Source organism: Anticarsia gemmatalis, chromosome 4 (assembly GCF_050436995.1).
Source record: "Anticarsia gemmatalis isolate Benzon Research Colony breed Stoneville strain chromosome 4, ilAntGemm2 primary, whole genome shotgun sequence".
NCBI lineage: Eukaryota > Metazoa > Arthropoda > Insecta > Lepidoptera > Erebidae > Anticarsia > Anticarsia gemmatalis.
This window is the reverse complement of record NC_134748.1, coordinates 10,639,960-10,750,895: the sequence shown is the minus strand read 5'-3', so window position 1 is coordinate 10,750,895 and position 110,936 is coordinate 10,639,960. Positions and strand designations below refer to the sequence as shown.

At 36.4% G+C, this 110,936-nt stretch overlaps 9 protein-coding genes across 16 annotated transcripts; 6 read left to right on the top strand and 3 right to left on the bottom strand.

Moving 5' to 3' along the window:
• Positions 1 to 18,386: 18,386 nt before the first annotated feature.
• LOC142972542 (mitochondrial translation release factor in rescue-like) lies at positions 18,387 to 19,606 on the bottom strand. Of its 2 annotated transcripts, none has more exons than XM_076113757.1 (3): positions 19,312 to 19,453; positions 18,958 to 19,199; positions 18,387 to 18,671 (listed from the first exon to the last, which is right to left on the bottom strand). In XM_076113757.1, exons 2-3 carry the CDS (start codon positions 19,157 to 19,159, stop codon positions 18,451 to 18,453), a joined length of 423 nt encoding a protein of 140 aa, XP_075969872.1. In that variant the 5' UTR covers positions 19,160 to 19,199; positions 19,312 to 19,453; the 3' UTR covers positions 18,387 to 18,450. The 2 variants fall into 2 exon arrangements, with proteins under 2 accessions (XP_075969872.1, XP_075969871.1); XM_076113756.1 differs by lacking the exon at positions 18,387 to 18,671 and adding an exon at positions 19,584 to 19,606 and having other exon boundaries at positions 19,014 to 19,199; positions 19,312 to 19,494.
• Positions 19,607 to 20,353: 747 nt separating this feature from the next.
• On the top strand, positions 20,354 to 22,543 carry LOC142972544 (caspase-8-like). Its single transcript, XM_076113759.1, has one exon. The coding sequence runs from the start codon at positions 20,491 to 20,493 to the stop codon at positions 22,117 to 22,119; it is 1,629 nt and encodes a 542-aa protein (XP_075969874.1). The 5' UTR covers positions 20,354 to 20,490; the 3' UTR covers positions 22,120 to 22,543.
• Positions 22,544 to 24,396: 1,853 nt separating this feature from the next.
• Pop5 (POP5 ribonuclease P/MRP subunit) lies at positions 24,397 to 25,319 on the bottom strand. The gene is made up of 2 exons (XM_076113760.1): positions 25,068 to 25,319; positions 24,397 to 24,847 (listed from the first exon to the last, which is right to left on the bottom strand). Exons 1-2 carry the CDS (start codon positions 25,085 to 25,087, stop codon positions 24,397 to 24,399), a joined length of 471 nt encoding a protein of 156 aa, XP_075969875.1. The 5' UTR covers positions 25,088 to 25,319.
• Positions 25,320 to 25,620: 301 nt separating this feature from the next.
• LOC142972543 (FGGY carbohydrate kinase domain-containing protein) lies at positions 25,621 to 30,187 on the top strand. Its single transcript, XM_076113758.1, has 5 exons — positions 25,621 to 25,991; positions 26,119 to 26,328; positions 26,413 to 27,278; positions 27,676 to 27,898; positions 29,667 to 30,187. The coding sequence occupies exons 2-5, from the start codon at positions 26,143 to 26,145 to the stop codon at positions 30,030 to 30,032; spliced, it is 1,641 nt and encodes a 546-aa protein (XP_075969873.1). The 5' UTR covers positions 25,621 to 25,991; positions 26,119 to 26,142; the 3' UTR covers positions 30,033 to 30,187.
• Positions 30,188 to 30,503: 316 nt separating this feature from the next.
• Bre1 (E3 ubiquitin-protein ligase Bre1) lies at positions 30,504 to 45,031 on the top strand. Of its 2 annotated transcripts, none has more exons than XM_076113755.1 (17): positions 30,504 to 30,691; positions 30,855 to 31,013; positions 31,817 to 32,003; positions 32,931 to 33,116; positions 34,418 to 34,638; positions 34,843 to 35,103; positions 35,454 to 35,627; positions 35,995 to 36,252; positions 36,655 to 36,756; positions 37,205 to 37,317; positions 37,682 to 37,835; positions 38,369 to 38,524; positions 39,148 to 39,339; positions 39,835 to 40,027; positions 40,431 to 40,525; positions 40,839 to 40,970; positions 41,238 to 45,031. In XM_076113755.1, exons 2-17 carry the CDS (start codon positions 30,861 to 30,863, stop codon positions 41,388 to 41,390), a joined length of 2,730 nt encoding a protein of 909 aa, XP_075969870.1. In that variant the 5' UTR covers positions 30,504 to 30,691; positions 30,855 to 30,860; the 3' UTR covers positions 41,391 to 45,031. The 2 variants fall into 2 exon arrangements, with proteins under 2 accessions (XP_075969870.1, XP_075969869.1); XM_076113754.1 differs by having other exon boundaries at positions 37,682 to 37,841.
• A 413-nt stretch (positions 45,032 to 45,444) lies between these two features.
• Positions 45,445 to 89,986, bottom strand: corn (microtubule-binding protein cornetto). Of its 5 annotated transcripts, none has more exons than XM_076113753.1 (13): positions 77,584 to 77,782; positions 55,346 to 56,472; positions 55,053 to 55,267; positions 53,221 to 53,348; positions 52,066 to 52,238; positions 51,538 to 51,756; positions 51,028 to 51,230; positions 50,506 to 50,601; positions 49,930 to 50,179; positions 49,431 to 49,539; positions 48,768 to 48,807; positions 48,055 to 48,114; positions 47,623 to 47,761 (listed from the first exon to the last, which is right to left on the bottom strand). In XM_076113753.1, the coding sequence occupies exons 2-12, from the start codon at positions 56,449 to 56,451 to the stop codon at positions 48,083 to 48,085; spliced, it is 2,571 nt and encodes an 856-aa protein (XP_075969868.1). In that variant the 5' UTR covers positions 56,452 to 56,472; positions 77,584 to 77,782; the 3' UTR covers positions 47,623 to 47,761; positions 48,055 to 48,082. The 5 variants fall into 5 exon arrangements, 4 of the variants coding, with proteins under 4 accessions (XP_075969866.1, XP_075969865.1, XP_075969867.1 ...); XR_012959459.1 differs by having other exon boundaries at positions 47,682 to 47,761; positions 48,768 to 48,824; XM_076113751.1 differs by lacking the exons at positions 48,768 to 48,807; positions 77,584 to 77,782 and adding an exon at positions 89,829 to 89,986 and having other exon boundaries at positions 45,445 to 47,761.
• Positions 89,987 to 90,279: 293 nt separating this feature from the next.
• Positions 90,280 to 97,169, top strand: LOC142972538 (uncharacterized). Its single transcript, XM_076113749.1, has 7 exons — positions 90,280 to 90,561; positions 90,761 to 90,928; positions 91,221 to 91,372; positions 91,845 to 92,041; positions 92,494 to 92,571; positions 92,877 to 93,024; positions 93,527 to 97,169. Exons 1-7 carry the CDS (start codon positions 90,479 to 90,481, stop codon positions 93,739 to 93,741), a joined length of 1,041 nt encoding a protein of 346 aa, XP_075969864.1. The 5' UTR covers positions 90,280 to 90,478; the 3' UTR covers positions 93,742 to 97,169.
• A 4,110-nt stretch (positions 97,170 to 101,279) lies between these two features.
• On the top strand, positions 101,280 to 102,656 carry LOC142972537 (uncharacterized). Of its 2 annotated transcripts, XM_076113748.1 has the most exons (3): positions 101,280 to 101,946; positions 102,182 to 102,202; positions 102,375 to 102,656. In XM_076113748.1, the coding sequence occupies exons 1-2, from the start codon at positions 101,408 to 101,410 to the stop codon at positions 102,189 to 102,191; spliced, it is 549 nt and encodes a 182-aa protein (XP_075969863.1). In that variant the 5' UTR covers positions 101,280 to 101,407; the 3' UTR covers positions 102,192 to 102,202; positions 102,375 to 102,656. The 2 variants fall into 2 exon arrangements, with proteins under 2 accessions (XP_075969863.1, XP_075969862.1); XM_076113747.1 differs by lacking the exon at positions 102,182 to 102,202.
• Positions 102,657 to 109,229: 6,573 nt separating this feature from the next.
• Positions 109,230 to 109,965, top strand: LOC142972536 (uncharacterized). The gene has a single exon (XM_076113746.1). The coding sequence runs from the start codon at positions 109,310 to 109,312 to the stop codon at positions 109,862 to 109,864; it is 555 nt and encodes a 184-aa protein (XP_075969861.1). The 5' UTR covers positions 109,230 to 109,309; the 3' UTR covers positions 109,865 to 109,965.
• Positions 109,966 to 110,936: the final 971 nt, after the last annotated feature.

Below are 110,936 nucleotides of genomic sequence, written 5' to 3'. Positions count from 1 at the left end.
AGAGAACCAAGTTGTGTAAAACAACGACATTCTCTGTCTGAAAGCGCAGATTTAGTACCTCAGTAATAAATCTCATACTAAAAATAACATCGTGAAATTACGAGTTTGTCGTAAAATCAAACATCACCGGGACTAGAAGCTACGGTAAAAGAAATTAAAACTTTTTTAATTTGGAAAACTTTACCTAATTAAGTAAAACGCAATAGAGGGGAAGATTAAACGAATAAAATATTTAAGTTCAATCTCTATGGAGAAATATATTTTCTACGTTTTATTTCTGTATTTTGTTAGAAACTCAGGCCAAGTTGTGAAAGTTTTTCATTACGTTTTCTTAGAACGCTTTTCCAATTGGTTGGACAACCGCGGGTATGCGTGTCTCGTTTGAATGATCAAATATTATTTGACTTTGCTGCTTAGTTAGTAATCGGCAGTTCCTGCAACCAAAACTGGCCTGGGAATTGGAATCATAGCCACCGCGCCAGATTGATAGCTGTAATATCAAAGCAATTTTTGAGAAGATCGATCATACAACGCACGATATATCGCAATATGGAAATAAGCTCGGAGGTCATCAAAGTTATGGATGTTTTATTCTCCTCTTCACATCATCCTAGACAGCCACAAAATCATTTGTTTTCATAATAAAGGCGTAGGTTACTTGAATTAACAGGGATCTTCGAAACTTTCAATTTATCATGCAACCATTTATTATTCCTTCATTGGCAAAAAATGAAAGCAAGTTAAAATATTTACACACTAGCTGACTCGTGCAACTTCGCTTGCATCACATAAGAGAGCCATGATTTTTCCCGTTTTTGTAACATTTTTCACTGGTGCTCTGCTCCTATTGGTCGTAGCGTGATGATATAATAGATAGGCTTTAGGCTATAATATAGCCTATAGCCTTCCTTGATAAATGGGCTATCTAACACTGAAAGAATTTTTCAAATCAGACTAGTAGTTACTGAGATTAGCGCGTTCAAACAAACAAACAAACTCTTCAGCTTTATTATATTAGTATAAATACTTGGCGCTAATTAACTTGTACCATGACAGCATTAAAATGTTATTACAAAATAACTTAATCTATATATTGCACAATAAGTTCGCCGTTTAATTTTAAGATTCAGGTGTAAAACAAGTCACTAGACAATCTACAAATACTTGCAGTTTGTGCAGTAAAGGACCCTTCATTTAGTTGCTTGTACGGAGTACCGGCATCGGACGAACTAGTTTTGTGACCGTAAGTTACCACCAACTTAAGAACTTTGCTTGAGTAATAAGCTAACGACTTGATGAAGCTACAGTTATAGTGTTACTAAATGCCTTAGGTCTGGTTTAGTGTGGTAGTATAGACTAAGAACTGGGTATATAGGTGTATGATGAAAAGCAAGTAGAACTTATCAAAACCGCTCTGCATTAGAATGGGTCAGTTTATGCAGCTGAAACTGCTGTGTAATATAATTGTAGACGGATGTAGTTTGTAGTGATACTTATAATCTTGGATTAAAATAATATAACATTGCTTTTACTTAAAGTGATAATATCTCAACATATCATAAGAATATTTGTTTAACTATTCCTAAGAATCTATCAAAGTTTTAATTATCCCATGCAAGTTAAACGTAGCTCGCTTTGTCACCAATATTGGATCCAACAACATTCTCCAAGTTCACAAGTTTGGAAAGGCGCAAGTAATCAAATAATATAATTAATTATTACGGTAGACCGTCTCCTGTACCAACCCCGGGCCGCAGGCCTCGAAACACAGCAAGTTTCACAACTTAGCCAGTTGTTTAGTAAACCTGAATAAAATTAATTAACAACAATATTCGGCTAACACCTGAAACTTAGAGAAACAGAAAATATTTTTTTACGACGACATTTTTTTATTTTAATAGTAGTGTTATAATTGAATTAGTCTTATCAAAATTCTGCTTAAGTTACTTAATAAGATTCAAGATACAAGAAATGACTAAGTACAAAACGATTGAATCTACTAAAGACTATACTACTAGGTTTATCGTTTAGATCAAATTAGACAACTTCTTTTTTTGAGCTTCAATTTAATTCTGCGTCGCGTTTTATACTTTCCTATATTCATTTTCTTTTCATTGCGGGGTCAACTATAAAAATACGAGCAAAAGTTTTGCATACTAAGCTGATACGTTCGGAAACTTGTTCATTTCGTGAATGTCGGATGAGAACGACGAGCGGAACATATTTGATGAGTGACGTAACGTGAGTTTCCGTCGCGTAACGTCGGACGTGTAGCTGTGGCAGAGTAGCCGTAAATAATTGTCATGTTTTAAACGTAGCTACTTTATTATTTATAAGACTAAATTACCATAGTCCCTTGGTAGTAGTAAATAGCAGTTTATTTTATCTCAAAAACTAATAATGTGTTTCGCGTCTTTCGTTTTGCTTACATAGTACTTAGTTTCAGTCGTTTAAAAAATATTTCCACATTTTCCAAAAGTAGGGTAACGGGTTCTACAATCATTGGCCCTAACTTTATGTTATCTTATATTCTGCGTTATAATATGAGATCATTATTAAAACATAATCCATAACTGGACTCTAGGACTCGCTGTTATTATAATTAGCAATATGATATGACTCCACAATACTTTATAATTGTTCTTATTCTAAGGCGAAAATTCGTGAGATTACACACGGATGTCTACAACAAAATACTTACTTAACCTACTTAAAGTTTCCCAGGACTGGGTTCATTGGCCTCAGGCGTTACGTGGCCGCCACGGCGAAGCCAGGCTTACGGAGGATATATCCAAGCAAGTAAATAATACTATAATCGTTCAGCCCGTTGTTCGGTGCGAAATATTGTGTTAAGGCGGATATATACCACTCCACAAGGATATAAATCTGGAAATGACTTGTGGAAAATACAAAATTATATTTAGGTTGAGAATAAACATTATATAACGGTAATTTCTGCCTTTGATGAGACATTAGTAAATGAAAAAGATATCTATTCACTTGGAGAAAATAATATTTTTATTGTTCGCCTAGAAGAAGTTTTTATCAGTGATGTAACCAAACACGTCCGTAATTTCTCTTGCTTGCAGAACCAGATTACGCTTTTAATCTCAACTTGGTTTCCCTATGAGAGAAAGTTCAATGAAGTTAAAATACATATCCAATGCATAACACAACTTAGTGACTTTCAGAACTCGCTTGACACGCGGCCTGACTTACAAGAAGCGTTGAATATAAACTCATATGCAACTGCGGGACAAAGTTGTGGAACTCAGACGTCTAGCCAACGTACTCACAAGGGAACGTAAACAAACTCAAGAACAATCAGTGAATACGATCACGTATCTCATGTTTTTGTCTATTTTCAACACAACACGCGATTCCAATGAAATTTGCCTAATTTTCATTTTCTCGTAAAGGAGGGTCGTGTGTCGGTACCTCTATTCCCTGAAGGCAGATAGGATCAATCCTACAACAAACCGTTCAAATAGGCGATTGACTCGTTGTTTGAATGTTTATTAAACCCTTTGCTTAACGTAAATAACTATTCGGAGAAACTATTGAAAGTATTATATTGATTAAAATGTGTAATTATAAAATGTAATTGTTTTCCCAATTAAGGTATATAACATCATATTTTATGCACTATAAATACTTAAATATCTTTAGACAGCTGATAAACACTTATCTTAATATATGTACTTCTAAATAGACATTATACATTTTACATCCATTCCTTTAAAGAAGAAATAACAACGAGTTTATTATTATGATTAATGTCACATTATTCTTCAGCAAAAATATCGTAATATCTTTTCATTTAAAATTCATTTTAATTTAAATTATATACCTACGTATGTGTTGTTATTCTAACCTAAGTAATATACATTTTTTATGACGAATATATGTATGTGTCGGGACTCTGAAAGCGTGTTTTATATTTGTGGCAAAAGCGTTCTTTATTCGCGTGTACCAACAAGTTTATGGCATTTCGGTTAAGTAGAGAACGGTGTAAGCTGCGAAAGGAAAACAAGTAAATGACAATAAATAGCCTTATCGACAAAAGTAAAAGTTGAAATAATCATAGTTAATGGACCGATTTTTGGAACTGTCTGAAGATTAATTAGTTTTTTTTTCATACCATTTATTTTTTTATATACTCTATGGCCGTGTAGAGCGAAATTATGAACCAAAGTCTATGTTTTTTGTGATTATCTCAGATAGATTTGATTCTTCAGTTGAATTTCTGATTTATATGAGCGTTTATCATAAACTTTTAATATCAGTGTGTTTTTGAAATAAAATGTAAATACCTTCAGTATTTTTTTTTTTTTCCTTCATAGCTTGTTAGGCTATACCCAAAAACTGTAAAGATTTAGTGTCTGCTTTTGCATTATATTGGTTGATAAGAACTGTCCGACGATCCAATTAGCATGCAAATTGACATCGTTATGCCTTCCCGAATACTAAAGCTATATGCATATAATTTCAAACAATTTACTACAGTTGTGTTCTCTATGTTATATTTCATAACATTGCACTGGTCTCAGAGGGGCAGGGGCATACATAATGTTTCATATTAAATTAATATGCTCGTTAAGGCTTGGTTAGTAGACTGTAGTCGCGCTGGGACTTCATGCCATCATCACTAACTGATGGGTGTGGAATGCTATTTAGTAATTGTAATATCTAAGTACTTAGAAAGTAATGTTATAATTTGTTTATTAAAAACGTGGACCGCAATATAAGTTCATTGGCCGAGAGACCAGTGCTAATGATTGCAAGTTAGAAGGTGAAAACTATTCAACTACTAACATTTTTTGAAATGTCATCCCCACCTCATGAAAGTACTTTTAGTACTTAAAATCATCTTAGAATCAAAGCCACAATGTAATATGTAAACCTATTAAAATCACGCGTAGTTATTTTACTTGTATATTTTCAATAAAACGATTTGCTGCATAAATATTTACGAAACAAAGATGGCGAATATGTCATGTCATTTATTTTATTTTGTTATAAAATAAACCGCTAAGGCGTCCTTTGAAAATACAAAACCGAGATCTAACAAAATTATTACACCAGTCACATGACGTTTATTATCAAAGTTACTCTAAACCACTCGGCAAAATATTTTATATTTTCTTATGGTCGACATAAGAGGGGAGAGTACCGCATTTCGCTACAATAATATTCACAGCGATATCCAAGTTGTATCAGCTTTAGCACTCGCAGCTTTCACAGTTATTGGCTCCCTGAAGTCCTCTAACAATAAAAGGTTTAGGTTTCGTATCCAAACTACATACGAAATACTGAAAAGAAAAATAACGATAATAAAAACTTGAGGAAAACTTCGGAACATACATGGATTCTTTTTGAACCCTTTTAGAACCTAAAATGGGATGTCAATATTGTTTTTTGCGCACACTACTGTAAACTAAAAGGATAGAAAGACAAATAAGATTTTAAAATTGATCAAAAATGATCTTACAAACTTTTCCAATTAGGTACTACATTAAAAGAAATACACGTATAGGAAATAACAATGTAACACAATTGGTTGTGAAATAGTTTCCAAAAACATTGGTCGCCTTCATCATATTTCATTAATCGATCTATTTCATTGAACATTTGTTAAACTTATTGTTGTAAGACCGTATTACGTTTAAGTTTTTTTTATTATAAGCGGCTAACGATATTATTATGACCGGTTAGTGACCCCGATTTGCTAAAACCTCTACGGATAATCTCACTTAATTATAAAACAAAGGGACATTATCCATTTGAATAAATGAAGCGTAAAAATCTATGAATAATAAATCGGTGAGAGAGGGATGTACAATGGCCGACGCGGCAATACCACTAATCCTATTAACCGTACAACAAAGTACGAAGCTTCAATTTTTAGGGATCCCTACCCAAACTGTAAAAATGGAACCCCATACCAGAAACTTCGCTTTCTGTCTGTCATTAGGCTGTATGTCAAGAACCGTGATAGTAAAGCAATTGAAAGTTTCACAGATGATGTATTCCTGTAGCGCAATTCTCTACAGTTCGTATAGTTCAGTATCAAGAGTTTGACATTTAAAATGTACTGCCAAATAGTTCCTACGGAGCCCGGTAGAGGCGCTAAACAGTTTTACGTGTAAAATTTCTCGATGGCTAGCCGGTTGTCGGCAGTCGACAGATATAGAGAATCGAGCTACTGTAGTCGCTACAACCACATATAGATACTATACAACAGAATAAAATAAATATTTAAGGGGGCTTCCATCCAACAAACGTGATGTTTTTGCCATTTTCAGCATCCTTCGTACGCGAGTCCAACTCGCACTTGGCCGGTTTTTAAACCCATTGTAGGCTATAAATCATATTTGCTGACATTCATTGCCTAGTTGTTACTGCTCTAGAATAAAGATAGATGGCATTCGCACAAACTATACTTAGTGAGATGACTTTTGTTGAACTAGATTTTATTTTAAAGCTGAAATTTGAGAATTGGACACAGTTTATTAATAAGCAAATAGACATACATGCATATTACACGCCTGTTAAAAAAAGGATGTATCAAATACACCCGCGTTTTGAAAAAAACCAATAGCATCTTGTCCGTCCTGAGAATCGAACCTGGGATTATCAGATACACAACTTATTATGTAAATAGAGTTAACATAATTCCACATAGGCATGTACCGTGATCAAAGGTGAAACAATTCCATCAATCTATAAACTATGTGGTTATTAAGAAAACAAGAGTAGTAACGTATATTCTAGTAATTTTAAACGACTTTCAAATAGTCCAATAGGTTCTATTAATGACTCTACAAAGTCTAAAGTAAAGATATAAAAAGTTGTAACAGAAAGTCCTTGGAATATTATTCGTCCCTTTCATTACCCCATTAGTCTTCGATAAAATAGAATTTATACGATCATAATAAATAAAAAACCAGACCGTCAATTCAAGAGAGCATTTGAGCCTAAATGACTATGTTATGAGGGAGTTTAATGTAGCAGAAAAAAGTCTGATGCCTTCGGACGCGTGAGATAAAGGTTCTAAGAATTCCGAACATTTCACATCAATATATTTGACGTATGCCCTGTAGCGTCTGTCGAGGAAATTCTACTATGTTTTATTATTTTTCCTAAAGTTTATGAAACTATTCTTTACTAATAACTTTCGATTTTCGCTTCTTCTTTATTTTGCGTTTTTTAAAAACATGATATTCATAATACAACGCGAATTGAACGTCGATTTTCTACTACTACTTTTGACTATACTATCCACCACCGGCTAGCAGCCGCGCAGTTATCAGCGCCTCTAGCGGGTGCTGTAGAAACTATTTCTGTAGTTCATTTCAAATGTCAAAATCTCGATGTTTGTTAGTACTGGCTGTAGAGAACCGTGCCACTGTTTATTTTGTATTGATATTCTTTGTATTGATTAAGCAAAGATACTCTTTATTTAAAATGTACATACAAAAACGTATGTCGTGGTTCTACAGATAACGATAACAACGATTGCATAAACAAAATCAATAAAAGCAAACTTCGGGAAAGCATTGTTTCGCGAACAATAATTTGATTGCACAACAACAAACAACTATATTTTATTTATTTAACTTTACACAATACATCGTTGTTTCTCATTAAAACTTGTTAACCAGCTCCCTCCCGTGCTGCTGAAAGTCGATTTTAAAAGTCCATTGTGTGTTTCAACTCTTCAATTTACATGGTAGGGGTTAAATTGAGCACACAATTTTAATTAGGGTCAACCGCAACTGACAATCAAGCACTAACGAGTATTCAACTTTTTGTTATGAAATTAAAACAATGCAATTTCCCGATATGAACAATAAGGAAAGCTCAAATAAGCTTTGCTTGTGACTTCGTTTGGTTGATAAAAGTCATCTTTATTAATCGTCTACTAAATACATTTCGTCTGCCATTAGTAATGTAAAGCAGACAAACCTTGAGTCCGAAACTCTGGTTAATCGTACGTTTAGGATACTCTAACCTAAACTCAATTTTATGTATCAATTTGGAACATAATAAACTAGCCAGGAACTGTTTTTATTTCACTTGCGGCACGTATAACCTGCCTGCAAGAATTAATTAACTTGGCAACATATAGCTACGCACAGGTACGCCCGGTATACAAACACTTTCACCGCTAAATGAAACTGCCGAGAGTTTTCTAACACATTGCGTTGTTTTACCTCTCCACACTAATAGGCAGTATAAACATATAACATAAGTGTACTGTGGCCACACTTTTATTACTCTCTAGGGGCAGAATGACGTCACGAGCTTACCATGTCCTATTTACTTCAATATAGTCATTACCTACTTTCATTGTAAGTTTTTGGAGTCTATAGAGAAATTTTAAATTGTATTAAATTATGTACAACCAAATGTATATTCTTATGTAAAAAATATTCATTATCACCTAAGTTATTTGCAACCGAATACCGATTAAATTGAAACAACGTTCTACACAAAATAACATTCAATTTCCTAATGAAGACTTATGATATTGAAGAATTCTATCATGGATCAAGCCAGACCAATGTTAAACGTATCTAGAACAAAACCGTTATGAATTTTACGAGCAGCCTAGCCGTCCTGTGGCGTTTTATTACCCAGATAATATTGAAATAAACGATGGGCATACTCCCTTCATAAAACCGCTTCATGACGGTAGGTAGCGAAAATAATAACAGAACCACAAGCTAAGACTTTAGCTACGTTAGTTTTATAACATTTTATACGAAATACTAAATTTTTTTGCTAAACCCTGTGATGTTGGACAATTTGCCTTTTTTGGGGCTACGGAAGATTTATGTTCCACATTTATTTTTGTTATGAATTTCACTGTTTATGCTCGTTTTAGGGACGCTCTATACATTGTTGGTTGCTAGATTCAATGTTTTCAACACTGATATACACTTATTTAGCCAAAGATTATTATTATTAGCTATTATTTTAAATAAAATAGTGTTTTAACAATTTCCGTAATTTTATAAACAACACCTAGGCCGCACAACAGTACCTATATATTTAAATTTCAAAATAAATGTACAAACTGTAAATAAATGTAGCGTGTTTTAATTAAAAATTCATATTTCGCGACTATTATTTTTATAGCTACCTAGAAATATAAGTAAACATTTGTCTACGAAAACTTTTCTTCGAAAGCTTTTAGGTTATCCAACTAAATTCCTGAAATAGGAAATAGGCCGACGATCTGACTTTCTGAGAAAATGAACGATGTTATCTTTTTTTGAAGAAAAAGTTTTCTAAATGTAAGAAACACTCTCCAAACTCATTTCGATTATTAATATAACGGCCCCGTAGATAAATTAATAAAATAAAAATTATTTAATACACATGGAGTCTAGCAATATAAATACAGGCAATTACTAATTAGGGATACATCTTATTAAAAAAAACTATCAATATTACCAATCTTTTTTATTTGATCTGAAGTTTAATAAATAATAAATAAAGAAACGCTCTTAAACAAAGAACTTTCTGCTTAACGTCGCTGAAAAATTACTTTTCTATCATAAGAAACGTTTGAGAAAGCCAATATGTTAACAGAACCCCAAAAATTGTGATTTAACTTTCTGAATGTAAAAAACTTTCTATGTGAAGCCTAATAAACTCAAACTCGAATATTATTTCATGGAAAAACACTGAGTTAATCTGGTTTCTACCGAAATATTTGGCAACCTCATTTGAGACATAATTATTATTGTAAATATAAGAATTTGTTCAAGACAACGCCTAATAAATCTTATATATTTAGAGGTATAGATACATAATAGTACGCAGTTGGTACGATGCTTGCCTCATTGACATCCATACATCTTGTCATACAGGACCGCCGGTTACGAGTACTGCCTCCCGTTTTTAATTTTTGCCAGTATGTGTAGTTGTATAACATAACTAGATCTAGCTCTATACAGAGCACATTCTGATTGTAATGAACTAGCTGTGCCCCGCAGTTTCACTCGTTTTATAGTGATTACTCTTCTCCGTTAGGCGCAGTAAGCACCGAAGCGTGATGTTAGATAAAAAATAACCTTCTGAAAGACAAGGCTGTCATAGACCAAATTATTTTTTCGGTGTTACAGTATCTTTTAGTGGAAGTCTTAGAAGGCAGAGATTATGCGTGTCCTCTGTCCAAGTAGTAAAAGGCAGAAATCAGTGCGTTTAAACAAGCAAATAGAGCTCTAGTTTTATTCTTCAGCTTTGTTCTAATGTCTTCTTAGCCGATATGCGAAAACGGATATCAAGTTACATTAAAACTAGCCAACTCTGCAGAAGTTTATAGTGGCTGAGTGCGAACATCGTACGGAGATATTCTCTCTGTTTTATCACTCTCATAGCACGGTGGTAACCGAAGCAAACGCCGACGGTGAGAAGTCAGGCTTCAGTCAATTCATCTTCTTACCTTTATTATAGACAAATCCATATCCATGCTAATATTATAAATGCGAAAGTAACTCTCTCTGTCTGTCTATTACTCAATCACGCCTAAACTACTTAACCAATTTGCATGAAATTTGGTATGGAGATATTTTGATACCCAAAAAAGGACATAGGCTACTTTTTACCCCGGGAAAATGATGCATTCCTATGGAAAAATTCAGGTGGCGGACGAAGTCGCGGGTAAAAGCTAGTAATTTTATATGTATCAAACAATCTTATTTCTGCTTCAAAAAATAAATCGTTTTTTTTTTCAGTAAAAACTTAATGATCGTGATATTTTCTGTAGTACTTTTGATATTGGATGACACCACAAGTTTACAATTTTTTACATATATTCTCCCGTGATCTCAGTCTCCCGTGTCTCAACTTAAGAATTATATGGTTGCAGAAACGAGAACAATCTTGAAAATTTTTCCCTGATAAATGGTTTCATAACACAAGTCAGTAAAGGAGTCTCTGGCTCGCCAATTGAGTGTGATGACTATTAATTATTGAACGACAAATAAAAAAGACTCCACGCGACTGGTTTATAAAATATAAGAACAGAAAAATCTTCGGAAGGAAATATCAAGTAGGTAAGTAAATACTCTGAAATCACTTTTATTAGCTTTACTTAATTAGTTATTTACTATCTAGCGTATTTACTTTATTAGGTAAATATTGTTTCATTTATACATAGATCTGACGACGAATGTTTAACTCATAGTACCTACTTAATACTCGTTTCATTTCTAGTGTTGCTGTTCTTAATAAATAATTATTATCATTGGACAAAATGCACACGATCGATTGATTACGAATTAATTATAGACGTACTTATATACTTCTAAATACATACTTATCTAGATAAATTATCTACCAGGCTCAGCAGAGATACTCGTGCTCATCACAGAAGTTGTCCCAGGTGGGATTCGAATCCACCACACGCTTCGCAACGGCTATTGCGGTGAGCTCTCCACGTTAACCGCTGCGCTAAACGTCCAAATCAATTATGTAGTTCTATTGTTGCAGTTACCACGTTTTACAACTGTTCAACTTTATTGTTTCATTTTACGTTCACTACTAAACTCACTAGAAGCACATTTGCAAAACTACAATGTTTGTACAAATGAAACAACAAGTTTCTGGTCTTGCAAAAAATAGAACGTAAATGCTCAATTTAGATAGATATTGTTACGAAACATGGAAATAATGCGAAACGACATAAATCTTTATATTAAATATCATGACTACTATAAAGTTACCTACCTATAGAACGAATTTTCTTAGGAGTTTCACCAATTCCCGATTCCAGAAGAAGGTTTTTGTGTATAATTTGTGAAGATTTTTTGCAAAATAGCTTTCTAGTCAGGGCTGAAGCCGGGGCGGACCGATACTGATAAATAGATAAAAGATAGCATTTAGGGCACAGCAATAAAAACCCAATCGATATTAACCTGATAAAGTGATTAGTCTCTGTCTCAAACTAGGGCCAGACTTTACACAATTCCAAAGGGAACTAGTGACAATGATTCTACGGTTTATTGAAGCAGTAATTGTAAAACGTCTACAATGTACCATCCTTGACCCATTTGTGTTGGGCTCTGTCCGACTCCCTTACCATGAGTTCTCGTGACTCTACGATTTGCTTCGACTTTTAATACTTACAATATCATACTCGTAGTTTGAAATCATTTATAATGGTTGATATAATATTTGATATGAGGACAATTAAGATAAATAATACTTATTAAACGATACGATATAAAAAATTACTTAAAGAGTCAAAGAACTAAGATGTTGTGGGAAGCCGATAATTGACACAAGATTTCAATGATAAGGCTTTGTCGAATTCAATAATAAATCTACGCCACACTTATTACTGCAAACAAAACTTAGTTAGTACGCATATAACATCTAGATATAAACTAGGAAATAACGTATTTTAATAACGAACTTTATTAACCAGCATCATTACATACAAACTCCTTTGTTCTGGCGCCCAAACAGACCTTGTAAATAAGCCGGCATACATATTATATCTATTTTAGATAGAATACGCGTGTACCGTGATAGGGCCTCTAGCGGGGCTCGGTGAGGCTCACTGGGTCACGGTCGCCTACGCCACGCAGCATCCGCACCGCTTCCCCTATGCGTTGTACCCTAGTACCCTTGTACCCAGTTGTACCCCACTGAGGGTAAACACTCGTAAAATGCTCGCGGAAAATCACTTTTGCGACTTATGATTAAATTACTTTGCCGACGTAATTATTGAACGGTAGCATTTTTTTCGTAAATATCAATGTATTCTTTTTGTCTATTATAATATTACATATTATTATATAATACTTACTTCTGTTAGGGCTATTTTGACCTGACTGTGTTGATTTTTTTTTAAGTTAATTAGGTATTTCAAGAAACTGTGAAACCGAGGTGGTTTTAGAGTAAAGCAATGTTCAAAATATTTATATACTCACAATCTCAGCTACTGAAAGAAACGTTTCCAAGCGGTGATGTCGCTTTACAGAACTTGGGTGCGTACAACGCGTAGAACAGTGAATAACATACCTAATTAATACAGTTAATCAATTACATTTTATAAGTCCAAATGTTATACCTGGTATGTAATTAAAATTATTTCAATTTCAGATACTTACATAGAACTTGCGTATGATGAATATTTATATTGAATTAATCTGCTTGGAGCAAATTGAATTTCAATCAATTTGCCAAACTAGGTGTTACTATTAAGAGGTAAATTGAAACATTGATCGAAGTGCTAATTTGATTGGACTTGATGCATAATTAAATTGTAATTGATTTTATTAATATCTACTTATGAACCGCTCATGTAAATATGCTATAATTAAATTATCATTTAGACATATCATGATGATATGGAAGCACAGGGTGATAGAAATAAGTCTGCTTTTCCACCAGAGAAATGAGAGACAGCAGAGCAGGCCACGGAAAAAATGCTATCAACCAATTTCTTCATTTTATCAGCCTGTACCTAAGTCTAATCTTATTGCCATTATTGGTGGATTTCTCCTCGGCTCCTCACCTACTTCCCACATATGCAATAGAAAATCTCCCACAAATTCCACAATTATAATATACCTAAGCATATTTAAAAAAAAGGTAATTTATCTTCGGAGGTAGGTACCTACCTACAATTTTTCATTGTAACAATGAACATTATAAATAGATAATCGAGATTTGAGAGACTTAACGCTGGTACTAGGGTAGCCCTATTTGACAGTTCTTCAGGCCTTTCTCACTCTATACGCATGTATTATAACAGTATCTACCTACATAATATAGGTACTATTGTGTTATTGCAAACTACAACTCGCGTAGGTACTCACTTCAAAACTTACTCGTGCTGAACTGCGGTGAATTATTGTAAATTGCAAAACTTTATCATAACTATCTTCGTCTGTAGTTCTAGAAATTCATTGTTTATTTATATAATCAAAACGTTAGCCTGTAATCTGTTGTATATCAGATTACATCAATCGTTTAAACCATTAACTATGCTTATTCTATTTTACAATCGCTATTAATTTCATTGAATATTATATACCTAGACAATAATAATATAACTTAAAGTATGTAATTAGGCAGGTGTCTATAACAAATTTTTATCGATATATTTGAGCTTTCGACGCTTTTACGATTAAGTACAAATACAACTCGTCTACTAGAACTCAAGGCAGTACCAATGTATCTAGGAACTACATCCACCTCGCACAGTTGTTCACAGTTGTTTGTCGTGCGGACTTATGTGACAGGAAGCCAGCCTACACCGTTTGGCGTCTACATAACCAAAACTTGGGCTACATTTTAGGGTAAGAAAGAAGAAATTGACAAAAATCAACGATTATTTTTGGGTCTATCCCACTAGTCCCGTTGAGTTGTCCCGTGACGGGACAACTGGCACTATTTTGTCCCAGTTGTCCCGTGGCGGGACAAGTGACACTGTTTTGGTGCCAGTTGTCCCGTTGCAGAAAAATCACGGGACTAATGGGACAGACGGAAGGGTCAAAACAACTGGTTCCATTGAGTTGTTTTGTGACAACAGGTACTTGGTACTTTGGTACTAGCAGATGATGAATTGTACGCTTATCTATGTAAACTTTAAATTCACAAGAAGTTTTTTTTTTACCATTTAGGCTTGTATAGTAGGCAAACTCGCAGAGACCCTTTTAGACAGTTTTAGTATAACAAAGATGTAATGGGACACAATCCGGTAACTATCGATGTGTACACTTTGAGTATTATTACTAAGATATAGGTTTAAATACCTTTGGTTTTACAATTTATCTACGCAAGTATAGTGCATATTCCATTTGAGATAGCTACCTTTTTTAAAACGTCGTAGTTTGTATAACATCTGCTATCTTACCAAAGTACCAAGTACCTGTTGTCACACAACAACTCAATGGAACCAGTTGTTTTGACCCTTCCGTCTGTCCCATTAGTCCCGTGATTTTTCTGCAACGGGACAACTGGCACCAAAACAGTGTCACTTGTCCCGTCACGGGACAACTGGGACAAAATAGTGCCAGTTGTCCCGTCACGGGACAACTCAACGGGACTAGTGGGATAGACCCTTATTTTTCATTATACCTAACTGGCTAATAGGTAACTACTGATTGTCTTGTAGGCATTACGGTTTTGGAGCTTGCCTGGTAGGTACCTGTATTATGTAAGGACGGTTAACTCTCTCGAAATACCTAAATATAATATTCCCAGGTATCTATTCCATTGTGAAGTTGTCTACAGAGCACATAACGTAACTAAACACCATTTTCTTAATTACTCTCGGAGGAAACAATCATTGACTTTGCCGAATTGGTTTTCGATAAACCGCAATCAGTCCAATTAATACAAAGCTTTGAACTGTATTTATTTAGGAATCTCTGTATTGCTTAATAATAGTTTATAGGTAGATAAGAAGAAATGGACTATCTACATAATCTTCGCTAATTAAAATAAATGTCTTCTTTTTTCAACCACTTGCACTCCAATATTGACAATTGCGGACAAGTCTATTATAGAGGTAAGATCAAATTTTTCGTTTTTCTTTCCATAAAGAAACTGCCGAAAATATCGAAAAAGAATAGCAGAATTGGTCAAGCCGTTCTCGAGATTTGCTCTTATCAACAAATACAATGCTTAGTAACTTACACAGATAGCTGTAACGTCTTAACTTGCCTTATAAAATACTTAAGTGAAATCTCCAGCCGTAGTCGCATCAGTGGGCGGGCGACTCAGTCCAAATCCTCTTACCTCAGGATTTAGAGCTGCATTGTGTTGTAAGCCCTGACCGTCTCTGAGTAACAATAGTTACGTTGCTCGCTGTCTTTAAAAAAAGGTAGACGTCTAGATTTTATTCTAAGCTTATAAATAAATCCAATGTCTTGACAATAACGTTAAATACAGCAATAACGCCTTTACAGGCAAGTAAACATTATTTTTATGATAAGAAGACCTACTTTTCCACCTGATACATACTTTTAAGAAGTGCATGTGTTTGTTATGACAGATTTCTTTTAACTGCAGGCATGCATTAGTAACCGGTATTGATTATTTTTTAATTTTCATTCCTAGAGTACCTATTTAACATTCCCGAAAAGGAGCTTGCAGGACTAGTCTGGCTAGACTCGGCGCTAAGAAAGCATGAAAGTTTACAGCTTTCGTATAAAAAGCGCAGGTAATGTCATGGTGGCCAACATTTCAAGACCTCAACATAATTTTATTGGCAACATTAAAATTTACTTTATGAAATGTCCTATGTCCTAAATAAGAAGACTAGGAATAATTTTACTCAAATAAATGATTAGTATAAATAAATCCTGCCACATTATTGTTGACTTATACTTAAGCACCTAAATTTTAGGGCAGGTAACATAAGTTAAGAAATAAGTATTATTTTATCACTTTCAGACAGGTTTTCTATCCCAATCTATCAAAAGGCTTTTTTATTCCTTGAAACATTTAGATGATAATTAATTATGATTATTAAATATCTGTAACTAATGAGTCACACCAGCACATCAAAATATGACTATTAAACATACTACATTTAATTTGTGTACTTATGCTGATAATAATAGTTTTTGTTTTATCAAAATCGGGTCAAAATTACCGAAGTTACAGCGTTATAAAGTTTCACTGATTTTTTAAATTTGCGTTGCTTCGCGCGCTATGCGCTGACGTCACGTCGCGACAGACACGCTTGTTCCACTGCGGGTGATGCGGAGTTTTGATTTGAAAAGTGATTTGCATTTAATATTTAAAGAGTCTGTGTTTGTGTATGTGTTATAAAGGAGATCGGCAGGTTTCGTACAGCTTAAAGTTTGTGTTGTTTCGTAACAGAATTTGTACCACTTATTTAGGGGACTAAGTCACTTATTTTATTTGGGAGTATTATTTTTAGAAGTCCGGATTAATAAGAAAGTATTTATTTAATTAAATAATAATTTTTGGTCTATGGCTTATATTTGTTGACAACTAAAGAAAAAGAAAATCTCATGAGACGTCACTTTTCGTCTGACGTCTACGCATCCGCTAATTTGCTGTTGTTTTGGATTGTGGTTATGACAGCATCTGAGCAATTTAGCGAACTATCGGGGCTTCTAAAAATGGACATAACTTTTACCTCCCAACTTTTAAAAATATAAGAATTTTAAAATAAGCTTGTCTATCATATTAGCTACCAATTAAAACAAAAAGTAAACCTAAACATGACATTTTATAAGCTGTACGAATTCTTCATATAAACCTGCCGTTCGCCTTTAATCATCGTGTTTTTTGTAAAATAAGCCTCCACTAAGATATCCTCGATCTCGATCGCCACGCACACAATCATCAACTAGACCCAGGTAAAGAAAGTTGAACTCGTGTACTACTAATAATATTTTTGTGTGTAGTTAACAATAAAATTTAAAGTTTGTTACAACTGGCATTACAAATAATGAGTGTTACGTACCTACCAAGTGTAAATTTGGAAAACATAGTTTTAAAATAATACTATAAAAAAAAAATTGTCACCCCTGCCTCTGACTTTAGTCAGGTTGATGGCTATCATATGAACGCATGAATCTACTCTGTAGGTAGTCTTATATGATTGGGTGTGTAATGAGAACTTTTATTTAAACGAACATTTTAATTTTGATATTATTAGATTTAATAAACATGGGTTCTTTTTTCAAAACAAAAAACCAACGCCAACTCAACCGCCGCGCTCGGCTCGCCGCCGCCTGTGAGGTCATTGAACTGCTCATTAAATAGTATCAACTGTTTAGTAGAATTTCATTGCTAGGTATTACAGGTAGGTATGAACATAATATGGCATCTTGATCTTGAGGAAGTGTTCAAAAGGCAATAAACTTCTATTTAACATTTGCGCTTGACAGTATCTGAACCGGGCTTTAAGTTTTAGATTAGGTGTCTTTTGCAAAAATATAAAACAGTTTACATGGTACGGAAAAAAACAATTTTTGGGGTGTTTTTTCACTGGAGTTAGTACACATAGGAACAATACAATATTTTCTAACCATTTTGTTTGTCCACTATAAGCAAAACAAATTATTTAAAGCGAAACCGCGAGAGCGCAACGAGCCTATGTAGGTATCGGCAAGTACTGACGAAATAGCAGTGTCGCGAGATGACGTCACACGTCCGTGCGGCCGCTTCGCCGGAGTTTGGCGCAAAGGCCATACTTTGACTTTTAATATCTCGGTAATTTTTGAAGATACAAAAAAAATAAAAACAGATTTTTTATCCTTGAAGTACCTAGTTTTTAAATATGCTCATAACAAAAATCATTGGTGTGACTCATTGTGATATCACAGATAAATCTTTGTTGGAATTCTCTCTCTCCCAGTAATGTAATAAAGAAAATATGCCATTCATATACATTTATTCTATAACATTGATTGCTTACTATACATAATCTACTTAATTACTTCAATCTAAGCCCTCTCTTTTCCTCCATTCACTTTTCAAATGTGCCATTTTTTTCTTTTTATACTCTGATCTTTTATACTTTTTCTCTTCTAATCGTTTTCTTTGAGCAGCTACACTATTATCTCCGTTCAAATCCTCATCTAGTTTAGCTATCAGCATTTCCCGAGCCAGCTTCCTGTTTTCATCTTGACATCGGCTTATATGGCATTTCACTACAGTACCTGAAATTTTGATAGAATGTATACATTAATATTGTAATACCAATTGACTTGTAAACTTTTATATTTATGACAGTTATGTAATACTAGCTTCTGATAGCATCTGTGTTTGGATGAAATTATTTCCTGAGGTAAAAATTATCTTATAGATTAATCTGAAAAAGTTAACACTAATTTTAATTTCTGCACTACCCTAAGTTGAACTTATACATTTACTACAGTTTTTATGGTGATCTCAGGTAGAATTAAGATTTATTAGATATATTGTATAAAATATTAACAATATTACCTGTTGGTACATGAGTTAAAACTACACAGTTTGCATTTTTATTGACAGCAGAGCCTCCTGGACCACTTCCTCTAACAAAATTTTCTGTCAAATCAAACTCATTTATTTTTGGAACTTTGGAGAAATCTATGGTATGCTTGAGGGCTGTACATAGGCGTGAATAAATCACACCATGCAATCGACACAGTGGATTTACCAACATTTTACACCACAGATCCTCGTCGAAGTAATGCCTCACCCTTCTGGAAAAAAAAAATAGAAAATTTAATCACTATGGTCTCAATAACAGCATTACGTATGATATAATATTTGAATAGACATCAGTCTTTTTATACAAATACAGCTATAAATTACCTGAAACGCGAAAGTGATATCTTCAGTTTTAGTCAGCGATTTATTATTTCTAAATTCAGTTGCTACCCTACGCCTGAAATATGCAGGATCAGTCAAAGTTAAGGACTTAGAATACAACATTAAATTCTTGTACAGCCTCAAAATCTCTGTCCTGGCAATTTGCATGGTAGATATTAGAGTCCACTAAAATCAATAATTTTTAAATTAGAGCATAAATAACACTTATATTGTAGATATTTACAACTTTCTTGAAAGAAAAACTAATAACTAACCTCAATCAAAATCAATTTGACACATGACTGACAAGACAAGAGTGACAGCTCGTGCACTACGTCCAGAAATCCATTGATTAATTATGATTTCTTAAACAGAAGTACGATAACACAACAAAAAAATGTATATTTCGCAAGAGAATGTTAAATTGACAATGCATAAATGGCAACATAACAACGAATGTTTCTCGTAGGTCTATTTGCTTTGATTTTTTTATTAGGTTGCCGTAATCTTCATTTAGGGTCGAAATGTACACAAGACATTTAAATACTGTTACTCCACTTATTTTAGTCTATGACAGGGATTCACAACATCATGTTGTTTATCCTTATGTTATTTTTTTGTACCCCGTGGCTCAGATATCTGAGGGATTCCCCGAACCGCGTCACTTGACCGTACGTATCTGCTGTCAACAGTTTACGTCATTATGTAGTGATGTACAGTTTGTATCGATAGACCGTTATGGGTCTATTTTTCGATATTATTGCGTGAAATGTCACATAAACATTCAAATTGAAATCCATGTTATTAAATCCTTTGACGCTTCATATGAAGTTAGCGACATATTTAATAATAGAAAACGGTTGTAACATTTTTTAGTTTAGTTATACATATAGATATTGTTGACCTTCTTAAAATCATATAAAAAAACGAGACTTCTATCATATATTACGATAGTAATAAGTGCGCCACTCATTCTTCGTACACTATAGTCTATATCGATATTTTGTATTAAATAAAATTAATGCCACAACACTAAAATACTTGACATGAATAATAAAGACTGACATGATTCGTGGTCACAGCAGTTAGAAGAAAAATACAATCGTAACAAACTAAACAAGCGCGACCTGCGAAGATTTTGTAATTAAATAAGTGTTTTATAAGTGTTTGATAATTGTAAAAATGTGGCAAGCGGATTCAAAAAAGCAGGAATTCGATCCAGATAGAATAATCGGTAACAATGACTCAATAAATAATGACATGATATCAGAAATAGAAAAGGAATTGCAAGACAATCCCTACGATATGATATCGCTGGTGTTTTTGTTATACGAAACTCCAGACACTGCGTTGCAGCGTTTGATCGTAAATCAACGGATTTCTAAAGATATTGGAGCTTCCACAAATCTGAACATGCTGCACGAGTGGTTTCGCCACGCCAAGCACACTCCGACATGGAAACACGAATTTATAGAAGCATTACTAATTTGTCAACTAAATAGCATCTTGAGAAAACTTGGAATTCATGTACCTTCAGCCCGTAAATATTACCAAACTGACAACATACACATAAAAACTAATATGTATATAAATCCAGTCAAAAAAGCTTTGTACAAATTGTGTGAAGAAATGAATGCTGACAACATGCAGAGACTGAAGAAATCACTTCTGACTTATGAGATTGATACTGCAGAATATGATTCATGTGAACTGGTATTTTTAAAACTTATGTGTGACAAGTTTATAACTGTAAATAAATTCCAGTACCACAGACAGACATTTGGCTTCACAGCTGAACTGGATAATTTTCTTAAAATTATTGAAAACTTACCTGGTCTAAGAAAAATAGCTCAAGATATAAGAAACTTACAACACATGTTGAATCAAGATTCCCGGCCTACTGCCCCAATAGCCGTCAGTACACCTTCTGCTGCATTGAAAGTAGATGAATCCAATCAAGGCATGACAAATACACACTTTGAAGATGTGTTTGATTTGCTTGGTGAATTAAGCATTGAAGATAATACCAATACTGCAACCTTGAAGTCAGATAGAACAAAATTAGATGATGACTGTTTTGAAATCAAAAGCCCAGACAGGCTCGGTGTCTGTGTTATACTAAACCAAGTAAATTTTTTCCCATCTAAGGACAGCCTGGAAACTTCTCAACAGTGTGCCCTGAGCAAAAGAAATGGTTCTGATAAGGACAAGATGATTATAGAGAGGACAATGAAATCATTGAAATTTTCAGTATACAGTGCTACAGACCTAGATCACATTAGAATGTTTCAGTTCCTTAAAGAAGTGATTAAAACAAAAGTCAAAGAAGATGACAGTATGTTCATGCTATGTATACTGTCACATGGAGTGAGACATCACATTTTTGCAGCAGATTCTGTTAAAGTGAATGTAGACGATTTTCAAAACTTATTGGATTCTGATATAGCTGCCAAGCTTCATGGCAAACCTAAGATGTTAATACTACAAGCATGTCAGGTTGATGAAATACCCAGACCAACATTAGTAGCTGATAGTCCTGGCAGCAGCTATAATCTTAAGAAGACAAATTTCATCATCTACTGGGCCACTGCTCCTGAATTAGAAGCTTTCAGGGATGAGAGTGCTGGCTCAATATTCATACAGATGTTGTTCCAAACTATTGTAAAGTATGTTAATAAGGAACATGCGTGTGAGATATTTACCCGAGTAACAAAAAAGGTAGCGTATATTGGTCAACATTTAGGATGTCCGCAAGTGCCCATATATCATTCTACTTTATTAAAAAAATTGTATTTAAGAGTTCCCCAATGAAAATTATTCTTAAAGATTGTACAGTAGATTAGATATATAAAACAAAAAAAACCTTAATGTAATGAAATTAACATAAATAAAATAAAAATTTAGTTAGGCTAAACTCAAAACCGAACTGTGATGCATTCAAATGAAAGGATTAGTTATTGATGTGATGTGTACAGGGATTATATCATTTTATTCTGACATTTTATTTCATCTCAAACTTAGATAGCCTGCTCTGGACATAATATACTTTTCATAGGAATATTTTTATTTTATCTTTCATATATGTTATATTATCAGTGCAATACTATATTTCTTTTATTTTACTAACAAATATGAACCATGATTGATCTTTGTAAGCAAAATGTTACTTGTATTGACCTTCCTTTTTTAATTATATTCTCATTTATTTTTATTAGTCTTTTTCTCATCCTTTCCATCCTATTAGCAGGTAAGCGATCTATTGATAATGAGTCACACCAATGATTTTTGTTATGAGCATATTTAAAAACTAGGTACTTCAAGGATAAAAAATCTGTTTTTATTTTTTTTGTATCTTCAAAAATTACCGAGATATTAAAAGTCAAAGTATGGCCTTTGCGCCAAACTCCGGCGAAGCGGCCGCACGGACGTGTGACGTCATCTCGCGACACTGCTATTTCGTCAGTACTTGCCGATACCTACATAGGCTCGTTGCGCTCTCGCGGTTTCGCTTTAAATAATTTGTTTTGCTTATAGTGGACAAACAAAATGGTTAGAAAATATTGTATTGTTCCTATGTGTACTAACTCCAGTGAAAAAACACCCCAAAAATTGTTTTTTTCCGTACCATGTAAACTGTTTTATATTTTTGCAAAAGACACCTAATCTAAAACTTAAAGCCCGGTTCAGATACTGTCAAGCGCAAATGTTAAATAGAAGTTTATTGCCTTTTGAACACTTCCTCAAGATCAAGATGCCATATTATGTTCATACCTACCTGTAATACCTAGCAATGAAATTCTACTAAACAGTTGATACTATTTAATGAGCAGTTCAATGACCTCACAGGCGGCGGCGAGCCGAGCGCGGCGGTTGAGTTGGCGTTGGTTTTTTGTTTTGAAAAAAGAACCCATGTTTATTAAATCTAATAATATCAAAATTAAAATGTTCGTTTAAATAAAAGTTCTCATTACACACCCAATCATATAAGACTACCTACAGAGTAGATTCATGCGTTCATATGATAGCCATCAACCTGACTAAAGTCAGAGGCAGGGGTGACAATTTTTTTTTGTAGTATTATTTTAAAACTATGTTTTCCAAATTTACACTTGGTAGGTACGTAACACTCATTATTTGTAATGCCAGTTGTAACAAACTTTCAATTTTATTGTTAACTACACACAAAAATATTATTAGTAGTACACGAGTTCAACTTTCTTTACCTGGGTCTAGTTGATGATTGTGTGCGTGGCGATCGAGATCGAGGATATCTTAGTGGAGGCTTATTTTACAAAAAACACGATGATTAAAGGCGAACGGCAGGTTTATATGAAGAATTCGTACAGCTTATAAAATGTCATGTTTAGGTTTACTTTTTGTTTTAATTGGTAGCTAATATGATAGACAAGCTTATTTTAAAATTCTTATATTTTTAAAAGTTGGGAGGTAAAAGTTATGTCCATTTTTAGAAGCCCCGATAGTTCGCTAAATTGCTCAGATGCTGTCATAACCACAATCCAAAACAACAGCAAATTAGCGGATGCGTAGACGTCAGACGAAAAGTGACGTCTCATGAGATTTTCTTTTTCTTTAGTTGTCAACAAATATAAGCCATAGACCAAAAATTATTATTTAATTAAATAAATACTTTCTTATTAATCCGGACTTCTAAAAATAATACTCCCAAATAAAAATAAGTGACTTAGTCCCCTAAATAAGTGGTACAAATTCTGTTACGAAACAACACAAACTTTAAGCTGTACGAAACCTGCCGATCTCCTTTATAACACATACACAAACACAGACTCTTTAAATATTAAATGCAAATCACTTTTCAAATCAAAACTCCGCATCACCCGCAGTGGAACAAGCGTGTCTGTCGCGACGTGACGTCAGCGCATAGCGCGCGAAGCAACGCAAATTTAAAAAATCAGTGAAACTTTATAACGCTGTAACTTCGGTAATTTTGACCCGATTTTGATAAAACAAAAACTATTATTATCAGCATAAGTACACAAATTAAATGTAGTATGTTTAATAGTCATATTTTGATGTGCTGGTGTGACTCATTGTAAATAATACCACAAATTATGATATATTTTCTATATTAATGGCAACATCAGTTTTTGTAAAGTCCATTACAGCTGCTTCAAGTTTTTGTCTTTCTTCTGTTGTTTGTAACTTAGACCACATAGAGTCTAAGTAAGCTCTTTGATGCTTCTGTATAAACATAAAACTATGCTTCAGTGTGGCCCCAACATGAAGGGTGTTCAGCTTAACATCTAGTTTACCAATCTTAGTCACAAATGGAATACTACTAGTTACAAATCTATGAGGTCCATGTCTTGCTCTTATTATTGCTATTCTAGTATTCTCATTGCAATATTTTGTAAGAAATCCTGTGACTACAGCAGCAACACCAAAGTCTCCATGTAGCTGTTGAATCTTGCCTAAAAGTGTGTCATGAAATATCCTAGATTTAAGTTGCAGTGGTCTATTGTCAGGAACCATTGGAGAATTTATCTCAACAGTAATGTACCTGGAATAAAAAAGAAAAGCTTTTTAAGTTTCTAGTATAACGTCATTCCATGTTATATCTTATCAATTAAATTAAGTTATAATTATTATAACTTCATTATAAATGTTATAAGAACTTTGAAACTTTCATAATAAAATAACCTAATTCCGAAATGCATTATAAAAAACCTCGACAAACCTATATCAAATATTTTGATAATGAAACAATGAGTACCGCTTACCTGTTTTTAAAACGCACCATTTTAGTCAGAAAACGTATGTATCAAAAGAAATTGCTATAGCAATAATATTATCGCAAATCCACAACGACTTCAAAACAAACCTAAATATTGTCAATAATGTCAATGTCAAATCGACTTGATATTTCAGTTTTTTTCATTTTTAACGTTATTAGAGCAGGCAAAGCACTTAATAATTAACTACAGCCCCTGTCAGTATTATAGTTACGTAGAAATTAGAGCAGCATTTTTTTATTAATTGGATTAAATCAGAAATCATTTATAAGAAAATTTGCCAGTTTCCATAAATACGAATTGCTAACATTTGTAATAATAAAGTATGGCTCTTAATTAATTCAAAAAGGCATTATTGTTTCTTTTACTAGTTATTTACGAACAGTCGAGTAGGTACCTACCTAATAAAGAAATTGCTTTTTTTTCAATTCATGATTATTTTGTAAAGGATTTCTTCTATTATCGTGAATAGTCGACTAACAAAGATACATTACAAACATTTTATCATTTAGTTTTAGGTCTCAGGTTACATCACTTCAAGAGTATTTGACGTTTTATAAGCGGGAATATTAATATTTTTAAAGACAAACAATTACATTTATTATACTACGACGACGTTTATGAATTATTATCAGAGAATTGGACATAATCATTAAATCTACACTGATGCAGTTTGATATCGTCACATGAAAACAATTAATTGAAATTTTTAACACGAATTATTTCGTTGTCATCATTCAGATTAACTTTACGAAGATAGAGCTGGAAAAGTTCAAAGGACAGCAAGGTTATCTCTCACTGAGCCTGTTTGATCACTGAGTATCTTATATCTACGCTATCAAGGCCATTTTATCAATTGTTTATGTCGAAGGAGATTAACATTCACTCAGTCATTGTATAGTGTTGTTTGAGGTAAGGCACGTAATTTGCTTCAGTATTATTATATAAATATAAACTCTTTGGATGATTAAGAATCGCAATTACCTAGAAGTAAAGGCAGTATAAAATATAAGTGCTTGAAGAGATACTTTCGTTTCAGGTTTTTTAAGAATAATCTTTTCAAATGAGTGAGGAGGTTTATTTTATTGGTGTAGATGTTGGCTCAGGGAGTGTTCGAGCTGCATTAGTTGATAATAAAGGTCATGTCCTAAATTCGTCTGTGAAAGAAATACAAACTTGGAAACCAAAGGTTGATTACTATGAACAATCTTCTAATGACATTTGGAATTGTTGCATATCTGTTATTAAGGTAATTCGCATCTTCCTACAATAAAGAAAAAGTTTATCTTATCTAAGACATTTATTATATTGTTATATTCCTTTAACTTTACAGAATATTGTGAAAAATCTAAATCCAGAAAACATTAAAGGCATTGGATTTGATGCTACCTGCTCACTTGTAGCACTAGATCAACATGGGAATCCATTATCAGTTAGCACAAGTAATAATGAACAAAACATTATTATGTGGATGGATCACCGCGCACAGGCCGAGGCTGACTATGTCAATAAAACTAATCACGACATGCTTAAGTATGTTGGTGGTAAAGTCAGCTTAGAGATGGAAATGCCTAAACTGCTTTGGTTAAAAAAACATCTACCTAGCAAGTGGGGAGAGTATGGATACTTCTTTGATCTACCTGATTTCCTAACATGGAAAGCCACAGGATCCTTGAGTCGCTCACTGTGTTCATTAGTCTGCAAATGGAATTATGAATGCTCTATCACTGGTAATAGACGTGGTTGGAATACAAGCTTTTTAGAAGAAATTGGATTAGAAGACTTAGCAGCTGATAACTATAAAAAGATTGGTAGCAAAGTATTGATGCCTGGAGAATTTTGTGGGGGTCTGACAAGTGATGTTGCTCAAATATTAGGATTGAGAGCTGGTACTCCAGTTGCTGCCTCTATTATTGATGCCCATGCTGGTGGCCTGGGAATGATTGGTACTCATGGTGAAGGTATTGATAAAACAATGTCATCTCGGCTTGGTTTGATTTGCGGAACATCAACTTGTCACATGGCAGTGAGTAAACAAGCTGTTCTTGTGCAGGGAGTGTGGGGACCATATTTCAGTGCTATGGTGCCCGAGATGTGGCTGAATGAAGCTGGTCAAAGTGCTTCAGGCATGTTGTTGGATTACATAATATCAAGTCATCCAGCTGGCTCTGAGCTGTTGAAGATCATGTCACAGGGAGAGTGAGTTTTATTTCTTTGCATACCTAATCTTCTACCTTAAATACTAGCATATGGCTTACTAAACTAAATTAACTTATGACAATAACAATAACATTTATTAGTTTGATGGACTTCTTGCTCAACAAACTGATATGTAAACTATAGAATTACTTGAGGAAAATGACTCTTTCCTGTTTATTTTATAGTTGCAAATTATTTACTTTTGATTTTATTGCACTGGGTAGATTGTTTATTTTACTAAAGGTGCTTTTCTGAGCTCCCGATTTTTCTTTCCTCCAAGATTTAAATAGTATCAATGGTAGTGGTTTTCTTGCAGTCAGTTGCAGACATTATATATTTATATATACAGCATTATTCATTATTATGTATGTCCTTATATCATATGTCTTTATTTCAGTACCCGCAACCATTTGAGGGGATTATTGTCCAAAATGGCTCAAGCTGAGGGTCACAGTGACGTCAGCTTCTTGACGAAGGATATCCACGTGTGGCCAGACTTCCACGGTAACAGGTCGCCGCTGGCCGACCCTTCCATGAGAGGCATGATTTGTGGCTTGTCTATTAACAGCAGTGAGAATAACTTGGCGTTGTTATACCTCGCTACATTACAGGCGCTCTCGGTACTGATATGTTTATTGCAATAATACACTAATCCGTTGCTATCTTTATTACTTAAGTCACTACTTATATTTTGAGCCTTGACGAATCTGATTGTTTTAGACGTCAATTGGTGTTTTCATTGTAAAGTTTGACCCTTTTGACTACTACATTCCGAAGAACGTTTTGAAATCTGCGCTGAAAATATTTTCAATATCGACGATCGAAAATTGTAAGTGTGCGGGAAAATGGCATTCGGATGTTAACATTTTCGTGCAAATATTTTTTACGACTTTCAACGTGACTTAAAGAACACAGTCGTGTCTATATCGACTTATTTATTATTTTGGCGATAAAGTCCGATAATTTGAATATTTAATACGCAAATAAATAGAGTTCTATCACGATTATTTTTCCTTCACCAATTAAATCCCTGAAGGTCGTCCAAGGTCACCAGTTGTGTCCGGAAAAATTGATGCTGTGCGAAAATTAATTCTGCATTTTCGTTTTCTGATGCATCAAAAGAATAACGAAATACCTACTAAATATTATTTCCACTCTTAAATATAAAATATTAGGTAACAACATTTCCCATTAGAAGATTTTTTCTAAATGAACCAATTTTTAATAGATAAGGTCCTCGCGCCGTTTAGCGCAAATAAATGCTTGAAAAATCTACCGTTTTACTTCAAAATACATGTATCAAATCGTGATAGAACACGGATCTAGGATCTATGCGCATTAGCCGAAAAATAAACACCAGTCGACTTTATGGGTGCTTTTAAGATGAACCAAATCCAGAAAAGTTATTCGCGCTCGAAGCATTTCGAAACAAACGGTCCCTTGATTTTTTTATAAAAACATTATCACTGCACAAAGTGCCTTCAGAAAAATGTAGAATGGTTAATATTTATTGATTTACAACCAAAAATTTGCCTAAAGTCTGGTTTGAAATATGGAAAAACCACAAAATCCTACAGGTCGAGTTCTATAAAAACAATGTCAGCCTTAACGCAGCTTGTTAAACAACCGGCTAATATGTGGACGAAAAAATCGAATAATTGAGTTTCTCGCCACACCGTTACAGTTTGACATCAAATGACTTTATTTTAATCAAAAACGTCAACAATAAATACCGTAAACATTAATTTTTCATCGGCTCAAGTAACAGGTTATGCTTTTAAACACCCTGTTTTTGAGGGGTCTTCGGGAAAGAAAAAAAAATATTTCGATCGGTTAAAAATCTATCTAGATCATGCATTAGAATACTCGAGAACATGATAAAGTTGTTTTCACTCACATATTTACCGTTTTTCATAGTCAGGCTTAAAATATAAGTAGTGGCCCACGTACGAGTTATCTATCATTGTCATATCATTGTTAAAATAGGAGTTCTACACTGTTAGTTCATTATTGCTGTTGTAATGCAAGCATAATATATTGCTATAATCGAGATAACTGCCTCAGTGTTCTGGCAGGATTTTATGTGACTGCTTTGAGTGTGTATTTATAAGGTTGCGGTAAGATTGAGTACCGGTGACTAGTCAAGTATTTCGGGCATATTTTTGAAAATGTTCATCAATTTTTTTGACGAAAATGATGAATGATAATGATTAAAGGGAATTAATAATTATTTGACCAAGTAGGTTGGTAGTATTATACCGTTTGGTAGTTAGGTAAAAAACATCATCTGGCTGTAGAGCTTGGATCATGTTAAATGTGGATCTGATTAAGTTCAGATATATGTATATTTTTTTTTATTAAGAAAGTAATATTATGCTTCTTTTTCAGTATGGAACGCGGCACATAATAGATGCGTTGGAACAAGCTCGCCATGAACCTTTCAAATCGCTGCTGATCTGTGGTGGTATTACCAAAGATCCTCTATTCGTCCAAATACAAGCAGATTCTGTAGGCCTGCCTGTGCTGAAACCACATGAGAAGGAGTCTGTTTTAGTTGGATCATCTATTTTAGGAGCTTGCGCCGCACAGTACTTTAATAATGTTCAAGAAGCCATTGAGAAAATGGGTGGCAGGGCTGATGTTATTAAGCCCAATGAGAGCACAAAGGCTTACCACGATAAAAAATACAGGGTCTTCCAAAGAATGTTTCAAGATCAGTTAAAGTATAGAACAATCATGAATTCAAATCTCTGAACATCCATTAATAATCGTGTATGTTTGTTGTTACTGTATTTTTTATTGCACTGACGGAATGCAGGGTAGTTTTTTGTAGACACCAAAATATGAGATATATATGATTAGGTATATACTGTTAATGATGTTAATTTTAAGTAAAAACAGTGATGCACTTAAAACATGTTTTATTTTATTCGAGATAAGAATCAGGTTCCTGATCACATAGTTAAAGATGTGCATTATAAAATACTTTTATTTTAACGTTAACGGGTTTTTTTAAACATTATTAGTCGATTATTGAAAAGAGTTTATAAGATCGACTAAACTCTACTGTAGCTCGATTTACATGATGAATTTAAAACAATTCTACTAATAATTATTTTTGAAATTAAATTTTAAATGTATTTCTTATCTACGTGTTACTTTTTTTTAATCGATTGTTCAAATTGTCTTGCGTCCGTTTTTTAGTTTGACATCACTAACGTCTACTCGGACGAGGACGTGCGAGACGAGTAGGTTGGCAATATTTCGGGCGGAGCTTGGCGTTTATACTGTTTTCTTTTGCTTTCGTTAGCAAAATGATAGTTAATAAAGATTGTAGTAAACTTATTAATTCTCAGATAACTAAATTCTTGAATTAAACAACAATTAACAAGGGTGTCAATATTGACAAGCAGGTATGCTTATAATCCAACCAAAATAAAACAACTGTAGTTACTTTAAAATTACAATCATATAACCTCTTCCTATTTCGGTCGGGTTATATTGATCAATAGTTTTCGTAATAAAAGTACTAGTTAATTTTGAAGATTTGTGGATTTCACTTTTCCTATTTTTTAGGTCAATATGTCTAAACGTACAGCAGACGACGGCGGCAATGGCAGCAGCCAGCCGCCGATCAAGAAAGTTCACTTTGAGCCCCATCTTATTGGCCCTGTGTCCACCTTGGAGGAAATGGACATAAAAGTTCTACAATTTCAGAACAAAAAGTTGGCTCAGGTACTATGCAATAAAGGCTAAGTAATATTTAGTAGCATAATTAGCATTTGTAATTAGTTTTGCTGCAGAATATATGGGTAAGAAACATGTCACAATCAGCTGTTTATCAACATTTAATTACATAGCATTCATGTACAATGACAACAATGTTATTGTAGTAGATTCTATGTTTTTGAAACATTGGATCATTTATGGTTATTGGGAACAAAACTATCCTTGTTTTGCTTGTGTATGATGAATATAATATGAACATATTGTATCTTGTGTTATTGGTTGAGGGTTAAGTCAAGATTTCAACTAGATATTCATCAAAGTACATTACTTGTGGATCTTATTTCATTTCTAAATACTCTTTAAAGGTTCCTATATGATAGAAGTATAGTAGAATTGAAGAATGTTTACTTAATGACTGAGATGTTTAATTTTAAAGAATTGCTATGATGGCATGAAACTAAACAGAGGTGGTTTTTCACTATTCAGTCATAAGTAGGTTAATTAAACACATTGTTAAAAAGAACACTATTTCTGTTGATTGAAAGGCATTGATAATACATTCACTATATTGTGTACGCTTTTAAAGTTTTCAGTAATATACATGAAGTAGATTGAATTTATTAGCATCCCACTGCTACGGTTTCCTCCTCTGAGAAAGAGATTAAGGCTTGAGTCCACTATACTAATTTAATGTACTTACATCTCTAGGTTTAATTTATGAGTGTTTAAACAATTTCAACCTATTGTTATTTACTTACTTTCATTTACACTGTACAACAATGTTTACATGTGTACGTTTTTTATTTTAGAGAATAGAACAGCGTCACAGGTGTGAAGCAGAGCTCCGTGCGAGGATTGAACAGCTTGAGAAACGTCAAACACAAGACGATGCTGTTCTATGTGTTGTCAACCGTTACTGGAATTTGTTGAATGAAGACATTAGAGTTTTGCTGCAAAGATTTGATGCGGAGACAGCTGACGAGTCAGAAAATAAAAGTAAGCATTAGCATTTGATTTTTAAGTTAGTTGAAATATTGTCCTGCTAGTCAATATTCTAGTGGACTGATATCGAGAGATAGCAAGTTTTAATAGAAACAAGCCAACTAAACTAGACTCAAGACTAAACAAGTGTTCAGGTGCACCATACTCACACAAACAGTTTCTAAGACCTCATGTAATAGCCTAGGGAGGTGAATAACACAACCAGTGAGAGGTTTGCAGCTGGATGTTGGTGTGAGCTCATTAAACAATGTAATAGAAAAGTATACATCACTGTAACTTGCACTCATAACTCTAGCTAACTGTAGCAGCCTTACAAGTATCGTTATATCGCCTGGGTATTTGGGTCATGACCTTTAACAACAATGTAGTGTTTCTAGACTTCTTCTTTACTTGCTAGAATGTAGAGAGAATCAGTATAGATGCCAAGAAGCAATAAGAATCTACTACTAGTCTACTTGGAAAGAATTATAGGGAGTGAAGGCAAAGCCTGTTGCGTTTTGATTGTTTACGTGGTAAAACAATCAACCAAGTGTCCTCTGCACTGGGTCTATGTTCTGTTTGCTTTTAAATACTGCTAAACGTGTTTCATTATGAAAGCATTAGCAAGATGCATTGTAGTGAATGAACTACTGTACTTAACAAATCAAAAGTTACTGAGTAAATGATAAGAGGAGATTTAATTACTAGTACTACTGCTACTACACACATCCATAATATCACGCTTTTTTCCCATAGGGGTAGGCAGAGGCGAAAAATCTACATCTGGTTTGATCCTTATAAACTTCCCTTGCCTCATTCACATCCATACATCTTGTCATACAGGACCGTTTACGAGTACCTGGCCTTATTTCAAGACGTGACAAGAGATTTTTTTATCTTTTATTAATAATTTTTTAGTATAAAGATAAAACTTTGTTACAGATGAGAACGAAGCAACAACATCGTTTCTCATGCAGCTATCAACATGGGACAAGGAAGAGCTGGACGCTCAGCTTGCAAACCGCGTGCAAGTTAGTAAGCGAGCGGTCGCCAAAGTGCTGCAAGCGTTTGACCGGCTGCAGCAGAGAAATGACAAAATATGGCGAGCCATCAAAGGAGAGAGTGAAGGTACCATGTTGTTTCTTAATCTCATACAAACATACATAATGTCACATCCGTTGTAGGTTGAGTAAATATCTATGTTTCGCCACAATGTTTGTTTTATGTAGTAGAGGAGGAGTTTAATGTTATAAACTGGACTAGTTACCAAGCTCCAGACTACTATTGAGAAATATACTAATATTTGTTGGAAAGAATCGTTAATTAGTTGTTAATTAAATAAGAAGACATCCCTTCCGAGGTCGAGGGTTTGAGTTCATATGGGTGTGATATGGATGTTGATATTTTGCAGCCACAAATTATTATATTTGTTCTTGTAAAAAGGTTGAGATCTAGTTGCCCTTGCCAGCCAAAGTGGATTGCCTGGATTATACTGTATGCAATATTTACTCATTTCATTTCTTACACCCTTGACCTGCATTGTGACTGTGTATTACGATTCAGAACATATTGTATTGCCACAATACGAGAACACACAAGATTATTATCAACATCCTATTTTTAAAAGTGTAGGGAAAATATGTTTCTGCATACAGTTAGTGTAACTTATCATTCCGTGTAAGAAGGACGAGATTATTGATGTGTTTCTTGAATATAAAGAATATCGATGGAAAAATATAGAAAATGGTTTTTTCTACACTTGCACTCTTTACAAGAATCCCCTGACTTATTGGTCAATAAGCAAAAACAACTGTTTGAGCTACTATGACAGGTTTAGTTACAAAGTATTCAGTTTGACTTCAGGTTCGAATAACCGATTAGTTTTTCCTGAAAAAGAAATCTCTGTGATTACCCCGGCGATAGGAATTGGAGGTCGCAGACATACGTGTCTAGGACAGAACGTCAATGTGTGTTTGTTACCGTCCATCGAGCCATTAGAATGATGGAAAAAAGTGTGCATCTTCATATAGTGCACTACTTTCAAGTGAAACTTGCTACGCACATATTCGGGTACGTTCGGCAGTATTTATCGAAAAACAAAACTGACTCGAGGCAGTCGCTCCACTTATTCGGCTTGTGCCGATCGAGTAGTTTCTTCAGGTCCGATCGTCTCAATTCGGTTTCAATATTCAGGTCAGGTCTATGTCAAGCGGCATTTTTCCCGAACGATCATCCACACTTGTACGGTTTTGTCGCCCCGTTAGGTGAATAAATAGCCGGGTCCTGACTGAGCGAGCAGCCTTGGGGCAATATCTCGGTCCCGCTCATTTCGATCGGAAAGAAAAGAGGCTCGCGAGGCTGCTCGCTCAGTCAGGACCCGAGTCGAAGTCGAGTCGAAGCAAGTCTAACAAGATATATTGGTGTGTTAGAATCAGCTCCAGCGCCGTCGATGGACGAGACGATCCGCGCGACCAACGAGGAGGTGACGGCGGAGAACCGGCGGCTGCAGGCGCTGTGCACCACCATGCACGAGAGCCACCACGCCATGACGCTGCGGGTGGCGCAGCTGCAGGACGCCGTCAACAGCCGCGACACCGAGAACGCGGAACTCAAGAACCAGATTGATGACCTACAGTATGAGCTGATGAAGGTATACTTGTCAATTAAAATCTCACCTTATTCCCATGCAATAAAGTAAAATAATTAATGTTCAACTGCTGGGCAATTAAATATTAAATTTAACCCTACTAACCAAAAATTTATATTAAATTGTTAAATGCAATTTTTTCATAATTTCCTACCCGTAAATCTTATACTTTCGAAATTGCTTCAATGACCTTTCTTTTTCTATCAGGTGCGGTCTCGCAACGACAAACTAGAGAATCACTTAGCGGAGGCTATAGAGAAGTTGAAGAGCTACCACCAATCAGGGGCGAGTACGGTGGCCACTACCAGTGGGACGCCGCACTCGGCCGTCGCCAACGCCAAGCTGGAGGACGTGGCGGCCGAGCTGGAGGAGCAGAGGGAACTGGCCAACAACAGGCTCGCTGAACTAGACCGCCTGCATAGACAACACCGAGATACCTTGAAGGAAGTCGAGAAGCTGAAGATGGATGTGAGTTTTCCGTGAAATGGTTTATTAGCTTTAGAAATGTTAATAATAATTAAACAATACTGTATTAGGAGTCTAGCATGTTTATTATAAAAGAGACGATTGCCCGAACTTGAAGTCGTAGACCTGCGTGCCTTGGAGATCACATAAAGTCTGCGCTTGGCCTCTCATTGGTCTTATCAATTTTGCGTCCCGCCGGGCTATGAAGGTGTACCTGCGTATTTGCCCATACTTGAACATTATAATCAAAGTCCTATACGAGCCGACTGGTTTTACTGTTTGCTGCTACATTAATATTGGATAATGAACGTTATTTTTATAGTTTTTGTGTTAAAAATGGTATAATTTGACAGATCCGTCAGCTGCCGGAGTCAGTGATAGTGGAGACGACGGAGTACAAGTGTCTGCAGAGCCAGTTCTCAGTGCTGTACAACGAGTCGATGCAGATGAAGACGGCGCTCGATGAGACCAGGCTGCAGCTGCAGAACGCCAAGAACTTGCACATGAGACAGATTGAGATGATGGAGGTAGATTTAGCCTTCCAGATGATGACATTCGTGAGGTGGAGTCACTTGTTTGCGACTGTTGTGGGTCGCGCACGGATCCATATGTTCTCCTAAAATTCTTGATGATACTTGTTTTAAACTTAAGGGCTGTTCCACTAGTAGAGCATTGTTTCGCAGCGACCTGTAGAGGATCGCGTACTCATACGAATGTATACGATTCGTACAGGCAAATTAAAAAATATTTTTGCGTTACATAGTATTACAACATATTATTATTAAATATTTTTAGGAACCGTCCATAGACTCAAACCGTTTGCATTTCTAGCAATACTCATACTATTATTATTATTATTTAATTATATTATATTCGTGATGATTCATTTTCTAGAGTGAAGAACTCTCCCGTCAAAAGACACTGCGCGCTGAAATGATCCAGCTAGAAGACGTACTAGGCCAACTGCGGAAAGAGTACGAGATGTTACGTATAGAGTTCGAGCAGAACCTGGCGGCGAACGAACAGACGGGCCCCATCAACAGGGAGATGAGGCACCTCATCACGTCGCTGCAGAACCACAACCAGCAGCTCAAGGGCGAGGTGCACCGCTACAAGAGGAAGTACAAAGATACTAGTCAGGAACTTAATAAGGTAACATTCGTGGATTTTTTATGTTTTACTTGCGGACCCGTGCCGTTTCACTTTCGTAAACGGTTTTTGGTTTAATATTTCACTACCAAAATTAGACAAATCTGTCCTCGAATTTTAGCGATAGTTTTCTATAGCGATAGTTTTGGTTTTTTGGCTGTTATAACAACATTTTCGATTACGATTTCAATAACATTAAGGGCGTTTTTCCCTCAGAAAACTATGCTGCAACGATGTAACAGCCAAGACCGTTTTTTTCGCCCGTAAGATCTCTGGTGGAAAAGCACCATAACTCTTAAAAAAGATCTTTAATAATATATAATCTTTTCCTTGTTAAGGAAGGTTACCAATGTTATTGTTTTACCAGGGTGTTTGTATAGATTTTAATGTTGATGCATATACCAGGTACGCAAAGAGTTGGAGGAGGCAGGCGCCCGCGTGTCAATGTGTGGAGACGCGCCTGATGACAAACCACACGCGCTTAAGAAGGAAGAACCAGACCCAGAGGTAATTAGAAATAATATAATATTAATATAACATTGAAGAATTGCTAACATTTTGATGGTATTTATTAATTTTAATTCCGTAATACACTCTTCAATGCTTAGCAGATCGCTGATTCTAATACCATGAAAAACAGTTTACTTATTCATTAAATATTTGAAAGGATTCTATGACTCCTGTGCTCAGTGGTCGGTAAACGATGCCAGTTGGGTGACCACATAGTGGAATTTGACCTGAGCATCTCCATGCTTCGGAGGACATGTAAAAGTCGGTCCCAGTTGTTTTCTATTGAGATAACAGTCGTTAAGCCATGTCAAAGGACCTTCGGGACCTTTCGATACTAACCATACGATATCATAAGAAGCTCAAAAGCTAGAAAACGTGTTTGAATCGTATAATGGTAATAATAATAGAATTTTTATATAATAATATGTATTGTACGTGCGTACAGGGTGAGGAGGGAGGCAGCGGGTGTCCGGACAAGCCGGCCGCCAATAAGGAGCATAGCCGCGCCAAGATACAGGAGCAAGAGCTCGTTATCAAGGATCTCAAGCAACAGCTCAAGTACGTATACTAAATTTATACCCACATGCACGCACGTCTCCGTACGTATGCATCAGAAGACTTACTTGCTTGCCTGCTTCAGTTGGCGGATATTGAAAATCTCTAAGTTTGACAGGTTTGTATATAAGACTGTCTCTAATCTCGAGTGGAGATGAAAGAAGCTCGCTTAATAAATATATTACGCGGACTCATCAAAAGAATTGCTTAGTTCATCCATTATATATGCTAATTATATTTTAAATTGGTTGAGCGTTTTGGTTGTGAAAGAGTAATAGGCAGACTGACTTTGAAGTTGCGAAATACCTTATGGAAGCAAAGCAAAGAAATTAGTATATATGAATTAATATGACATCTTTGTCAACAGAAAAGCAGTGAACGAGCAGAAAGAGTTGAAGCTCCTGCTCGACATGTACAAGGGAGTGAGCAAGGAGCAGCGCGACAAGGTGCAGCTCATGGCGGCCGAGCGCAAGGCGCGCCAGGAGCTCGAGGACCACCGCCAGAAGGCTAAGATGGCACAAGTAAATGTACTTATGACCTGACTTTATATTATCATCTAACGCTTGCCACATTCAACTAACAATATCATAGGAATATGTACTACCAGTTACATGTTGTCATTAAAAAGTCGTAAAGTTTTGTAGGAATTGTACGACAATTATTACATGTTTTGGACACAAAAATAGAAATAAAAAACGTTTATTAACCTTTGCTCATTTCATTAAATTGTTATTATCAAATAATTTAGCTTTTATTTTGACAAGTAACTAACATAATTTTTTATCTGAAAACCATAGTTGAGTTATTCAATTAGCCTCTGAGAATAATTACAAAAATATACCTATTTATCTAAACTACTAGTGTATTAAGCACAATATTAAAGAGGTTCAATATTCTGACGCAAAAAACGTACATATTCTAGAAGGTCGGCACTAATCATCCATAGTCAAGCGTTACACATACTCATGTACCATCTCATAACAACATCAAACTTTGCTATTACATAATATACACAACTATCAACACATACTTGACAATATATTAATTCTTTCAGGAAAGTAAGCGGGAACGTCGCTTGGCGGACGAGGACGCTCTGAGGAAGATCAAACAACTAGAAGAACAGAAGTACGAGCTGCAGAAACAGTTGTCATGTGCGAGGCCCAACGCGGACCCGCTGCATGGATTCTCCAGGCCTTTCGCTGGCTCCCCGGTATGGTCCATTTTGCTAAATTTTCGCAATATAATAATAAAAAAAATCTACCTATTAAACCAAAGGATAATTGTAGTTTAACTGGTGTCCATTTCCACGGATGCTTGGTTGATCATTATTTATATAGTGCAGTCGGTAGTATATTCGACTGGCGCGCGGAGGTCTCTGTGTCAAATCCGGGTCATAACGTTCTTCCTGATTGACTGGCTTTAGGAAGTTAAGTTGCTGACCTTTGTATTTTGGAGAGCACATTAAACTGTTGCTCCTGTGCCTTATCAGGCATAGAAGAATCATCTGGCTGTAGAAATGATATATAGGCCACCATAGCAAAACATTTCTAGGACATTACTACTTCTTCTTCTTATCGTATGGTTAGTGGTCATGGCATTACTACTAATCATAGTCCTCATAATTCTACCTTCAATACATTTTTGACTTGTATTTTCGCAAACTTAGGATTCGAGCACGTGACGTGTTCGTGCACGCACCTTAAGCATCGCAATTGCCATGTCTGACACATTCTTTGATTTTATTCAAAAGCGATAAAATGGGAATTACATAACTGATTACCAAAAGATTGGGATGTCTACCCGCCGAAGGTTAAGTATTTTTTTTATTCACAGGAAGAAGAAGCGCTACTAAACGAGATGGAGGTAACGGGGCAGGCGTTTGAAGACATGCAGGAACAAAACTCGCGGCTGATACAACAGTTGAGAGAGAAAGACGACGCTAACTTCAAGCTCATGTCGGAGCGGATCAAAGCCAACTCGCTGCACAAACTGCTCCGGGAAGAGAAACAACTGTTGCAGGAACAGGTAAGTTCATCTGGAAAGTTCAAATACGGTTGTTGTAATCATTTGTTTCTCCAACCCGCACTCGGCCCGCGTGGTGGACTTAAGGCCTAATTTCTCCCTCGTTCGAGACCCTCGCCCGGCAGTGCTTACAAAAATTATTTATTTGTCAAGTTAAAATTGTTTGCGCTGGCAGATAATGCCTGTCAAAACTTGAAAATGGTTGTGACATAGTATTTATTGTAGGTAAAAGTTTATATTAATGTATTTAGCGAACAGTCAATATGGTCGTTTTATAATACGACAAACGACATTAAAATTTGTGTGGCGTATAATAAAGCGCTACAAACTATACATAAGAGTATACATCGCATACATAAGTATATGTTTATGTAAGTCCGATTATTGTAGGTCGCAATTTAGAGTTTGCCAGTATATCGAAACGATACTCGGAATAAAACGCTAGTTTGTAATCGTCTTTGGCATGCATTCGTTATAACAAGTGGGCGTTGTGCGCAGGTGCTGACGCGGGACCAGCAGATCGAGTCGATGGGCGCGGTGGCGCGGCGCCTGGAGGAGAAGGAGCGCCTGCTGCAGGCCACGCTGTCGGCCGTGGAGAAGGAGCTGCTGCTGCGCCAGCAGGCCATGGAGATGCACAAGCGCAAGGCCATCGAGTCCGCGCAGTCCGCCGCCGACCTCAAGCTGCATCTGGGTACTGCTTCTCACGACTAAGCTATTTACTAGACTAGCTGTCTGCAACTTCGCTTGCGTCACATAAGAGAGAATGGCTCAAAATTTTCCCCGTTTTTGTAACATTTTTTACTGGTACTCTTCTCCTATTGGTCGTAGCGTGATGATATATAACCTAAAGCCTTCCTCGATAAATGGGCTATCTAACACTGAAATAATTTTTCAAATCGGACAAGTAGTTCCTGAGATTAGCGCGTTCAAACAAACAAACAAACTCTTCAGCTTTATAATATTAGCATAGGTGTGCACACATCCTAAAATACAACCTACACAATATACAATACCTACAGTAGGGGTCCAATAAATATGAAACTCTGGTTAATTGAATGCCTCTGTAATATCTTTGTTTTTTTTGTTCTTTATAGAAAAGTACCACGCGCAGATGAAGGAAGCGCAACAAGTAGTAGCGGAGAAGACGAGTGCTCTAGAAGCAGAAGCGTACAAAACAAAAAGACTACATGTAAGAACGATTTGCTTTGTATTACAATTGGGGCCAAAATATATATAACAACAATACTATTCACTGTTTGCAACTGGTCTATTTGATTCCAGTCTAATGTAAGATACTTTCATGAAAATGTAACAGTTTCTAATAGACTCGAGTATTGGTATTGTCCCACTCCTTGCCAAAGACCTTTTAATCTTCAACTGTCTATTGCACGTCCAATACCTACCAAAGATATCTACGTTATCATGAAAATTACTTTCAGGAAAGTGATTAAAATAAATATTCTCGCGGTATAAGTGTTCAAATGTTTGTTTGTTGTTGGCAGGAGGAGTTAGCGATACTGCGTCGCAAGGCGGAGCGGATGAAGAAGATGGAGCAGGCCGGCAGCAGCATGGACGAGGTGCTGCTGGAGGAGATACGAGAGTACAAGGAGACGCTCACCTGCCCCTCCTGCAAGGTACACACATACACTGAACACTATTCACGAAGTTTGCTTGCGTTTCTTTCCTATTCTGTGACCTCGACCAGTAATACTCTATTAAGGAGCTCGCTTTTGGCCCATCCAGGGCTGAGAAGTTACTGTTGTCTAATATTTTATATAGACCAGATGTTAATAAAGTTAAGTTATGTATTCAACTCCAGAATAACTTTGACTCTAACTGCAACAACTGAACATTAATGGAGTTATTATACTGTTACAAAACACATGTTTTCCTCGTTACAGGTGAAGCGCAAGGACGCAGTATTGACGAAGTGCTTCCACGTGTTCTGCTGGGACTGTCTGCGCACGCGCTACGAGACGCGCCAGCGCAAGTGTCCCAAGTGTAACGGAGCCTTCGGCGCCAACGACTACCACCGCCTCTACCTGTCCACCTAAGTGTCGCTGCACCGCACCACGCACCCTGCTTCTACACTCGCCTGGGGAACTACATCCTACCACGTATCTTTACAATCGATACATAACGGTATTCCGTCTTCTTTAGCTAAAGAAATGAACGTCCCTAGGTCTCTTCCTAACTCAGAGGTAACATGGCTCGTTGGCTGTGATCACTTCCTCTGATATAAGCGATTCATCGAGTGACGTATTGGAGCGGGAAATAGTGTAGTTACTTTGTAACTTATCGGTTATTAGGTCTTCTAATTAATTTCCATCACAGGCGTTGCTGTTAAACAGCCAGCCATTTTTTTTACGTGCAATTTGTATCTAGCCAAAGGAGTGGTGACGATCCTGTCGAATGTATCGCCTGAAGCGTGTTCGACGGGTGAACGTTCGCTTAAGCCATGCCCACGTCTACGTTTTGACTAGAGGAATATGTCTTTATTGAGATCTCCGTGACTTTATCAGTTTATAATCTAAGATTTGTCATACTGTATGAAATGTTTCTAGATAGTGATAGCTGAGAATATTTGTTGTGTCGTATTATAAAATTCATTATTAAATTAATTGATACCTTTTCATTGATTATAACGATCTCAGAGTTACCTCTAATTAATCAAGTCTCGTAGCAAAGTATGGCAAGTATTAGAATGGAGCAGTATTGAACAAAATGTATGTTCACGATGTTGAACGTCGTTGGGTTGTGAGTTGTACTGTTAGTTACACAGGTTTTAATTTAATTTGGTAATTACACAGCCGGGCCCGCTATGAGCACGACAATAGTAATATGCAAGAAATAAGACAATTACATATAACTTTATACAAGTAGCTTCCGTGCATTTTTTACGATTATTCTTCTTTTCAGCGTATACACTTATTCAGTATACGTTCTGCCTAGTAACGTGTGAAAATGTATACGTAGATAAATACCGCTTATAACTGAATCTTATTTTTGTCGTGTTTATAGCGAATATGCCCCAAATAGCTTGCTAGTGAAATTTTGACAATGTGTTTGTTATCAAACTGGTCAAGTGATTAAATTGATCACAAAAAAATGATGGTCAATGACATACGAATGTCGATTCGCCGTCATGAGTTGTCGATAAATTTGCTCGATTATGGCGAGTGATACGATCGATAACTTAGCCAATCAATATATCGATATATTGCTAGTCAAATCTCGAGCAAATTTATTGCCACGTATAGAAGTAAAAACACTTCAATTTTTGTAAAAGCAATTGCTTTGTCGATCGACCATTTACGTTAAGTATGGCGTCGACATGCAATATGCAGTTTGTTATAAGTAATTTAATAATTATGTTAGACCTCATCTAGTGCAATCTCGTGTTCGTAATACCACCGAATGTCTTTTAAATGCTTAAAACGACAAGCTCGGATTGGATGAGATAACGTTGGGCTCCGATGAGCTTTCGATAGTCAATATTTAATTTAAAAAACAAGAGATGACAGTAATGTTGTCTATAAGCGTTTTAGTACATTAAATACTCTTTGTCATTGATGTAACCTGAAAGATAAGTATATAATGTACTAAAGCGGTTAGCTTCGTGCGCGGGTGAATTTGGACAGTGACCGTTTTGATACACTACTGTTTATGAGTTTGTTAAGTTATTAGTTATACCTTGTTATAATCTCAATCCCCTCTTATCCGTGTAATTTAAACCTACGAATACCGAATCATGTCTCTTCACAATTTCCTATTACTGAGGACCGTGAAATAGATGTATTCAGAAGTATTAAATGATGATAATGTTAGGAATATGTGTGATAAAACGACTTTATTCATGTTGAAATTCACCCGCACACGCTCTGCCTTAATCTGACTAATATGTAACTTTTCTCATATGCTTAAACCGTGATATTGATATCTTAAACAATCCATACTAAGATGTATAGAATTACTGACGACTTTGAACATTATATTAAAAGCATTCAAAGGCGCGTCAATTTACGTTAAATCTTCATTCCTGTCTATACATGTGTTATTTTTGTAATAATAGCTTCCATGTTAAAATATGAATTACGGACTCATCAAATCATTTGGGGTGAAGTTGAAATGTGTAAATAACTATCGATGGAGTGATGGCGCAGTATGTTTTGTTTTAATTGAATTCTGCTTCCGTATATAAATGACATGGGACGCATTTTTAAGTGCCTATCGCCATATCGTTATTCAGTTCTTCCTAATCAGTCGCATTATCGCATAACGGTTTGTGTTTGGCTCTTTCAGTCCATCGATATAAGAAGACGGTTACTTGACGCATCTGAAGATTATACTTACCTAATTAAACTAGCATTCACTGAATAAATATGTGCTCATATTTGACAGAGTGTGGCGTATACGTTACATTTATACGCTGTGTGTACGTCAGTATAAAGTACTTAGGCTTGTGATGTTATAACTGTACGGACTTCTCGCCGAATGATATGATGACACCAATAAATGTTACGACGTATTAAACGTATTAAGAATTTAAATTTGCATTTCCCGACCTTGTGTATATTAAATACATTATTTTATTGATGTTGTATATTAAGATTAATATCATGAAATCGAACAAGTGGATATAGTTTATATATCTATATTTAGTAATGAATAAATATACCTATTGTTAAACAAATTCTTGAGGTTTGTGTGAATGGGTGTTAGCGCGAGATGACTTATTTGTATTGTAGTTAGGAAATAGAATTTAGCTTACAGCCCACTGACTGATATATTTGTATATTTTAAGTTTAACTTGTTGATCGGGCTTGCACTCACTGAGCAGTCGACGCGGCTATCTGTAGTCACTTCACTTCCATAACATCAAATGAACTAAACAATATTCTGTTAGGATAATTTCGCATACGAACGTTTCTGTTAGGGAAGGATTAACATTTTCTGTAAGGAACCTAGAATGAATTAATTAAATTGTCTTTTATACTTGTGCGTGGAGTTAATGTTAATGTATCGGGTTAGTTATAATAAAATATTAATTTACTGTTGTAAACTTAACGCAGGGGAACAATTTATTTGACAGTATTGAATGAATTATTCATAGAAAATCGCTACGTGCGCCGCTGTTAGTCGTTTTATGTTTCTACAAGTACGCATCACGATCGTGTCTAGATCCCAGTTGTCGCGATTTTCCGTAATTCTGTTCCTATCTATAGAATTATCTACGTTATAGTATTGAAAATTATAGAAATATATGCTGTACTAACTGCAGGTGTATGGAGTTATCTCAGGACTGTAGTTCACTAATGGGCATGTAGCAATGATGCTGTGTTTGATGTATATCTGACTGATCAATGTTATTGTGCGCGTAGCAGTAGCTGCCACTTAGTGAATGTTATTTTGTTACTCGGTGTACGTCGCCACGTATTCTCAGAGTGTGTATATTTGGTATTATTTAAAAATCACGTTTTCTATAATGTATATCAATGTATCAGAAATAAACGTGTACAGTGGCCTTTACTATAATTTTCAAAATCAAGTAAAGATATTCTTATTGGCAGAATTCATTGTAAAGTTAGAAGAAGGCTGTAAAAACATATTTAATTATTTAATGTTCAGTGGAAACTATAACTATTTAAATGTAACATTAATGGACTACGTCGAATAAATGTCTCAACAAATAACACTTATTTAGTTTTATTTGGACTGACGCGCGAGACTCCGCAGCTATTGCCGGCACGTTTTTAAAGTATCAATTTTCATTTCAGCAGCTGCTGCAGAAAATGATTTGATGATGATTTGCAGAAGTCTCTGTTTAATATCGGGTTTTCAACTATCCCAATACAAAATTTTGTTATCGTTTGCTTTTTTACCGTTACACACGGACATATGCTCTCATTCATGACAAGAAGACAATGCCATGGTATAGCGAATGGCAAAACAATACTCGTAAAGTTGTAATTTGTCATAAATTTTATATCTTTCGTTACAGAGTATATACATACAAAATATGGTAATGATTTGTTACATATTTTGTTTAATAATTTGATTGGGTATCCAAGGGTGGTATTACATGTTTTTATCAATAAAACTGCAGTCTGACGCTCTGTATATTTTATTTACATACATTAATGTATTTACATCGCATAATTTCACGATTTATTTCAAAATAAATTCAAGTTCACCTATGAATAGTTCCACTGACTTGGGCAGTTGGGTATTGGAATAAATTCTGTATCGATATAATTGTAAGTATACCTAATGATTATGATTACACACATCATTAGCACCTCAAGCAAGCGACATGGATGGACGAAGCGTTCAACTGACTTTGTACTATTTACAATAAGCTTTTGCAAATTTTATAACACTGCTATAATAGGAATTTACGCAAAAAATGATTTGTCTAAAACAATATGATAACACTCATAATACCAATGTTCAACACGACCGTCAACGATTCGTTCAACGTAAATACAATATCAGTCTCATTTGTTACAATTTTGTCTAAGTTGCAACGCGTTCTCATTTGATATAGACCGTGTACATAAACATACATACTGTACTACACTTATTTAATTGTGGTATTGTTACCTACATTTAAAATTAATTAAAGGAAGGCAACACAAAATTAAGTATATATTTTATCTTATAGATAGAAATAGAAGTTAGTCTATTTAATTTATAGGACACAATAGATTTCTGATAATAATTTATTTAATGTAAATCGAATTAAAATATCGAATGTTTATGACTAGATCAGAAAAATAAATATTGTGATATAGTTGTGTACCATCCATTTTATGTACATTTTAACAAGAAATGTGTATTCTGTGATGCTGCTATGTTAGGTACCATTCAGACACTACGCCTTGACTTAATAAGTAGGAATTAACAATATCGACTGCATATCTATGATGCGTGCAAAGTTCATAAACATATGTTATTACGAGAGGTGGGAAACTTAAACAGTACATTCTATATAATTTGTGAGACGCAATGCGTGAATGGCTTTAAGCAAATAAAAACAGTATAGACCCAAGATCAGCACTACGATACTAGGAAGCTAACACTAATGGCACTTAAATACTTCTGTCACGGAGCAAGAAATGGATGACAATCAGTATTTTGGACGCGATGATTTGTTTACAATTATAAACTCGCTTGCAGTGCAGCATATCAGAAAATACGTTAACATAATTAGTAAATATTATTGATCAAAAAAAGAGTTAAATTACAAATATTTTTACAATAACTATAGTAATGATTGAAGAGTTTAGACAATTCATTAAATGCAATTAGGAATGAAGATGTTAGCTTAGTCTAAGAAACAAAATATTATGACACTACATCGTTCTAAGGTCGAAGGCTCGATCATTGCATTGCTGTGAATTAATTTTGAAGACTTACGCCGCTATTAACGAATTGAGATCCATCGAACACGAGTACAACACATGCACGGAACAACACTATCTTTCAACACTCATTTACAAACTCGACCGCCGTGAGTTTTCACTACTAGACCACTCTACTATGATATCAAATACATAACATTACACCTGTTTTATATCCTCGGAGGATAACACAGAAGTGTATTAAATATCTAACAATTTGTTAGTTAAGTCCAATCAACTAGAGGGCGTTACCACTGACCGAATATAAATCGAATTTTGTCGATTTAACATTTGCGTTTCACGGTCATAGTCGGTAATAACGAGGCAGTGCTACCAGGTTTCCTACAACTTTTAATACATTCTCTAAGTTTCCTATCGTCCTTATTATCCTAGCCTTTCCCGGCATTGACTACGCAGGACGGACGACGTGCTTCCGCGGGAGGGCAAACGTAAGCTCCATATTAGTAAGTAGCTCATGCGCAGCTCCGATCTTATACATTAACTATAAATTACGTAACATTATTGAAAATGGAAGTCTATCGTCGGAGAAAGCGAGTTACGCTTCACTTTCGTATTACTCGATTATTGTATTTGCCTTTTGCTTACAATTTGTTTTGTTTTTAGTTAATCGTTTCGTTTAGCACGACATACGATCCCAGCTTAGCCTTCTTATTCTCAAAATTTAATAGACGACGCCCGAAATCATCATGTTACAATTATTTAAAAGTGTAGCTCAACACAGGGGTGTAAACGACCGCCGTGATGTACAGATGTGCGTGTGAGTGATGTTACGCGGTGCTCTGCAGCGGCGGCGCGGCGGCCTGCAGCGGCGTGGCGGGCGCCGCCGGGGAGAGTGCGGGCGGCGCGGGGGGAGCCGCCAGGGCAAAGGCGAGGCGCTCCAGGCGAGCGCGTACTGCTGCGAGCCTGGCCCAGTGCGGGGGCGCGGCGCCCAGCGCTGCCAGCGCCGCGTCCAGCGACACGTACAGCGCGCGACGATCCGATTCGCTGCAGCTGCACAGCTCCTGCAGCACACATACATACACTATTACTAAGAGTATATGACACGAGCAGATCATCACGGATACGACCTAAATGCTCCTAAACATAGTGCCGGAACCCACGCCCGGCGGCACTGTGTGTATTGGCCTGACCGTTGTTCCGTGCACCTAGCACGCAACGGTACTTTAGATGTGCGTGCACAAAAAAATAACTCACTCCCACAATTGCCCACAAACAATTATTTAAAAACACTGTCTTTATTAACCGACTCAAACCATTAACTACATATTACTATAAATAAATAAACAACACTGACCTCTTCAATGGCTTCTAAATCATCCTCATCACCGGCCTGTGCCAGTTGCTTCTTGAGCGTCTACAACACAACAAAACATACTCCTTACTACACACACAATACAAAAATACACACATCTTATACAATATATGACAATACAGCAATACACAGAATACAATCATCACTTCCCTTACCCACATTTTATATCAACTTTATAAGTATACTATATCTAAAATTATATATATAGTTTAAATTATATACAGGTCTGCCAGTGTCTATATACAAAGAGTGCTTGGTACCGCGACAACTGTAGCGTTTTAAGCTTATGATGTCGATACGTTCTCTCCTGTTTATAAAGTAGATTGCGTGTTGTGTTCAAAACCAAATAATATATAGTGAAATAAATGCAGCAATGCTAAATAAATAATGCGATAATTTCATACTAATCGGAAATTTTATTGTGATAAACATACTCGAGCACTTTTTACAATTATATTGAAAAGTTAATGATTCAGACCCGAATTGAATAACTTATGAAAATTGCATTTCTCTTTGAAAATTTTAATCGACTTTAATAAGCTACATATATTTTTTTGTATACATCATTATTTATATAGCAATAATGTAAAATAAAATACATATATATCTGTATATTATCGGAGAGAACATACGACGCATAGTGCACCTATAAGCTGGGTGATAGGAGCATGTTCAAATAAGTATAGTGAAATAACCTTGGCACTTTATTCTTGACTCGAGATCACCAAGCAGGGCCTGAATGGTGTAAATACCTGTTTCATATTAAACCAGTTAACGGAACTAACAGAAATTATAGATAAATATCGAGTTTCATTCATGTTGTGTGTGAATAGAGAAATATTTGTTGGGATGCTAACATTATAACAAAAATAAAAACTCAAAGATTTTGATTGTCAAACAGAGATTTAAAATATATCTTGTTTATCAGAGTGCCTGAGAGGGGCAATAATTTTATATTATCCATTAGTTATATTAATTGATGGATGATTAAAGACTATTTTTTTAAGAACATTTATACATACAAACATGCAATTTAATTGTCAGTCTAATGAAATATATTATACTACCCATTTCATTTAAATCAGTGTAAAACAAAATTATCTGGCGTTATACAAGGAATACTTACTATGCATTATTATATGAAATTTAATTGTAGTATTTATACTATGTAAATATATAAATTACTCAGTGTATAATTTTACACCATTTTTGCAAACGTATTAGTCAACTAAATAATGTGAAATTTTGACAGTATTTTTTCGATTTGCTTTTCCGATATAGTAAATTATTTTATGATATTCTAAATCTCTGTTTGACAAATATCATTAATAATCTAAGTGTATGTAAGCGTTACTCACTTCGACAGACTGCCTGTACTGTTCCATCATGTTCTTACTGGCGTCTAGTTCCGCTAGCTTCTTCACTACCACGTCGGCTACGTTCTTTTCTGTTAAATCTATTTTGTCTCTGCAAATAGCGATACAGGGGATATGTCAATGATGATTGAGTTTAGCGAATAGAGGGTTTGATAGCATCGTTTCGGGGGCAAAATCAGTCGTTAATTACGTGGTTTTTAAGGATACTTTTGTATATTATACTTTTGTGTATATGAATAATATATGAATACGAGGATGAAAAAGAGAAATTTAGGAGCAGCAAAGTGTGCGTTGAACGTCAAGGATGGTGATTATCTGTTGTAGCTTGAATTTAATTTTTTTTTAAATTATTTATTTTCTTGCAACTATATTTAAAGACATGATGTTTATTTAGTAAGTGTATAACTGAGGATCAACGGGAGTATAAGTTACAATCATAGCAAACGGGATATAATAATAACAAAAAGCGTATTATTGATACCTGAGTGCGGCGGCGAGGCGGGTGGAGTCGGGGTCGCCCCGCGCGGCGGCCACGGCGGCGGCCAGGCGCAGCGCGTGCAGCAGGCGCGACAACCTTGCGTCCAGCGCCAGCGCGCGCGCCAGCACCCCGCCGCGCTCGCTGTCCAGCGCGTCGCACGCGTCCGCCTCCGCCTCCGAGCGCTGGCGGGCCGCGATGGCCGCCGATAGTGTGCGGAGAGACTCACGCTCCGATGCTGATGCTGACTCGCCGTCTGCACACGTACGGTAAAATTAAACTTTATGTATTCGCTAACTTGTTACAAAATAATTTTCATTAACGAATACGTGCGTGTACGCACGATATACGGATACGGAGGTCACGGAACGTGTATGTTCAGTAAAAAATTACATAAACAAATAAAATCCAATTCCTATCCCGCCACCCTAAGCAAAAGTGACCTTCCGGATGGGGAAGAAGTTCAGTCTTCACCACGTCCAAGTTAAAGACAAAAACTATAAATTGAAAATTCCAAAAACGTGAACAACATTTTGGTCTCTTTTGTTTTAAAAATAAATAATAGTCCATATTTTAGCTAACCTTTATCCTCAACATAGAAATCTCTTTCGGGCGAGAGTTCGTCACCGCTCCAAGCGCCGGCACCCTCTGCACCCGACCACCACTCCTCCGCACATTCTGAAAATAATTAAAAATTAAATAAAATGTTGTACATTCATAGCACCAAAGCCTCTTGATTTAACACGGGTTCGTTCTTAATTTTTCAGTTTGTCGTTGACATTTATACCTCTAATAGAAATACTACTCTACTACGACTGTTTTACTTCAGACTCGCTCTAAAAATCGCTTTACTTTAGACTCGCTCTAAAAATCTTTTTATATATAATTCTTCTGTACGTGTGTATGTCACTGAACTTCTCTTAAACGATTGGACTTTTGATGATTTTTTTTGTGTAATCAAGGGGATCTGAGAATGGTTTAGATTCACAATTTTGTCCGCTGGACAACGTTTTTTTAATTATTTTTAGCTTATTAGACAGGACAACGTCTGTCGGGTCCGCTAGTTGTCATATAAATAATAACACTCTACAAAAATGTTCTTACCGGGATCAGTAACAAGACAAGGTTCAGTCTCGGAGTCGAGCAGGTCGGCGGAGTTGTCGTTATCATCGGACACGTGCGAGCGCTCGTCGTCCCGCGCGACGGGCGCGGCCGGCGCTGAACGTAGCGCTCGTGCTACTGTGGCGAGCAGACCACCAGCTGTAGCTTCTTCTTCAGGTGATAACGCCTCGCCGCTGTCACTGCGACTGCAATAACAATAATATATTTTATATTATTTCTGTGTTCTAAGCGGTACTATGCGATTGACTATGAGGTATTACGTATTACATATGTCAAACAATGTAAATTCGTGAATAATGATTGTAATTTAAATACGTTGGCTAATGCATTAGATGTAATAGTGTGATAAATAAGAAAAATTAATTACATGTTTGTTGTCATACACATGAATGAAAGCCACATGCGTGCGTATACGTGTCTCAAATTGACGTGCACGTACACGACCGTATACGTCACGATAACGGATACGATAAATTGCAAGTAAGTGCGTACCTGTAGAGGTCGTTGTGGTAGACGGTGGGCTCGAGCGCGTCGCTGGGCAGGCGGTAGGCGAGGTGCACGGCGCGCGTGAGCTTGTGCAGGCGTTGTGCCAGCGCGTCCAGCGCCTGCAGGCCGCGCGCCGCGCCACGCCCGCGCGCTGCGGCCGCGGCCGACAGAGCCTCCTGGCGACGCTGCTCGCACATGCGGACCAGCTGGCGACACTCCGCGCGTCTGCCGGACAGTAACATTCATAATGTAAATAAAGGGCAGGCAATATATAATAAAATTATAAATACGAGTGCCGAAAGTAAACTCTCTTAGAGCCTTTTAAAGGATACGATCGATTGAGAGAGATAGGAGTTCTGTACCTAAAAGAATCCGCTGAAAGTCATGCACTCATGTGAGCCTATGTATTTATCAATGCATTTATGTATAAGCAGAAGATAAAAATCTAAAGATCGTAATCGAATGCGAGTTCGTGTTTATTCCCGTGCAATATAAAATAGAAGAGAAAAATTTAGTTAGTATTATGGAGCTCACCTCCGTTCCAGGTCAGCGTTGACCCTGGCGAGTTCAGCCTCGGCGTCCCGCAGCGAGTCGCTGAGCGCGCCGGTCTCGGCCGCCAGGAAATCGTGCATCTCGGCTGCCTCGCGCTCCGCCTCGCCCAGCCGGGCCTCCGCCAGCCGCGCCGCCTCGCGACAACTACACGCCTCCTGGTCACACCAGAAACAACGGCATTTAGAAAATGCACTACGCTAGCGGCTGTGATTGGATTAACGAAAAATTATTAAACTTCTACTTAGATAAGGTCCATCTAATTAGTTCATGCTATCTTTTTTCTGAATAATGTTGAAATAAAACAATATTGCGGTCTGAAACGTTATACCAGGTAATAATTAGATCCTAGCGAAAATGCATACATTACGATCTCTTATTTCTATACTAACAGGTGTTTTTGATATTTGATAAAAAGGAACAGAAGCTGATTTGGTTCGAAGTCAAACAACGTTAATTCATTTGTTTTATAAAAACATAGCCTGGAAATCCATTATAAATATGGTAAATTAAAAGAGGTGCTAAATTAATTAAAATCTCACTAAGAATACATCCAACAGTGTCTAGCATCAATCAAATATTTTGCAGCGCTTTTTACTGTTAATTCTCACACTTTTACCAATTAATTAAAATCTAAACAATGAGCTATTTTTATAACATTGTGAACATAAAATTGCAGTAAAAACGAGAAATTATACGTGTTATATCACGTTATGTTTTTGTTAACACAATAATCGTATATCAGTTGAATAAGCTTTAATTTCCGCTATTATTTTCACGTTATCGACGTGATATTAATTCTTATTGCCTAATAGAAGATTAGCATATTACTCATTTCATTCAATTCGGGCAGTCATGAAAAGTTCAATAGATTAATAACGTTACAATGAAAGTACAAGTAAAATTTTACGCTACATCTATACATGCCTATATAGCATTTACTTGCTGTAAAGAAAAGTTTCCAAAAACAATAACACAATTTTTCTATCTTTGTCTTCTATTCTTACCAACTATCTAGTAAATTTGTCGGTGTTAATTTTCTCCATATCCATAAACTCATGTTTACGGTATATCTATAGTCAATTAAAACTCAATCTCACCGATCGCGATGCCATAAACCTATAGTTACAATATACTTACAACGTGAAGCTTATTGCACTGTTCGCGAAGTGCGTCGATCTCGGCACGTTGCTTCGCGGCAAGCTCGCCTGCCGACCTCAGCTGTTCTTCTAGTGCACGGAGACAACCGTCTGCACCAGCGCCAGCGCCTGGTGAACAAAAAAGAGATATAAAACTTACGTCAGGAATTGAAATGCTGTCGTGTCCAAGCCACAGAAATAACTATCTTTAATGATTTTTAACGGAACCTACACTACAAATTCAGGGTAGCAAGAATAGCAGCTTCAAAATGGTAAAGAGATGAACCTTTGTGATTGAGAAATGTTTATTTTTATGATTGATAGTTACAGATAAAATCACACTTAATTATTAATGACTTCAAATATGAAATGGTCAAAAATAAATAAATGTAAGTATTCATAATGTAGATGAATGATGCGTCATATACTTCCGAAGGTTTACGCGATCTTGAACTTTTGCATAGAGCACGGTAAACGGTTGGGCTTCTCCCAAGTGTTGGACCGTGACGGACTGCAAATGAATGAATAAACGCAAGGGTGCCGAGATCGCGGTCAATACTGGCGTTTAATACGCGATCGGCACTTATTTACAATTATTATTTCTACATTTGTATGCATACGCGGTTAAAACTAGGATCATTCGCCTGTGTCTACTTGCTAATACACATTTAAAGCACTAGTGTAAGTTCTCATATAATCAAGAGATACGAAATCGGAATTATTTACTTGTTGCATTTAAGTCCGAATCTTATATTTGTAAGCAGGATAATATCAAGAGATTCAGCGCCGGCGCCAGACAGCTTCAATTTTATTTAGTCCAAGAATGGAATAAAGAATAAGTAAACAAACACGACATCCCTCAATGTTAAGTAGATAACACAATGCACTCTCATTTCCGACAATAACAAAATATTCGTATCATAATAGCAGCAATCGATAACAAAACCCAAATTATTTATCTTTATACTCGATTAAGTCCGGTCGACCTTTAAAAGGCGTAAACAGAGAACTGCTTTTAGTTTATTTTCATACAGTAATTATACATTTGTGAAATCTGCGCAACCATGACATATAAAGAGGTCGTATCGATTAACGTACAGTACCGGAATCGATGAGAAAATAAAAACGATTATAATTAGCTAGGTGTTGACCCCGGGTGACCTTATTACAGGAGTCGTTTATGTGCGCAGATCATGAATCCATTAATTCAGAACAGTTCACAGTGTATACAGAGTGTTCATTCGGGTCTAAACTCGTACAACGCACGCAGATCCCACGCAATCTAGGTTTGTCACGTTTTTAACCATCAACAAGATTTTGTGCTTGATAGCTATATTCAGAAGTTGGTATACAGTATACTGTATGAATGTCCACTGTGATCTAACAGTGTGAACCAAATGTGAATGAATGAGGTCGGATTTCGCTCGTCATAAACACGACGTTCTATTTCCACTCGTAATAACAGTCGTTACTGGTAGTTCATCGTTTTATAGATAGAGTTTACTGTTTATATTTCCAGAGTCAATATTTATAGTCGGTTGAGCTATTGGCAACTATTTTTATCGTTCATTCATTGGAAAATATAGAACCTATTATAGATTTTGTGATAGTTATTATTAACGACAATGGTCTGGGTTTTCGTATTTTTCTTTAGTCGCCCACGCAGAAAATACTGAAAGAAAAGTATAGAAAAGGACTGCTAATAAGACTGATCTCAGTATTTAAGTAGGCACCTATTATATTATTATAATCATGTGTGAGTTAAGCCCTATTGCTCGTCTTAGATAAAACTTAAATGACATGTAATTTGGTATAAAAATAAGCTATACTAACCAGCGCCAGCAAGATCCAACAGCCTTTGTGAGTTACGGTCGAGTTCAGCGATGGCAGCAAGGCGGGCCGCGCGCTCGGCCGCCAGCTGTGCCTCAGCACGTTGGCGCCGCTCCCGCTCCTCAGCCGCCGCCGCCAGCGCACTGGCCAGTCTGCCAGCCTCGGCGTCCCGTGCACTCGCCTGCACCCCGCGGTGACACCGAGATACTTCTACGCGACTGGAATATATGACAAGTTTAAGACACTATGCCTCCTTATAATTCTTAAGATTCGTATATTTAATAAAAATCACTCACTTTTCAATATTTGGCACAATCCCCGCAAGAGCCGACTCGATGTCTGTTCCAATGAGTACTGTCTGTGAAGTCTTTTCTGCATAGATACGAACTCTCGTCTTGATGGTGGACCGCGAAGAGGCGGATCTGGTGACGGTCGGACGTCGTGATGACGGTGGTGTTCCTTCGTGTCGCGGTGATCCTTCAGAATCTGCATCACGTCGCCTTCGCGGCAATGTCGCGTACTTGTCCGCGGCGACCCTAGTCGCATTCGCGTCGGCAACTGTCGCCAGCCGAGGTCCATTGGCAGGCCATCTCTTCTCCTCACTCGGTGAGTTTGGCGTTCGACATCGAGCTGTCGATGTTTTAGTAGGTTTGGCACGAAGAGCAGGACTCTCACGAACGAGATTTGGCAGGTCAGCGGTTGGCCGTATGCGAGGCTTCGGTGTAAGCGGACGCGGTTTTTCAGGAGGAGTTGGCTTTTCCCTACTTCTGGCACGTTCTCTTGTGGCTAAATTAGGGCCGCGTGGAGCGGTCACTGGTCGTGGGGTGGATGTGCCGACGGGTGAGCTTCGCTTTGGTTCGTTGACGTTGACGTTCACGCGACGTCGTGGGCGTGGTGGTGCTCCGGCGAGAGACGAGCTTTCAGACCCGCAGCCAGAGCCGCATGAGACCACGCTGGAAGCACACGACCGAGATCCACCACCACTACTTAGTGCACGACCGCAACCTTCTACTCCACTGTCACTGCCGGCGGCACCCAATGCGAGCTCATCTCCAGCTGGCAAACTGTCGAGATCTCCTAACGATCTCGCATCATCATTTGTCTCACATGGCTCGTGCTCTATGAAAGGCGGTTTAATGACTGGTTCAATCGGCGGACTCTTACAATCCCCGTTCACCATTTCTATAACGACACCACTTTCATCTTTCTTATCACTTTCAACTTTAATATCACAATTATCCTTACTACTATCACTATCGTCTTTAATATTAATGTGTGCAATATTATTGGCGAGGCTGTCTACTTCGGACTTTGTTTCAATGGTAGGAACATTTTCAACGGAAGGTGCATCTGCCGTCGGCGGAGTTGCCTCGGCGGCGCAAGCTGTGCTCTCTTCTTCCATGGCGGGTGATAATCACATGTTCTGTAACAAAACAAATGGTTTGTTAGAATAATTAATGTTAGATAGAGAAGTGATCAGTGCAGTGCGCAGTAATCAGTCCGTTGCAGCGGTATTGTGGACAGTCGACGTCCATTGTGCGCCGCGACCCTTGGGCATGGCTGCACTACTGCAATCTCTCGGGAGCTTATTGCTATTGTTCCGGGTGGCGTCCATTCAAATATTAGTTATGGCAGGATAACTGTTTTATGGACAATTTATTGTACCTTAGTAGCATATAACTTACTACAATGTACATTCTTCAATTTACATAAAAGTGTTGTAATGCGAAAATTTCACATACACTACGTGATATGTTTTTATATAAAGAAAAGAAAGAAAAATAGTATTTATTGAACACACAGAAACCATATCAAAACACAATAATATTAATATTAAATAAGCAGCGTCCTGTGTGCCAACAGGGAGGTCACTCAGCATTATGCTGGTTGTGACAAACCACAACACAGCGCTGGTTTTCAGTGACCACCCTAAATGACGCCATTTACGGGAGCAGCAGAAACAGAAAAAAAAACCATTGTTTACAAACTTACTTGTATACCCATCACCAACAAAAATACCCACATATTAATTGAAAAAAATACTAATAAATAAATAAACTGAATCATTATAAATATTATGTAGGTACACAAATATGACAAGGTTCACGGCTGCGACACGAGTTTATGGCTTCTTTTCGCGTACGCGTCCGTAAAATTACTTGTCCGACTACATTTTATACTAGTACAAGGCATTCAACTACATAAAAGCTGCTGAACGGAGTAAAAAGCTAGGTATCACGATATAAAATGGTGAAACGAGGCACAACAAGCAAAACCTATCGAGGTATTGTGTTGGCAGCGCAACTATGCGCTACAATGAATAGTTCTCATGAATCGGAGGCCTCCAGCCGGCCTCGCGTCGTCTATTCATACCTATCTGCAATCAAACATTATGCTAGTGTTTCACAAAAAATATCTTCTCATGAACTATTTTAAATCGAGGCACGTGATAAATTGCGGTGTAGTTAATTATCGATAAATTTCCTTCGTGGAACTTGAATACAATATAGCTAGTATCATGTCATCATACTTATTTTAAGTATTTGAAACGCAGGCGATAACACAGCTTGACATGCTCACTCACTGCAACATGATGTATAGAATATAAATAAATACTTGTTCTCGATATGTTATCGCTTGCAGATTTAGCAAGAACACACGTTTAATGTGCTAGTGTATGTGAGTGGTAGTAGAGGTGCAATCTGAATCATATCAAAACAACAAGTGGATGCTCAAGATTGGTTCCGCAATCGGCTTATGTTTATTTCCATTGTTCAGTATTACTGACGCAATAAAATAAAGTACTGTATTGACTACATAAATCTTTTGGTTTGCATTATTCTTAAATCTGGGCTAAGTAGAATATCTAATGTCACCAGCAGTTGTGCAAACATAGCAAAAAAGCCTATTTAGGTCAAGGACTGAACATGTCTGAGGATATTTTGCAGAGACATGCGCAGATTACGCAGATTGCAATATACTGTATTATAAAAAACACAGACACGGTAAATGAAATAAAAACATCGGCCTCAAGTTCATCAAAAATAAAACAGTTAAAAGTTTATAAGTAATCCAACACATACGAGCTTTAATATCGATACGGGTAGCCCAGAGGGGATACGGGAAATAGGGTTCATTGTACTGCGATTCACTAGGGGGGCATCAAGGCGAACTATTCAAACACTGACTTCAGTATAACACCATGTAATATTGTGTTCACTATTCAATTTGTCACGGTAGACATGTAAGTCGACGACGCGCTGTCTGCGCACCCGCCGCGTACTAAACACATGGTTTATTTTTACCGGCGATACAGACCTGCTGGCCATTAATTAAACAAGGCTAGAAAGGCCACGGCGAAGGTCTAAAGTCATTGCCTCGCGTTACACTTCAAAAAAAAGCGAAGCAAACAGATGAGTAATAAAACGCGCATGAATAAAACAGCTCTTAGCCAAGCGTTATGCAGATGATTACATACATTACAACATGTAGGAAGGTGCACGGAGTTGCGAAGCTATCGACGAAATTAAATGTAACTTCGTCCAATTTCCTCTTTAGCGACTTTCTTGTATACGTTTAAAATACAAATAAGCTATTGCTTAACTTGATATTCTAGGGAGGGCTGATTGCGCTATGTAAGAAACGGAGCACGTAGCCATCACGTTTTTTCGTTGAGAAACCATTGGATTTCTTTTACTGGCGAAGGTAAAAGTGCTTTTATTTCGTGCCATCAACATTTTATGATATCTATATTATGATTTGTTATTATTTGATGCATCCAAACATCAGACCATAAATTGCCGAAGATAGAACGCCAAACGTCATATTGGTGTTGTAAAATCGAAAATAATCTTTATGAGTTCCTAAAGGGGCTTTACTTTCACTCCTATTTCAATAACGTATTCGTTTGATGTGATAAACTTTCCAGTATCTAAATACAGCGACGTATTTTGTGGTATAACTATTTAAAGGCTACTGAACCACAAACAACTAAGTTATTGTAGAAATATTTACATTTAAAAACATTTGGGAAAGCTATTTCAGTCTTTGTTTACAGTTATAGAATTTAAACTTCACTTTAAACAAATGAGCAATGTTTATTCGTCCATTTAAATACGGGTTATAGAAGAAACCTAGACATGATCATGAACTATAACTAAGGTCTGTACTAAAATTTGACGACCTCCGGCTTCGTGGCAGTAAAATACCGCTGTCGTTTGCTTAGTTGTCTCAGGAAAGAGCGAGACCCGAATCGATACATCTCGGTATGATTTGAAAGGCACGTACGGTCGTCCATATTCCAGACTGTGAATGTACTTTAAGCTATCTATCTCAAAAACCAGACATCACAGGTATTTGGCTAGACTCCACCTCTAGCCGTCAGATTGCCGCCATAGTACGATTATTGTAACTAAAATCTGGGTTAATGTTGGCAATACGTAAACGCATATAAAACGGGTTTGTGTAATTCGCAATATGTTATGTTGTTAATGATACTGGTACAATAGAAAAATGTTGAATGTTGCATGAGAACGGTCCCGGTGGGCACATTCAATTACACGCGTGCCTTGCCTTTGTGCCAGTATCTAGAGACGTTGAATTTTTAAAAAACCTTGAATTGAAATAAATCTTCTTTTTCTTAAGCTTGAGAAAAGATAATAATATGGAAATTTTAAGGAGGCCTAAAGTCGAATATGGTCTCAGTAGGCATTATGAATGCTATCTTTGGCAGACTAGCAAATGACTTATAGTTGAAACATAAGCTTTAATTGCCTAAAACTACGTCATCGGTAACTTTTTACGGCACAGCAATGGGAAATCAAAAACTGGCTTGGCAATAAAACCATTTTTGCCTAACAGCTTATACAAATCGATCACAAAAGTGGTTGTACTTTAGAGATTTGTTTAGTATTTATTGGACAACAGCTGATAATCTAGGTAAGCAAGTCTGGTAGTAAATTGGAGACTAAATAAACAGCGCACTGATGTCTGCCGTTGACACATTGACAAGCTGCGGTTCTACGAACGGGCTAGTAAACATTTTCTCATTGATTGACAAACAGTAAACACATACAGTCGCCTTTCAATCAGGTCACGTTACTTCCCCGGAGAGCTTCTCACAAACTTAGCATAAAAAGCCATGTAGCGCCTTAATATCCACATTGTACTGAATAAGAATTTATGTGCTCAACCGTATAAATTAACAGCACATTAGCCAAACGCCCGCAACAAATCTACATTTCGACGTAACTTCTGCCGAAATATATAGTGTATGGCGGTGTATAATTAACTAGAATAGATTATAGTTTAGCGTGCGTGGAAGGTAAAGCAAAAACGACAAAATGAGATCAACAAATCGTTCTACCGACATAACACAGACCTTGCTTTGTCCGTACTTTTAAAAAAATACTTGTTTAACTTGATTGCAGCCATGGCACACAAGTTACAACTCAGTCATTTCTTAATTTGAATTACAGATAGAAACGAACTGGCACAGATGTCGAGAAAAACTGAATTTATGTAGGAAAAGTTAAAAGACAAGTTTGAAATTCGTGTTTTTATGTTTTAAAATGCAATACATGCGATGAGCGGCCATTTTGAGCTCGTGCAATTGGCACGTCCTTCCGTGTCATAGGTGGACGAGGCAAGGTCGTTACACTGGCTTTGATGTGGCGGACGCGTGATTTGGCAAACTTTTTATATACCATGGAGCCGGAGGCGCCAAATAAAGTGAATCCATCGCCAGAAATATCGATTCCGAAAATTAAGGGTATACATGTAGCAGACAAATTAATAAATCAGTAAAGAAATAAGAAATTAAGGAAACGTATTCGTTTAAGGATACATTATTTTTGGTTCTTTAATAAAAAATCATATTAAATGCACTTTAAAGGTAATGATTTATACTTGGGTTCGTTCAAGTAAAAGTAAGAAGCATCTGAAAATAGTTGCTAAAATGATAATAGCTTTCGGAAGCCCTGTCAGCTTTACTGACAGTTCATTTTATTAACGGTGGCTGTTGGCACGCATAAAATTATTATGTCGGCCATAACAGGACTCAGGGCTTGGTCGTCGACCGTCCCTTAGGGCAAGGCACGTACAGCTGGCCCAACTATCTTTCAACGGCATAACAAACCGTGCATATAATCATTTTATGTGCATTTTACGATGCCCAGACGTAAATGTAATTTAATACACTCCGTGAACTAGATTGATTAAATGCAATTATGAAACAAGTTCATAATAGGCATACTTATGTGTGTTATCGTGTAACAAAATGTTATATGCATACTTTCTATTATGTGACAGCTGTTCAGCGGTCAGAGCCTTCAGGCAAATTGAACAGCTCCAAAACCTCACAATAGAGAGAAAGTAAGAAATGTTCAAACTAATATAACACCGGTCGGTTATAGATGCATTACGATAAAAATAACTTAACCTGCTCCACCTCCAGGCAATATAAGTTAGCTCTCAGATTTATTCATAGATATTCTTCAACCTAATTAATGAGGTGGCCAGCCCAGCATTTATCTATTAAGTGAAACAGTTCTTAACATTATTCATTTCGCTCATAGATGTCCTACTCAATAACCATTCCTTTAATAGCTTTATCGAGTTCCGGAATAATAATCAGCTGAATAGCAAGTGTACAAAAAGATATAGAGTCATGGTTTACAAGCATTGGGAGTCAGTACGACAAAAGGTCGATTGTCGCAACCCTTTGCCATTAGCGGATCAGACAGGGCGCGACCGGATGCCGAGGCACGGTGCTCGATGCAGACGGCCTAGGCGACTATTACACGAACAAATAACTGAATTAATGGTGAATTTTATACTTGTAAAAAGCTGAACGGCTGCATTTTTTTACATTTTGAAGGGATGTTTTAAATATTGTTGATGTTTATCTTAAGTACCGGTTATTATGCCATCGAAATATGCACGGATCGATATTTTTTATTATAGTATCTAATGAAAAGCTCAGTCCAAATTAAACCTGGATGTCTATTGAAATTATACAAGTACTTGTGGACCCCGGAAGGGTTAATATAATAAAGGGTTAATATCCTTAGTTATAGCCTTTTTTTATTATGTTGTTCCATAATATATTATCTTCTAGACATCATAATGCACTTACCAATTCGTCAAATCAATTGCACAATATACCGATACCTTCGTAATCAACTTATTTAGTCATAAAGCTAAGTGTTAGTTTATCAACACTACACGTTAAAGTGTAAGTAAATGTTGAAAGTCCGTGAGCAACGTTGAAGTAGCGTGACATTAAACCTATTAGTTAGAATAGGGAAATGAGAATACGCTAAGAGAATGAAACGCTACGGTCGCCGGTTGGCTGAAATTATGACCACTTGAAAGGTCTCCCCTGTTCTACTCAACCGATTAAATAAAACTTATTGCGAAATTAAAGACTATGCTTTTAAATGAGAAAAGCGCTATCATAACACTTGAAGTAATTTTCAACTAATGAGTGAATTTTATGTGTTAGAGAAGTCGAAGAGATGTAGACCGTATTCAAAAAGGACACATGTGCTATGTCTTTTAAATGTGAGATGTGGCCTTTTAAAAATTGCATATTCATTATGTATACCAATACCTATAACAGAAATGTTTTCTACAAATATTAATCCTTCACGTGTCTCTCCATAAGACTCATTTAAGTATTTATTGGTTTGATATCAGTTTCGATAAAAATTGTTGAGATTAGATATCTTATTAATAGATTCACGTATTATAATGAATAGACTTGGTATGAATATTTATCGTTAAGTGTTATATTATACGTGTTTTGATACTGTTGCAAATAAAATAATTAATGCTGAGTTTTAAGATTTTATGAGGCCGTGTAAGTGCGTTAATATCGCTTGAAAGCAAAATTTTGCTTCTCATTCTTTCACGGTTAAACAGATTCAAGGGCTTAACTGACAAGTACCCACTTCACCTCCGAGCTTGGAGTGGAATAAAGCTGAATAACGCAGCACACCTGTTCTCCAAAAAGCGCACGATTAAACTATAAATAGTTTATCCGAGTAGTTTTCTACCCGTTTATTTCACAATTTTGGATTCAATTTCCAAAGAGAAAAAGGAGGAAGAATTTAAATGGCCGTTGCTATACATCTTCCTGATTTAAGCAGACATCTTTCGCTTGCGACATCCGAGCCAAGTGACAGTTTGATGTATTCGTACTCGCTATACGACAATAAAACAGGCTCACTGCCGTACTTCCAAACCTCAATCGTTTTTACACACGAACGTAGAAATTGCGAATTGCCTAGTGACAATTGTTCCATATAATTTGGCGGTCCGCCCCTGTGTACCGCCAAGCCCCTGTTACTTCCCTGAAATACGGCCCGTGTCATTATAACGACCCCTATAACATTATTAGTTGTTAGATACGACCCTCATAAATATTGATACATTACATTATTGTAAATATCAAGATGTGGCCAATGTGATTTAATAAAATGAAATAGAATTCATTAAAGATGACATTTAATTAATGGAATCTGAGAAAAAACGTAAATAAAATGATAAAATATGATGAATAAATTAGAATGAGAGATGTAAAGTTGAATGTCTTAATGTTTGTCTGTGTCATTTGAACGTTTCAGAGGGCATGTGAGCTTTAATTAAGCGTATATAATGGACTTTCAATGAATCACGGTGTCTGTCGACGGGGAGGCGACAGAAAAACGAGCAATCCCGCCGACTCTATCAGACGATGTTAATCTAGAGATAAACAAAAATAATTGCATTTATTGAAACGATGGATTTATTCGTACGATTGAATTAACTTTGTAGAATGACCTCTCTCAATAAATAAATGGAAAACATAAAGATAATTGTTTATGGGGAATCACGCGATACTGACGTAAATATAAACCTTGACAACATTATTCCTTTAAAGTTACGTCTTTCTTAATGTATACTTCTCTCATAAAATATCTTATTAAAAATGAAAGAGGCAATTTATCTAGCGAAATAATAACTCTAGATATTTGCTTAGTACTTTTATTTCAGGGAATAAAACTTAACGAGAATATAGTGCAACAAACGTCGATAAAGCTCAAAGAAATACAAGAGCCATGCGAATCGCGCTTAACCATAAAGAAAGTAAACGATTGCATAAAGTGTAAGACAAGGTGAAGGCTAAATCGGTGAAATGGCGTGTCGAGCTCAAATATTTGCTTATTTGCAATACACAAACATTGGTGGCGGGGACTGTTGTCATAGCCAACATAACCAACGTTTTTATTATTCCTATAAACAGCCACCCCACATTGGCCACCCTCGCTCTTGGACTACACACTACGAATGCTAAATTACTTACATTGATTTTTGGGAAAAGACTCGTTTTTGGGGAAGTCCTACGAAAAATTGCATGCTAACCACATTGCTTGGTTCATAACTTATAACTAGAGGATTTGCGGGTGTAGTCTTGCAAACTTTTAATTCCAGTGTAAGAGACGCCTTTAAAAAAATATTAATCGACTAATGCCCTTTACTTGCTTGTATAACGAGAAAAGCTATTTACTCTGGCCAAATGCCAAGCAAAAAATATTAATGTCTTTTTATTCAATTACGTTGAAACAGTGTGTGTGCAACAAAATGGTATTTATGTTAATCACATGTCGATTTTAAGCGAGTGCCGCAATCCGGGTGGCTTGCGGACTAAATTTCAAAAGCTTAAACCACATGTATCTTGTTTGAGTTGGTTTTAAGTAGTTTAAACTGATTATTTCAGGCACAATGTGATTGTGTCATCACAATGCACTGATAAAATCTATATTCAACGATTATATTAAATGAAATATAATTGTGTATTTATTTAAAGTTTTGTTTGTTGTTATTATTGTTCCCACGATTTTGAAAAGAAGCTTCAAGTTTATAAACTTATCATCGTTGTGTGTAAACAACATGTAATCGGTGCACTAAAGCTTGAATATTTACATTAGCGTCGGATAATAACATGCCTGTTACAAAAATAAAGATTTTATGAATAAAAATAAACTGCCATTGACATGTAAAACACCCATATTTAAATTATGTATGTTCTGTAAATACTGGTATTATAGCAGCACTCAGGTAGATTGTATCAGGTGTTTAAACATGTTAGTGTCCAAAACATATTTATTATTAAAATACTTTACTTAAGTTGCAAGCCGAAACTTATAAAATGACCTTGAAATGGCTTCATATGAACATGTATTCATATTAAATTTGATAAACGTTATATTTTATCTGATAACATTATATTCGATAGCGTGTTGTACTTAATTGTTATTGCTCTACAAACACAAATATGTGGCTGCCCAACTTTTACAAACTGTTATTAATGAACTTAATTAAATAACTAATCGACTATATTATAACTAAGGTTTGTATTTTGAGGAATAAAAAAAATAAGTAAACAAAAGCTTAGTAAAGTTAAGTTGGAATTACCTGAAAGTTTATAGAACAGAAGCGGCGAAGTCAAGACTATTGACAACCCAACGAAGTAAAACTCAAACAGTTCCGAACCAAACAAACAAGTGCACAATTGTTCACAGTCAAGTTTCAAGTAGTAAACTGAAGTAAGTTGGAAGGAATATCTTTATCGTAAGCACGTCAATATCCGAGACGGGCGCGGATGAAACTACCAAATAAACGGCGAGCGATGCCGACGACCGGAGGGGCGCGGCGCGGCACCGGCGCGTCACCATGTGGAGCCGATGTTAAAAACCCAACAATACACATGTGCCTTTCTCTATCACCATTTTTAAACAAGCAGAATGCAGTCTTAACATGGCAAGATTATAATTGCACGCCTCACACATGATTATTAGCCCGCAGCTGTGGACTTTCAATACAAATAAAAACAAGTCGCATCAAGATAGCTAGGAATGACGAAGTAGACGAGACTTGATTCGTTATGAGTTCATTGTGTATAAAACTGCAACTAGAAAGAAACTTTGAGAGATCCATTAACCAGACGACTAAACGTCGAGACGAAGATTAAGCGAAAAACGTTGCCAAAAGCGCTTGAAGAAGTATTTGTAACTTTGTGAATACTGATGGGTCGTTTTTCAAAGTTGAGATCTCTATCTCAAGCGAGTCGCTGGGCTCCAACCTTGTTCATATTGTTACATAAAGAAGTAATTCTATTCAATGCATAATGATCTTAAATTGGCAATCCGTTGTGCTCGGACGATTCAATTGCGTGCAATACAATAAGCAAGGATTGATCGGACGCGCAGAACCATGTGGCATGAACGATCTATGCAGATGCAATAACAGACTTACCGGTACAGTGATTTTCATGTAATACTACACGGAAACCACCTTTATTTATATACTTATATATATTACTAAGATAACCCGGAGTAATTACACAAAGGTAAGCCTTTGCATAAACTAAAGCAAAATGAAAAAATCTAAGAATATTAAGGAACAATTACAGTTCCCGCACGACATTTTTACTTTATAAATAGCCGTACCTTATTAATTACTCAAAGGCGTGGCTTTACCCTTTATTACAAACCTTACGGTTCATTGGATACAGCGAACGCACGTCGTGTTATAAAATAAACATCATTTACCAAGAAAGTAAGCCGTCAATTTGTGCTTGCACATAAAAACAAAAGCATTATGCTAAATAAATGGCTCAGCCGTGGGAATAAGACTTACTTATAAATGAGAATATGCTTAACAGTGGACCGTTTGAACGTCTAAATATGCTTAAGAGACTTAGAAAGTTAGATATTTTCATTAATGTGTGAAACTAACTTGTCTTTGTTTGATAACTTCAAAACAGTAGCCACGCTTCATATTGCTACTGTTAATTAACAAAGTTAATCAATTCTGAACAGTAACCCTGTTAGCGACATAAAATCAATGTTTAAAACCAGTCCATTAAGTTGTTCAGACGGCAATATCCTGTCCAGTAGAACCTACGCAAATACGTTCACCGGTAATTTCATTTTCCTTGCCTATCAACACTATCAAGGGCTCGGTATGACACGATTGAATTTGGATCCGCTAGCGCTTTGAGCTTATTGATCTCGTTAATGAGCGGGAAATCAAGCCGCCGGTGAGGCAGCTGTTACTTCGAAATCAATCGCAAACAGCTTTCCAATGATTGCAATGATTGAAAAATTATAACAATTTCACAAACATTTTGTATTGACGTAACAACATAAACCTGAACAGAGATTTAAAAATTTAAAAACCTCATAAAGGCCTTAATGGATCAAATACGTAACTGCTTGCGACCAAGAAATTCTGTGTACGCCACTTAATGCAGTTTCATTGGCAATTTTATTGACAATCTGGGTCACAGCGTTTACACGAGACTATTTATCAAAGCAGATAATTTTCCTTTGAACTCTTGGAGTGATCGATGCCCTTGACCGGTGTATGCAGCCATATGGTGTATGTATGCGCTTTGAATCTCGACTGGTGAGACCGGTGCCGTAGATGGTAGCCCGTGATCATCCAGTACGACCTTGCTTACACGTGAAGTGTTAAACCGGACTGGGAATAAGGTCAGGTGTCGCTGAGACTTATTTTAGAATGCAATCAAAAACGGTACTGATGAAGTGGTAGTTAGTGGTTAAAGTTTTTAATTTATTCTAGCTTTGAAGAGAACATTTTCCAATTAGGTGAGTATTATTACGTGCTATTATTCAAGTGTTGAATGAAGGCTACGTATTTTGGTGACGGTATTGTATAGCGATTGCTATTGTATTGCCATTTTTGTAAACAGAAATATCATCGCTTAGCTCAGAACCTTTCAACGTCTAAGTGATGACTCGCTATTTCTACGGCAGCTGCCTATTGGAAATAATGCCATGAAAAACTGGCCTATTCAATGGAAAAGTGCAGTTGCACACTAACATTCTCGTATATGTCGTAAGACGAGCATTTGATAACTGTTATTACAAAAGCTAATTAAGTGCCGCACCTTACATAACGGTGAACATCTGTGTTAATAGAACGTTTTGTATATTAAATACAGCGCATTCTATACTAACTTGGTGCGCTAAGTATAATGCTATAATAAGCATCTTCAAAATAATCCACTCATATAAGATAAACCTTGTTTATAAATCCCAGAATTAGTATTTTCTCTGAAAGGTGAAAAGCGCGGAACTACGGGAGTTCATTCTTCACACACCCAATAAAACTTTATAGACAAGCCAGGTAGATGGTTTTCTCCGATTTTCTTTATAGCTAAAGCAAGTAATCAATAACAATTTCTAATTCGCATATAAGCACGAATATTTACGTTTGTATCTGCTTTGGGGTCTCAACCTCTGGCTCGGCTGTCCGACAGTCGTGCTGAGTTATAACTGCATCAACCGTATATCTTACAATTATAATTAATAAGTATATGACCCTAATAGGCTTGGCCACAAGAACGCATTGACCTTTATTGAACAATTTATTGCGAATGTTCTCTACATTAATTTCATATTTTTACGTCTTTATTAAAACCTTAAGCGCATCGTTGTTAAGTAATGCTTTTCGAAACAGTTCATAATTATCGGATTATAAGATTGAATTGGATGTTTTAAAAACAACTTAGATGTAGTACAGGAAGAGAAAGATCTCTGAGGTTATTAAACAGCAGATATATTCGTAGCAAAAAACCAGCATCCTATAATAAAAATTATTATATCACTTAGTTATAGTATTAATTAGCAGTGAGTCATTGGTATTCATGCAAGCGGAACGCGTGCGTCGCTTCGCATGGACTCGATACGGGCTCCATCAGACATCGGTCCAGTTGTACCGACACTGCATCCGTGTCATTGTGTGTAGTGACCTGATCGAAGCTTCTGCAATCAGATCCTCGGCGCAAGCCTGCGGAACGATCGCGCCACGGGTATCGGGTTCGATTCACTTCATTGTACCTACTATTACATTGTTGGTCACTTCACACGGGAATTCCATGGTAGCGGAGATAAAGGAAAATTACACGTACTTCCAATTTTGTGCCAGTAACGGTATTTGTACGTTTGCGTGTTGATCAGACTGCTGCTATTCAATGGATCATATTATTATTATTGTTTCAACTATATAGCTTGTCTATCTACAACACAGGCGAGAATTATTGACTTTTTCTTGAAGAATTCACTAAGCAGATAAATAGGTAGGTACTAAACGTTTCTTCAGTCTAAAAATATGGAATACTAGCTGACCCGCGCAACTTCGCTTGCGTCACATAAGAGAGAATGGGTCAGAATTTTCCGTGTTTTTGTAACACTTTTTACTGTTACCTACTCTGCTCCTATTGGTCGTAGCGTGATGATATAAAATATGCTTTTTTTCACGAAAAATATTCTCAAAATTATTTATATCTCTTAGTATAACGAAGTCGCGCTTAGGCATATCCGTCATTAAAAAAGTTGCCATGGCAACGGAATTTTGTTAATTCAATGTCATTATAATATTGATTTTTCGCGACTTCGTTGAATTTTCAGAATTTTCCCGGGAAATGCGTCATTTTCCCGGGGTAAAAAGTAGCCTATGTCCTTTCTCGGGTATCAAAATATCTCCATACCAAATTTCATGCAAATTGGTTCAGTAGCTTAGACGTGATTGAGTAGCAGACAGACAGACAGACAGACAGACAGACAGAGTTACTTTCGCATTTATAATATTAGTATGGATATACTAATGAAGTTAGTAGCCAATGGTTCCATATTTTTTAACGGCCGACCTTAATAACATCTAACATATTCTAAGGACAAATTGCGGGCTTAACATTCTACTTATGTATGTCCGACCTTAAATGTCAAAGACAGATGGAATGAGCCCTTTCTTGTATTGAACAAAAAGATGGTTAATTAAGGCCAACAATGGTTACATAAGCAACCCTTTTGTGAGGCGCTGAGTAACCTCGAGTGCTCTCCACGACGTCAGAATACTTGCGAAGAAGCCTCTCGCCTGCGACTTTGTATTTTATATAAACAACAACTCGTGTTAATACTATAACCATTATGGAATACGATAAAACTTTAGTACCTATTACGTATAATTTCTATAAACTCAAAGGTTCGACTTTGAAACTACGTAAACCAAGGTCTCGCCCCTTCTGAAATATTCCGTCCGGAAAAATTTGCGCGTTCATTAAAAATAATATTTTTACTTATCCGAATAAATTGCGTTCTTAACAAGTCGTTGTGACATAGATGTGTTATAGTAATAACACCAACTCTATAATTAACATAGGTAATCGTATAGAAGAATTCTAAGAAGGAGGACAAGCAACGTAATTCCAAAAGCCAAATATTTAACGAAGTTATTTCGAAGGATCAGACAATGTTCAAATTATCTGAAAGCTTTCTGTATCCCCACAAATTTCTGTACAAATTGTTGTTTTCTAAGCAAAACAAAACATCTAAAAGGAGTAAAGTTTACAGGAGCGGTGTCTAATTATATCTCTCGTTCCCGTCGCGTGTTTAGCGTTCCGATCCTGAAGACAAACCACTTGCCACTATGTTAAAATATCTATGAAACGTCTGCACGATGCAAATGAGAGAACTCCACTATAATTACACTAATTGGGAATGTTAAAAACTCCGCAGTGCCGACTAAAGTTCTATACCAACTCCAGTATTTAATTTGGAATTCAGGTCCTAACTTCGTACCTTTTAAAGTCTAACTTCGTTCTGATGTAGAGTATGAAATAATAATAGCTTCAGAATAGCGTTGAAACAGTCAATTGAGAAAGATTGTTTGCTGCGCTCTTCCCAGGCAGCGGCGCATAGCGATCTATCATTACTTGTGCAGTACTGCGATTTAACACACAATGCTCTATTACTGCACGAACAGTAAAGCGAAATAACCACACATTTGTAGTTATCGTCGAGATTTGGACACCATAAGAGGAAAAGCGCTACAAATATGTACACTCGCGTTTGACGAATTTGCTTAAATAAGGACAGCATAGGCCAAACAAATTGCTTTAACGATCGCAGACTTGGCGCTGTCACTATGTTTTAGTAGGACAAACAAATACGGGAACTAATAAAATATGAATATTACGGGACGTCGGATACGAGGATTTTGGTTCAGCCGATATTTCATTTCGACATGTTTGGATTGGACTTTAAAAAAGTCCATGTTCAAACATGTTGAAGGCGGCCGCATTTCCGCATGCCGCTCTATATTGAAAAGCGTCGTGTTATAAGATGATTTACAACTGGCTTTAACATTTCAACTAGCCATTTGCCTTAAAGTTAAATGAGCGTTATATATTAGAGCCGGGCATGAAAGTCAAGCCGCTCTGAATATGGAACTGCGATAGCCGCTCTACCAACGAAGTAAATAAATTAATTTGCCACTATGTTGATAGAGTACAAAGCATAATAAGTAATTTATTATAACCGACACGGTAATAACTCATAACAAAACCCCGCGCAACATTGCCAGGGGCAAATCGATAACAACACGATTTAGTAAATCGTCTATTACAAGAGCAATAGGTAGAGCGTTTGATATTTAAAGTGGTGATTGGTTCATTGTGAATAGATAGTTTGGTGAAGTTGCTCAGTAATGGGATAATGGGTGTTGACCACGGCGGTCGGGTGAAGGCCGGTCTCCCGGCGAGGACGTAAATACACTCGGTGCGATACATCTAACGTATGATTCGCTAAACAACCGACTTCCGTCGGCGAACCAGCCGGCAACGCCACCATTGGGAGTTTATCTCACTGTGAGCGTAAAGCGAGAAGTTCTGGGCAAATCCGATTATATTCATTACTGTCCACTATTAGTGTATTACATGACTAGCCAGCCTGTTGCGTTAAGATGACCTGCCTTGTAACTTAATTAGCCACAACATAACTACTGTATTCTTTCTGACTATATCCTTCCTATAAGGACAATTATCAAGAAGTCAATTCGTAAGCGAAATCCGATTGAAGACTCTGAGTGGCTTGTCCGACAGTACAAGGTTAGAACACAAAATATAGAGAGTTAGAGCCTAGACATAATAATGATGATAAAAGTGGATGTCCGCTCGTACCCCCGCTGTCAGTGGCACAAATTCTCAGTCGACCACACGCGAACGACTGTTCATTACAAACGCTTAGCAGATATTACACGTAAAGAGAGCGTAGACACAGGCGTAGATCGCCACGTGCAAATGCAATTGTTTACTATCAGATTTGTTATGTATGGCTTGAGATTGCTATGTTCCGACTACAGTACTATGTTGACTACATAATCCTATTTAAGTCCACTAGTTGCTTTTCAAGACGAAACTGGTGCAGACCAAATTTGGTTTAGTAATTTAGGAGGAAGCTAAAGTGTTTTAGATTTGCTGTAAGTGACCGAGAACTGTTTTGAAAGGGTACCAAACGCGATGAAAATAAGGATAACGATATCGTTCTATTTTCCCTACTTATTGCTATATTATGTTCGTTATTTTAGTACTAAATGCTTAAAATATTTTCAACTGTAATCAATCGCAAATGACGTTAAACAAAGTCACGTGCAATAAAATGCTACAATAACAGGAAAGTCGAATACTTGCTATTATTGTTTATAAATTAATTTTATATTACGTCATATTATGTATAAGTTAGGCATGTTATAATTAGTAATGAAGAACTCCCTGCTTTTATACATAATTATAGATTTATTACAAACAAAACCGACACACAGCATGATTATTTATCTATTTTTAGGTTTTACACGATCAAGAACAAGTAGAGGTAATGATTTGGACAATTGTATTATAAACAAAAAGTATTTTTTATATCAAATACTTTATCTGTACTCGGACAAGATAACCTAGAATTTAATTAATATCACATAACCATGATTAGGGTTGTTGAATCCCGCCAAACACTTTCCTAATTAACTCTACACGGCGGCATAGTATAATTCACGATGACCCTGTTTGATTGCGGGTATAAGGGGAAAACTCATTAACAAACTGGTCAATATTTTTATTAAATTTTACCTCATACTAATCTAAAACAGCCAGCCACCGTTGTAAACTGTTTTATGTTTATTAAACTTTTTATTTACAGTCAGGCTGGCTTGAACATTTTGAAGATGACTCTTGTAGCAGTAGGTAGGTATTAAACGTGTCGATTTATTATCTTTTTTGTAAGATAAAATAGCTCTCTATTCAATCCTGGAGGTACTTGACCTTGCCAATAACAGAATACGGTTAGTCAAACTTTTTATATTGCAATGAAGATGACAGCCGAAGCTGTAAATTGCTATAGTAGGTATATTTATTTCAATTTACATTCAACTTTCGCGATAATTACTAGACTTGCAGATGATTATAAACTTGCTCATGCTCAATGCTCATGTATTTGTCAAGAACATAATAATGGGCATATCCAGCGTTTGTCCATTCCATGAAATATATAGAGTGTAAAATATGTCTCGGATATATAAATAAATGGGGAATTTCTCAACAATAAATTAATGTGCCACATATTGCATCAGAATTTTCTAATAAACTTGTTCGAATGGATTGCGAAACGGATGAATTCTACCGGAGCACGTTACAAAGAATATAACTCAATTAAAAGAATATAATGAAGTGATTGTAGAAAGAGGCACGCGACGTTAAAAGCGTAATAACGTATCATCGGAATAGCAGTATATATTCATAAGTAATTATCGGAACTATTTGTCGATTAGCCGCTACGATAAACACAATAAGTAATACACATGGGAAGAAAAAACCCATTTCATGGCACCAAAATAGATGGCCGGCAGCTGTGTCAAGAGCACGTGTTTTTTGTAAACAGGGCACAGCACACGTGTGACCCTAGATAAAACATTGACGAGAAAACCGGAGGTCGAACCTTTTGTATACCAACCGGTATATAAAATATTTTATTGGGAGTCAACTTTTCCCGCAGTGGAATTTAGGTGGGAAAAGTTATGCGAACAATGGACACTGAAATTGTTTGTATCAACTGTTTTAATCACTTTATGTGAGAGTGGATACCTCCGAGTTTAAAACAATATTTTCACAAGGTATGTTTTCAAAATACATAAAGAAGCCAACAACTCAATTTAGGGAAATAAAAGTAAAGTTGTTAGTCAGAACTATCATCGCTGCGATAACGGTGACAGATGTCCACATAATCGTAGAATTAACACCTTCATGTTCTCTACATGGCACACTTCCAAAAATAAACCACGACAACTTTGATTAATCATGTAGATCGATGATCTGTGCAGTAGTCGTTTATCCTCAAGTCGAATACATCATGCCATCTCTCCACAGGAAGTGGGGAGCGCGATCTATTCCAAGCTGTAAACAGCTCTCATTTATAAAGCCCTAGAGCTAACTACATACAAGGTCTTATGTAGGTTTACTTAACAAAACCCTGTTCCAGAAACGAATGCTCTCCACGAGACAAGGAGAAATATGGTTCCATTTATTGTGCTTAACATAGCAAATTGTCTGTGATATCACGCTCAATTTGTACGACAAGTTTTTGACTAATTTCTTGTATACGATATATAATAACATCGAGATCAAAGAAGTTTTATTTTAGGAGTCTCTAATTTATGAATGAATACTATGATACTATTGTAACCGTTCAAACGACAATGATGTAACAGTTCTAAGACTATTAATTCCCAAAATAGTATATCTGTGAAGTGAATCACTATCCGACTGTTCAAATATGGTGCTGGAGTGTCGTTTATGGCAAGGACTCTTCCTCCAAGTTCGTTGCTCCTTTGTTTTGCATTGTATTGCGACCACGTCTGCATATTGATCAGTCACTAGCTTATTCTTTTTCCTTTCTGTAGGGCACTGGCAATTGCAGCTTGCACTATACCGCAGTTGAGTTATGTAATTGTTTTTCATACTCTGAATAATCCAGCAATCATAAGGCTTGAGTACCGCTATTTATACTGACCAAGCATCCGGATGCTCTACGATAAAGACATTTATGCTATCTGAATACATATTTTAGGTACAGAGCCTATTTACTCTAAATTGCCACTTTAGCTCGTTAAACGTTACATCACCACAACGATCACCGCGATTGGCGGTTACGAGGACTGCATACAATGGAGGCGTCGAAGGTGCAAAATACTAGACATCCGGGAAAGTGTAGCCGACGGGGAAACGATTCAATCGGGCAGCCGCAAACGTCTTTATCACTCACATTATATCGCAACGAGGTAAAAAACAAAAACACAATTGATAATAGCCAATTTAGAACGGCGACGTGGTTCATTTAACGTGCACGTTCGAAGCCTAAAATATACGTGTGTGTGTTTATAGAGCGAAGCAACCAAGCGTGCCACTAAATACAAACTAATAGACTCATAAATATCAGCCATGAATAACGGACCTGTTCCTTTGTCACGGCATAAAGGTTACCTAAAATGGATCCTCCCATGAGAATCAACACAAAAGGTCGTGTAACAATGACCTATATTGAGGTAAGAACTTTTCGCAATGAACTTCCACAGTGGCGACAATCTGACGCTGTTGACATTGCCTTAGCGTTATACAAATGTGGTGTAATATGTCATGTAAATACACGATTCCATACACTAACGTATAATCAACCCAAAAAAAGGTTTATCCATAAAACACACGGATACCGCGCAAGTAAACATGCCCAATGTTTGGCCGTAAACCGCTAACTAACGTTTTACGATCTGGCTTCTACTGCTAGACGATAAACACGCCCGTGCGTCTGGAAACATGATGCACAGAAATACTCGCAAACAAATAAACGTTCACAGAAAACTCACGGATCAGACTCTCTACTTTCTATTCGATATCAAAATTTGATATTGTAAAAATAAAAGGCTTTGCCTGACATCATTGCGAATTGGCAACAGTCCAGTGCACGATGCAAGTAGTAGACCGATAAACTATTAATCAGACGAGTTCGAGTGGATGATGTATACTATCACTGCTATGTAGAGTTAGAAAATATGAAATATAGACAACATTCATTCTAATGAATATTGCAACGACTTTCCACAGACAAAGTTCAGACAATGAGCCAGACGTACAAAAGAATAATGGAATAACGAATAACTTATTTATTATGCAGGTCTAAATCATTTATTATCAGACTTGTCTAATGGTAGAAGAAACATAAACCTATTTAACTAGAACAAAACATTATTGTGTGATTGATTGAGTGTTTTCAAAAGAAGATAGCTAGCGGGATCTAAAATAAAAAACGCATTGTTAGACTTACTTTTTGAGCTATCTAGAATACAAATGGCGTCGTGGTATTTAAAAACATGGCATTGAACGGAGAGTGGATGTTGACGCCTCAAAAAGCGTGGAACAAGCCTCAGACTCTCTGGCGACGAGCGACGGTTGTGTACGGTAGTCAGCGACACCACTTCAATGGAAAATAGGCCACCACGAACCGCGAGAACACTTCGCTACAGGAAATTGTGAGGAAAAAGCTCGGAAATATACTATGTTAATAGATGTGGAATTTTGTCGTCCGACTATGTTATGATGTATTACTTGCCGTATAATTCACCTCCACAAGTAAAGTTAACGAACCGTGCCGCTCAGACTATGCTGATTTATTATTAACTTTGGAAGTTTAACAATACATCACTTGGACAACAAAAAACTATTGTAACTAAATCTAGACTCACTGGAGACAAAAAAAAACTGTCGTCATCGCTCAACATGTTAACCAGTCAATAGCGTCTAGCTATTTGTTGAACAAGACGATAATCATATTGATTTTCTCTTAGCATCATTTCGTTAAGAGCGTTCCGCTTAACTCTATTAGACCATTTTGATTTATCGAGTATCGTTTCATTCGTTAGGAAAACAAATTACTCAGATCTAAGTTCTAATCTAAGCTAAGTCTTCCAAGGTCGTCGCTCTAAAAACGATCTAACGGGTTCGACGCCCGATCGCCAATGTTGAGTTTATTCATTTACGAACTTCTTGCGTACTGTAAAAATAAACAACATCACTCAACGCTATAAAATACCTGAAGATGTGTCTGATTCAAAAGATTTACAAAAACGTTCTCCGATATGCTAAACAAACGGGACCCTTCCTCCTAACTGTTTACAACTTCGGAATTGGATTTTCAGAGGTTCTTTGAATAACAATCAGATTAAGGTACCAGGAGTAAGTAAGTAAGTATATTATTCAAGTATACATGTACTTTATTCGAGACTGTGCCAAGTCATGATCTAATAGAAAATGATTTCTTCATAGATATTAGATAGAGCAATCTAAGATGACTTTAACGTGTAGATCTGCGTGCACGACACTATTGTATAGCAGATGCATGGTTCCATTATGTTTGTAATTATTTACCGATCCGGTTTCGTCAACAAAACACTCACTTTCGAACCGGTCTCAAAACTGGCGCCGAACGTCTACTAGCACCGACGAAATCATAGATATTGCAAACCTTTGTGTGTAAACTAGCAAAAACGCTAATTAAAAGTACGCTTCGGCCAATTTGTTACAAATAAAAAAACGACAGCGGCAACGAGTTCTAAATTGAATGTATATAAATAGATTATAACTTACACGATGTATGGAGAAGGAAGCGGAGTTAAGTCCAAATCCGGTGAGCACTTTATAAAGTCACAAGGGTAGGCTGATCGAGCACTTCAGAGCATGAAGTGAACAGCGGAAAAAACAATAAACATTAGGTTGAAGAAAGAACGACAACGCACGCGTCCTGCTTTGACGCGAGGGTGAACGTGACTGTGACTGCATGCTTGCTCGCGAACTAGCGATGCAACCGAAAGAATTAGACTGCAACTATAACACGGAATCGCTCACGTTTTTTTAGCTTTTTTTAAGATCAACCGTATGTTTAATGTCAGTTGGCAGTACTAAACTGTGATTTATTAACGCTAATACAAAGAAATTGTATTTTGGTTGCCCCAGACTCCAAAACAAACATGAGTTTAAAAACTACTTTCGGATATACGAGTAGTACCTCTTTAGGTTCACTAAAATCTTATGAAGGATTTTAAACGCTGTTTTTACGATTGATGACAATCGAGCATGATAGAACGGTTCACAAATCTTATTGTTACAGAGATATGTACATACTTATAATATACCAATTTGCTAAACAACACAGTAAATCTAATGTAATGGGAACTTTGCCGCATGTTCCGAGGGATAATATGCCTGTAATGTCGTGTTTCAAATCTGTATTATAAGGAATTTAATAAAAGGATGTACAAATTGTACAAGGAGAATATCTTAGGAATTTTGGTCGCAAAATGATGGCGAGACAGCGAAAAGGAGTTAAGCTTGAACCGCTTGAAGCTAATTTTACACGGCCGTATCGAGATAGAACGTCGGTTCGCACCCGTCTGATAAATATTCCCATTTCATGTTGCTTCCACCGTCTACAATATAATGAGTCCAGATTGCTAACAGAAATTTTATCCTCCCGTAACTTTCGCTCAAATAAATTCGCAGTATGACTAATAAACTAGTCCCAAAAATTAAGGGATATAAAAAAAGAATCCAAATTTTTGGGTGATTTTCAACAAGCTGTAACTCCAAGGAAAATGGTCGTACAGAAAAAATAAAAAAAACAAATTGTAGCTCCAAGTGTCTAGTTTTTTGATATGACCATGAAAATTTTTTGTCATGGCCAGGTCTGGAGAAATCCTACGAAAACTACCAAAAAAAAATTTTTCCAAATTTTTTCCCTCCTTAAAAAAGGTCCACGGGCTTCAAAAATTTTTTTTTGATTCTTTCGTTCTTAAGTTCTTTTAGAAAATTTAATCCTCTTTAATTTGCCGTATTCAAAAAGCCTGTACGACGATTTGCCACGGAGTTATCGTCAATCAAAGCAAAAAAGTTATTTTTGACTTTGATATTCAATAACTCCGAAAATAATGATCGTACAGGAAATCAAAGGAGGGTTTTGAAAACTGCACAATATTCTCTATAAGAAAATGTAAACATCTTCTAAGAAATTTTTTTTTTTTTAATTGAAACCTCGGACTGAAAAAAAGACAAAAATTCGCGAAATTAAGGATATTTGGATAACTTGGTATAACTTTGGATAAAATGGATGAACGAAGGATATCGTCGGTAATTTTTCAACCTCAAAGTGTCCTCTAAAATCCCTCAAAAATTCAAAGCGCTGCGATTTTTTTTTCATTGTGCCCCGAAGCTTCAAATTCTTTGTTGTTGCAAAAATCACCATTGTGAGCAATTTTGTGATTTTTATTAATTTTTTTAATAGACAATTTTTTTTCTCTCTAAAATCTTTATTTTTTCGATTAAAAAGCAAATCGCGTGCCTATGCTCACTCCACGACATCGTCGAGCCCGATTGGCTTATGCGCATGACCATCACGATTGGGGTCGTAGACAGTGGACCAGTGTCTTATGGACTGACGAATCTCGATTTTGACTTCATGGCAGCGATAGACGATCTCTCGTTTTGCGATTTGCTTTTTAATCGAAAAAATAAAGATTTTAGAGAGAAAAAAAATTGTCTATTAAAAAAATGAATAATAATCACCAAATTGCTCACAATGGTGATTTTTGCAACAACAAAGAATTTGAAGCTTCGGGGCACAATGAAAAAAAAATCGCAGCGCTTTGAATTTTTGAGGGATTTTAGGGGACACTTTGAGGTTGAAAAATTACCGACGATATCCTTCGTTCATCCATTTTATCCAAAGTTATACCAAGTTATCCAAATATCCTTAATTTCGCGAATTTTTGTCTTTTTTTCAGTCCGAGGTTTCAATTAAAAAAAAAAAATTTTCTTAGAAGATGTTTACATTTTCTTATAGAGAATATTGTGCAGTTTTCAAAACCCTCCTTTGATTTCCTGTACGATCATTATTTTCGGAGTTATTGAATATCAAAGTCAAAAATAACTTTTTTGCTTTGATTGACGATAACTCCGTGGCAAATCGTCGTACAGGCTTTTTGAATACGGCAAATTAAAGAAGATTAAATTTTCTAAAAGAACTTAAGAACGAAAGAATCAAAAAAAAATTTTTGAAGCCCGTGGACCTTTTTTAAGGAGGGAAAAAATTTGGAAAAATTTTTTTTTGGTAGTTTTCGTAGGATTTCTCCAGACCTGGCCATGACAAAAAATTTTCATGGTCATATCAAAAAACTAGACACTTGGAGCTACAATTTGTTTTTTTTATTTTTTCTGTACGACCATTTTCCTTGGAGTTACAGCTTGTTGAAAATCACCCAAAAATTTGGATTCTTTTTTTATATCCCTTAATTTTTGGGACTAGTGTATATAGATCTCAATTAAATAAATTGGCAGCACTTACTCGTAACCGCGCTACAGGAACTGATCGCGTTCTTTTCCAAGCTTGTTCTGGTTTCCTTCCGTACGAACGAAAGTTCCAAACCAGATCTGCCCTGACTTTCATACGACAATGCGATCTTCAATACTTATCAACAGAAACTGTGTTGAAAACCTACATGTGGCCATTAAAACTGGACATGTTTTCGAGCCGTCTGTTAAGCACTTAAAAAACTAATTGCTTCACTGCTACAAGTTTTTTGATTCAATGACGTCAGCGTTAAAAGCATTTCAGCAAGCGATTGCACGCTTTGCTAGTGTAGAAAAAACTTAGGAATGTATCGATGAAATGAGTTTACTTTTTAACGAAAAATCAAAATAAAAATATACAATGAATAAAGATGGTGAGTAAAACAGAGGAACACGTGTCCTCAGACAGGAAATTACTAAGGCGTTAGCGCAAGTAAATAGCCGCATTGTGAGTTTGTGACGAATTCACACCACATTGGATGCAACTTGTTATTATTATAGCATCACAAGTCAGTGTGAACATTCAAGAATTATGGCAACATAATATATTTTCAGAATTCCGTAAAAATAATATGAAATGGAGGAACGAAGAAAAAAGCAAGTCATGAGAAAATGGCAAACATTTGTCACAAACGTCTCGCCTTCAGTTCGTAAGAAAGGCTCGGGAATCGAGATTTAATATTTGAGTGACATTTTCGGGTGGCGCCAGTGGTCGAGTGACCCAGATCTGAGGTCTGCGGCGAGCTGCGGAGCCTGCGTACACCGCATGAGAGGTCAGCGTGTTGCACGCAGCCCAGTCCGTGACACCAAAATAACGCGTAACATGTGTACTGAAACACTGCATGTATTACCTACCTAGCTTGTTCAGTTCTACCACGTAATGTTGTAAATACCACTAGAGTAAGCAATTAATGAACCGTAAAAACACTCAATAATTTACAAGTAACTGATTTCATTATCTTACACATAATGGAATTATTCCCATAGATATTTCTTTTGAAATTACGTGATACATACAAACGGCATAGTGATAATTCTCACGTAGGATAAAAAATCGATATTCCGCTATTATACGCCTTGTTATGCAGCTACCATTGTGCGGGTGAAAGTTCATAATAAAAAGTATCTTGTTCCGCGTATAAATTAATTCACGTGTAACATCTAATTACATAGTGCACAATCTATAATTCCAGTTAAGATAGCATCGGAGTTGCGCGAAATTTTATTAAAATGACTGTGCATTACATCCGTGTGAGTTAATTAAGAATAAACAACAATATAAAAAGCGATTACACTATTAAATTCGAGCTGTACATTGAATTTCTTTAGTCGTAATACAATACTAGCCTATTTGCCTACTTCTTAAGCTTATACTCAAATGATAGTTTCATATTGTGAACGGTGAGTGATCGCTAACTGTATCATTCGGCGGCTTTCACTAGGTGCAATTTGATGCGTAATCAGTAATCAGTGAGTGCAGATTGTGGAGCAATTAGCAGTGCGGATGTGCCTATACTCGTATGTTCGCACATTTTATGGTGTATCTTCCTGCCATCGAGGAAACGCGTTTCGGTTGCGGACTCGCTAACACGATGTGACTACGTATTAATGTCTAAAAAAATACATTAAACTTTACATCCTCTTGAGAATAGATCCCAAAAGGATGAAAGTTTAATTGTTTTAGTAATTTTGGATTGTCTTAATAATATTTATTAGTTCGATTTATATCGTAGAGCTATTTGAATGTTTAGAAAATATATGAGTTTACCGTTCGTGTTCAGCTTTCGGACTGGTTGACACGACTTATCAAAACTTGGTCGTAACTTTACCAATCAGTTGAGTAGTTTATTCAGTGTAACTTTACATCGGGGTAGATAACCAACTTTTGTTATCTCTAGTTCCGACAACTTTATAATGCCACGCGATTCTACACAATTTAGTTGTTCCGTAGTAAGATAGAATTAAACACACTTTATGTCTAAACTTGTCAAGCTACACCCTCGTAGAAACCTGTGAAGAACTTAAGAGCGAAAGTGGTTAGCAATGTAATTGCAGTTTTTCTCACAAACATAAAAACCATAGAGTACTTTCTATAAAATATTTTTCCCATAAAATGTATATTAGATAAAGCGTGCTTTCGAATAAAGTAAATGTATTGAGAAAGTATTGAATTTCATTTTAATATTTTTACAGTTGTAGAGGATAAGTAGATGATTTTTTATGGGCGTTGTCTTGTACAAATTTTTCTTATTCATCTTGTATTACAAAAAGCAATTTTGTGCGACTCATTGTGATAACAAAATTGTCCTGAGGGTTACCTGAATTTTGTTAAGAAATTCCATTATAACCTCAAGGCTAGAAGACATTTCTTGATGTAGTAGGAAATAAAATCCTTAAATTTAACTTACATGACAATAAGCACCTTCGACAAATCGCACCATCGGACGATAATTTATACTGTCAATAAACTTTTTATCACTAAAGCTGATGATTTACACGTCCAAACTGTTTATTTATTGTTATTATCATCACTATTGCAGGATGACTGAAAAATTCATTTCGACATTTTGGAGCAAATACAAATCATATCATTGAACACCGATAGCCTTGAGATAAGGGGATCGCAGAACAGAAATGCGGCATCATTGCGCAACTTTGAGTTCTGCGAGCATTGTTATAGATTGATGAGATCGCAATTGATAACGCCTATTTTTGTTCACAATTTGAATTGTCCTATATACAGCTCACGAATGAATTAGTTTATAGGCCCCAAAAGGGCAAAGGGTTCGCCTAAACTGAGCCGCAAACGACCGTTTGCCGCTTCCTGTATGCGCAGTCAACACTTTACAGCTACCTCCCTCGGGTAGACTTGATTAAATATGAAATAGCACGCAGACATTTTGTCAAGAAACACGACGTCAAAAATTCCCTCTCACATTTCGCCTGTCGTCTTGAGCGGTATAATATTCCAGGAACATCGTAGAAAGTGCATGGAGCAAAAGACAGCTTTGCTAATTATAAACCGAGGCGGACGACGTGCCACACATACCTGCCCCTCCAGCCACCAACAGACAGACAACAAAACATCAACATAGAGATCTATTCACGTCAGATAAACTTTCAAATCGAGCGAGCTGCAAATGATCCATCGATCTTATAACCTCTTAAGGCGATAGATCGTAGGTAGAATGGTTTTAATCAATTGAGTGGAGACTTAAGAGCTATTACATGTAGTAGGTGGCTGGGATATTAAGAGACATAGGCGGTAATTCTAAACTAGGCTTTCATTCGTACCGTTATTTCGAGCGTTGCTCTATTTCTATGAGCTTATAGCGACTATAGACGATTCCCAGACGTCATCGAAACTCAATTACAAAAAATTTGTTCGTTTTAACCACGTAATATGTCGTAAAACATAAACGGTAAGTCTCCATTTTTGCCAATTTTAACAAAATATATCTGGAGTCTGCAGATCCGCTTAAATTACAATTACTAATAGTCATTATATGACATCATTATAAATTGAATCTTGTAAGGCGGACACTAACATAAGTATAATAGACGTTAATGTTTTTGCTTACCATATTAAGCAGAATCTTGTACGACAGATCGGGTTGAATTATTTAGAGATTTTGTCAGCAACTCTCAATTTAAAATATCAAAATAGAGTAATTTTTTTAATAAAACTGACGTAACTTAGATACTTATTATTGGGTTTCCGAAGCAATGGCTTTTAGCACCGTTATACATGGGCTCAACACATCAATCGGTAGTTTTCCTTCTATTCCAGATAGCATTAGTAATTTTACCCTAAATACAATATGATGTATGTGCGTAGATACGTGTTCGACAAAATAATTCATGACGCGGTCCATCCGACGGGATTAATCGGATTTATGCCGACGCATAAAGATATTTACGCGTGCGTGATTTATACGATTGAATGCATCTATATTCAGAAACATCGAAATGCAAGGCTACCACAATTATCAGCACGTCTGCTTCTTTTAACTTTGGCGTTTAAGTTAAACATGCTTCGTGTACGTGATTTGGAAGAAGAGATGTAGTGAACTGAATGTTTTAACGATAACTAAAACATAAACAATTCAAGAGTTCTGCCTGATTGAGGATATCAAAATAGAATTAACTCTAATACGAATTGATCCTACAATTCACAACTTAAAACAGGCTAGTTCAAAACAAAACATAAATCTTTCTGTAGAATCAACGAACGTGACCCATTACAACAATCTATAATGATTGTACGAGTATCGTTTGTTGCATTTAATAAACTTCTACATACAACAATAGCACGTGGAATTGCATTAGAAAATGTAGCGCGCGTGCATTACTTGGGGCGACGACCCTATAAATTTTATGGTCTCTAACAATAAGCCGTAAATTTAGGTCGCGAATGGTGCAACAGTCTGGTGATAGTATACAGGAAAAGGTCCTAGCTTACGCAAGCATTTCACAAGAAGGAAAAAAAATAGAACGATTTGCAAGATCCCAAACTAGAACATTAATCATAAGCTTTTATTCACTGAAACGAAATAAGAACTTTTTTGAAACAATAATAAATTCGATTTGTCATGAACACGCTGATGACTCGGAGACACGAAATGTCTGTGTCGAGACTACGTTCTTTGAAAAGTGACATGCAATGTGAGACCATACTGTTTTGGAGTTCAAGGGCACGGGAAATTGTGCATATCATTCACAATATTTTTAGGGCAACATTATCACTGTGCCCATCTCGATATGAAAAACCACAGTTAAGAACCGGAGACGTTACCAGCTGCTATATTCAAAATACTTTGTACCTTGTTCATTTTGTGGAAAGGTACACTGATAATATCAATATCGTGATTTAAAGTTGAGCTCGTGTAGAAAGTGCGTGTCGTTAAGGCGCCTTTAGGAGTCGAGGTACTTTGTAAACAATCAAGGCTCGCCCACGCCGACAACTGTCTCGAATGAGGCCTAATTTGGAAACAATAGAATGGCAATTTCTAGTCGTAGATATTTTTGCAAAAGGATTGTCCCCTCACTCTTGTGTGTGTTGTAAGTAATAGCTTCAGTGTAATTGTTTCATTCAGTCAGTGCTTTGAACCCGTAGTGTCAGACATAAATTCTCCGTGGACTAGAACGTCCATGACAGGCGACCTCGAATTTGCTGCGCTTCGTCAGTGTAAGCAAACGTGGCGAATGGCGAGAGGTTAAATGGATAAACGTGAATAGCTGACGTAGGCATTGCGTTGTTTCGGAAGACTTTTCTGAAAGCTTGCGTGCGTCGACACATTTTATTATTACTGTTTAATAACACTGTTTAATTTGCCAAATTAAACACCAAATGAATTCAGTGGTTTAAGACACGGACCTACGACCTAAACGTTGTAATGTCATTGCACAATATACGTAATGGCAATTTGAGTGCAGGAGTTAATGTAGCAAATATTTTCGAAGGAGATTGCGTTGCTTGCGCCACGAAGCCGCTGATGGAGCCGCAACGTTCGTCACGTAACATCTAAAGTCGCACCGTCTCTAATGTTCCGTGTAATTGTGACGCGACATCATATACGTACATCATGATTTTTCTTACGACATGTCTTTATTGAACAACGTAGGTGGACGGCCCACAATTGCGGATCAATTACCAAAGTACCGGCGAAAGCAATTTAGTGTTTAGTGTTGATGTTATTGACACAAATAAATCTAAATTGCTAACAGCCCGTTTTACTGTCAGCAAGCTGCCATTAAATTAGCTGCAAAAGCATCAACAGGTGTAACGTTGTTATGCCGGCTGCACAAAACTGTTCCGAAACTGGACTGAACGAAACTTGCTATTGTTTTTAATAATGTATGCAACCTGCTGGCCGGTTTTCAAATACTTAAAAAAAACGACGTGTTTATTAGGCTTTGTCATCATATATTTAGTTAAATGGGGAATACGTTAACGTTTCTATAAAAGGAATGGATGTAATGGAGTCATAAGTTGGCTTTATTGTAACGATAGAGGATATTAATGTGCAAATACGTGTTCACCCGTGAACAATAGAACAGCCTAATGTTATGTTAGGAGCACTAACTGAGCAAAATTTATTATAACATGCCTCGATAAAGGCGTATTTCTACGCCTAAACTTCGAGCCTGAAATGTGTTAGTATGTATTGTTAAAATCGTTATTGTTTACAGAGTAGGTATATACGGCTTAGTATTATTACGGTCTATTTTGAGTAAAAACTAAACGTAGCATCCATACTCGTGACCAGTAGTAGCGAATGTGTAAGCGAAGACGGAAGAAGAAATTATGTGTGACCTTAAGAAGTTATTCTACGAGCTATTCGACCTTAGAAGTTAAAGCCGTACAAACTCAAGTTAACATCATCAAACGTGAACTTTGAAAATACACGTTAAGAAGTTTATGAGTTAGTAATAATCATAAAGCTATCCCATTACAGATTGAGTACAAACAGCGAGGTTTCCTTTTCCGTTAGACTTATGAAAGGAAATAATATCATTTACGAGAAATGTATGATTAAATTGTGTTACATTTCAAGTTGAAAGCAGGATATTGGTTTGGCTTTTTTTGGTATTGGCTTTGGTTGAAGAAACTAATATTTTAGAAATTCCAGGACATTCTTTTCATTTTAACGAGCGATGCTTTGAATCTATTTAAGAAAAGAAAGCAGATGTTCTTTTTATTTCAAAACAATCATGTCTTTGTGCAAACCTCAATCGCAATACTTCAGTATAGGTCGCTTTAAGATTGCGATGACCCCTATTCCGCTTATTGACCTTCATAATATTGCGAGTTGTCGATGACGAGCAACGATGGGAAAACAAAAGAAACGAGTCATGGTTCCACAAGTCGATAATTGTGTTGAGAAAATAACACTTGCTAAATAAGACTTCGAAATCATATTGGGAAAGACCTGAATTCAGTAGATTTTTATAAACTGGAACTACAAAATACGTCCCTAACGTGCCAACTTCGCCACCGTTAAGCATCTTTGACAATATTAGGCGAGCATGATCGATGGATATCGGCGTATACAAACTGGAGGCAACGGAGCTTATAAGACTCTCGCATATAAAGTAACAAGTTTCTCGGCAGTAAATTATAGATTCACTGAAACAGACATAAAAGCTTCTTCAATAAACCTTTAGCACTCGGTGGCTGAACTTACGGAATAAACCATTAAACGCAATATCAGTGCCGTTCGAAGCCATAATCTGAAGATTTATAACGCTCTCGACAAATAGGCTTATTGGCAATGTATCCTAGCCATTACCACGTTTTAACGTGCACATCTCGAGAGCAAAGACTAATAATTAACTGCAACCATCAATGGACGCAGCTCTTCTCGGAACACTCAATAAATCACATTAGTCGTGTGCCCGATGCCCGTACATACGCGTTCCTACGTTACTTTACGATGACGTCCTGGATTGCTAGTTAGTTTTCCCAGAGATGTGAACTGAAATACACCGGGAAGTGAAATAAAATGATTTTATATGTTACTTGTAATTACGATGTTTATAATACTCGTTATTTGAGTAGTAAAACAAGTTTAATATATAACGAACGGCTCAATTAGCAGCACGGTTTCAGACGATGTCGAGCGTCAGCTTTCAGCGTGACCGTTATGAACGAAATACGTTACAATGCCGCCGAAAATAATCGCGTTGCGTCACATCACTAACTATTGCCCTTAATCACGCACGCCACGCGGAAACCACATACGAATATAGTTTGAAACTTATCATTCCAGCCAGTAGTTTACTTACATTGTTTTATGACTTGCTCTGTAACTACAGATGGCGAAATAAGTACATTTACGGCGTCTATGATCAGATAAGTTTGTTTTTATTTCGGTTAATTAGAGGTGGTCTATGTAGTGTTGCCGGTAATGGAATGGGTCATGTAATAGAGCAGGTTCGGTCGTCGGACGCGGTTGAGTCCCCGTCTAAACGAGGTGATAGTTGTAACGCCATCCACGCGAACTATTTGCATAGTAGTCTGCAGATTGGTTTACATGCTACACTTGTTTGGATGCAATGTGAAGGGGAGTGGTGCTAAGTCCTGCTAATTTTGAAACACGATAAGTATTCTGTTCATGAATTAGACTGAGTGTCAAATCTCTTTAATCCCTTTCCTTTGAAAGAATGTGGAAATCAGAGAATTTGCCCAAATATTTAAAATCATACCTATCCTACTAATCCGATTACGATTATGGTATATGGGTAACTGAAGACCCAGAATAACACATAGGCAACTTTTTATCCCTGAGTTCTCGAGGGATCGGGACTTGCACGAGAAGGGTTTTTACGCGGACGAAGTCGCGGGCGGCCTCTAGTAATTTCATGCTTTTCGAATTTTTTTTTATAACTACGGCAAACCTTACTGTTTTACTTCAAACATGGACTGTTTAATGACCAAGTAAAACATACACACCTTCCTTATATGCTGTTATCATAAAAGGAAGTTGCTGGCACAATACACTGGCCAGCACCACAGTAGATTAAAAATAAAAATAGTTGAATGTATTTCTTCATAAAAGGTGTTTTAATGACTTTAATAATGTATATGGCCAAAAAGGGATAAATCATTTTTATAAACCAAATTGGGACAATACAATATGTACTGATTGAGATTAATTAAACAACAAAAAATTCTTGCTTCCATTCTTTGAAGCTTTAATTTCATAATTGGTGTTACTAAAATTACAGCAATTATAGTGTTAACCACAAATTAATGGATTTATTCAGTCAACATCAAGTTGAATCAACAACAATGAGTAGGTAGGTAGGTAGGTAGTATTTGTGTTGTTGCAATTCTGGACAATGTGTAGTATCAAAAAATATATAATCATTTCTGGCCTAACTAAGCAGAAAATTAAAAAACATAATTAAATTTTCAAAAACTATTCCAGTTTTGCTTAACACAAAGCTTTTTTAATTGTAATGTATCAGTATCAGTGAATACTTACTAGGTATGAATAATAATGTTTAACTATATAACTCAATCTAATGCAGGATAATTGAATGGGTATCGTTAATAACAGATCTAAACAAATACGAAAAAGTATAATGAAAGACATTTTCATATTTGGATTATTTACATATTTGGAGTTTAATTACCACTCTGCAGTAACGAATTAAAAACAATGATTAAGAAGTTTAGTTTTAACATTAATATAAAATAATACAAAAAGGGGTGGAATAAAATGAGCAAGTAGTATTGATTTTTTACGATATACCTAGCTTTATCAGGAAAATACACGATACATTTAAAAACTGCACCAAGACGCATTTAATAATGCTCCATAGATGTAAAATAATAGGTGAAAAGTTATTTTTAACTTTTATTTTATTCAAATTATGAATTATTAATTCACACCCAATGCATCGAACGGTGTTAGGAGGAAATTACGAGTAATAAAAATCTTAGATGCTGACAGAAAAACACTTAGAAATAAATTAATACTTACATGGCAAACGAAGGTTTCCAAATTCATGATGTGAGAAGAATTAAAGATCGTTAATTCAGCTAAAATAATAGAAAAAATAAACCACACGGTGTGTACAAAAACTTTAAAACTCAAGCAACAGCAACATGACACTTCTTTGACACAATCTACAAACGCGAACGAAAATGCTACGGTTAGAATGAAATGAACGAGAATGAGACCGGTTGGATTAAATCCGTTTGTTATCCAACTTGCTGGATTGAAAATCGTAATCACTAATGATTCTACAAAATGAGATAAAATTAACAAATACCTATTAATCAGGTATTTGTTAATTTTTCTTATCATATCAATGTTCAAAATAGTAAATCAATAATTTATTACACTTTCACATAAGTTTTGTGCGTGTATTACGGATTTAATAATGATGACACTGACAGCTTATAATGACAATTTATAATCTGTGCGAAGGAATGGTAAATATTTTTATGCTCTCTATTTTCATAATTTCATAATTTCTGTTGTTAAATTTCACTATAATTGATTTTGGATAACTTGTTACTGATATGAAAACACATTTCTAACGCTTAAAAAGTTTCACTTGTGTATGAAATAGCAGCCAAATGGAAAACAGATAGTGTAACTTAAATATTTCGAACGTTCTCCTAAAGATGGAAGCAGATTCAACTACTTACGAAAGCAATGCTAAAACAGAAGTTTCTAAGCCTGGACTACCATTTAACACGTGTCCTGGGTAAGTTAACGATAGCTTACGATTTTATTTCATTAGTTCACCCACAGGCTCCAGGATTCTTATAAGCTCTCAAGTTTCTATCGAACTCCCTTATTGTCAAGTGTGATATATTAAAAATCTTATTTTATTCTATGGTGCCTTCTCTGCCGGCAGCTAGCCCAACGGAATAACGTTGAACTATCTAATATTTTTGTTTCAGTAACGGTCAACTGTACAATGACTTCATAAACAATGACAGTGATCAAAGACTGGAGTGGAAGTTGGTGGAGAGGCTGCAAGCTTTTGGACTGTTGCCTAAACAATTTAAATGTATTTCTAACAAGCCAGACTGTAAAGTGGTCTGTAAAACAGCTAGAGTTATTGACAGGTAACTATAAAATATTCTTAAACTGTGTCTACGTCTACCTCCCTGTTGTGTGTCACACAACCAAATTTCTCTATTTTCCTATTGACTTTGTGAACTTACAATCGCACATAGCCAGTTTCACAGCTTGAAAGATAACCTGCTTAATAAAGTGATATCTGATAAATATAAGAAATCGCTGGAAAAGGCCTTATGAATGAATCTTATGTTGTTGGGCAGTAAATTTATAATTTATGTCACATCCATAAAGTTTCTGAGGACATTATATTTAAATCAAACCTTTTGTCATCTCCAGGGTGCAGTGGGTATGTGAAGGCTGTGGCAAGAGGCAGCCAATCAGAACAGGTTCATTCTTCTTCAGATTGCAATGCTCAATACTACAGGCTCTGCAGATCATACTGGCATGGTGTGAGGATGCTGATCTAGTGGTTGCTGCTGAACATTTTGGTAATTATGATTCCTCATTAGTGAAATTGCCTCATAATTGTTTTAATACAATTAGGGTGCATTACTCAGCATATGGATATATTAACCAATAATGTATGAAAATAACTGTCTAAATTACGCCTAATATGGAAACTAATATTTATTCAGTGATTGTTAAAACCAAGGTTTATTTTCTTTTTGTATAGTTCAATTTTTAAATATGTTCTTGGCAACAACTTAATATGTAACTCAGGCAAAGATTTGACTGTCCATCTTAATGTGTATAATAATATTGTTTGTATAATATATTTTAACAGCAGGATACAATTTGTATATAAAACTTATAGACTAATTCTGTATTATATTTTACATGCTATCTATTCAGCTATGAGGTAAGCAGTATTAAACTGTATACATTACATCAATGTTGTACTAAACTTCCTAAATCTACCATTGGGCGGCACATTTCTGATTTAAAATTAAAACTTTTCAGGCATAAAACCGAGGGTAGCAACTCTTATATACGACAGACTGGATGAATTAGTGGTAAAAGAGCAGAACAAACGCAAGCTTGGTGGAGAGAACAGTGTGGTACTAGCAGAGATGTATCCGGACTGTGTGAACCGATTGTCACCTGACACTACAGACCAGCCACATGCACACAGGATATTGATGCTGGCTGATACTAATGTGAGTTTGATGATTACTTGGCTATCTGTTTGTTACATTCTCATGGCTAATTTTTTTTTTTTATAAAGGCACTTTCCATACTAAGAAATGCTCTTGTGTCACGGGGACTTTTACAAACATACAAACAACGGACAAAGTACAACTAGACCCGAAACAATTATTTGTGGATCGCACAAATAATTGTCCCGTGTGGGAATCGAACCCACGACCTCCCGACGCAGTGGTCGCGGCGCGTGGTGACCTAAACCACGGCGCCATCAGTGTCCAATAGGTTTTTCATGTTACTACTTTTAAAGACATCTATATGTTTATAATTTTCTTGTTGTAATCTAATGGGTATTTCCTATCAATAAAGTATCATTTCATACTTACCATAGATCTCCTCTCTCTTGCTGCTTCTAAGGCCTGTGAGTGATTTGATTAAATTTTAAAATGTATTTTGTTTGTTATAGCACATTCCTACATCATATTGGCTACACGTCATAAAGGATGACAGCAAAAAGATATCAGGCGACGATTCTGATAACCAGGTAAAGATCTTATTACACTATACTTTTTATTAACTTTGCCCATCTGTGCTCAAATATACATACATCTATCCTAGCAAATATTTGCATTTGTAATGTTACCCTCTTATTCATAAACACACTATAAATCTATTTTAGTTAAAAAACTGCTAAACTCTTTGTTTTCTCTTTTTCATTTCGCTAAGGAGTGAAATAAACAAAACTCTTTGTAAGCTTTTCATAACTTCTAATATTTTTATGAATAAGAGGGTCACGCAGAGATCCTACCTAAAACATTTTATATCTAATACAATATTTAAATTCCACAGGTGTTAAAGTTAGAAATAGAGGAGGTAGTTCGTAACGTGGTGACGCCGAACTCCCTGGTGGTGACGGGGAACAACGTGCCACTGATCGAAGGCGCCTCTTCCATACAGCAGCTGTTCCAGCACTGTGACGTTGATATGCAACACTTTTGTAAGTATTTGTTTGAATGCTTATATTATTTGACAATAGCCGACACGAAATGTTTATTAAATGTTGAGTAAAATATTTCGAACACTTCGTGATGCAGGTCGGATAAATAAAATATAGTAAAAATTTACCCATTAGTGTCTCAGTGCTGTGCAAGAATCGCTATAATATATAATGAGGAACGGGTTAGGCCTTGAATCCTCCACATAGACCAAGTATGGGTTGGAGACTTTACATCTGTTTAAGAACGTTTTTGAGAACTATGGCATATGCAGGGTTTCATCATTATGTTTTCCTCCACCATTGGAAGAAATGATAGTTAGAGTTTGAGCTCTCAGCCACTTGCCTGGGTGCCAAGTACTATAGTAAATATTTTAAAAGTAAAAATACATACATATTAGTAGGCGGATACATACAGTTTTTAAATAACTAAACAGTCCTATCAAAGACGAAACTCAATACTATCAAGCCAGCAACTTCAAATTATTTAAATCTTCTTTTCCAGTGAGTACTCGCATCTGGCGTCAAGCAGTGTCTCTCTGCTGCGCCTCACGTTCAGCGTGCAGCAACACACTAGCGGCGGCGGCGTGCGGGGCCGCAGCACAGAGGTACCTCACCACGGCACTTTACCGCCTGAGGTTCAACGATGGCCTATACCGACGAATACTCGAGCTTGTCGCCGCTGACTACACTGATAACTCATGTGATAATGATAGTTAAGAATTGATATTATACACCTTCTTCTTTTCTTCCTTAAGAAGAAGAAGATTATACACCAACTCCTTTGACTTGACTGCCTCTGTGGCGCAGACAGTAGTATCCGACTGCTGAGCACGGTCTCAGATTCGATACCCAAAATCGATTTTCTTAGAATAATGTCAATGTTTGAACGTGCCCGGTAAATGAAATTGGGTCGTCTCATTACGTGAGGTTAAAATTGTTATGGCGAAACCTCATATACCTTCGAGTATAACAGACGTGATGTTCAGTATATTATATGGCCTTTAATTAAATTCATGTTTGTAAAAATGGAAGCTTGTTACGATTGAATCGTCAGATTGAAAAATAGATGGGAAAGGTTATTAATTATGGGAATAGGCGTTCAGCAGTGGGATGATGCAGTACTTGAAAAACGCATCTAGATCATCGTAGATTTCGCTATGTGATATTCAGCGCGCAAGTTAAAACATTGTTGTTTGAAAACCTCATTTTAATAATAATTAGCATTTATATTACGTATAGTACTCAGTAAGATATTGCATTAGATTTAAGTATTATATTGTTAGCTGTTAAGATGACCTTTATAATATAAGTCTTCCTATGTGCCTTACAAAAGAATGTTGAATTTTTGTTGTCATTAATGTTCGTTTCAAAATTGTTTAAAAAAATAAGTGTTTTCTCTTTGGGTCACGATGTTCGTTTCAAAATTGTTTAAAAAAAGAATTGTTTTCACTTTGGGTCACGATGTTCGTTCAAAAATTCTTGTAAAAAAGAATATATTTTTGTCTTGGATGTATTGGAGATAAGTTCGTATTTCATACGGGCGTGTACGTTTTATTTGAGATACATTGTTGTCAAATAATGCATGCGTGAGAGTAAAAAGTATATCACTAACATTCGACTTCTAATGCGATATTAAAGTACCATAAAAACTCAAAAGTATGTATCTTAAAATTATTATGTACAGTTTCACCATTTCTGAATAAGTATTGGTTACCTTAACAGCTGGAAATTTGGCAGATTTCTTTCATGCATTAGCTACTGTTAGTTAGCATACTTCTTCTTCTTCTTAGCGTGTCGATGGCAAACAAATTATAGCATTAGAACTTAAAATAGTGAATGACACTTTCTGTCTTGCTATACACTGCCAGCCCAGTATTCAGCTACGTGTATGGCGTTTTCTGTACAGCTCATAAGCTCATATGTTAGCATACTTTATCTGCCAGATACGTTAAGGCTCATTTAGACGGGGAGAGTTTCTCGTCTCGAAGATACGATTATCGAAAGAATATAAAACATTTTTTTCGTCTAAACATTCGCTCTCCTCGCTCGTTGCTTTGGGCGAGAATTGCCTTGCAATGTAATATTGTTATGTCCGTGTAAACATAATTTCAAAGCAATAATCGTAGTTCGAGATTTTATGCCAGTTGCTACTATGAGTGCAGTGCGCGATGGTGTTTTATTATATCTGCTCTTCTAAGGCAAGAATAAGGTAAACGGAAAAAGAAGAAAAGGCGTTGGGTTAGAAAATGGATAGCTAGAAGAAATGATTTGGGAGCATCTAACATGTTGTGCCTTGAATTACAATTGAAAGATGAAGAGACATTCAAAAATATATTTCGGGTTACAAAAACTCAACTCATATATCTACTTCAAGAAATTGGACCATCTATACAAAAAGGTGATACAAATATGCGTCAAGCTATACCCGCTCGTACAAAATTGGAAATAACTTTAAAATATTTGGCTACAGAAGATTCATTTCAAACATTATCAGAAATATTTATAGTACATAGGTGTACCATAAGTTACTTTTTGGTAGAAGTTCTGCAAGCTATTTACATAGTATTAGAGGATTTCATTAAGGTATGAATGAAACACGATTAATTTCAAAATCACTTAACTATCAAAAGATTATCTAAGTATTTATTCAAAATCAGTCTTGCTTTAATAAGGTAGATTACCAAACAAATAAATGGCAATTAGCTTATAATAAATCAACTTAATATAGAGATATTTGGAAAAAAATAATTATTGTGCATTCGTTGAATCATTTGGAATATCATCTTGCATGCTTGAATTCCACCACTGTGTGTCGCTATCAGTTCTCGAAAATGCATCGGATCACTAAACTCGAATGACAAATCTCGCACTAAAAACGATTCAAACTGATTTGTACGATACTCGTATCAACTTGAAAATATGTCACACGAGATCGTGTTTATACAAGTTGAGATTCTCGTAAGCAACAATCTGCTTACTACACCTTCGTTGTGTAAACCAACACAGGCAATTATCGCCTAGCGATAAGTCATAAGCAAATCTCGTATGACATAATCGTAGGCGAGATTTTAGTTCTTGCCTGTATGTAAACATTTTGATACGATTGTGTTATGGCGATTATTGCTTGTGATAGTAGCGTATAGTTTCTCGCTCGGAACCGTACGAGAAACTCTCCCCGTCTAAATGGGCCTTTATTCAATACTTATCCACAAGTTGTGAAGCTGGCCATTAAGTTTTAAATTTGATATTGTTTGTGATATTTTTGTTTCATAAGTCGGTTCTGTTTTGTATGCAGTGTTCGATGTTATTCGGACACTAAACACAGTACAGTAAGTTATACAGTTGTTGACGTGCCTTGTGAATAATTCAAGTTGATTTTATTTGATCCTAAAGGCCCATTTAGACGGGGAGAGTTTCTCGTCTCGAAGATACGATTATCGAAAGAATATAAAACATTTTTTTGGTCTAAACATTCGCTCTCCTCGCTCGTTGCTTTGGGCGAGAATTGCTTTGCAATGTAATATTGTTATGTCCGTGTAAACATAATTTCAAAGCAATAATCGTATTTCGAGATTATATGCCATTTGCTACCATGAGTGCAGTGCGCGAGGGTGTTTTAATTATATCTGCTCTTCTAAGGCAGGAATAAGGTAAACGGAAAAAGAAGAAAAGGCGTTGGGTTAGAAAATGGATAGCTAGAAGAAATGATTTGGGAGCATCTAACATGTTGTGCCTTGAATTACAATTGAAAGATGAAGAGACATTAAAAAATATATTTCGGGTTACGAAAACCCAACTCATATATCTACTTCAAGAAATTGGACCATCTATACAAAAAAGTGATACAAATATGCGTCAAGCTATACCCGCTCGTACAAAATTGGAAATAACTTTAAAATATATGGCTACAGAAGATTCATTTCAAACATTATCAGAAATATTTATAGTATATAGGTGTACCATAAGTTACTTTTCGGTAGAAGTTCTGCAAGCTATTTACATAGCATTGGAGGATTTCATTAAGGTATGAATGAAACACGATTAATTTCAAAATCACTTAACTATCAAAAGATTATCTAAGTATTCATTCAAAATCAGTCTTGCTTTAATAAGGTAGATTACAAAACAAATAAATGGCAATTAGCTTATAATAAATCAACTTAATATAGAGATATTTGGAAAAAAATAATTATTGTGCATTCGTTGAATCATTTGGAAAGTCATCTTGCATGCTTGAATTCCACCACTGTGTGTCGCTATCAGTTCTCGAAAATGCATCGGATCACTAAACTCGAATGACAAATCTCGCACTAAAAACGATTCAAACTGATTTGTACGATACTCGTATCAACTTGAAAATATGTCACACGAGATCGTGTTTATTCAAGTTGAGATTCTGGTAAGCAACAATCTGCTTTCTACACCTTCGTTGTGTAAACCAACACAGGCAATTATCGCCTAGCGATAAGTCATAAGCAAATCTCGTATGACATAATCGTAGGCGAGATTTTAGTTCTTGCCTGTATGTAAACATTTTGATACGATTGTGTTATGGCGATTATTGCTTGTGATAGTAGCGTATAGTTTCTCGCTCGGAACCGTACGAGAAACTCTCCCCGTCTAAATGGGCCTTAAGTGTGTGCACTGATGGGCGATTAGGCTTTTCGTGGAGGGCAAGAGTGGGTCCAAAGAGAAATGATACGAAAGAAAAAGATTTTTAAAATTGGTATTACTAAAATGTAGAGTGTTTTTTTTTTGTAAAGGAGGTGGTAATACATCTATGGTTGGTATAAACGTTAATCGTTAATGGATTTGTTTGTTGATATTGTAATAATAAGAGTAACAGTAGGACGCAAAATTGTCTTCCTACAAAATGTGTTTTTTTTTAAGTTGCGTCAATGGATCGAGATCGACTCAGTAAAGAAGTACTCAATGAGTTTTATTAAAGAAAAGTACTAAATCATTTTTTTTTATTACATCCTATTAATTCTGACTTATAAAAATAGTCAAAATAATGAAACAACTGAACCTAAAGTGTCGAGTTGTAGACCGATTTTTATATAACTAAAAGCTGATTTTTTGTGTTTTTTGTATTGCAATAGGTAAATCTTAAAAATGGTCTGTCTTATTCAGAAATACATTGGGAATACTACTCTGATATTTCCCAGAATTCTTTTGTTTGTTTTGTGCGCTCGAATTGCCCCAGAAACTTGTTGGACCAACTCCAAATTTGGCCACGAAACGAACTGAATGGTGTTGGTAGAAGTATCGTATGGCCGCACGGTTCACACCATTTTGCCGCCGACATATTATGTAAGTATGAAATGTAAAAGGTATTATTTTGGACAAAAAATACCCAAATGAATTGCATTATACTTTAAATAAACTGAAAGGCTTGTTAAGCTATTTTGTTGCCTATAAAGACGAAGAAACCATTTAAACATGAATTGTTTCACTAAGTATAGTATGTCATGGTCATGACTGCGAAATAAAAACCTTAATCCTGTTTACTCTATTTACAACTGATGGATGATAAACGCAAGCTGTCTTGTTCTGCGCACTAACTCATTATCTAAATTCTATGCTTCGTTTGCAAGATTAACAAGCAGTCTTCAATCTGATAGGAATCTATCACGGAGTATGTTCGTTGGCGGGCGACCGCACAGTACCGTTGCCGCGAGTCTCAGTTACCCGACACAACTGAACGATTTGCATGGGAATGCAACGATCATAATAAAAAATCCAAACAACTTATTTTACCTACTTTTGGGCCGGTTTCAAAGCTTGTTATGTTTGGCTGCCGTTATTAACGGAAATTGATAGAAGCGTGTGGAAGTCACCTATGGGTCAACATTTTTTAATGAGAAAATTAGTACTTTTATTCAGCTTAACACTTACCTCATTGATTTGTTTTTTCCAGTTTATCTGTTTTTTATTGAATAGACTAGCGGCAGATCTCTTATTACCATCTTCGGTGGAGATTGAGATGATATTGGGCAACATGCGTTATTTCAAAGGAATTAGCCGGCATAGATCTATCCAGACAACCAACTCTATCACTAGGCAACATATATTACACCATAATGTCTATATGGCTAGTCCCGATCTAAAAATATGATAATTCTTCTTATTTTATGGTTAGTGGTCAACCTAGTGTCAAAGTTGTTCAAGCCGCCCGAAGGCCTTTGACGTGGCTTATATGATATTTGAACCGGATTCAATAAAAGCTTATACCTACAGTCACCATAAAATAGTCATTTTATTATGAGTTTTTAACTTGCGTTTCACTAAACGTGACAAGCTGTAGACATCTCAATGTTCTAGGCAATAAAGTTTAGCAAAGCGTTCAAGTGGTAATAAAACGAGCTTTGACTTTCTAGTACGCGAGATGCCTACCTGTAAGTGAAATTACTAACATTTCTAGACTTAGAACGGCATCGCGCTTGTTTGTCGTTAAAAGTATGTAAAGCTAACAAAATTACTGTTATTTCCGACGAAAAGCACACGACTTATACTAGAAGTTTGACAATATGTAAGGATGTAAGGCAAATTCGATTTTACAGTTTTTGAGTGTTTGAGAGATTGGTAAAATCGTAACCGTTTACTCGTTATCACGCATCACGTGAGAAACGCTTTAGGCCGTAGAAAAGCATGACATCACAAAATTTAACACACTTAAGCTCTGAATTAATTAGGTACTTATTGAATTTATACACTTACTTATAAAGAGGTATACTTACTTGCATGATGTAGGTACTCGTAATAACATGTTAACTCTACTTGGAACTTAACAAGGGTTTAGTAGGTCTTCCTCGTTGCGTAATGAATAGTAATGATTCACGCGAAGTTACCTTGGCAATGCCACGGACAAGCTGCCGAGGTGTTAACAACAACCAATATTTGTAAACAAATGTTTGTACGCATTTTACTTACGTAAGTTTAGTATACCTAAATTAATTATTATGGAAGTAACGACGACACAGTTAAATAACTATTTTCTTTTTTAATTGCCAATGCCAAAACCTTTTTCGTTAGATATAGATAAGTATTTTTGTGTGAAAAATTACAGTCGCCCATTAACGGGAGTTAGTCTCCTCCTTTACGCCAAACGAAACATCGCTGCTTTTTTAAAACAAGCCTTGTTACGATGTCCTGAATTAAAACCCAATTCTGATTTTGAATGATTGAGAGTCGTTTAAAAATCGATTGGCAAGAGATACCCGAAAAGCCGTTCTTGTTTTTACAGTTTTTAAGGAGCCCTTGATTTCTTAACGAGTGAGCCAGATAAGGGCAAATAAAAATAAAGTATTATCGTTGTACCGTTTACCGATGGTAGCAGTAATAAGTAGTAGGTGGTAGATACAGTTAGTCGAAAGCTGGTTGATATCGACAACAGGTTGTATTGGCCGCCCCGAATCTGTGCCACCGGCTGGACGCTGATGGCTGCCTGGTCACCCATTATCACACTAATTAAATGATCGTAAAGTTAAATAATGGCGCTCTTGTCGCTGATCTGTTGATCTCGTTAATGTCATGCTATGAGTGATTTCCTAATTGTTAGATAAAACGGAGTAAAGAATGGTGGAAGATATTTTAGGACTTTTCTGCTGATGCTGCTTATCTAATGAGTTTAGTTTTACAAACCACTTAATGTTAGCTTAGTGTATAAAACGGCATAACTAAGAATAGACACAATACATGCCTAAAAGTATAGCTAGTAACTTTTATTTAGTTGATATGCGCTTAAAAAGCTTCTTTTGGATACTAAACTAAGGTATGTTATGCTAAAAGCTGCCGCAAAATAAAGTTACTGTTATCGTCAGTTGCCATTCATATTGATATTCAAATAGATAATAAAGATAACGTACTCATACGTCGGGCTTATTAGTTATCCATTCATCAAACAGTACATGACATGTCAAAGTTGACTTATTACAAGAATAATTAATGAACAAAAATAACTGAGAAGAGTCTTTTTGTTCTTGCGTTCAATAGCAGAGGTTAGCGTGTCACTGGGCCGAGTCGATGACCTCTAACTCTTTTAATACCTACTGCTCTCAAAATATAAACATAATAGCATCTTTAAGATTCGGACCACGTTCATCTCGCAAGGTGTCGACGACCCATTTTATGTATCTCTCGAAAAGTTAAAGGTGTAAAAAACACCGGGATTAACATAACGGCTGAACCTGTATATACCTGTATTTATTACACAATTCTGTTGTGTTAATACCAGTTTAACTACGACGGGTCGTGCGGTTAGTCGGAGCGTCTGGCTGTACCGCTATCTGGGCAAATAAATAAAAGATGCAGCGGAGAATGGATACATAGCGGGTCCCACAGCCGCAGCCGAAGTTCAGTTCGCTTACAGACACCTTCCGCGATGGTCAACTACAGACGAGTGGTGTGCGAGGTGGCGCTGCTGGGCGCGCTCGTGGCGGTCGTCAGCGGTGCCCCGACTCCTGACTGCGTGCAGAAACACTACGATCAGAGGCAAAATGGTTCTGAGAACTACAGAGTGAACATCGATGGCGTCGTCATCGCCGTCGCTCCCGCGGAGTCCCTCATGTCTGCACTGGGAGACATGGACGATCTCTTCGATCTCGCCATGGAGGATTTCGATTTCAAACCTAAACCACCTCAGGATTCATCTTCATCACCACTAGACATCTCATTCGGGCCACAGACGGGGAACGGTGACAAGCCCTTGTTGGAGAAGCCGCAAGAAAAGCCCTCCGTCGACAAGGTCACGATTGAAAAGCCTCAGGAAGAAAAGCCCGATCTCTATGTTCCTGCGAAGCCTGAAACCCCCTCAAAGCCCGCCGAACCCATCTCACCCCTCAGTGACGTCAGCATGGGTGATGACTTGAAAATCCAGAAGAAAGAAGTTTCACAAAAAAACAAACAAGAAAAAGCAAAAAGGTAAGCTTTGAAGCTTTTCGTAGACATCTCTTTAATTTCCAAAGTATAACAAGAATATTAATTAAATCTGTAAGTTTTCGTATATGCATGCACCTGTATTCAAAATGTGTAAAAGTAATAAAAGTTCATTGACCCGTCGCTATCAAGCCACACAATAATGCGATGTGCTCGGTGGACTTGAGAGTCCGATCGATGAGAAGCAATTGATACAATCTATGTTTTCTCTTATCCCCAGGTCACCATGAAAGCTTCTCAGGTAAAAACCCTCTTAATATTTTAAGATTAGACCAATTATCAGATGCATGCAGCAAAATAATATTTTTTTCTAAGTAATTTAAATACAATAGAGTAAAGAACGTGTGATCCCAGATAAATACATGTTGATGTAAATTTAACGCATAGATTAACAATGTTTTTTTCTTCCACAGACTGAAAAATCGCCTGGCATCGTTCTTGCTGCCACTCCTGAGAAAAACCCGCCATCATTAAAAGTGAACTAAATGTGATCAAGTAACATGTAATCAATGATTTAATGGATATAACACTCGTTACAATAAATACTAACTACTTAGTAGTTTAGTTATAATATTGAGTGAAAGTATTGTAGCCATGAGATTATGCATTTATTAGTTTGATAAGTATTTTTAAGTTAAGTTGTACATTGTTTCGTTGAAAATAAAACATTAATTCTTATTGAAAAATCCCTAAAACATTGTTTCTTTATTATACCCAAATTAATCATACAACGAAGGTACACTAGATCAGGCAAAAAGGCCTTTTTTCGCTATCATAACTTAAGTTTATAAAGGAATGATTTTCATTAATAATTAGGTATATTATACCTATCTGTTAAAAAATATTCCTTGCATTAAGTTATCAGGCGACGGAAATTAAGGGCTTTTTTTAATTATTCGATTACACACCACCAAGTTTTCTAATATAGAGTTCCTTTATAGTCAGTTACGGTTAGAATTCCTCTTTCTACGCAAATAAAAAAGGCATTCCAACTTTTTACTTGACGGACCAGTCTGCAACCACAAGCCACAGGAGCAATGACACTTCCCATCCCATTACAATGATTAGTAAATTGAAAGTGACGTAGCAACTTACATTAAATGACAAAAAAGTTGATTAATTTATAATCTATAGTCACCCGCTGTTTTTGTTACGTTTCTTGACATCTACCACTTTTTTTATAATCTGGAATGTTGTGTAAATACTTCATAGTGCCTATAAATTGCTTTTTCTATTAAAGGCTGGTTCTCGGGTGTTTCATTACGCAACAGGAAAAGGCTATGACATCCAGCTCGCAAGAATGTCGGACTGCCAACCGGTGGTCCCGTTTATTAAGTTTCTCAGTGTTCGTGTTAACTGTCTATAAGAGTTATGAGCGAAATCGCCCGTTATATTACGACAAGCAATAATATTATAGAAAAGAAAAACATTTCTAGTTATTTGTTAACGATCATTGGTGATCGGGATCTTAGAAAACAGAAGACGTCTGTTGGATAGAGAAATTAAATGCATCACAGGAAATGCTTCTGATTGCATCTGCGCCTGCGCTTATAAATACTTATTCAATAGCGTCATACATGTAAAAACACTTATGCCCAAGGGTTACATATTGAAAACTCAAAGATAATGCATTCCATCATTTGTAAAAATACTTTAATTTATCATTAGAAGGTTTAACAAGCCTTTAATTTTAACTGTATAGACACATTTATACAAAAGACATTAACACATTACCGTTGTTCAAACTAATAATACTTATTTACCTACATAGGTAGGAGTCTTATAAATGCGGGAAAATGAGCCACTACACAAATGTAGGATTAATAAAGTATAAGTTTTTCTTATGCCTTAGCAGGTATGTTTCGTATACATACAAAAAGTTATAAAAAAATCAAAATCAAAATCAAATCATTTATTCATTTAGGTCAAGTGCTGACACTTATGATAGTCAATGATACAGAGAGTGAATTTACCGCCAGTTCGGAAGGTAGGGCCAATGAGAAGAGCTGGCAAGAAACTCCTGGCCACTCTTTTTAATCGCCAAATGATTTTAACAATATTTATGCTGGTATAAAACATTGATGATGTAAGTAGCTGCTACCTATCAACACTACCGAACACACTTTGGTCATAACATAAATTAAATCAATATATTAAGGTGCTAATAAACAAGATATAAATATTATTGGAAGCATGAAGGGAGCATCTACCCACATAATAATATAAGTAATGAAATCATAAGAGGCATTTCAAGAGCATACTGTGGTAAAGGAAGTACAGTTAGTGAAACGTAGTTACTTTAAAATTATGGCAGTCACCACACCAGGACGACCAGTCACCCCAAGCAGCACCCGTTCACGAGTATGACGCGTGGACCAGCCATCACCCCCTTCGCACATATTAGAGGGAAGGGGGTGACCCGGCACACGACGCCGCCGCAAGCAATGACATTTTAGTGAGCATGACGAACCATTGGCATGGGAGCCCACCATTTCAATGAAAAAAAAGATAATGAATACCACTGAGACTCGTGCAATACCTCTCTGTTACAGAGTTGAAATGACTGATTAATGTTTATACAATGCAAAGATGTATATATAAATATAAATATATAGATATTTAATCTCGATTTGTGTAGAACGCGTAACTAACTAATCCCATGTTTTCTTATCCATTAAGTAATCGTCAACCTTATAATAACCCCTTTTAATAAGATGATCTTTAATAAACACTTTGAATTTTTGTTGGGGAAGATCCATAACACTGCTAGGGAGTTTGTTATATAACCGAACACCAAGACCTACAAATGAGTTGTGTACTTTTTGCAATCTATTGCAGGGACCTACCAATTTGTGCTTATTTCTGGTATTAATGTTGTGAATGTCACTATTCTTAGTAAACGAATTAATGTTTTGTTTGATGAACATCAAATTCGCAAAAATATACTGTGATGCCACCGTCAGTATACCTATTTTCCCAAATACCTCCCGCAGAGAGTCCCGCGCTCCTAAGCCGTAAATAGCGCGAATTGCTCTTTTTTGAATTACAAAAATTGTGTCTATATCAGCCGCCCTGCCCCAAAGTAGAATACCGTAGGACAAAACGCTGTGAAAGTACCCAAAGTAAACCAGTCTTGCCGCATCTACACCAGCAAACTGTCTTACCTTTCTTATTGCATAGGCTGCGGAGCTGAGCCTGCCCGCGAGCTTTGTTATTTGGGTGCCCCATTGAAGTTTGTTATCTAAATCTACACCTAGGAAGGTTGCGGAATTGACCATGTCTAATACCTCACCATTTAGAACTACGTTCGTACCTAGATTCCTAGCGTTGGGCATAGTAAATCTAATGCATTTAGTTTTCTTTGAATTTAGCAACAAATTGTTGGCTGTAAACCAATTGAGAACCTGTGTAAGAGCACCATTTACATCGTCAAAATCAGTTTTCTTACGATCTACTCTAAATATGAGCGACGTATCATCAGCAAATAGTACGATATCACACAGATCCTGTACCTGATGTGGCAAATCATTAATATAAACCAGAAAAAGGAACGGACCAAGGATAGAGCCCTGTGGTACCCCGAGACTAACCGCAGATCCAGTGGATCTTGACCCATTTATGTCTGTATAATGCACTCTCTCAGACAAGTAGGATGCAAGTAAGTCAAGTGCCATATCCCCAATTCCATAGTACTTAAGTTTATATAAAAGAGTATTGTGGTCAACACAATCAAACGCTTTGGAGAGATCGCAAAACACCCCAATAGCATCCTGCGACATCTCCCAGGCATCGAAAATATGCCTAATAAGTGTGACCCCTGCATCGATGGTAGATCGACCCTTTGTAAAGCCAAACTGTTTGCTGTGGAGTAAATTGTACAAACTGAAATGGCTCTCTAATTGCTCTAATATAGCCCTTTCAAATATTTTGCTAAGAGCAGGCAAGATGGATATTGGCCTAAAGTTACTGGGCTCACTTTTGCATCCGTTTTTAAACAAGGGAATTATCTTACTGTGTTTCATTAAATTAGGAAACACACCTACATCTACACATCGATTAAAAGTTGCAGCTAAGTGAGGCGCTATTTCAGCGATAATACTCTCAAGTAACTTTACAGAAATTCCCCACAAGTCCGCTGTATTTTTTGAATTAAGCGACTTGAATACTCTGATTACGTCAGAGGGGTTTATATGCTTAAAATAAAATGAGACGTTGCACTGACCCACATTGCTCCTAAGTAATGATCCTGCTTTAGCGGTAGAGGAATTTAAGGAACTAGTCGTAATGACTGGTATGTCAGAAAAATAATTATTAAATGTTTGAGCTACGCCTAGGCTATCTGTAATAACCCGATTGTTAACATTTAATTCGAAGTCGTGATCAGGTGGTGACGATTTTCCTGTTTCATTGTTGATAATATTCCAAGTTGTTTTTATTTTATTGTTGGAATTTTTGATCTTGTTGCTTAAGTGCAAAGACTTAGCAGCGGCACAAGATTTTTTAAAGATTTTAGAGTAATTCCTAACATATTCAAGAAAACCTGGATTGAAGTTATATTGTTTCATGGCATACAGCTCATACATCCTAGCTCTACTTTTGTAAATTCCTACAGTCGCCCAATCGCAGAATTTCAATTTTGTATTTTCCTTCGTAATCGTTTTTTCCTTAAAAACCGTATTAAATTGAGACTCAATAACATTAAACAAGGATTTATAGAGAACGTCTGGGTCATCCTGAGTAATATTTATGTTGGAAATCTTGGCGGCTACCTCTTGATTAAATAATGCCAAGCGGTTGTGGGTAATAGGTCTAAAAGTTATCGTGTTAGATTTGATAACGTTCTTCCTAGAGAAGACGGCGTTCAGTCCACAGTGGTCTGACGTTAAATCGTTGACTATGACCCTGTCTAGACATACGCAGTTGCTAAACATATTGTCCAAGCATGTGGCCGAATGTTCGGTAATTCTAGTTGGATTATTAAAAAGATGTTTAAGATTAAATGATTTGAAAAGAGTAATCAGTCTGGTGGTAGTGATGGACTGCTCCAATATGTTAACATTAAAATCACCACAGACAACCACATACTTGTTACTAACACTCAGACGCTTTAATATATCTTCCACTATAGTTTCAAACAAACTGAAGTCGCTCATTGGTGGACGGTATATGCATACTATAACGTGCTGCTCGAGTTCTACACAAGATACTTCGGCAGTGCGTTCTACTGACAAGCTAACTATATCCTTACGTTCTTTGCATTTTATATCGTTGCTAACTAAGATCATTGACCCTCCATGTATTGCCTTCTTCCTACTGAATGCACTTGTCATAGAATAATATTGGTTATTAAATATTAATTGGTGCGACAACAACCAATGTTCGGTGACACAAAATACGTGTGTGTCATGTTGTTTCAAAAATAATTCTATTTCTAATTCTTTGCCGGATAAACCTTGTATATTTTGGTGTACTACGTTCAGAAAACCTGCCTGTTTATCCGTTGTCTTGCTTAAGCGTTTAAATTATTGTTGTTCTTTGTTACATTATGCGTAACAGTGTCCTTACAAACTAAATTATCAATAATATTAATCACAGTATTGTTAGTATAGCGACTAGACAATACTGTTTCGTCCTTAAACCTAGGTTGTGTTATATTACCTATAACTAAGTTAATATTATATGCTAACAAACTAGCAATTATATGTCGATTTTTACAAGAAAGAAACATTCTTTCTTTAGTTAAATAAAAATTACTAATAAATTTATTAGTATCAAAAAACAATAGTCTATCACTATGATGACTTGTTATCAAATGTAAGATAGCATTCAACTTGTGAATTTGTCGGTTCTCATTCTCAGATAGTGAGTCAGAGTAGGGGAATGCACATATTATTATTTTTCCTGAATTAATTTCTAATAAGCTACTAATACTATGTATAATGTCCGCCTTTCTTAAACCTAAACTATTACCAATCATAAGAATGATTGGAGTGTCTTCATTTAAATTCATAGTTTGGATTTTTTCCACTATTCTGCCTAACTTAAGGTTTTGGTAGCAGTGGTTGGTCACTTTATAGTTAATATTGTTATTTAAAAGTGATCCAAAACCAATACCTATCCTATCTGAGAACATTAATGCTCTGCTTGGCTTAAAACTATACTGGTATAAATGGTTATTATTTCACTAACCTTTAAACGCCGTTGATTAGATATTATAAAAATCATAGTTTTCCTTATGGATCAGTGTTTAGCCAGGTGAAAATTTCCGCCAAAACAAAAATAATTTGTATATTGGTTCTACAATGAATTTGAATAGCGTAGTCAGCCAACATGGAACAAATAAATGAATAAGTACACACTAGGCAGCGTGTTAGTTATTGATTCAAAAAAACGTAGTTAAACGCCACAGCATAAAGATTACTACATTTTTAGCATTGTACCTAACATCTTGGCTAGAGGATTTAACGATATAGAGGCGAATCTAAACAGATTTTAGATATTAATAAAATACTGCAAGCAACACGCACTGTTTGATATTAATGTAATAAGAATGTGCAATAAACTACACGCATATTTTTTTCTCTCCCGGTAATAATTCTTGGCAGTTGATCGTTTAAAATCGAATTACTATAACGGCACAAAAACGCAGGACGTGATCCAACCTCAAGTAACTGTTCCCTGCATAATTTGATTATCGCCTGTTCCCATGTTTTGCGCAGTAAATACGATATACCTACTAAGACATGTGTTGTGTATGCACGAGTATAATCGTACGTGCACGCTAAACTCGGTTATCGTATCGTTGACCGCCGGTCACTGTCACACTCGACCCGCGCCCGCCCGCCGGCTCCACCATCACCTCCGACACGACATTTACTACTTTCTTGTTTATTTTGATAAATGTACTCGTACCTTTCGCTAATCTAGAACGACATACTACTATAATCCTGATTTCCGTTAGGCGACCGACATTTAACTATTGAAAACATTCACTCTACTAACATTCACTATTACTAGAAACAAAAGCACCTTATGCAATGTCAACAATAGTAACACTCGTTACTTGTAGTCTTGGAAGTAAAGTAACTACTGAAAACAGGGAGCGCCAAGTACCTAAGTGATGACATTGGTAGAGAAGACTGTTTGCTATCGTAATTACATTTCAAATAGCTAATTAGCACTTAGGCATCATCCGTCGAATAAGATCCACACAGTATATTGATGTCGTGTTAACCGTTACAGTGTGCTCGTTTCGATCGCCGGACTGGTTCGCGGGTGGCTGGTAAAAGCGGCGCGGGAGCAGGCGGCGCGCAGTCAGCGCATCGGAGATCTGTCGGGCGCACGCATCATGCTCCTAGCTATCACCTGCTTGTTCGCGACCGTGGCCGCCGGGCCCGTCCTCTACGACTACGACCAGCGCCAGGATGGCAAACTCAATGTGCAAGCCGACATCTCAAACATTATGTTTCTCGTGGCAGTGCCAAAAAAACTACCCCTAAGTATCTTCGACCTGTTCTCGAAGAGTGACAAGCACGACGACGGGGAGCATGAGATCCAGGAGAGAGCTGATGTGCGCGTCATGGAAGCGTTCGTGGAGCCGAGCACGCCGTACCGCGTCGAGATCGGCTCTGACAGCCGGTCAGAGGGCGACGGACGTGCTGTCGAGGTGGTGATCGCGGGCAGGCGCCGCCAGGAACCTGACCAGATCGAGAGTGAGGAGCAAGACGAGTTGAAACTTCTAGGAGCTACTGAGAACTGCGGGCCGGAGCGTGTGCGAGACTCAGTCACACTCATGTGTAAGAACAAGGAACCGGTCGATGTGATCGCCAAGCCCGATGAACAAACAGAACAAAAGGATAACAAAGTACAGTCTCAGCCCACACCTGAAGTAGTTCCTTCATAGTTGTCGATCTCGTTTCAATGTTAGTAATTTATTTTCTAATAAGTTCGCCATGTAATTAACTAATTTATTTGTAACTTGTTAAGTAAACATTTTGTACGTTCGATTTTGTTTTATTTTCATCCATCATTAAATGGAGGAAGTCGTAAACTAAATAATGATTTAGATTTCCTAAAGATAGTGACGTGAGTTATAATTTACATATTTCTAATACACTTAAATGGTTAATCGGCGAATTACTTGCCGTGACCTATTTTTAATTAGTAATTAAAGTGTATTAATTTGCTATTTCATTGCTATATGTGTATCCGGTATGACAAGAGGTAAACCTCTCCTAAAGTATCCATTTCAAGTTAATTGGCTACGCTCGTATAGTAATGATTTCATAAATGCAACACATGGGTTGACTGATAACACCGGATAATAATGTCATTGTCTGATTACTAGCTGCGTTTCATCAATATTGTGTATGATGTAATCTAAGTAAACAAGTTCTTAGTAATACGACAAGTGCCTAATCTGATCTAAGACTAGCTTATGGTCGTGGTTTCTCCCGCATTAGATATCCGGACACTCAGTGAAATTTTATCTGAATCGGTTCTATTATTTTTACGTGAAACAATAAACAAGCAAACTCGCTTGCCATCTTTATCTAATAGTATTATGGTTTAATATGGACTATAATTTGTCCCCGGCTCTATCCACAATCATGATCCATGACCGCGCCCCGGGATTAAATTTATAACTCCACCAAATTTTTAATTAATCGATTCATGCCTGGTTTCTGAGGCATATTTAGCGGCAGTTCATTTATTCGATAGCGTTTTTTTTATATGAGTTTAAACGATACCTCAACCCGCACTTGGCTAACGTGGTGGACTCAAGGCCTAACCCCTCCCTCATTACGGGAGAAGACGCTTGCCCAGCAGTGGGACAATTATGGGTTAAATTTAATTTATTTTAAACGATATTGAATAAATAAACTACCGCTAAAAGTACCTCAGAAACCGGGGGTCAGCCGTGCAAGTGTAAACAGACAGCAAAACAGACGTTCGCGTTTATAATAAGAGGTATA

Coding starts and splice junctions, on each gene's coding strand:
- LOC142972538 (XM_076113749.1), top strand. CDS start 90,479: ATGGAAGCAGATTCAACTACTTACGAAAGCAATGCTAAAACAGAAGTT. Junction 90,929..91,220: donor ACAGCTAGAGTTATTGACAG/GTAACTATAAAA, acceptor TGTCATCTCCAG/GGTGCAGTGGGTATGTGAAG. Junction 92,042..92,493: donor TGATGCTGGCTGATACTAAT/GTGAGTTTGATG, acceptor TGTTTGTTATAG/CACATTCCTACATCATATTG.
- LOC142972543 (XM_076113758.1), top strand. CDS start 26,143: ATGAGTGAGGAGGTTTATTTTATTGGTGTAGATGTTGGCTCAGGGAGT. Junction 27,279..27,675: donor AAGATCATGTCACAGGGAGA/GTGAGTTTTATT, acceptor TCTTTATTTCAG/TACCCGCAACCATTTGAGGG. Junction 27,899..29,666: donor CTACATTACAGGCGCTCTCG/GTACTGATATGT, acceptor CTTCTTTTTCAG/TATGGAACGCGGCACATAAT.
- Bre1 (XM_076113754.1), top strand. CDS start 30,861: ATGTCTAAACGTACAGCAGACGACGGCGGCAATGGCAGCAGCCAGCCG. Junction 38,525..39,147: donor GGCCTTTCGCTGGCTCCCCG/GTATGGTCCATT, acceptor TTTTATTCACAG/GAAGAAGAAGCGCTACTAAA. Junction 40,971..41,237: donor TCACCTGCCCCTCCTGCAAG/GTACACACATAC, acceptor TCCTCGTTACAG/GTGAAGCGCAAGGACGCAGT.
- Pop5 (XM_076113760.1), bottom strand. CDS start 25,087: ATGGTGCGTTTTAAAAACAG. Junction 24,848..25,067: donor ATGGTGCGTTTTAAAAACAG/GTAAGCGGTACT, acceptor TTTTTATTCCAG/GTACATTACTGTTGAGATAA.
- LOC142972536 (XM_076113746.1), top strand. CDS start 109,310: ATGCTCCTAGCTATCACCTGCTTGTTCGCGACCGTGGCCGCCGGGCCC.
- LOC142972544 (XM_076113759.1), top strand. CDS start 20,491: ATGTGGCAAGCGGATTCAAAAAAGCAGGAATTCGATCCAGATAGAATA.
- corn (XM_076113751.1), bottom strand. CDS start 56,451: ATGGAAGAAGAGAGCACAGCTTGCGCCGCCGAGGCAACTCCGCCGACG. Junction 51,757..52,065: donor AACGCTGACCTGGAACGGAG/GTGAGCTCCATA, acceptor ACTGTCCGGCAG/ACGCGCGGAGTGTCGCCAGC. Junction 50,180..50,505: donor TTTCTATGTTGAGGATAAAG/GTTAGCTAAAAT, acceptor GTACGTGTGCAG/ACGGCGAGTCAGCATCAGCA.
- LOC142972537 (XM_076113747.1), top strand. CDS start 101,408: ATGGTCAACTACAGACGAGTGGTGTGCGAGGTGGCGCTGCTGGGCGCG. Junction 101,947..102,374: donor AAACAAGAAAAAGCAAAAAG/GTAAGCTTTGAA, acceptor TTTCTTCCACAG/ACTGAAAAATCGCCTGGCAT.
- LOC142972542 (XM_076113757.1), bottom strand. CDS start 19,159: ATGTTGGTAAATCCACTGTGTCGATTGCATGGTGTGATTTATTCACGC. Junction 18,672..18,957: donor TTTAACTCATGTACCAACAG/GTAATATTGTTA, acceptor TCAAAATTTCAG/GTACTGTAGTGAAATGCCAT.